The 144,179-nt window shown below is 42.4% G+C and overlaps 1 protein-coding gene and 1 long non-coding RNA gene across 2 annotated transcripts; one reads left to right on the top strand and one right to left on the bottom strand.

The window, feature by feature from the left end:
- Positions 1 to 66,984: 66,984 nt before the first annotated feature.
- On the bottom strand, positions 66,985 to 71,229 carry CBLN1 (cerebellin 1 precursor). The gene is made up of 3 exons (XM_084645096.1): positions 70,596 to 71,229; positions 69,927 to 70,046; positions 66,985 to 68,452 (listed from the first exon to the last, which is right to left on the bottom strand). The coding sequence occupies exons 1-3, from the start codon at positions 70,851 to 70,853 to the stop codon at positions 68,255 to 68,257; spliced, it is 576 nt and encodes a 191-aa protein (XP_084501222.1). The 5' UTR covers positions 70,854 to 71,229; the 3' UTR covers positions 66,985 to 68,254.
- Positions 71,230 to 71,388: 159 nt separating this feature from the next.
- LOC311529208 lies at positions 71,389 to 139,569 on the top strand. The gene is made up of 4 exons (XR_014713791.1): positions 71,389 to 71,451; positions 90,524 to 90,616; positions 99,080 to 99,240; positions 138,330 to 139,569. It is a non-coding gene; the product is annotated as an uncharacterized lncRNA (long non-coding RNA).
- The last annotated feature ends 4,610 nt before the right edge of the window (positions 139,570 to 144,179 follow it).

Genomic DNA, 144,179 nt, shown 5'->3' with positions numbered 1-144,179 from the left:
AGGAGCAGAGGCCTGAGCCAGTCAGAATTCCACCTGGACTAGTACATTGTCCTCCTTGCAAAGGGTGCAACAAACTACTCTTGCTGAGCCCAGCCTGCTGTGCTATGACTCTGCTGTTACTGACTCCTCTGTACTCCCCTTTAGGTAATTAGGACTAAATTTTTGAAGTACTTGGCACGCAGAAACTCCCATTGTTCTCAGTCTCCAAGGTCTCAGTGCCTTGATCTAAGCACTGGACTGTCTGCCTTCCTTTCTTTAAAATAACCCTTTTGTATTCATCCTCCAGTGAGACAATCTAAATTATCATCTAGTGCTGCTTAGAAAACATGGTAGGGAGGGAAATGAAAGTGCTAGGCTAAATGATTTCCACATCCCTAGAGCCTGTTGTCATCCATATTCTGCCTAATTCCCAGTCTGGTATGCCCATAGTAAAGAAACAATGGAGTGACTTGTATATATTGCTAGGAAGTGTGGGTCTTCTCTGCTTCCCCCAACTGGTCCGTGTAGGACACTAGTGAGTGCAGCTGGTGGAAATAATTTCAACCAGCATTTTTCGTAGAAAAATACAGTTTCAGTTAAATCAAAATATTTCACCTTAACAGTTCACTTTTGATAAAATTTTGATTTTTCAAAGACAAACTTCAAATTAAACAATTTCATTTCAAATGGAAATTTGTGTTTCATTTTTCAAAAACAAAAAACTCTGTTTTCTATTCTTATTTTCTCCCCTTTCTCTCCTTTTATAAATCCCCCCTCCCATGGAAAAAGAGGGGCAGGTAAAACAAGGAGAGGCGAGGGAGGGAAAATATGAAAATTGAAATCTTTTTTTGGAAACCAAACAAAATATAAATTCTTCTTTGGAATTAAATGTAAATTTAATTTAGTTTCATTTTGATTTTTTTTCCATGGCAAAGGAGGAATTTTCCATGAAAATTTTGAAAAAAATCATTTTAGATTGGGTTTTTTTAAGCAACAACTGGCAGCTAGAGGATCTAATCCTTTGGCTCAAGAGATGGAGATTTGTACTTTCTGCATTGAAGGTCTAGGGGGTCAAACCCCATTGAATGCCAAGCTGAAGTGGTGAAACGCTGAATATAGAAACTTCTCTTGTGTAATACAAAGTTATTGAAACTAACCCCAATGCACCTTGTGGGAAATACTGTCTCTAGCATGATTAGAAGAACTTTAAACTGTTGAAGTCTCTGGGTCTGACCAGTGTATATTTTAGATGACCAGTCAGAGTTATTGGGAATACATCTTTGTCACGCAGTGAACTCCATCTTGTTTTGGGAATGGCATTTTTTTCCAGAGGTCTCTACATTGTATTGGAATCTTCATGTTGGAGTGTGTCCCTCATGTTGTACTGTAGCCTCCACTGGGGGTTAGAGCTTCCATTTTGTAGTTGGGGGGTGGGAGGCGTGACAGAGAGTCTTATGGCTGTGTCTCAGAAGCTGGCACTGAGCAATCTAGGGCCACCAATTCTGATTCTGTGACATTTTACCAGCCCATCCTGTGCTAATCCTGTGTTCTTGGCTTTCTTGACAGTGTGTCTGGAGGAATTAATCAAGAAACCAGAATTCCCATGACCAGGTGGATTCCAGAGGAACATATCTAAACAACTGAGATCAGGATGGATCAGGTACTGGTTTCAGGGGGTTGATGGCCAGACTGCAGGGTCCCACTGCCCAAGAAAGGTGTCAGACATGGGATCTGCACCTGGGAGTGCACTTGAGACCACCCCCATCCCAGAGCCAGGACCAGTGATCAGCCTCTGTCCAGAGCCAGGGGCTTAAAAGCACATGAAATCTAGTGGTTGGGCCCACTCACAACAGACTGGTGTCCATCCAGAGAGAGGGGGAGAGGGCCAGGTTGTGACACAGTAAATAAAGCCTTGTATGGTGACAGTTTTCAGAGTGGTAGCTGTGTTAGTCTGTATCAGCAGAAAGAACAAGGAGTACTTGTGGCACCTTAGAGACTAAAAAATTTATTTGAGCATAAGCTTTCGTGGGCTAAAGCCCACTTCATCAGATGCATGCAGTGGAAAATACAGTAGGTAGATAGATAGATAGATAGATAGATAGATAGATAGATAGATAGATAGATAGATAGATAGATAGATAGACACAGAGAACATGAAAAAATGGGGGTTGCCAATGGTATGGTATGGCAACTCCCATTTTTTCATGTTCTCTCTATCTATCTATCTATCTATCTATTGTATTTTCCACTGCATGCATCTGATGAAGTGGGCTTTAGCCCATGAAAGCTTATGCTCAAATAAATTTGTTAGTCTCTGAGGTGCCACAAGTACTCCTTATTCTTTCAGTAAATAAAGCATTCATTTTCACTTTGAAAGATTGGAGGAATTTTCAAGAAAGAAAAATTCAGACACTTGAAATACAAGATTTTTTTTTCACAAACAAACTGCAAAGTAATTGTACAAGGAAAAGGCTGACACAAAAGACTAGGTGGATGTGGCCAGCCATGTTAGGTCCTTTATCCTTTTTCTACTTTTTTTCTCCTCTTCTATGACGAGGCTATGTGGTGGGAGATGTGATCTTTCAGAATTAGCAGAATCTGGAAGAGTACAAAAACCAAGCTAGAATCAGTCCATTTCCCATATTCTTTTCCCTCTTCCATTAGCCATCACAACGTAAGGCACAGCACAGCAATAGTATGATATGTTCATTAACAAAGCTATATCACAGGGTGTTCATGTCAGGCACAACCTAAGACCTTGAGCTCAGGGACAGCAGAGTCACCACAGAATGAGTACTGCTGCTGTCTCTAGCCACTCCAATGGAGATGGTATGGGGCAGAGCTGTGGCTCATCTGTTCCTATATCAGCCAGGTTGTGGGGTCCAAACTCTTCCTGCACCCACCCACCTCCCTGGGCTCCATGACTTGCTGCTCTTGCTCCACCATAAATCTCTACACCACCCCAATGTAGAGCTATGAGGATAGGCCAGTGTCGAGCCCTGTAGGGCAGCTCATCTAAGTTTAATTGACAGGCATACAGAAACATTCTGTGGTTAAATAGTGTGTTCACCTGTGCAGGGTCTCATTTTCAAAGGTGTTTCAACCAGTGTTATAACTTTGTGCCTATATTTTTTGCATGTAGAATATGTTGCTGGTACAAACTGTAGAATGTGGCCATGCAAATGGGAGTTGCACACCCAATCAGCTTAACGGGGGGGTGTCTACTTGATTTACGCACCAGAGCTTGTGCATGCAAATTCTACTGGGGGGGGGTCATAAACAGAGATGCCCTGTCTGAAAAATTGGCTCTTTATTTATCACTCAGTTATCCACTTAAGTGAACTTCACTGCTGACTTCATGACTCCATTTCACCAAAAACAGTCAAGTAATCTATCATTTCACAGTGCACAAATTGCTAATATCCAGAGAAAGATTGAATAGGGCAAATACCCATTGCTAAAACACTTATTTCTTCCTACTATCAGAAAACTAGCATTTTCTCATCCCCTTTTAAAAATCCTATTGATTGTGCATTTGGACACCTTAAATGAAGCAGAGTAGCATTGTTTAAAAATGTTGAAAACCAAAAAATCAGTGGGAATGTTTTACTTATCTAAGTGCTGTTCATTTGACCTTATGCTGTTCCCTCACTTGCTCGCTCAGAACTCCACATCTAAAGTCAAAGAAGGTTTTATCTCCATTTTCAACATTCACTAAAGATTTTTACTCCTCGGGATATGCTAGTTCAGTCAATGAGGCTAAATCTTTGAGTGCCAAAATCATATTCCAACACAGCTTGTCTGAAATGAGTTTGAGCTTCGTTTAGATCTTATAGGCAGCAGCTCCCGTTTCTATTGCCAAATAGATAGCTATGGCTCAAGAATTGGCACAATGGTGAAATCTGGATGCTAAAATTTTCCTCCAGATTTAAATGCGGTGGGCCTGATTCTCCCCTCTCACTGGTTTTACACCAGTGTAACCCTCTTGACTTCAGTGGAGCTACTCTAGATTAACTTTGGTGTAAATGAGTGCAGAATCTAACCCACTGAAGTGGAGTGTGATTATTGGCAAAAGAGCAGAGAAAGCTTACACTGTAATTCTCTGGATAGTACTTGGCCCTGAACAATTTAGGAAATTTCATTTTCCATGATTGGAGCCCTTATAGCAATCCCATACCAATAGTGATCACTTAACAATTCTGGCCCAAATTTTGCTCTGTTGTGCCAGCATAACTAAGAGCAGAATTTGGCCTGTTGACTTCAGTGAAATTGTTCCAGGATTAAACAGGTGTAAGGGCCAAACTACCCCTCAATTACAATTTTCTCAGGGACTCAGTGATAACACAGTTGTCACCATGATTTTATTTTGTAAGCCCTTAACTATGTGCCAGAAGTATCCTAAAATCTTGGCTATACCCAAGAGGTTACCGTAGTTAAAACATGACCAGGCCCATCTACAAACCAAAATTGGAAGTACTTTCTAACTGGGTTACAGATAACAGTGCTGTAACTGGGGCCTTAGACACAGATGTAATATACAGGTGCTAACTGAGAGCAAAATTTGGCCTCAAACCTCCAAATCTTTAAAAGACAGATGTGCACATTATAAACACACCTGACTTATTAAATGGCTGACTTTCCTGGAAATGAATTTCAGAATTAATTCACAAGCCACTGTAAACAATTTATCTTCTTTGCACAATCCTAGTGTCCTCCTTCCAAAAAATCTAAATGACTTCATTAGTCCGAAGACCAACCTAATGTTTCCACACTAGAAGAACGTGCACAACATTATGCATGTTATTGTGCTAATCACTGGGCAAAATCCTGGCCTTAGCTTAAGAAAATCACATGGGTGAGAGCAGAGCAGAACCAGCTGTGTGTTATACACTATAGCAGTGATACTGAGACTGAGGCGCAGGAGCCACAAGTGGCTCTGTAATGTGTCTCCTGCAGCTTTTTCATATTAGAACACTGTATGATTTAATTATTAACCAGTCTAAGTTATTAACCAATCAGGATGATTTTACAGTGTTATTAACCAATTGCAGACTACTTAGTCATTTTGCTGTGAGTATATATATATTCAAAAATGAAACAATGAATTCACACTATGTAGCTCTTTTAGGTAATGCTGATTGATAATATGGCTCCTGAACCACTGAGTTCTGAGTATTACTGCAGTATAACTAGGGCCCTACCAACTTCACAGTCCATTTGTCAATTTTACAGTCATAGGGTTTAAAAAATCATAAATTTCATGATTTCAGATATTTAAATCTCAAATTTCACAGTGTTGCAACTGTAGGGGTCCTGACCCAAAATGGGGTTGTGGGGGTGTCACAAGATTATTGTAGGGAGGTCGCAGTATTGCCACCCTTACTTCTGTGCTGCTGCTGACAATAGTGCTGCCTTCAGAGCTGGGTGGCGGGAGAGCAGTGGCTGCTGGCTGGGAGCCCAGTTCTTAAGGCAGAGCAGCCGCCAGCAGCAGTGCAGAAGTAAGGATGGCCTGGTATGGTATTGCCATCCTTACTTCTGTGCTGCTGCCTTCAGAGCTGGGCCCTTGGCCAGCAGCCACCAGGCCTGCTCAGCTCTCTGGACTGCTCAGCTCTGAAGGCAGCACCGAATTAAGGGTGGCATTACCATGACCCCCCCCCCCCACACACACACACACAATAACCGTGTGAACCTCCTGCAGCTCTCTTTTGGATCAGGACCCTCAGTTTGAGAAAAGCTGGTCTCCCCTGTGAAATCTGTTTCGTATAGAGTAAAAGCACACAAAAGACCAGATTTCACAGTCCATAACACGTTTTTCACAGTCACAAATTTGGTAGGGCCCTAACTATAACCATCCTGCAATAGCATCCTGCTTGGTGGGCACTAGGGTAATGAATGACTGGGTGCACTTTTCTTCTCCTTTGTGCATGATCAGCGTGTGCCCAGAACTACTAAATGTTACTGATTGTAGCAAATGCACTAGTCATTTGTGAGACTGGGAATGCTCCCAGCTCTCAGACCATGTCCCCAGGGATACGGTGCACAGACTAGCCTGATGTCCTTCCCTAGCGCTCTCGTGAGCACTAAGAGGAGATGCACCTCTGCTGCTTATGTAAGGGGAAGAGGTTCCTTGCACCCTCTTTCTGCTTGCTGGAGGAGCAGAGGGCAGAACCTAACTCTCAATGAATGTCTTCTGCTTCTTCTTTAGTCTTAGCTAAATGAGCAAATCAGCTAGCTCTTTTAAAACTCTTGGATGCAACCCATCTGGACATGTTTTAAAAATGTCTTACTTTAGCAGCTGCTGTTTAACATCCTCCAGATACTAGTGGAATAGATTTGCTATGACTATATCATCTGTTTTTTTCCCAAATACAGAACAGATATTTATTGAATATTTCTGAGTTTTCTGCATTATTATTGACAATTCTCCCATTTCCATCTAGCAACGGACCAATACCATTGTTAGGATGCCTTTTGTTTCCAATATATTTTAAAAATTTCTTCTTACTGTCCTTAACTCTGCTGGCTGGGGATTTCTCCTTATGTTCCTTTTGTTCCCTTCCCTTATTAATTTTCTACAATTCCTAGCTTCTGATTTATATTCATTACTATCAACTTCCCCTTTCTTCCATTTGAAATATATATATTTTAATAGCTACTTTCACTTCCCCTCTAAACCAGGTTGGTATTTTAAGTGGGATGGCCTTCTTCCTTTACTATGGCTTTTTGGGTATCTAGTAAATTGTTCTTAAACAATTCCCAATTATAATTCACATTGTTCTAACTAAATTCTTCCTCCCAGCTGGTTTGATTCATAATTGTTTTCAGCTTGGTGAAACTGGCTCTTTTAAAGCACCATGTATACATTTTTGATTTGGACTTCATGCTTGAACACATTTATAATGTGGAACCAGAATAATCACTTTTACCTAAGCTACCATTCATTTTCAGTTCTGTGATCAGCCCCTCTTTACCTGTCAAGATGAGAGCTAATACAGAATTCCTTTTGTTGGATGCAACAATTTTTGAATTAGGAAATTGTCATCTATAATATTTAGAGATTCCAAGGTATTTTAGTACTGGCAGCATGAGACCTCCAACATATGTCACTATAATTGAAATATCCAATGATCACACAGCCTTTTTTCCCTATACATGATAGAGAGATGCTTAAGGAACCTACTGTTCCCTATTGTGATTTGGTGGTCTGTAGCAGACACCAACTAGTGCCCCATCTTGAAATATATCTGTTAGGACATTGATCCATAAGCATTCAAGATCATTTTCTTCCTCCTTGTCAGTGACTCAGAAAGAGGTAATGCCATTTTTAACAGAGTGCCACTCCCCTTCCTCTTTTGCCCGCTCCATCTTTCCTAAATAGGTTATAACCATTAATTTTAATATTTCAGTCATGCAAATCATCCCACAGGGTTTCAGTAATACCAACTAGATTGCATCTATGCTCATAAATGAGCAATTTCAATTCCTCTTGTCTGTTACACAGGATCCTAGCACTGGTGTATAGGCAATAAAAGAATTATTTTTCGTACCTTGATTAACTTTGTTTTCAACATCTCGATTTTGTTGCTAAATGATTGCTCATGTCTTCCCTCTTTTTAATCTCCCCCTTCGTTATTAGTTTATTGCCCTCCTGACTACTCTAGCCAGCCTGGCCCTGAGGAGATTCGTTCCCCTTCTACCGAGAGGGTGGCCATCCCCTCTACTCATGGAAGATGAGCCAGTGTTCCACAAAACCAAAACCCTCCACCACTTTCCTAGCCAGTAGTGCACTTCCAGAATCTTCTGCCTTCTGTCTTCCTTCACTCCCAGGACATAAAGGATGTCCAAGAAGATCACTTGGAGTCTTCTTCTTCAGCATACTTCTGAGTTCCCTAAAGTCACCTACTACCTGTGAGATATCTCCCAATGTAGTGTCATTAGTGCTGATATGAACAATCACCTATAGGTCCTTGCCCCTTAGCTTCAGAAGCCTATCCAGTCTCAGAGTGATGTCCTGTGTTTTAGCTCTGGGAAGACAGTGCACCAATTTATTGCCTGTCACATGCACAATGTTCTTTTGATTCTCCTGAGTACTGAATTTCCAACAAGAGTGGTCTATCTTCCTTGGATAGTTTGAGATCTCTTCGTGGGCAAGGTTGATTTTCTTACAAGTTGGGCTGAGCTGCCATCCACAGATGTGTTCCATACATGTCTCCATTCCTTCCAACAAGCTGAATCTTGAGAGGTGTCTTCCACAGCTTACTCACTGAAGACCTGGTATTGATTGGAAACTTCTAGTTGTGTGGAATACATCTTGGTCCTCTTCTCTCTGATGGCCACAGCCTGCCCATCCTCCTCTGTCGTCAGCCATGTAGAATGATACCGTGACCTCTTGTGTCTGGTGGTTACAAACTGCCAGGCCTCTTCTCTGACTCCTCTCTCAACTCCTTGGTGGCAAGTTCCTTTCTTGCTTGAACCTGTGGTACTGATGTCTCCCAAACCTGGCTATCTAGGAACTACTCAGCTTCTCTGATTCTCTGTAGCATCTATCTTGCCCTTCCAATCCAAGAATCTTTTCTTCCAACACAGTCACCAACTTGCACTTCATACACAGAAAGTCCCATCAGGCAGGAAATAAAATGTGGCACATCTGTTGCAGTTCATCACCACTGTTTCATCACTGGCCACCATGAAATCCCATGTAGAGCTGAACCTTGGAGGAAAGCCTTTCAGAGGTTTCTCAGGAGTACCCAAGATTGTGAGGCATTTTGCTAGCACCTGCCGTTAGCATGAGGAACCTTTGTCTGTGCCTGCCATGTATCAGCTCCCCAACTCCACTGGCCACAGGCAACTCAAGCACTCCCATCTAGGCCTTGCAGGCCCCGCTGCCACTCTACAGGTAAGCAATAGGCATACTCCAGACCTCAAGCCCTCTGAGTGTCTCTCTGGAGTGTCCAACTCCTGGAATGTCCACTGGACACTCAAAATATTCACCAATCTGCTGCTTTCAAAGAAGCAGTGCACCCCTGCATACCAGTTTCACCTTAGATCACCACTCAATTCACAGTACTTACATTTGATTATAGTGAAATCTAGCAAAAGTTTATTTAACAAAGCATACAGATTCAAACAGTTGCAAGTAGACAAATTGGAAACAAATGATTACATATAAAATAAAATCATAACACACATTCTAGTGTCTAGACCTAATTAACAAGATGCTCTCATGTCTAATGAAGTATTGCTCATCCAAAATCTCTGCAGCACCTTACAGGCAAGCTGCCAGTGACCCTTCTTTCATGACACATGCTCGTGGTCAGTTTGCCTCCTAGGTGAAGGATTCAGTGTGTCTCTTTGCCCTCCAGACCAAACCTTTGTTTTTATTCATAAACAGGACACACCCCAGCTGTTTGTTTCTTCTGTAGATTCCCTCATCTCTCAATTTGCACCTGGCTCAGTATGCAGATAGGCATACAGTGTGAGGGTTACAATACACAGTACATAAATGGCCAGACAGGGAGATAAATGTCAGTTACCTCCTGCCTGAAAGGAACATCTTTGAGGTACATCACCTCCTGGTGAACCGCCATAACTCCAAGACCTTCAGAATATTACTTTCAGTATAGATACATAACTCCTTAAATATTATCTTTACTACATTTTGCAATGATTATGACAACCAGCAGGCTACTAGCTCTCAGTAGAAACCTCACATGCCACCCTTTAGTGAATTATTATGCAAATATCTGACCCAGGGGATCCCTATAAAACCTTATGCACCCCCTGGGCCCTTTGGGCCCAAGTGGTCCCTGGGTCACAGCCTCTCACACTCCCTCCAAAACTCTCCTATTAGCTGCCTCTGTTCACAGCTCTGGAGTTTGCCTAGCAAGTGACTTTTTAATACCAAGTTTCCCCGCTTAGCTTAGCTCTGCCCCTCACCACCAGGGACTGATTAACCAATCAGAGTATGTCTACACAGCATTTTGAAGTGAGTAGGAGCAAACCTCCCAGCCCAGGTCAACAGATTCATGCCAGTGGAGCTTGCATTAGTGCTCTAAAGACAGCTCCACAGACAACACTGTGAAGTTGCAGCTCAGGCTCTGAAGCCCGCCCACTCCTGCCCTCCCTAGGCGTCAGGGCCTGTGCTCCAGCCCAAACCACAACTTCAAAGCACCGTCTATACAGCTATTTTTAGAGTGCTAGCGTGAGCCCCACTCGTCCACGTGTGTTGCCCCAGGCTCAAAGACTCACTCCTGCTTGTTCCAAAATGCAGCATAGAGCCTCCGAGACTTCAAACAGCAGGGCTCATCAAAGCTCCAAGGGTGGTAGCCAGGCACCTACAAACCTACCTGTCTCAGATTCAGACTCTAAGTAGAATTGTTACTTCCGGGATCTCCAGTCAAATATCAGAGGGAAATCCACAGTTTCAATAGTGAGAAGTTTTGGCCTAGTACTCTCTGCACTTGCAGTGCTGAGCTTTCTGTCTTTATGTAAAATTGTTGTTGGTGTTTATAGAATTTCCACACTTTATTTGATCAAACTCTCAGCAGTCTCTCTAGAATACAAAAGAAAAGGGAAATAAACAGGCTATGCTTTTTCTTCTAACCATGAGTTGGTCTTCCTTTAAGGACCTTAGAAGACATTTTTTCTGTATTGTTTCCTTACATATGTGGGTAGCTTTACTACTCCATCCCCCTCAGGACCACTTAACAACATCAGCAAAGCAATTAAGTACAGTTTTCAGGAAAATGCCAGAGGCATTACACTGTCTGGATGGGAGTCTCAGCCCAATTATTTTCATCTAGTTGCGAACTATGGAAAGTGGACTTTACTTCATTATAACTTCAGTTCCCACTGATTAAAAGTCTAGTGTGTTACAGACAGTAAGGAAAAATGAAACAATTAAACTTTCCAGCAATAAAATTGCTGCATATTCTTCAGCATACGGGTTTACTTCTCTCCAGAGAAGTGATTAAAATGAATTGATTGAACTATAATTTGATTGACTGAAGAGCTTCCATCCATTGCACTAAAGCTTAAATTCCATCTTATTGCTCTATTTAACTCGGAATATAAAAAATTTCCAGCAGCCTGGCAAACCCTTATGTAGTCAACTAACTGAAATTTCTTACAACTCTCAGACTATGGAGGGGTCCATTCTCCCTTTGCTATGTTCATGTGACTCACAATGGAATTAAATACATACTCAGGGAGAAGATGTCTAAGAAATTACATGAATCTGACTAATGTCCTTAAAGAAATATTATGGAAGGACTTCTAAATTATTGAGTGTTTTGTGCCCCATTACCCAATCATTTGGAGACTTTATACGCATGATTGTAGAGACGGCTATTCAAAGAGACTTGAGAGGTTTTAAATTGTAAGATCATTTAACTGTTGCAAACCTATCTAAGCAGCAACACCATTTACTATTAAGAGCATTCTCATACTGGCAAAAGTGCAAGGATCATGCCCTCATCATGCAAGGGTCTAACTACACATGGCTTTAACTTGTGCAGCTATGTGTTGGAGGTTGCCAAATGTATATACTGTACTTGATACTTTAAAAGTCTCCCCTTTTTCTAAGCTCTGTCTACCCTATATTGGGTGTGCAAGTGTTGTCTTGTCAAGTGGATTGAGCACCAGCTGGGACTCAGGAGACCTGGGTTTTATTCCTAGCTCTGCCACTGCTAGGCTGGGTGACCTTGCACCAGTCACTTCACCTTTCTGTGTGTCACTCCCCCCCCCTTTAAAATGGGGATAATGACATTGAAGTGCTTTGATTTCTATGGATGTAAAGTGCTATATAAGAACTAGGTAATCTTATTAAAGAATGAAAGTCAGTTGTGAGCCCGAATGTTGCAGACTGAGATGCCAGTGTGGAAGCACTAGCAAACAGACACAATGTGGCCTTTGTTTCTGTCCTATGGCTAACATGATATTTTGGTGCATAAAATGCCTAGGTTAGATTTTCCCCTCTGAACATTTAAATTGAATCACCACGCATACAATTTCTGTTGTATATTACAGATGGCGCACTCTGACTTCCCCATCCCCACTTCCCATCTGGAACTAAAATACAGAATTTGACAAGGAAAATTGTGCTGCCATAAAGTTGCATCACCATCAAATTCTAGAGCAAAGTCTCAGCAAAAACAAGTGAAGTTGGTAATTTAATCTATCCGTTTACTCAGTCTCATGTGAAGACAAGGGATGTGTAGCATCTTGTTTAAATATTTAATCCTCCTCCTTTAATAGCCAGATCCAAATCCTAATGAAGTCCATAGGAGTCTGAACATCGATGAGAACAGGATTGGAGCTAGCCATTTAGAACATATAAAGGAGACAGTATGGTTCATTGGATGGAAGTGGGGCTGGGTATCAGGACTCTTGAGCTCTTATGTGAGTTTTGTCATTGAGTTGCATTGTGATCTGGGCCACCACTGTAAAACCAGTAGAGAATCAGGCCACACCTCTAACTTAAAGCACCATAGTATTTGGCCCAGGTGTGGTTCCAATGCCAGGATTTTACAGGGATTTTGTTCACTGTTGATAGTTAAGGTTGCGAATTTGTCACAGAGGTCACAGAAGTCACAGATTCTGTGACCTCTGTGACTTCTGCTGAGGCCAGTGTGCCCGGCTCAGGGGCAGCTCAGGCAGCCCCTGCTCTAGGCTCACCGGCCACTGCTGGGGCAGTCTTGGGCCACTGCCCCTCCCCCGCAGCAGCAGAGTTTGGGTGTGGGAGGGGGCAGGATGTTGGGATATAGGACAGGGTGAGGCAGGCTCTGGGCGGCGCTTACGTGGGGGGGCTCCCCGGAAGCGACAACATCCCCTTCTCTCGGCTGCTAGGCAGAGGCGTGGCCAGGCAGCTCTGCATGCTGTCTCCGCCCAGAGTGCTGGCTTCGCAGCTCCCATTGGCTGGGAACCTCGGCCCATGGAAGCTGCAGGGGCAGTGCCTGAAGATGCCTAGATGTGACTGGTAGTTTCTTTTGTTTTCTGTTTCACTTTCATGACCCTCAACAAAAAAAGAAAGCACAGAATGAAGATGTGTAACAATAGAAATGTTTTAAAAGGTAGACAAGGGCAAATGATCAGCAGCAATCAGTTTGGTAGAGTGCCTCTGTGGGATGCTTGAACCAGAATTCTAGTCTTGCTCATTGCAGACAAACCAAATAAAAGTCTAAGAATGTAAGTGCTTTATCACTTGAAGCAGAAAGCCTGAATTTCCTTACAATGAACAACAAAGATTTACAGAACTGAAATTTTCTATAATAAAGATGCTCAGCTTTTCAGAAGGTGGGAGATAAGTCAGGTCTTACCATACAAGTATAAATATTAAGTCCTGAAATTGTACCTGACTTCTCAAGGACAAAGAGTATTAGAGAGGCAGAATTTCAGTCTAAATGTGTGGATGAGATGATGGTGTAGGGAGGAGGGGCTTAGTATATAGTATCACTGGTATAGTGATCCAGGAGTTCACATTTGTTACTGGCTTGGTGAAATCTAATTATAGAACACATCATCCGTTTCGAGTATCTGCCCTGTTTTCTGACAGACTGCCCTGAGGTAGGCACTCACAGTCGTAAGCCACACCAGACAGCGTGATATTAAATGAGGATAGTGGTATAATAGGCATTGTGGAAACTTGGTGGAATGAGGATAATCAATGGGACACAGTAATACCAGGGCACAAAATATATGGGAATGACAGAGTAGGTTGCACTGGTGGGGATTTCACACTAAATGTTAAAAAAAAACAAACCCAGAGTCAAATAAGCTGAAAATCTTAAATGAATCACATTGCAGCATAGAATCTCTATGGATAGAAATTCCATGCTTGAACAATAAGAGGATAGCAGTATAGGAATATATTACCAACCACCTGACCAGGATGGTGACGGTGATTGTGAAATGCTTAGGGAGGTTAGAGGCTTCAAAATCAGAAAATACAATAATAATGGGTGATTTCAACTACCTTCATATGGGCTGGGTACATGTCACCTCATGGTGTGATGCAGAGATAACATTTCTCGACACCGTCAAATGGCTGCTTCTTGGAGCAGCTAGCTATGGAACTGACCAGGGGAGAGACAGGTCTTGGTTTAGTCCTAGGTGGAGCACAGGGTCTGGTCCAAAAGGTAACTTTATCTGAACCACTCAGTAATAATGACCACAATGTAATTAAATTTAACATCCTTGCAGAGGGAAAAATACCCAAAATAAATAAATAAATAAATGACACCCCCCCCCACAGTAACATTTAACTTTAAAAAGCTAACTATACCAGAATAAGAATGCTAATTAGATGGAAATTAAAAAGAGCAGTCACAAGGATAAAATGCCTGCAAGCAACATGAAGACTACTTAAAAACACTAAAATAGAGACTCATACTAAATGTATACACCAAATCAAAAAAGACAGCAGGAGGACCAAAGAATGCCACCATGACTAAACAGCAGGGTAGCGGAGGCCAATAGAGGTAAAATATCGTCCTTTAAAATTCGGAAGTCAATGAGGAAAATAGAAAGCAGCACAAACTCTGGCAAATAAAATGCACAAGTATAATATGAGAGGCCAAAAAAAATAATAATTTGAGAAGCTATTTGCAAAGATGTGAAAATTAGTAAAAATGTTTAAGTACATCAGAAGCAGAAAGCCCCCAGACAATGAGGCCACTAGATAACCAAGGTGTTAAAGCAGCACTCAAGAACAACCAAGGCTATTGCAGGGAAACTAAATGGATTCTTTGCATTGCTCTTCACTGCAGAGGATGTGGGGGAGATACCCAAAAAGAATAGCTCTCACAGGGGTGACAACTCTGAAGTACTGTCTCAAATTGAGGTGTCACTAGAAGAGGTTTTAGAACAGATTGATAAATTAAACAGTAATAAGTCACCAGGATCAGATAGTATTCACCCAAGAGTTCTGAAGTAATGCAAATACAAAATTGCAGAACTACTGCCTGTGATATGTAACCTAGCACTGAAATCAGCCTCTGTACTAAACTATTGGAAGATAGCTAATATAATAAGATAGCCAATTTTTAAAAAAGGCTCCAGAGGCTATCCTGGCAATTATAGGCTGGTGAGCCTAATTTCAGTAATGGAAAAATTGATAGAAACTATATTAAAGAACAGAATTATCAGACACATAAACACAATTTATTGGGGACAAGCCAACATGGCTTTTTTAAAGGGAAATATTGCCTTCTCCAATCTACTAGAATTCTTTGATGGAGTCAACGAGCATGCGGACAAGGGTGATCCAGTTGATATAGTGTACTTGGACTTTCAGGAAGCCTTTGACAAGGTCCCATACGAAAGGCTCTTGAGAAAACTAAATAGCCATGAGGTAAGAGAGACCTTCCTGTCATGGATCTGTAACTGGTTGAAAGATAGGAAACAAAGGGTAGGGAAAATAGTGAATTTTCATAATGAAGAGAAGTGAACAACAAAGGGAATCCCCCAAACACATGTACTGTGCTGTTCAGCATATTCATTAACGACCTGGAAAAGGGAGTGAAGAGTGAAGTGGTAAAGTTTGCAGACAATACAACATTATTCCAGCTAGTTAAGTCCAAAACACACTGTAAGGAGTTACTGAGGGATCTCATAAAATTGGGTGACTGGACAACAAAATGGCAGATGAAATTTAATGTTGACAAGTGCAAAATGTTCCACGTTGGAAAAAAAAACCCAACTACACATATACAATGATGAGGGCTAAATTAGCTGTTACCACCCAAGAGAGAGCATGGAGTCCCGGTGAATAGTTCTCTGAAAACTTTCACTCAGTGTTCCACAGAAGTCAAAAAGGCTAACAGTATGTTAGGAACTATTACAAAAGGCATAAAAAATAAGACAGAAAATTTCATAATGCCCTTATATAAATCCATGGTGCACCCACACCATACTATATCCAGTTCTGGTCACCCCTTCTCAAGAAGAATTTAGTAGCACTGGAAAAGGTTCACAGATGATCATGAGTATAGAACAGCTTCCATACAAGGAGAGACTAACAAGATTAGGGCTGCTCAGTGTAGAAACCTGATTACTAAGGGGAATATGATAAAGGTCTATAAAATCATGAATGGTGTGGAAAAAGATTTACCCTTTCATACAATACTAAAACCAGGGGTCACTTGGTTCATGATTTCACAATGAAATAAATAAGCAGCAAAATACAAACAAAAGAAAATACTTTTTCCACACAGCTAACCTTTAGAACTCATCACCATGGAAGTTGAATGGCCAAAAGTATAACTTGGTTTGGAAAAGAAGGAGTGGACAAGTTCATGGAAGATGGGTCCATCAATGGTTATTACCTAAGATGATCAGGGACACAACCACATACTTGAGGTGACCCTAAACATCTGACTATCAGAAGCTCGGCGTGGAAGACGAGGTGGATCACTCCATAATTACCCTGTTCTGTACACTTCCCCAGAGGCTTTGATACAGACCACTGTTGGAAACAGGATACCAGGCAAGATGAACCATAATCTTTCTGAACATGGCAGCTCTTACGTTCTTACATACATTTATTGCCTATTTGGAGAGCTATGCATTTTTTGTGTGTCTTCTGCCACACTGCATAACACAAATGTGGCATGGAACTGTATGATGTGATATATTCCCATGGGTCTTGCTTTTTATAGACATGCACCATGTGTACAGAAGGCAACAAATAGCTTAAATAAAAATTTAAGATCTAATCCTATAGTTTTTACACTGACAAACTCCTACTAAGTTAACAGGAGTTGTATCTGCATAAGGACTGCAGGATAGAGTGCTTCATTGAAAATTGACATTTGAATAATTTTTTACCAACAAAAGGAGAAAGATTCTTGCTTAGGGACAGAATAGCATACTTTGGCATGTGAAACCCAGGGTCAAAACCAGCCTCAGGTTTCCTCATCTTCCAAACCTTGTGGAGCAAAGCTGTATCACAGAGTGGGTGAGTTAGGCCCACATGCTGAAAGGTATTTAGCATCCAACTCCCACAGAAGTTAGAAGCCTTAATACCTTTGGGGATCTGGACCTCAGGGTATAATTTTCAAAAGCACCTAAGGGTGGGATTCACAAGGGGGAATTAGGTTCCTGACTGTCACCTTAGGCACTTAAATTCAAAATTTAGGCACCACTTTCACTCACTAACACTGTCGCCACCTAAGGTTCCACTGTTGAAGTCCCTGAGACATGAAGATGACTAGGTGTGTGCACAGCCCTAAGTCCTGACTCAGCCTAGCAACTCAGCACCTAACTCATACCTATGCCCCAAGAGCAATCACAACCTAGGCATTCCCCCACCTGTCTTGCCTTTGGGGGGCCAATCATGGAGGCATGCTCTGAGCACACAAAAAATGTCAACTGGAGGAGGTGGTGGCAGTGGCCCAGTATAATCTTTAGCCAGGTGGTTAGAGCACTCACCTGGGATATGGGAGACTCATGTTCCAGCCTCCCTAGCTCCAGTGAATATTTAAATTATAAGCAATGGAACAGCTTCAACAAGAAAGACAGACCTTCATCAAAACTACCTCACAGCCCAGTGTTCTGGCACTCTCCTGCGATGGGGGAAACCGATGTTCAAATCCTTTCTCCACTTCAGGCAGAGAGTGGAATGGACATTGGGTCTCTGTTGGTGACAATGCCACATACTTGGTCCTGGACACTCAGGTTTATTAATTTCAAACTTTTATTTGAACCAAAAGTGTACCTTGTGATGAGATATACAGAGAAAGATAGTGATCAATTACCTTCTCCAGAGGCTAGGTGGGTCACAATGGATTTTTCCTATGGTACTCTGACTACCTCTTACAATCTACCGCTTTTTATACACATCCAAATTACATATTAATTAGTTCTCTTCCAGTCACTAAGAATTACGACTATTATGTGTCTTATGCAACTCAGACAATAGGCATGTTTAAGCTTCTATTGGCATAACTGTTGCTGTCTACACTATTCTGCTCTACCCTTTACTCCACACAGGGACTTTTGGGGACTTCCCTGTTTATATGGGGAATTGTCATTGTCTTCTGGCAGCACATTTTGTATATCTGTTGTCCTTCAATTTAAGCACATCCTGTGGTCAAAACCTCACCCCACATAGCAACTTATGAACACATCACTTAGGAAGGTTTATATATAAACAATATCCAAGCCAAAAAAAGGCTAGGCCAAAAGACAGCCATGTCAGCATAAGACTCATCTCAGCCTGTCTAAACTTATGCATCAGACATGATCTTTATAGCAATTCCCAATATCTTCCACTTTGGGCCAGATTTAGAAAGGTATTTGAAATCCCACTGGACACCCAAAAGCACCTAGGCAGGTTAGGCTCCTAACATTGAAGTCAATGGGACTTAGGTGCCCAATCTGTTTAAGTGCTTTTAAAAATCCCAAGAATCCTCTATCTTTAGGTGTTTAAATACCATCAAAAATCTTTCCCTTAGGTCTCTAAATCCCATGGCTTTCAAAGAGAATTAAGCTCTTAAGGGTTGGATCCAAAAAGGGGACTTAGACTCAGCATTGCACTGCCTAACTTTTAGATGCCCTACCAGGTGGTATGGGTCATGGAGGAGCCCATGCTCATCTCCCACCTTACTCCTGCAACTGTCTATGTTTTGCAAGTCAGCTGGCATGCTTTTAGCATTGTCAGGTATCCCAGGTGATTTTCAAAAGTAACAGCACCTGTGTTTGCATTCTCATGGACTATGACTGGCAATCAAATGTCTTTTGCATCTTTCCCTGTCTACGTAAAGAAAAAAATAATCTAAATTGTTGCCTTTTCTTCAGCTCTTTCATCTGCAAAACTATAATTACACAAATATTCAGAAATGTATAGCAAGCAGTTTTATGGTTGCATAATAAAGCATTTTTCATTGCAAACTTTGTAATTCACATTAATTTTGGAAGAATTATGGGATTATGGTTTTTTCATTAGATTAAATATATAATAGTTTCACTATGTAGTAAAACAACATCTAAAAGGCAGACAAGACTGCATTTACTCCACACTGACAATAAACCCCATATAAACAGACACTTGACAGCTCTCTTCCTAGCAACCAAGGTCTTTTGTCAACAAAACATCTAATTTGTTTTCTGTATCCAGATTTCTTGCATGTGACCCTTCAGCAGTTCAATAATTATCAGGAATTTGCATCAGGAAAATCAGTGAAAGTTCCACCCAGTGAATAACCAGTCTCATTCATTGTGTGTAATATTTTTATTATTTTCAAAAATATATCGTATGAAGAACAAATTGGAGTGACTTTTGGGTTTACTATAATCAAAAATATATTTCTATATCAACCATCAGGAAGGATTTTAGGCCAAAATACTCACCATGTGTGCCTAAAATTCAGTACCTAAATCTATATTGGGTATCCATATTATTATTTGTGTTGCACTTTGTGTTGTGTTGTGTAGCATTTCAGAGCCCCAAGGCCTGATTTTCAGAGGTGCTCCCACAAAAGACAATCTTTAGATGCCTAGTTTTAGACACTGGGCTTGAAAATTTTGTTGTTACTTCACATGTTTATTACCCAGCTATATGATTTGACCTTTTTAAATATTGGCAACATGCTAAGAAGTGCTGAGCAATTGCAACTCCCCGTTGAAGTCAGGTACTGAGCACCCCTCAAGCTTTAGCTGTGTCTTTTCTGGGCCAAGGTGGTTGCAATGATTATGCTCATGAAGCAGCTATTTTGTATCCCTTATGATCTCTGTAGGAGACTGGCGATCCAGAAAAAGCCATAAGAAAAGAGAAATGTAACAATAAGGAATAATGAGTGAGCAATGGTAGTAAAGCAAGAAAAAGAAAGGGAAGGTTGAAAGTGTTTGCTAATGGACCCTTTCTTGACATAGCTCCCTCTTCCCTCTCTCAAGGAGATATTAGACCCAACCCCACTTTCCATCCCCCCACTCATATAACTGTTGTGTCCTCTCCAGAGGGAGGGCCCCAGGAGTCTTCCCGCCTCCCTGCAGGAATGTAACCATGGTTGCCTGGAAACCACCTCAGCCTTGTATGGAGAATGGGAGTAGCTAGTAGGGGTAAACGGGTGTGGTGACATCTCCTGGATATTCACTACTAGAAAGCTAGCTTCCCTCCTGCCCCTGAAAAAGCCCTAAGCTGCTTCTTTGGAGGAGCAGATGGCCTGCCTTCCCCCTATTCTTCAATAGTAGGATCCAGAACCATTCTGCTGCAGTCCATAGTGGCCCACTCCTTTCAGCTCATTAAAATGCCCCAAAGGTCAGTATGGTATTCTGACAATAATCCCACTTCCCAGATGAGGTATCTGAGACTAGCACAGAGCACACAGCAGTGAGAGCACAGAGGGAAGGGTATATGAGCTGCAGCATGATTTAAATGTTAAAGGCTGAAAACAGTAGACTTCAAGTGAAGCATTTCTGACTCTTATGGCTAAGTGCTAATGTGCATTAACATATGGGAATCCCAGCAGGTTATGCATCTGTATTTACCAGTGTTCAAAGATCACACATCTTATTTTAGTATTTTTTCCATTTATTTCAACCTTAATGTTTTATTTATGAATTAAAGATTATTAACGATTTGAAACTTCATTATAAATTATCCTGGGGGATGTCACTAACCGTGACCCATTAAGTTATTATTCCCAAATATCTAATTTAGATTTCATAAAACATCTATTGAACATTGATAAAATAATGAATTTATTAAAAAATTATTCACAGCAGTAGCATTAAGCTAAATCTGGAACTGAGTCTACAATCTGTAGTTCTGTTGTCAAACATCCATGCAAATGTTTGATGTAATCACTTAGTATCTAACATACTGGAACAGACCATCAAACAAACTTCAGTAAAAGATCTATTTAAGATTTTGTTTTTGACAAACTCTTGTATCAAATGAGATGCAGCCTATGTGTGGGGACCTTGGATCTACCTATTTGTCTGTCTGTCATAGGATTTTATACTGCTACCCATCACTGTAATAATCTAAGACCTTCCACATAAAAATCAATAGGAATAGTGAAGTCCTTAGTGAACTCCTTAAGAGTGTCTCTGGAATTTCTCCCTTTCCAGGTCAAACTATTTTATGGGGTGTTCATTTGTTTTGCTTTGGATCAGGCCTTCAATGACCAGACCATTATCTAAATGATAATGTATCATGTTTCTAGAGAATGGCATTATATTTTCAGTGTTAACTTCCTATCCATGTTTCATTGTTCTCCAACAATCTGTTTGCGCAGACATCTCCACTGAGCTGCCACAGAGGATTCTAAGTGCCCAATCTTTTAAAGTGCCCATTCAGATTTGTGCAAACACAACAAAAGTATTGCAAACCCTGAAGCCAGCTCAAGTCAAGGTTTGTGTAAGCCCACAGAGATATTCCTGTGCAAACCTCAAACCTCATTTCAGCATAATAAATTTAATAGATATTAAGGTGAGAAGAGACTATTAGGTCATAGGCTGACCTCCTCTATAACACAGGCCAGAGAATTGGTCACTGGTCATAATAATGACCTTGGGGCAGTCATTAAGCTCTCTCAGCTCTTCACGCCCTTTATTTCCCAACACTTAAACCAGATTTTAATCTAGAACAAAATTCTGACTCTTACCTCTAGTATTCTGTATACTTGGTCAAGTTCTGCTCTCTTTATTCAATCCTTACTCAATCAATACTCGTATTGATTTTTATGGGAGTTTTGATTGACTAAGAAAGTATTAAGAACTTCAAGATCCAGGCCCCTTTTATGAAAGACCTTTTGAACATCCACATGAATTACTGGCATCAAGTCACCTTTAGCTACTGCAAAAACAACTCAGGTCGTACAACTGGGAACAAAGATCAATCTCTTACCCGCTCTTCCATGTGTCACATTCTCATTACAGCTACTACATTAATTTTCCCAGAGAAGTCTACATGGCTACAAAAGCACAGTTTTCTCAGTGGAAGTCTCATACAGTCCTAAGGCCCCAATTCAGCAAAGCACCTAAAAGATGCTTAACTTTAGGCACATGGTTAAGTCCCATTGACTTCTTCCTAGCTTTGGCATGCATTATTCAAAAGAGAAAGCAGCTGGCTTCAGAGCACTCCCACCTGATTCTAGGGGGTGGAATGGCTGCTGAGCCTCCCTCAAAGATTGCTGCTGCCAAAGGTGAAGAAGGATTCACACTTAAAAATAAAAGAGGGGGTGGTTAGGTGTGTGGAAAGGAAGGCTTCTTTAAGCTTTTGATAACCATGCAGGTTTCTGTTAATTTAGCCAAACAAACCTCTACATCTTGTGAAGTTCACCCATCCCTATTAAATTCCTGACCAGTGATGCCTGTGACACAAATGGTAACTCAACAAGGAGGGTCACAAACAAGGATTGTGTAATAAAGGAAACTGAATTGGAAGCCATCCACTTAAGCACTGTACCACCAATATCGTTAATGCATTACAGTAACAAGCAGAGACATAATATTTTATTTTATATGTATAGCATTTATAGCCACCCTTCAGGGAAAAATGTAACTATAAAGACTCCTACAGCCATCCAGGAAGGATAATGAGAGAGGATAAGTATACAGCTAGCCCAAAGAGAAAACAACAAGGCAGAATCAGGACTTAGGCTGAGCTGAGCTAAGGATGGTTCATAAAACATTTTATTTAAAGTTAACATAGGTAAATCATTTAATAATGATTGATAGAATTGCTTTCCAAGTGAATTATTATAAGATAATATTCAGTAGACATGTACAAGTGAGTTAGATCTATCTAACAGTTGATTTGCTATAATAACCTATTCAAAGCATGTCTAAACTGAAGGCATACAATTATTTATTCATATCTCTCGAATGTGTTATAACAATATATTGGAGGGGAATGACTGTTAATTATTTATCGTTATTAAGAAAGCACCGTGTTTATGAGTATTACTGTCACAGCCATGCTCTTGAGTTTGTTGTTCATTCCCTGCTTTTGTCTGTGCTCAGCACTGTGGCTCATCGCTGTTTCCCCAGACACCTCAGAATTTGCTCTTGTAAATACAGATCTCTACTTTATGAGATTGTTAAAGTGAGTGCTGTACACACAAGCCTATCCCCCAGCTTTTGGACACAATTAATGTTGATACAGAATACAAAGAATGTATCTATCACACACACACACCCCATATATGTCTGTTTGTATGCATATAAATAAAATATTTGGAGGTGCTACCATGTGATAAATTGAATAGCCATATGATAAATATGATAGTGTTCTGTGACAGAAAGGTTCTAGTGGATTCCACAATCTGTGCCACATTACCCAGGGAGTGAGTTATGCCAGTCATCCCAAACACACATTGTTAAACCTTTGTACCACACCCCATGTACTTTGTATGTGCCATGCAGGTTACAGATTGTGTATTTTATGAATGTTTTAGATTTTTTAAAAGAAATTCTGGGACTATTTCTTGTAAAGCCAGGTACATTAGTCATCATTAGTCCAATTCTGCAGAATTCTGCTGGAGAATGTAAAACAGCTCTAAAACCGCTTTTCTATACCAAAACAGATCTGCTCTTTGCCTGTGCAATTTAACAAGAAGCCACCATTTTTAGAGGTTTCTCAAGTATGTGATTATTTTACACATCTCTACTGCCAAGATCTGTCAGTTTCAATATCCTAAATAAGGATTACCAGGAATATCCCTAAGCAAGCAGGCAACAATTATTTTTAAACATTATGGAAACTTCCTCTTTCAACGTCGCACTTGCCTAGGTCATGCCAAAGATTTAATGGGCCAGATCCTCAGCAGTTATACAGCAGCATAGCTTTGCTGATTTCAGTGGAACTGTTCTGATTCCTGAAGATCCAGCCCCATGTGTCTTCTGAGTTCAGAAAAGCCTTCTGGAAAACAACACTTAGATTGTTTATCACCATTCTTGTTGTAGTCCAAATAGGGTGTGTAAACTGTCTAAAAGTACAGTTGATGAAGCTTTGTGAATCCCAGGAAGCCACATCTTAATTGAGGGACTATGGAAAAAATTCTTATTTACCAAAAAAATATTCACCACCCAATTCAGTTTCTAATGAATTGGTGAATCACAAACCTAAGGGAACATGCTTTATTGATTCATTAACAAGTCGTTGAAGCTTGCCTGAATCCATTCCAATGAGACTGAACACAGTAATCCTACTGCATTGAACTGCAGGAAACGGCAGTGTCTCCACATCTGTTCTGATGGATACCCAATGAGACTAAACATGCCCAATAAGAGTAAACACAGTATGCTGCCAGTTTAATGGTAAGTGTGCATAAGAGACAAAGACTCACATTTTCTCTTTATTAGCCCTTATATTGTGCCATCAGCTTCTTTGTAATTTATTTACCCAAGACGGCTTGACTCAGATGCAGCATCTGTTTGTCATTGAAGTCTGGCTCTTCCCAGTTTTACAGATGGATTAAGTAAGCCACAAGGGGTCAGGCTGCTTGCCCAAGGTCACTATTGTTCAGACCAGATTAGATCCTTGCATCTTGGTATCTGTAGCCAGGTATCCAGTGTTTGTTTTGACTACCAGACCTTACATAGCATGAGACTTAATACGTATGTGTGTGTATTGTACAGTATGATTTATAAACATGTTTTTTAGTTATCTCCAGTATTTCTCATACAACTGTTAGCACAAAAGAGACATCTTCATTGAGGACAGGCAAACTCGGTTTACTTAATATTGGATATTCTCAAGCATTGTGGTTTCAAAATTCAGACTCAAACATTATCTGGTACACATCCTACATGGCAGAGTACATTGTACTTATATATAGTGATAAATGTATTTACCATAAAACTTGATACAACAATAGCAATGTAAATATATTGCCATTTTATAGCCAGATTTACTCCTGGATTCTGTCAAATTCCACCAGCAGACACCCAGATGAAGCCCTTCATCACTTCCTCGTTGGCAGAAATCCCATCCAAAAGGGAACCCTGGAGTCCCCAAAAAGGCATCCACTGGAATAGTTTTAAAAGAACCCAGTTTAAAATAGTACAGCTGTCAATATGTCTGCCTCTCCCATAGATTCACTATGCTAATAGGTGCACCCTGATCTAGTCACCAAATATAACAATATTCTTTATTTTGTACTTCACCTGTTTCCCAGGTATCCTGATCTCAGTGCCTCAAATGGGAGGTCCATGCAGAATACTGCAGAATCTGGCACAGGATTTTGAGATATCTGTTAATTAGACAAATAAAGCAATGAGCAGTTTAGTGGCATCCAAAGAGCTTGGGAGAAGAATGTTATGCTCTTTAATTATTTCCTTATTTCTAAAATCAACCAACTTCTGGTGCTAACAATTTTCCTTTAGAATTTTTTCTCAGCAGGGTAGCTCTCTGTGCTAAATTATCACTTTGTGCCATACTGTATGTTCAAAGCAGCCGATATTCAATATACTAAAGTGATACTGAATCTTGCAATCAGAAAGAAAGACAAAAGTTTCAAAAAGATTTTAGAATTTAGATTTATATAAATAGCCGCACTGAATGCTTTGAAGTTTGCAGTGGAAATCTCTAAACATTTTCTGTCTGTGTAGAGTGTATAAACAGACACAAAAACAGGCTTTGTAAGGGAACAATCAGTTTTCCAGCTTAACACTTTCCACTGTTGATATCTGAGAAATACTTTAGCCATAGGAAGTGTTATCAGTCAGGGTAAAATTCACCTTTTCCTGAAGGCCTACGTCTCACTTCTGTGCTATTACTAGAGCTGCTGAAAACAGTCTCAATTGTAACCCTTGCAAATTGCTTTTGGCTGGTTGTTTTAACAGGAGCTAATGCCTGGTACACCACTGCACCATTTTAACTATCCTTGGGGCAATCAGCTCTTCCACAGCTAACAATCAGTACCCAAGAAACCCTGAACTTTATTCGTTGTTTAATTAGAGTTGGAGTTGGACATCAAGAGCTGTTCTATTGAAAGATGAAGCCAAGGTTACCAAAATTTTCATAAAGATTTAGATTTTTAAAATGTTGAGAAAAAGGATTGGAAAGAGGAAATTAATTGAAGAAATGCAGTCCCTATCTGCTGTTTCTTGTCACTTCACTCACAATGAGTGAAATGTTTTCATAGGTTCCTCTGTTCTCTTTAGTATCTGTGTAATTTGTTTCATTTCCAACTCTTCTGATGCACACTCTGACACAAGCTCCAGGGAGCTTCCAGTCTTTAAAAGGTCAGAGAGGGGGGGAGAAGGGGACCCACGAGACAAGTTTCAAATTCTCTTGCTCCAGAGGTGCAGAGCAGACAAATCAATTGCTGCTGGAGGAAAGCAGAGGAGAACTGGAAGCAATGGGCACAACAGGGCACTCCCTGGAAGATCCTGGAAGGGAGATTACCTATGCTGAATGCCTCTTGGGGACCCCTAAATAATTGTAGTCCGGATTGCAATGTCGTGTTCCTGAAGTCAAAGCAATGGGATGGTTTGATGGTGGCTGTGCTGGAGGGGATCTTACAGGTACTTGAATTTTTTGCAAATATTTCTTGGGCTGAGTAGCCCAAGCCCACAGCCATGACCATACCAAAAAGCATCCAAAGACCTAACCATTCTGGTTGCCCCTTCCTGATATATTTTTCTATCTTTCCGTAGAGACAGCTGGTTGAGAAAAGCTCCTCCTCCTAAGCCCACCTCTCTTCGATGCTACTATGCCAGTGCCCACTCCCTGACATGATGTCCTAGCCATCGTACAAACTCCTGTAGGATGGCTGGCATAGTGACGACTGCTAAACAAACCCCAGCTAACCTCAACCTCAGGATTTCACTAACCTCCCAGCTCCCTGCGCTGTTACTACTCCCTCACCTATTCTACATCTGCATCTCCAAAAAACCACCCCGTGCTTTGATCTTGGGCCTAGTTGTTAATGATAGCAGTGACTTGCTGGAGGTAGTTGAAATATCAGTAAGTAGAACAACCGTCACATCTCTACTAAAAGAGCCTAGAAATAGATAAATACATCCAAAACTGTCAAAGGTAATACCTTCCGACATCTTACAAAGTCCTTTCTGGGGGCATAAAAAACCCTTTGCTACTCATACTTAATATGCTTCTTTTTTACCTTATTTACAATTGTCTATTTAATCAAGTCCATCTGTAATATAAATGTGATCATCATTATGCTAATCTCTGCACTAGACATGCAAATAGATAAACATCTGCATGCCTAATGTAAGTTTTTGTCTATAATGTTGTGTTCCTATTTACTATTTGTATTTTATGACTTATAGATTTCTAAACCTTTAAATTTATATCAGTCCTGTGACATATCTGCAAGCAGAGACAGTTTTATGAGCACTAAAAAAGCTGCAACGCACAACCACTAAATACTAATGACATAAATGGTATCTACTAATGGTCTCTATTTTTATTACAATACAAAACTTCAATATATTGCAATTACCACTGCACTCAGACTGAACCAATACATACTGTACAATGCCAATTTGTATCCCTATTGTATTATTTGCTGTATATGGTTCAGCTCTTGATTGCAAATGTTGACTGAGTGCTCAAGTCAGCAGTTGTGGCTACAATTCTATTTACAGACAGTCTCACTGTTAACTAATACCTTAAGTTGTCACATATGCCAATGCATAGACATTTCCCAAATCCCACAGTATTAATAGCATGTAAGTGTAGCATGTCTTAATGCACCTGTCAAAAACCCAGTCATTCTTCAAAAGTAAAACATGTCAAAAATAAAAATAAAAAGGAAATTAGTTCTTTTAGTTAAAAACTATTAAATGGGCATTTTTGTTATAAAATATTGCAATGAGCCAGGGTTTGACAGCATGAGTCTGCAACAAGGTTGACAATATGAGGCTGCTTTTTCTCTTGAAAATGAATTGTTTTTAATATCAAATGCCAGAGTCCTCATTCAAATGCATAACAAGGGCGGTACCATTTATTTTACTTTAATTATCAAAAAATTGAAATTGTTCTCTTAGGACTTTGAGACACGATGGGATTTCCAGTGCTGCCAGCATGATCAGAAGCAGGAGGTACCTGGGAACTGTCTCTCACATATGAATCACATATGGCTACAATAGGCTTTAAATCAGTCTCCTAGAGATAAACGGCGGTCCAGTCTGTGAATTTGACCAGTCAGAAAATGGCAGGGAAAGATGACTTTTCAGCTCATTTGTGACTCTCCCAGGACTGTAGAATCCTACATGGAACAAACCAAGGAATACTATTTTACTGATATTAGCCTAGGGAGAACTTCAAAGAAAGACTGGAGGAAAAGTTCTCTGCTACCCTGCAGCTTGTGTAGTCATTTCCCCACAGTGCACACTGATGGTCATAAATGGCAGGTAGATGGTTACCATTCTGATTTGATCATATTTAACATTCCCTTTGCATCAGTGCAAATGACTACAAGACAACAGACACTGTGACCCACAAAAATCTTTCCCACTCTAAGGTTCTCTCTAGTAATTACAAGACCAAACTGTCAGATGACATCAGCGTAATTATTCCAGATTTATACTGGTGTAAAAATTGCACTGTCTGGCTCCAGATCTGTGCATAATGCCTATTGCCAACCTAAAACCATTCAAGAAACATGTTTCATTTCTCACAAAAAACTTTGGTGAAAACAAAAAAGTTTTCATTTTTATCAGAAGATCTGTAGAGTTTTTTGGATTTCTATTCAAACCCTCCCCCAAATTGAGAAAAACCTAAAATTTTCTTTGTCAAAAACGCAGTTTTCTCAAAAAAATTTCAACCAGCTCCATGCCAACTATGTACTTACCTCAGTTCTATGATAGAGGTGTCTGGGCAGATGGGCCTGCTGGGGAGAGAAGGTTCATATGGAACTTGCCTCTGAGAAGATTTGAATGAAATGACTTGATGGGGCCCCATATTGGTCTGAAGTCACCTTGGTGTTGAATTGGGATTAGGACTCGGGGCTGCTGCACTGAAACTGCTAGATCATTCATCTTTTCATTAACTTTGTAGTCCTAGGTAGCAAGACTGTACGGAACTGCCAAGTGTCACTTCACAAGCACCATAGCCTAAGAGTTTACTATTTGTAAGAATGTGCCCACAATGAAATTTTACCATTTCTGCCAGTAAATACAGCTTTTTCTTTCTTTTTTGCAAACATGCCAATATTTCACAACAAACAAAGCTGAATTTTCCTGACTTTAAACCACTACAAAAGGTTTCCATTTTTATGGCAAAATTTGCATGTGTGTTAAAAAAGATTTTCCACTGAATGCATCCAATGAAGTGAGCTGTAGCTCACGAAAACTTATGTTCAAATAAATTGGTTAGTCTCTAAGGTGCCACAAGTCCTCCTGTTCTTTTTGCAAATACAGACTAACACGGCTGCTACTCTGAAACCTGTCAAAAAGGTATGTTTACCTATGGGAAATGCCATTTCACTTTCATGAAAACCAGCTAAGGATTTGAGGCAAGCGCAAAAAATGTATCACATTATTGCAAAATTATAGGAGAAAAAATTGTTCAACCTTCAGTTTGAGAGTTATCTTTCTTTCTTTCCACATCCTGGACATGGCCCTGTATGGATGCCTTTGGGAATGTCCCTTTCGGTATATCTAGATGTTTGCTAATTGGATATCTCTTGCTCTGTGTTTCTTTTTCTTTAATGTCCCATATACTCTTTGCCTTTAAAATCACTTTTCTGTCAGCTGTGTCAGCATACTCTAATTCTGTTCCCTTTTTAGCATGGAACTCTACTTTGTCTGAAAATGCAGCTTTCAGTTGAACATGTTTTTATTTGGGCTTATGTACCTTTAATTTCATGTCTGTATGGAACTGAACACATTTAAACTGATCATTTAAAACATGCAGAATCCTAAATAATAATAAAAAAGAGTGATTTTCTGAGTTGAAAACATCATTTATAATAAAATATTTTGTTATTTTTCCATGTTTTTATAATAATGTTTAGAATATTGCTTTTAATTATAATAATGGCCTTCCAACCCATTCCATTTGGTATAAAACCTATCTGGCCTATTTCTATTACACTCCCCTTTAATGGCACTAACCTCTTTGCAGTTCTTTCCAATAAAATATTCAAATCAATGTTCACTCAGTACAGTTATAGGAAAACCAGATCTTCCAAGAGAACACAGCCAAGGGTTTAAAATTGTGGAATCATCCAAGAAAAGTGGCTTGACACTACTTTTCCCCAGTTACATCCACCTAGCTAAATGATCAGTTTTCACCAACGAAGTTGCTTAGTGCCACCTATGTACATTAAAGCTTCCCAACAGGGGCTGTGGTGTTCCACACTTCTGAAAACCAGCCTCTGGGTTTCCCACATGCGATGCCCAAAAATTGATGCATCTGAAGCTAGTGGAAAATTTTGGCCTTCTTCGAGTTCCCACAGTGAGTCATTGGCAGAATGAGGAATAGTAGCAAGGTCTTGTGTCCTAGCCACTGCCCCATAGAAAAGATACTATCTGAGTACTCTAGCCAGATGTTTTTGTCTTAAAAATATGAAACAAGTTTATTTGGAATGGACTGGCTTTTACAAATATGTAAAGTAATTCCTCTTTACGCTGCCAGAGGTAAATCCTCTCCGCTGCTACAGCCTGAGTGAATGGCTTTTATGCAAGAGGCTTCTACAGCAGTCTGAGGAGAGGATCTTCCCTACAGGTTACCGAGCAGCAACAAAGTTCCTTCACAGCTGCCACTGCACCTTCCAGGCTACAGTGACCTCTGTGGCTGCTGTACTCCTATGTGCAGGGAGGTATGATCAGTGGAACCAGATACTCCTGGGTATAGGAAAGGAAAATGCCTTTTAAAATGTTTATTCTGCTCATAACAATATGGGAAAAGATCTCTAATGTGTGGCAATATGTTACAAACCTCTTGTTTTGTGATCCTGCAGATGTATAGCCCCAATCTTAAAAAGAAACTGCAATCTGAATGTGTATTTTATTCCAGAGTTGTGTCTGTTCGTGAAATACTGATAAATGCTACAGTGGCTATTCTTTTACTTCCCTTTCTGCTTTTATGTCATTGTCAATACCTATCCTTCCCCTGGTGCTGTCAGCTGATGCCTGTCTCATAATTCTTTGAGTAACGGCATTAGACAAAAAATAAATTAAGTTCAAATAAAAGTGACAGGGTAGACTGTAGCATGATGAGATTATGATCTGAGTTGTGTTGTGGGGCAGGCACATATTTGCAGACTGGTGTCACTAATTGACCAATAGTTAATTTACATATTTTTAATTATTCTAACATGTTATTTAAGAACAGAGAAGGATACTGGAGTGATTTTTTTCCCCTTATAGTAACACTAATGAAAATTGGTAGTAAGGAATGTAAGTATAAAGCTATTTGGGGTCAGATTTGTAGAACTGTGCACACCATAAAGTGCTAAAGAATATGTAGCAATCATGAAGCATACTAGCATGTAGGTGCTATCCATAGAAATAAGAATGGGTAATTTTAAAAAAATACATGATATTGATGCTGGTGGTTGTAAAGATATTACTATAGCACCATTCAGAGGCCTATCTGAAATAAGTGGGTGATCCCATTTAGCTCCTTTTGACAAATTATTTGTATTATTTATATTACAGCAGCAATTAGACACCATTGTTCCTATCACAAAAACTATCACCATTACTAGCAGCAATTGCCCCCCCCCCTTGTTTGTAGGTCATCTCTGCAAAGAGGCCAAGGACTGAATTGGCATGAAGCATGCATTAAATTCTGTCCCTCTCATAGGTCCTCCCTCCAATCAGCATTGAAGGAAGGCAGGTCAGTAACAGAGAAGCTCACAGTGCTGTTGCCTATGTTGAACTTGCTTCTGGAGAGACTTCAGTCTCCAGGTCACGCAATCCAGCAGCAGAAATCATTGAAGCAATTAAGCTGGGAATATAGCATGGATAAGAGAGATGATGATAATTGCTGTGGTCATAAATAACAGAACGGATTTAAATAAACTTAATAAAGCTTTACATAAGCATCCAGATACTTGGAGGTGTGTCTAGTCTGAACAGTCCAATCCAGTTTTGCTACATGGTTCTATGCTACAGTCCCCAACTTGCAATGCTGAAGCTTATGAGTTCCAGTCCCACTAGGGTAATAAACATTTTATTTATTTCTCTGTACCCATGTACCATTGTGATGGGTGCTGTACAAGAATATATTAGATGGATCGATATAACAGATGAACAGTTGGAAGTTCTCTCATCACTCCTTATGAAATCACTAGAAAGCTGAACTCTCGGGACAAAGGTGGTGAAGACAGAATCTAGGAGAATAAGAAGCTAAAGTCAATTAATCTTATAAGAGAAAATAGAACATTATAACAATAGAATGGCTGGAGGGTAGTTGTATTCAGAGGAGAAGGAGGAAGGGTGTGGTGGAGTCAGTTGTCAAAGACGGCATGATAGCTGTGGCTCAGACAGTCAGAATAGAAGACAGCAGTCAGAAGTAATGCAAATACTGGGGCTGATCCTTGCTCATCAAAATCTCCTGCTGACTTCATTGAGAGTTTTGAGCATGTGAGGAATGTAGGCCTGGGCCCAATACTATAATGTTGTGGGAATGGTTTTATGGAAGCATTAATAAAAGACCCCAAAAAATTATGACCGGTGATGGTGGCTAATCATTTGTGTATAAGAACTGAGAAGGATGCAATACTTATGGTGAACTAAATAGCAAGTGGTGAGATATAAAAGTAGATGTAGAAATGATGACTAAGGCCTGGTCTACACTATGAGTTTATGTCAGATTTAGCAGCGTTAAATCGAATTAACCCTGCACCTGTCCACACAACGAAGCCATTTTTTTTGACATAAAGGGCTTTTAAAACTGATTTCTGTACTCCTCCCCAACGAGTGGCTTAGCGCTGAAATTGACATCATCGTTTCAAATTAGGGTTAGTGTGGATGCAATGCGAAGGTATTGGCCTCAAGGAGCTATCCCACAGTGCACCACTGTGACCGCTCTGGACAGCACTCTGAACTCGGATGCACTGCCAGGTGTACAGGAAAAGCCCCAGGAACTTTTGAATCTCATTTCCTCTTTGGCCAGGCAAGCTCATCAGCACAGGTGACCATGCAGTCCCAGAATCAAAAAAGAGCTCCAGCATGGACCGAATGGGAGGTACTGGATCTGATCGCTGTATGGGGAGAGGAATCCATGCTATCAGAACTACGTTCCAAAAGACAAAATGCCAAAACATTTCAAAATATCTCAGAGGCCATGAGGGACAGAGGCTACATCAGGGACGCAACACACATGCCACGTGAAACTTAAGGAGCTCAGACGAGTGTACCAGAAAACCAAAGTATCAAACGGACACTCCAGGACAGAGCCCCAGACATGCCGCTTCTACGCTGAGCTGCATGCAATTTTAAGGGGGGGCCACCACCACTACCCCACCCCTGTCTGTGGACTCCGATGATGGGATACCCTCCGCCTTGGCTGAGGATTTTGTGGATGGGGAAGATGAGGAGGAGGAGGAAGAGCTTGAGGAGAGCACACAGCACACTATTCTCCCCGACAGCCAGAATCTTTTTATTACCCTGACTGAAATACCCTCCCAACCGAACGAAGACGAAGAACGGAGCTCTGGTGAGTGTACCTTTTTAAATATAATACACATTATAAAAGCAAACATTTTTTAATGATTAAGTATCCCTGAGGACTTGGGATGCATTCAGTGGCCAGTACAGCTAGTGGAAAAGTCTATTAATGTATCTGGGGATGGAGCATAAATCCTCCAGGGACATCTCCATGAAGCTCTCCTGGAGGTACTCTAAAAACCTTTCCAGAAGGTTTCTGGGGAGAGCAGCCTTATTCTCCATGGTAGGACACTTTACCACGCCATGCTAGTAGCAAGTAATCTGGTATCATTGCATGACAAAGCCTGGCAGCGTATGGTCCTGGTGTTTGCTGGCACTCAAGCAACATCCGTTCTTTATCTCTCTGTGTTATCCTCAGGAGAGTGATATCGTTCATGGTAACCTGGTTGAAATAGGGGAATTTAATTAAGGGGACATTCAGAGGTGGCTGTTCCTACTGGGCTGTTTGCCTGTGGCTAAAAAGAAATCCTCCCCGCAGTTAGCCATGTGGAGGGGGGGCATTGGCACTGAGCTGTTCGCATTTGGCTAGTAGGGATCTTCCCTGATACCAGCCACGCGGTGCGGGGAGGGGAAAAGCGATCATCCCAGAGAACTGGATAGGGGCGGGGGTTAGTTTGGTTTCTGCTGCTGGACTTTAACAGGAAAACCGCAGCACTAAATGGCCAACTCAACGTGCTTTACTTGGTATGGGAGAGGAGGGCACTGCTGTTATGAAGGTTGCAGAAGCCGAAAGACTATGGCTTACCATGGCCACCTGCAAGCCGAATTCTGTTACCCAACCCTGTGTGTGTGATCTCTAACACCAAAGCCGCAGGCACTCAATATAAGATGCAAAATGCGACCTTGTACCAAAATCACATGTGCTATGTAATGTGAATAGTGCTGTTCACTGTGAAAGAGTATAGCCATTGTTCTGTAAAATGTATCTTTTAAAATACTTCACTCCCCTTTTTTCCCTCCAGCAGCTGCAAATGTTTCAAGCCTCCCTCCTCCATCCCAAAGGCTATCTCAGATAAGGCGGCGAAAAAAACGCACGTGAGATGAAATGTTCTCTGAGCTCATGCAGTCGTCCGGCACTGACAGAGCTCAGCAGAATGTGTGGAGGGACACAATAGCAGAGTACAGGAAAGTGGCCGATGTATATGAGGAGAGGTGGTGGCAGGAAGATCAGAGGAGGCATGAGGCAATGCTGGGGCTACTGTGGGATCAAACGGACATGCTCCAGCATCTGGTGGAGGTTCATGAACGGCAGCAGGATCACAGACTGCCACCGCAGCTCCTGTTTAACCACCCTCCCTCCTCCCCAAGTTCCATAGCCTCCTCACCCAGACACCCAAGAATGCAGGGGGGAGGCTCCGGGCAACCAACCACTCCACCACAGTAGACAGCCCAAGCAACAGAAGGCTGTCATTCAAGAAGTTTTAAAGTGGCCTTTTCCTTCCCTCTACCCTCTTCCCACACCCCACCCGGGCTACCTTGTGAGTTATCTCCCTATTTTCATAATCAATTAATAAAGAATACATGTTTTTTAAATGATAGTGACTTTATTTCCTTTGCAAGCAAGCTGTGATCGAAGGGGGGAGGGAGGGTGGCTTACAGGGAATTTAGAGGCAACCAAAGGGGCAGGTTTTCATCAAGGAGAAACAAACAGAAGTGTCACACAGTACACTGGCCAGTCATAAAACTGGTTTTTAAAGCTTCTCTGATGCGCAGCGCTTCCTGCTGTGCTCTTCTAACCACCCTGGTGTCTGGCTGCGTGTATTCAGCGGCCAGGTGATTTGCATCAACCTCCTACCCCACTATAAACGTCTCCCCCTTACTCTCCCAGAGATTGTGGAGCACACAGCAAGCAGCAATAACAATGGGAATATTGGTTTCGCTGAGGTCTGAGCGAGTCAGTAAACTGCACCAGCGCACCTTTAAACATCCAAATGCACACTCTACCACCATTCTGCACTTGCTCAGCCTGTAGTTGAACAGCTCCTTACTACTGTCCAGGGTGCCTGTGTACGGCTTCATGAGCCAGGGCATTAAGGGGTAGGCTGGGTCCCCAAGGATAACTACAGGCATTTCAACATCCCCAACAGTTATTTTCTGGTCTGGGAAGTAAATCCCTTCCTGCAGCACCATTGAAAAGTACCCCTTTTATGGTTTATGTACTGGCTGCCCCGGCGGTCCAATCCCAAGATAGGGATATGCGTTCCCTCTATAGCCCCACCACAGTTAGGGAATCCCATTGCAGCAAAGCCATCTAGTATGACCTGCAAATTTCCCAGACTCACTACCTTTGATAGCAGCAGCTCAATGATTGTGTTGGCTACTTGCATCACAGCAACCCCCACAGTAGATTTGCCCACTCCAAATTGATTACAGACTGACCGGTAGCTGTCTGGCATTGCAAGCTTCCACAGGACTATTGCCACTCGCTTGTGAGCTCTGAGGGCTGCTCTCATCTTGGTATTCTTGCACTTCAGGGCAGAGGAAAGCAAGTCACAAAGTTCCATGAAAGTGCCCTTACACATGCGAAAGTTTTGGAGCCACTGGGAATCATCCAAAACCTGTAACACTATGTGCTCCCACCACTGTGTGCTTGTTTCCCAGGCCGAGAATTGGTGTTCCACAGCATGAGCCTGCCCCAGTAACACCATGATCTCCAAATTGCTGGGGACCGCGGTTTTAGAGAAATCTGTGTTCATGTCCTCATCACCGCGCTTCCGTCACCTCCTCGCCTGATTTTTCAGGTGCTGGTTCTGCATAAACTGCACGATAATGCGCGAGGTGTTTACAATGGTCATAACTGCTGCAGTGAGCTGAACGGGCTCCATGCTTGCAGTGCTATAGCATTTGCTCGGGCAGTCCAGGGAAAAGGGTGTGAAATGAGTGTGTCAAGGTTCCTCCCCCACTCTGAACTCTAGGGTACAGATGTGGGGACCTGCATGAAAAACCTCCTAAGCTTATCTTTACCAGCTTAGGTCAAAACTTCCCCAAGGTACAAAATATTCCACCCGTTGTCCTTGGATTGGCCGCTACCACCACCAAACTAATACTGGTTACTGGGGAAGAGCTGTTTGGACGCATCTTTCCCCCCAAAATACTTCCCAAAACCTTGCACCCCACTTCCTGGACAAGGTTTGGTAAAAAGCCTCACCAATTTGCCTAGGTGACTACAGACCCAGACCCTTGGATCTTAAGAATAATGAACAATCCTCCCAACACTTGCACCCCCCCTTTCCTGGGAAATGTTGGATAAAAAGCCTCACCAATTTGCATAGGTGACCACAGACCCAAACCCTTAGATCTGAGAATAACGAGAAAGCATTCAGTTTTCTTACAAGAAGACTTTTAATAAAAAAAGAAGTAAATAGAAATAAAGAAATCCCCCCTGTAAAATCAGGATGGTAGATATCTTACAGGGTAATTAGATTCAAAAACATAGAGAACCCCTCTAGGCAAAACCTTAAGTTACAAAAAAGATACACAGTCAGAAATAGTTATTCTATTCAGCACAATTCTTTTCTCAGCCGTTTAAAGAAATCATAATCTAACACATACCTAGCTAGATTACTTACTAAAAGTTCTAAGACTCCATTCCTGGTCTATCCCCGGCAGAAACCAGCATATAGACAGACACACAGACCCTTTGTTTCTCTCCCTCCTCCCAGCTTTTGAAAGTATCTTGTCTCCTCATTGGTCATTTTGGTCAGGTGCCAGCGAGGTTACCTTTAGCTTCTTAACCCTTTACAGGTGAGAGGAGCTTTCCCCTGGCCAGGAGGGATTTCAAAGGGGTTTACCCTTCCCTTTATATTTATGACAGAGTGTCTGCTGTTGCTTTCATGGAGGGAGGGAGGGTTGACTGATGACATTTACCCATAACCACCCGCAACAAATTTTTGGCCACATCAGGCACTGGGAGCTCAGCCCAGAATTTCAGTGGGCAGCGGGGACTGCGGGATAGCTATCCACAGTGCACCGCTTGGAATGTTGACACTTGCTATGGTATTGTGGATGCACACCACCGAATTAATATGCTTAGTGTGGACGCATGGACTCGACTTTATACAATCTGTTCCCAAAAATCAACTTCTGTAAAATTGGAGTACTTTCATAGTGTAGACATGGCCTAAGATGGCAGCTGTAGTGATGGAAGGAGGGGAGCAGTGTAGATAGCGGAGGAGAATTGGAGTGTATCAGGAGATCTTCACAAAGATGATTTGTAAATATGTCTTGACATTTCTAGTCATTCAGGGTCCCTATTCAACTACCATTCTATGTATGTTTACCCAAAGTCTTAGAGGTTGTCAGTTTTTGTAAATACAAGTGTGAATTTGTTTTCCACCATTCTGGAGCATTTTCTTTCACCTTTATTCAAAAACACTTCCCCCAAAGGGCTCTGCTTATGAATAATAAAGGATGTGTTTATCTATGAAATATAGCCCTACTCTGATCCACTATAATTGATAATCTAGTCCATTTTTACATCATTCACCTTAAAGGTGGTGTATGCTTTAAAGAGCACAACTATTCCAAAAAAGGGTCAGACTAATATTAAATTGAGGTGTTTGGGTCTTTTTTGCCAAGCCCTCAGATAGCTGTTAAAATGATAACATTTTGGCTGAAGCATCCTTAAAAGGGTCTCAGCATTTTAAATGCTGTAATTGGCCAAAGGACTGTTTCTCTTGCAATCTCACAAAGCTCAGAGGACATTACTTGTGCACACAGAAGCATATCCAAATCTTTTGACTTGTTCCCAGAGTTTTGGCTCCAACGCTGCTATGAAATAGGAGTTGATTTAGAAGAGCATTCTGGGTATTGGCATGCAAATGAACATATTGAGCCTCCAACTTTGCTTCAGAATTTTTAGACCCATTAGTTCTAAAACATTAGCTTTTAAACTGTACCAAGCTTTCCTCAGGCCATGTGTGGTTTTGAAGCATGTACTCATCCTTAGGGTTGTTAGACATCTGGGGCTATGCTAATTTACACCAATTAAGGATCTGGCCCATTTACGTGGAATTACTTTGTGTTGAAACATAGCTAATATCCATACAGCTGATCTACTAAATCAGACTGGCCCTTATACACTCTGCATCCTTGTAAACTGATACTAAGTCCAGTTTAAATGTTTGATAGGTTTTAGGACATAGCTCAACTGCTTCCCTAATTCTTCAGCTTTGTAGGCTTGATTTATAATAAGAAGCTGATTATCTCACGGTATACTCTTGTTAAAACCACAACGCATGTATTGGAAGCAAAAAACTGCTTTAATAATAGAGCCTACCCTAATCGGGAGCTCAACTGTAAAAGGGTGAGTGAAAGGTTATAAAATGTCACATTAACATGCAACCAAAAATGTTCATGGAAAATGGTGTAAAACGGAAACAAAGACGAATTAGTCCAAACAAAAAAAAACATGACAAATTATTTAAATCATGCTTGGTAAACAAAAAAGCATGGAACCAAAAATCCATAAATTGAAATGAGGCCTACTGGGAGACAAAATAATGAGAAGATAGGCTGTTCCACCCATCATTCCCCTTAGAGGTTCTAAAAATAAAAATAAAATAATACCCCACTACACCTTGGGGGAAAAATATGAATATGGACAAAGGCTACTACTAGACTTGATGACAGAGATGGGGAAGGAATGAGCTTCACCATCTTGGCTGCCATCCTCACCAGCTCCTGAAACCCCAGCCCTTCTTTATCCTAATCTTGTAGGATATATGGACCAGACCAGGCCAGAGAGAGGGACTAAGATGACACCATCACCTCTACTAGCTCCAGCTGAATCCCAACCACCACCCAGGATGTTCAACTTTCTCTCCTTCCCCTGCCCCATGTGTTCTTTTGCTTCTCTACCTTATTTCTTCTCTTTTCTATTACTCTTTCCTTTGGTCTAATAAAGTCTGGCTCAGCAAACCAGGACTGTATATTTTGCAACACTGCTGTAAGCCTGTGACAAAAAAGAGGGACCTAAAAGCAATGCCCTAATCAGTCTGCTGCTGGCACAAGTTTGCCAGGTCTCACAGTGGCTGATGAGACTGTGTGCTGGGTCTGTGTTTTTCCAGCTTGGCAAGTCAACACCAGAGACAGAAGCTGCATTTTCTACTTTGGCGGTTCTTTTCTCTTGTGTGTTTGTCTTGTTTTGTCTTCTAGGAAACAGGACCAGATTAATAGCAGTGACAGCTCCATCCCATCTCAACTAACTTTTTCTCTTTCCCCCCAAAAAGGACAATTATAGTCTTTAATACCATTTAAAAGACTCAACAAAGAAGAGGCTTTTTCCTCTAAAAATGCTCAATTTTTAAAAAAAGGAACAAGGGATATTTCTAAACTGAAAGTGTTATTTGATACTTTATTTCAAATGCTTTAATTGATTTTCCTTCTTTTCTGAATCTTTAATAAAAGGATTTTTATGAGCTCTGTATAAGCTCAAAAACTTGTCTTTTTCACCAACAGAAGTTGGTCCAATAAAAGATATTACCTAAAGCTTAGAGTCACAAAGTGGGTGGGTAAGAATTGTGTGGTGTGTGTAGGCCTGTTGTTTTAACCCTTATCTTTGATTGCTATATTCCTAATGACAAGTAAATGATCATCTGTTTTTGAAGAAGCTGTCCTGGGTCAAGCAAGTTTGTACGGTCACAAACTTAGCGAGAGGATTCTATAGCCAGACCCTCAACCAAGATAGGCTGGTTGAGACAAATACAGCTGGTAAAAGGGGGTATTGTAGCCTGGTGATCCAGTCTAAAGTGGGGTGTTTGGGGAGAATTGCAGGGAAAGGCCTGGAAGGGGTGCCCACAGAAGTTCTGGAAGAGCAATCTCAGGCGTGGCTCACCCTTGAACAGTAACAAGCCTATGCAGGCCCCAGGGTGGGAGAGGGATGGTGCTTTGGTGCTAGAGTCTCTGGGCTTGTCTAAGTGTACAATACGCAGTGTCTCCCCTAGTGAAGATGCGATATATACAGGCAAAATAAATTGTTTTGTTGTTATAGTTAAACCACCTCCCCAAACTATACCAGCAAAAGGACTGTATGCAAAGCTAGCCCAACAATATCCTATGTTACTTTGTGGTGTGATTCCCCCCTGCCCCACACACACACACACTCCTAACCAACATAGATAGACTAGCAAAACTTTGTAGTGTAGGCCTGGCAGTAGGCAGGTAGAAGTTGCAGTGCCTCACTAATTCTGCTCCTGGGCCTTTTGTTTGGGTATAGATTTCCATATGTACATTTTGGAACAGGACAGAGTCCAAGGGTGAAATCCCAGCTCCATTGAAGTCAAAGGGAGTTCTGCCATTGAGTTCAATGGGGCCAGGATTTTTACCTCAAGATTTCTTGGGGGTGGACCATGATGAGGATTTCTTGTGACAGATTTCTTATTTCTGCTTGGATGAGGAAGTGTTCTGACCAGGATTTTGGGGTGGGAGTACTTCTTATGCTATTTATATCTACTTTCAGGCCACTTGTAGAGTGCACAGTATGGCTCTTTAGGTGTGGGCATACAGTAGTGACCTGTGAGAAACCGAAGGTGGAATGTTTGGACAGAAGGTTTGGGGTTATTGCATCAGAGAGGTCAGTGGCATAGATAGTGATGTCTCTTGAAATGTTAGATATTTTGAACCTCCTCAGCACATCTCTATTAGCTTCTCTCCAAAGCCTTTGTAGACTGGAGGTTTACAGATTAGCAGGATGGTTACGTTAGTCCTGTCTGTCAAAGTGGCTTAGCAGGACTCCTCTTACTGATTTTTGTGCCAAATATATTCCATACACCTATAAGGGATATTTGTTATGGAGGAGAGAGATTTTGATTGCAAGTATGCAAATGCAATCTGGGCTCTGTCAAGATGGGTTCTTTCCTTCCCATGCACCATCAGCAGTTGCATCATCTCACACAAACAAAAGACTGGTCTAGACATGAGTGACCAAAGTACATTACATCACAAACCACACCACAGTGAGTAGCAGCTAATTTTAACTAGGCAAGAATCATTCATATTACGTGCTGGTAGTTGCTGACAGGATGAGGAAAATGAGAGAGTTATGAATGAAGTTGCATGCACACAGAATAGGCTCAGATTCCACAATAAAAAGTGTGGTACAAATGTCTAATTAGATTACATTGAGTTAAATTAAAATAGATTAGAAGGCATCTGCAAAATAAAGGAATGATAAACAGTAATTTCTTCAAAGAACTATGAGAATATACACTAAATCAGCAAGAGGGCAGCTCGATTAGAGATGGCACTGAACCACAGTGAAACTTTGTGATATTTTCTTTCTGATGAAGAGGTCTCTACTTGAGCCACAAGTCAAGCCTCCCTAACTATCAACACCAGAGGGCCTAGTTAACTTGTGTAACCATCTTTAGCTAAGCAGCTATGCCAGAGGTGGGCAAACTACGGCCTGTGGGCCACATCCGGTCCATGGGATCGTTCTCCCCGGCCCCACCCCCACTTTGCTCACCCCTGAGTTATACCATAAACAAAGTCTGAACGAACACACACACACATACACACACTCTCTCTCTCTCGCTCTCTCTCTCTCCTCATGGCACTGGGTACCGGTGCCCCAATAAGAGGGTTTGAGTTAAATTTAGAATTTTATTACTCTTGGAATGCTCAGATAAAGCTTTCGTCCTACTGGTGCAACTCTAGCATGAGAATATATTAAACATTGCTGTTCAGGAAGGAACACAATCTTTTCATTTTGCATCATGCAAGGCAGCTATTAAAGCTGAGCTTAATTTTATACATTTGTATTGTACATTTATTAAGGCTTTGTGGGTATTGCAAGTACAATTCCTATTAGTAAGTGCTAACATGCAAATACTGGGAATTGCTGAAAACACTAAATAGGCTATATACAAGTTTTAACGAGAGGCCTATATGTCCGTCCATTTATAATCTTTGTCACCTTTTCTTTACTAGCCTATTATTCATTTAATGAAGTTTCTCCTGATGCATATTTCCTCACTCTTTCTGTTAAATATTCTTCTGTAGAAACTGGAACACAAAGGAGAAAGCGTCACTGAGAAGGCTTTGTTAAAATTAAAGAGCTCAATTTTTGGAAACTTAAAGGATATTATTGATGCTGACCAGTGGCCCTCAATGGAAAAAATAAATATAACAAGACATTCTTGTGTCACATGTGGAAAACAAAGATGGTGATAACTTTTTCCAGAAAAAGAAGAAAGACTAAAGATCCTAAAGAAAGCATATTGTGGTGGCTGAGTTTCCTGGTCAGTTACTGAAAGAAGTTGGTGCTCTAGACAAAAGGAGTTCATTGGGAACACATAAAGGTTGGTGGTTCCCCTCTGCATTAGCTTATTCTTGGATAATAGGAAAGAATCACAGACCCATTGTGTCACCTGTTTATTTTTTAATTGGAAAGAAAGGCTCCTTATTTCAAATATATTGGTAAAGCTGAAGAGATGCTAGTCTCAACCTTTGAGCAAACTGATTCGTTACACAACATACCAGTGTCTGCACACACACAGAACATGACCTAAACAATCAGACCAGACAATGTCAGATCAAAAAGGAATTTATTCAACATTAACTGCAGTGGCCATTTTCAAAGTTAAAACAGTGATGAGAGTGCAGGCCATTGGTGGCGGCAGGCTATACCCCCCATTGTTCACCTTCATACATATCAGTGGTGTAATATCTGGGACAAGAGGAAAAAAGGAACATGTCTCCCCACATCATGTTACTATATCATTGATGCCTCCCCATTAGGTCTTCTGCAGTCTTACTACTAATCCCACACAAAAGGCTTCACCTGTGGAAGGCACTGTCTTGAGAATGTGATCAGTGCTCCATCCACTGGTGGTAGAAACATTTCCATTATGGTGGTGGAACCAGTCCAGCATTCCACACTGGTGACAATCACTGGTGCTTGACCTGGGTAGCAGCAGTGATTGACTGCTGGCAGAGAGTGCTCACATTATTTACGGTAGTTATGCTTTGTGTTAGTCATAGACTCACAGAAAAATAGGGCTAGAAAAGACCTTGAGAAGTCATCAAGTCCAACCCCCTGCACTGAGGAAGGGCCAAATAAACCTAGACCACCCTGGTAGGTGTTTATCCAACATGTTTTAAAAGAATGCTCCTGGGGGCATTCCGCATCACTGCGCATGCACAGAATTCATGTTCCCGGCAGATTTCTTTGCTTCGCCGCAGAAAAATGACGGGGAAGCCAAGGGAAGCCTAAAAGATTGGTCATGTACCCCTCCCTGGCAGCACAAGCAGGTGGGTTCGGGTGCCCAGAGCAGCCGGTAGAGATGTAAATCACCACTGGGACGGGGTGGGGCTGAGCAGTCATGCATTTGGGAGGGAGAGAGACACTCTGTCCCTCTTGCTTGCTAATGCAGCACACTTGGTGTGGTAAGGCAAGGCTTTGGAGTGTTTCTGAGGTAGGCATAGAGCAGAGCAGAGCAGAATGTAGCAGCCTGTCTGCTTAGTGAATTGTTCCCATTGTCTTTGTGAATTCCCCCAGGAGTATAAAACAGGTATAAAAGTTAAGGCCCTTTATATTGCCAGAGTGGTGTAAAGGACAGTATGGCCTTATAAATGCTTATGGTGCTTTAGTGATTAGAGCTGGTCTACATTACTGGACTGAAAGAAATCCTGATCAAAATGTGCTCCGTGAACTCTTTGGTACTTACCTTTCTGGAGATGGTCAGTATAAATTGTGAGCTTGATTCCCCAGCCCTCACTTGCTCTTCAGTTGCCTATGATGTAACACTGAGCATATGACTACATATATTTGTTGACTAATAACTAGAAATAAAGGGTCAAACCTGCTACATTACTATTAGACAAAGGGGGTTTGGGGATTTCCTCCAATGCTCCCCACTCCCATTCTCCATCCATTTTATTGTAGTTTAAATAAATTACCAAAATAATTGAAACTGGCATGATTATATTACATTATTTTGACAAACAAAATGTGCAGAATTTTAAAATATTGTGCGCAGAATTTTTATTTTTTTGGCACAGAATTCCCCTAGGAGTAAAAAGAACTTTCAATGAAGGATATTCCACAGCTTCCTGGGGAAGCTCCTTCCAGAGCTTAACTACCCTTATAGGTGGAAAGGTAGTCTTAATATCTAACTTAAATCTCCTTTGTTGCAGATTATGCCCATTACTTCTGATCCTACCGTCAGGAAGCATGGAGAAGAATAGATCACCGTCTTCTTTATAATAAACCTTAACATAGTTGAAGACTTATCAGGTCTTCCCTCACTCTTCTTTTCCCAAGACAAAACATACTCAGGTTTTTTAAAACCTTTGCTCATTAGGTCATGTTTTCTAAACCTATTATCATTTTTGTTGCTCCTTTGAACTCTCTCCAGTTTGTCCACATTTTTCCTCAAAGGTGGTGTCCAGAATTGCACACAGTACTCCAGCTGAGGCATCACCAGTACCAAGCGGAGTGAGACAATTACCTTCCACATCTTATATATGACACTTCTGTTAATACATTCCAGAATGGTATTAGCCTTTTTTTGCAGCTGCATCTCATTATTTATTCCTATTCAGTTTGTGATCCACTGTATCCTCCAGGTCCTATTCAGCATGACCACCATCTAGTCAGTTATTCCCTATTTGTAGCTGTGCACTTGATTTTTCCTTCCTAACTGAAGTACTTTGACTTTATACTTGTGTTTATTGAATTTCCATCTTGCTGAATTCAGACCAATTTGTCAAGGTCATTTTGAATTCTAAGCCTGTCCTCCAGAGTGCTCGCAACCCTTCCCAGCTTGATGTCATCTGCAGATTTTATAAGTGTATTGTCCACTCTTGTAATCCAACTCAATGATATTGAATAGTAGTGGACCCAGGACTGACCCCTGAGGGGCCCCACTAGATACACCCTCCCAGTTTGACAGGGAATCATTCATAACTACTCTGATTATTGTATTTCAACCAATTGTGCACCTACATTACAGTAATTTCACTTAGACCACATTTCCCTAGTTTGCTTTGAGAATGTCATGAAGGACTGTGTCAAAAGCCTTACTAGGAGAAGTAGTCCTGATGTTGATAGTAGAGGGACTCCATGCTGACAGCTGCATTTGGCATTTCCCAGTTAGAGTTCTGTGTTGGGTGGCAGGTGGGTCTTCCTTTATTTTTCTGTCATGCCCAAATCCTCACTCAGGCAAAATCCTACAGACTAGTGAGTTTTGTCTGAATAAAGACTGAGTACTTTATGATCTGGGCTTTAGTGCACTTAAAAGCAATGAAGGACAGTCTTTTTCGCCAATACGTTATTTGGCATAAGTATTGATTGGACTATATTTTTATGTTTTGTTGTTTTCTTTAAACATGGATTCTTATTACCCAACAGGAAGACACCTGTGATTATTTTCTCTTTCTGTTTACAAATTATTATTTTTTGGCTTGACCCTTTTTTTAAAACCAGTTTTCATTGTGCACCTTTTTCATTCACTTTGAGCTGCTTTTAATAGATTCTGTCATTTGTGAATGCTTTTGGCTTTTCTTTTGCATCTTTATGAAGTTGCTTTTTCCAGAGCAGACTGTGCTTTTGGGTTTTGGTCCTGGTTCTTTTCTTTTGTTCTGCAGTATTTTGAAGTATAAATTTACATCTGTTATACAGTCACCCAGCTTTTGATTTTATTGTGTTTTCCATGACTCCTGATGTTGCCTTTTCATTGTGCCTTGAAAGATAATTCATAAAGGTATCAAAAGTATGTTATACTGTACAAAAATGAAGTTCTCTGTGATTGGAATTCACTCACCCCCCCTCTCCACCAGATTTTGCTATGGATTGATACTCCCTAGGAATTTTTTTCAAAATTTCTTTTTATCATCTTGCTGGACTGATGTTTCTTTTCAACAAAGAGGACACCATGATACCAGGCAGAACAAGTGACATAACATGAAGAGGAAGAGAAAAAAATACCAAGTCATGCTAAAAAGGGAGAAGAAATGGAGCTGAAATATAATAGGGAGAGAGGCTTAACCTGCACTAAGTTGCAAGAGAGAAGGGGATGAAATGCAGCTGTAACTGAAAGGACATCGCGGACTGGGCTGTATGAGATAATTAAGTAGACCAAGAAAGACTGAATGAGAGAAATAAACAGAATTGAACTAGAAGTATTTAGAATAGGTGCCTGGTCATTTTTTAGCTTGGCCCATTATCCATACTACTCTATTTTCACCTCTTTATCTCCACCCAGTTCTAGCCTCCATATAAACTGAGCTGAATTGGAAATGGAAAGTGGTTATCCCTTTTCTTTTCCAGTTCTTTGGTTTAGTATAGCTGTTCTCCTTTTCTTCCCTGTCCATATATATCTCTTCCCTATTTCAAGACATGAGAAGGCTCAAGGGAAGCAAATGTCCTATCCTGCACACTCCCAAGTTGGCACACGATTCTAGAACATGAGGCACATTTTAGAGAAGCGCATGCATGAGGTACATAAAGATAGGCCAACATTTGAAATTTCAGGCACCTATGTTTGAAAGTGGTAGACATACTGTGCAATACTCAGATACACAGGGCCGGCTCGAGAATTTTTGCCGCCCCCAAGCAAAAAAATTTTTGGCCGCCCCCACTTTTTTTCGTGTCCCCCCGCCCCCAGCTCCGCGCCAACTCCACCCCTTCCCAAACGCTTCCCCAAATCCCCAGCCCTGCCTCCTTCCCCAGGAGTGCCGCATTACCCCTTCCCCCCGCATTGCTTCCTGCGGCTCCCCCCCCCCCCCGGCAACCCTCCACCCTAGCTCACCTCTGCTCCGCCTGTTCCTCTGAACATGCCGCCTCTCGGCTTCTCCTCCCTCCCTCTCAGGCTTGCCGCGCGAAATAGCTGTTTGGCAAGCGGCAAGCCCGGGAGGGAGGGCGGAGAAGCGGAGCAGTGGCAGCACGCTCAGGGGAGCAGGCGGAGGCGATCTGGGGTACATTTCTAGGGGCGGCATGGCCGGCGGCAGAAAGCCGCCCCTAGAAATGTGCGACCCCAAGCACCTGCTTATTTTGCTGGTGCCTAAAGCCAGCCCTGCGGATACAAGGAAAAACTGCTTGAGCCATGTTGCCAGGACTTCACCTAGCAGAAGCTGATTTTCAGGCCCCCCTCAAACAGTTGAGGGGCTCTGCTCAGAAGCTAATACCACCTCAGGGGACAGTATTATCTCCCACATATACAGTATTGCCTGTGGAGTTGTGGGAAGGATAATGAACCTGCACCTCCTGCTGGTCCTTCCCCATTTGTGCATCTCCGGGCCCATGGAGAGCTGTCTCCAAGGAACAGAGGTTACAGCATCACCGAGGCAGCTGATTAATGCCCTCTCCCACTGCTTTCCACACAGACAAGGTGTGATCTATGCACAGAAGGCACAATCTGGCCTGTTTTAATGCATGTTTTTACACCCACACACACTTTTGTGTGAATTTGATTCATATTAGTGTAAAAAATTAACACAACTTAAAGCTAGGTGTACTGCCATATTCTAAATACAGCCATCAATGACTGATGACTGTTTCAGATAATAACCCATATCCTGCCTGTCTCACTTACATGTGCAGTCTCGTTGGCTTCAATGGGACCATTTATGTGAGTAAGACAAGCAAGAGGTTTTCCTCAGTAGCTGACTCTTCAATCTTCTTAATACTGCTGGGAAAACCCAACATCTGCAGAGAGAACCGGCTGAGTCAGGGGAAGTGCACTCTGCATTCACAAGGAGGGGAGAGTAGAATATCAAACAGAGCCTACAAAAACGCAGTACACTGTGCAATCCCAGTTACTGGGATAAGCATTCTAGTGGCTCTTCAGTCTGAGACAACAGCATTTTGGGGGGGGGGAGGAGAGCAGGAAATCAGTGAAACAAAGCAGTTTGAACTGAAACAAACTGAAGGACAGCTGTTTTCTATAAGAATTCCCTTGCAAAAATCACTAAGACGCTGTTAATTAGAGATTCATCTGTAAAAGATGTGGCATTCAAGCGATAAAAAGAATCCATTTCTGAAGGACCACTCCATAATTATTTTAAAAAAGCATTTCTGGTAGATAACTGATAAATATGCTATCAATTGAAAGAAGGTTGACATCCCAAACTATGACAAATTCATGGCATGGTTGATATGTCAGTAATTGCCATCCTAACACTCAGGAGACCATAAAAAGGAGATGTGGTGAAATAGAAGAGGAATAAATAATTTCAGTGCAAGTACTCCTCCTCCTCCTCCTCCTCCATTTCTTCAGTGAATCATTGCCACAAGATTTGCCAACAAAACAATTTAATTTTTCAGTGTCGAAAGCAAGTTCTCCTGTTCTTCTGTCAAAAAATAAAAACTTCCATTGGCCAAAGACAGCTACTGGCTACAAACTATATATTTTATCTCCAGGAGCAGAAACAGAAGTATTTGGGCAGAAATAGCATAGATTTAGTAGAAAGTAAAAAGACTCCCCATTTGAGGTGCACTGCTTTCTAGGCAAAAATAGGATTGTCTAAATTCCCTGAAAGAAATATCTCCTAGCACACATTTAATACTGCTCAGTGGGAGGCATTTTATTTCCTTGTTTATTTAAAACTATGGGAGCTCCGGGAAGCTTTTCGGGCTGAATCATGAGCCAGGCTGCATATCCATGTAGGGGAGTAAATGACATAGCAGCTTCCTTCCTTCCTGCATGGGTTACCCACTGGGCACATGCTGATGGGCTCTCATCATGCCTCCCTGCTGTGGAGGTGAGAGGGAAGTGGGCTGGCAGCAGTAGGGAGTAGGTGGACCCAAAGCTCCACCCTTTAGCAGCCAGTATGGAGGATGAAATAAGTTGTGCCATCAAAAGGGCTGACCCAGTTTTCTTCCCAATGGAGCAAGGGGGAAGTGAGTACCAGATTACAACTCTCAGAGGATGTTTATAATTCAGACCAGGTCTTGGATTTTTGTTCCTCTGTCTTAATGAGTAACAGATATCATTCTGGTGACCACCACTAAAACAGTATTTAAGTTAGCCCCAAATCCAGCAAAGCGCTTTCTTTAAGCATGCAAGTAATTTCATTGATGTCAATGGAATAGTCACATTTTTCACATCAAGCACATCCTTAAATGCCTTGCTGAATTGGGGCCATGTAGCCTGACCCGCAATGGGAGGGCTGCACACCCATATCCTCCTTTGACGCCTATGGAATGAGCATGTGCTCAGTACCTCAGTCAAGGGTAACATTCCATTTCCACCAGAGAGCCCAATGCTGGATACAAACTGGGCTCACCTGGAATAGGAACAAAACAAAAAACAGGCTGAACTGGGAAAAGTACTGAATGGATTGAACTCTAAAGTAGTGTGAGCTAATTGGAAAAGGGCATGGGAGGAAACTGGGGAAGAGTAGGAAGGGAATGTTTAAATTAAAGTGGCAGATAATGGAGAGGAGAAAGTAAACCCCAAAGGGGACTTACTTGTGGACAGAAAAGATGGTCTAACCTAGACAGGGGAAAATAAGAACATGGGCTATCTTAGAAAGTGAAGAATAGTGAACTAGAGTAAACCAGAAAGTTATACTGTGTAGCTGTCTGAGAAATGTATAGGGCTCATCATGGCACCAAGAGCCAAAGCTGCAGAGAGGACGTATGTGGAGAGACACTTCAGCATCTGAGGGATTCTATCTGCAACGCACATAAGCAACTACACTGGTAGCACTTGTGGAAAGTACTGAGGAACTGGGCTTCTTTAGAGCTGCAGTATGCACTCCCCCCCCCCCCCCACACACACACCCATCTTAGTGTATGCTAGCTGCTGTGGAATCAAGACCATAGCCTGCTCCCTTTCAGGTGTTTAGTACCACTGGTAGCAGGATACTCCCTTTGTCTCTGTGCTCAGAGAGTGCAAAGCAGAGATCATGGCTCTCCCTGCACAGATGATGAAGAGAGCTCCTGACATCTACCCCTGACATACCGCATTCACATGGGGCTAGCCACAGCCTTGCCCATAATGCAACAGAAAAGAAAATAAAACTGCAAAGATAAAGGGTTGAATTAAAACAATCTATGAGTCAGTTGGGACCTCGATCAGGTGCAAGATGTACAAAAGCCTTTGTGCACTGGTATTCGTTAGACAGTGCTGTAGGTACAATGTGACAGAAACACAGTGTGGTGTGATATGCTGTCGTCATTAAGGTAGAATGTGAAGGATGCATTCAGAAAAATACAGTCATACAACTTCAAATTAAGGGAACACATGTGAAGCCAGCCTGAGCAGAGAATCTTCTTCCTCTTTTTGGAATATGCTGACATTAATTGCACTAATCAGACCAGCTCCTACCTGTTTTAATTTAGAAACACCACCCTTTGCAAGACAGAATTTCATTATGGAATAATAAACTAGTCCACTTCACCATCCACATCCCACCTTATCCCCAAGGTTATATTTGCAGCATCTTCGGCTTACTTGGAATCCATTAAATAAAGCAAGCATTAAACATTCTTAAATGGTAAAAAAAAATAAGTCATCATCATCAAATTATAATTCTGTGCTTGACCTTCAGTTCTATAGTACTCATTTATCCTTCCAGCTGCTAGGCTATAACCAATGGACTTTAGCCTACTGCATCACAACTGCTATCAGCATACAGAAGTTGTGTGTCAAAAGCCCATGTATTAGGTAGCTGTCCTCGAGCAGTGATTTCCAATCTGTGGTCCACAGACCCCTGCAGTCCACAGACTATGTGTAAGATTTCCAAAGGGGAAACACAATTTCCAAGGCCATTCAAAATTTTTATTGGACTGCAAAAGAAAAAAAGGTTGAAAACCACTGGCCCACGGAATCTGAGCATGTGCATCTTACTCACATTTTAAAAATACTTGGAGCCTGATTTTCTACTCTGTTCCACCAGTTTTATACTGGTGCCACTCTACTGAAATTAATATAGGTTTATTATAAGTGCACTTCTGCAAACTTCCCCATGCACTAACGCTCAAAGGAAACATTTTGAAACTCTTAACTTTAGTGGCAGTCAGGGTGCAGAGATCTGCCAACATTCTTTTCCTAAGCCTTTATTCTTCAGACTGCCAGCACTAACCTTTTAAAGAGGTACCTTTGTTATACTATGTACAGTTTTTATTCTATCTTTGATGTGAGCCATTTACATATTATATATTGCATACACACAAAAGTTACTGCACTTTTTTTATCTTAAGACAAGGCTATATATATTTGTCATTACTTTAGGAATTTTTTCCCTTCTCTTGCTTTATGGAATACACAGTACCAGATATCTCTTGCACATGTTGAAATATGGATAGATTTACCAAAGCATTGAAAAAATGGGCAATATTAGGGCTGTGGAACAGCTATCATATCACATCCTCCAGATACTTGTGTGCACCTCTGTGCATGTACACCATAAATGCAAAAATAAAAGCATACACGGTGCTAGCTATGGGAACACTTGTGGGTTTCTACTGGTCAGTAGACACCAGATGCTACATACAACTCTATATGCCCCAATATTGGGTGTGGCTTGTTTTTCATTTCCAGCAACAACATTGCCGCCTCTTCTGGGGCAACAGGAAAATTCTGAGCCCTGGTCTACACTAGGACTTTAGGTCGAATTTAGCAGCGTTAAATCAGTGTAAACCTGCACCCATCCACACGATGAAGCTCTTTTTTCGACTTAAAGGGCTCTTAAAATCAATTTCCTTACTCCACCCCTGACAAGTGGATTAGCGCTTAAATTGGCCTTGCCGGGTCGAATTTGGGGTACTGTGGACACAATTCGATGGTATTAGCCTCCGGGAGCTATCCCAGAGTGCTCTATTGTGACCGCTCTGGCCAGCGCTCTCAACTCAGATGCACTGGCCAGGTAGACAGGAAAAGAACCACGAACTTTTGAATCTCATTTCCGGAGACTGCGGGAACTGTGGGATAGCTACCCACAGTGCAACACTCCAGAAGTCGACGCTTGCCTCAGTAGTGTGGAAGCACTCCGCCGAGTTAATGCACTTACAGCATTTTCTGTGGGGACACACACACTCAAATATATAAAACCGATTTCCAAAAAAACGACCTCTATAAATTCGACCTAATTTCATTGTGTAGACATACCCTTAGTGTACTGATAAGAGCTTGAAATTCAGAAGAAGCAAGATGTCTTCCCATCTTTCTCTCAGAGACAGAAGTGTCACAGCATACAGTCACACTCGTCCTGCACAGGAAATCCCATCTACTAGTTCTCTAACCATTCCCAGTCCCAACATATATATAGCTCAGATAAATTCCCTGCCTGACCCCCTTTCTGTCTGTATTCACACACAGATACTCTATCTAGAGTAGCACAGTAGTTTGGACCAGACAGAGTAAACTGAACCTTGGGTAAATTGCAGCGGTGGGTTCCCCAACTGAAAGGCTCTTCTGGGGTACCCAGATATAGTCACACTGCCTGATGGGAGTAATGAAGGAGCAGAGTCATAGTACAAAGATGCATTGGTCATGATGGAGAACTCCCAGCGACACCTTTCCTCCTCCATTCAGACTCACATCTCTGACTGATCTCTCTGCCTGGAAGGTCCACCATCACATCAAGCTAAACATGAGGCAAAGTGAACTCCTTATCTTTTCTCCCTAGCCTTCCTCCCCCCCCACACACATTTTGATCACCACTGGCAATTCAACCATCCTCAGGTTTGCAAACACAGTGTTATTTTCAACTCCACACTCTTCAGTCCTGAACAATGCTTTTGCTACATCCTACTATTTCTTCATCTCCAAAATCTGTACTGCAGCACTTTCTATGCCAACCCAAAAAATATACACAGAGTTATTCATTGCATTTGGTGCCACAGAAATATCAATAGATAATTATATATTAGCTCCTGATAGATCCTGAAATTCTACAATACCTGAAAGGCAATTTTCAGCAGAGATAAACTGAAGAAATACAAATGAATATGCAGACATTGCCCAAGGAAGTAATTCTGGCAGGGAGGAAGAACACAAGAAAGACCAAATATCTTCTGAGTTGTTACCACCTACAGAACTTTTCTCAGCCCTCAGCATCTAGTATTTATACCGCTGGTTACAAAAGATAGTTGCTCCTCCAGTGTGCGCTTGTGAAGTAATATTATGAACGTCATATTTTTTTAAACATAAAGACCCACCATAATCTGCTGTTGCAGAAAAAGAGCAACTTGACTCCAGATTATCCGATTGCCCAAGACAAAATAAGTATGTTGTTGACCTAGTTTGTGGACTCAACAGTTTTCAAACTATATTGGAAATGCCTTTTCATATTACATATCCATATACTGCCTCACAGATATTCTTTGTCAATATATTACACGGCTGTATGAAGTGGTTACGGGGTTTTGTATGATCTAGAAAGCTCTGGTCATTCACATAACAGATATGTAGACCAATGGTCAAACTAGGAAAAAAAATAGACCAGAAGGTTAATATGAATTTGATCCTGCAAATCCTTATGCATCCGAGTAATTTCTGACCCATGCAAGAAGACCTACTGAAGTCAATGAAACTGTCTGTGTGTTTAAGGGCAGCAGGATGGGGCTATACATTTGCAACAAGGACATTTATAAACAGGAATATCCAGAGCTATTAGAATTAACAATATTCTGGAAGGGATATTAAACCTCATATGTCAGGTGTTAAGTCAATTTCTAATTATCAGAGATCAGGATGAGAGCTTATATCCATGGTTAGCCATGTCTGCCTATTGCTGGGTTCTTACACCTTCCCCTAAAGGTACTACTGTCAGGCAGAATACTGGACTACAGTGGATGGACCTCAGGTCTGTTCCAATATGGTAATTCGTTTGTTCCTTTTTGTATTATAGTAGCATCTGAAGACCCCCAACCAAGATCAAGACCCCATTGTACAGTTATAGAATAAGAGACACTCCTTGCCCTGAAGAGTTTCCAAGGTAACTATAAAGTGCTGTCTGTAAATTTCCTTCCCAGCTTTAAATGTCTGTGTGATGCTAGAATATCTTATAATATTCTTATCCAAATACATCAACTTCTAATGAGGGTTTGAAACAAAACAGCCCACTCCCAGAGGAAAATGATATAAACACTGACTTGCAGCATCTGTGACAGACCTCCCTCAGCCTTTCTGGAGAAGGGAAACATTTGATGATGGAGGGTTTATATATTTGAGGTTTTGAACTCAGCTAAATTTAACTAATTAAAAAGTATTCACCCCCTCTCTGGATGTTCTAAAGCAGTGGAAGGATGTGATCAAGATGCTAGGGGTGCTGCTGTACCCCCAGGCTTGAAGGGGTTTCCATTATATCCAGGGTTTACAGTTTGGTTCAATTGCTCTCAGCAACCACACTATACAAATTGTTCCAGCACCTCTGGATGTGATGACAGCAAAGCAGCCCAACAACTCATCTACAGAGACTCCAGCAGAAGGTACAATAAACCCATCTCACGCAGGACAAGAGACATGCAACAGATCTGCCCAGCTCTCTACTACCACGGCTACCAACCCCAGCCGCAACGAGTCGTGGGAGAACAATGGAGGAGTTTAAGCTTCAGTCAAGAGCTCATCAAAGAGAAAACTAGAGAGCTGGCATCTGTTTGTGTTTATTTGGGGGGTTGCCCACTCCATTCACTGGAAGGCCTGATAGTCTCATTGCAGGTGAGATGCACCTGAGGCAGGTGTCACTATTTGGGCATTTAAAGGATTGTAGCCTTTATTGGTTATGGTACAGGTTGGAGTCCTCTCTAAAAGCATTCAGTGTTGGGGGGGGGGGGGGGGAAGGCTGTACTTTTTCCTTCTGTGCCGAGTATCAGATGTTGCTTAGAGATAAAAACTATTTCCCTATAATTGGCCATCCCACATACCCATTTCAGGGCAAAGGAGCTTTGTTTCATTCCCCTTACAACAATGGCGCAGGTGAGCGACAATACATTACACCAGCTCTGCAGAGAGGCCTCATGGCCAAGACACCGTCCCCTTGGCACAAGCCAGCTTTCGCATGCTGCCCCCACGCTGCTTCGAGCCAGCAAAGGCCGGAGAACCCACAGGGCCCGGGGCTGGCAACTTTCCCGTGACCGTCCGCAGCGTTGAGCGTGCTGGCGTCGGGAGGGCTTCCAGCAGCCGGGGCCAGAACAGAGGAGGGCGCATGGACGGGCCGGGGACGGGACACCAGCCCAAGTCTGCAGGCGGGTTGGACGGGGGAGCGCGCTCACCCGCAGGCTGAAATCTGGGTCTCTTTCCTACCCCCGTCCCGGTTTAGCGGAACTTCGGGAAACTCGCGGGTCCCCCTGGAAACTTGGAGCTGGCGTCGTAACAGGCGCAGGACGCTGCGCCCCTAGCTGAGTGACTCCGGCGCCGGCGTGGCTTTGAAGTCCACTATTGTAGCAAGGGCCCGAGTGTTTTACACACGCCGAACAGGTGTACACACGGCCCACACCCCGCCAGCCCTCCCCTCGCAGCTGGGCTCCTGCCAAACGCCGGACAGGCAGTGGCCTTTGGGAGTGCATCTACTGTCCCCCCCAAAGCACGTGCCTTAGCCGAGCAACCGCCCCCCCCCCGCTAAAAGCTACCACCAGGTGCATCCCTAGCCCTAGTTCTCCCAGGAGAGGCCCCCAAAGCCTGTTGTCGCCTCGCGCCTTGCACCCCGCGCGGACGTGGGCCCCGGGGAAGTCTGCGGGACGTTGAGGGGTCGCTCGAACCCAGATTTTAGCCACGTTCCCCCGAAGCTGCACCCGGCCCATTGACACGCTAACAACCGCGCCCGTTAGCGGCAGCTCCTCCGTTTGCAAGCACGAGAAACGGCCTACGGGTCTGCACGCAGGCGGCCCGGTGACTGTGCCCTACAGCGGTCCAGCTCCAGCCTCCTCACAAATCTCTCCCTCCCTCCCCAGCTTCCGGCCCGAGGAGCCTGCAGACCCGCCCCAGCTGTTTACCTGTTGCAAATCCGGCGTCCTCATCCGTCTCTGCCCGCCGAGCCCTCCACCCGCGAACGCGGAGGCTGGTGCGGTGTCTGTCTCCCAACCAGGGTTCGCTGCGGGTTATCTTGGTGCCTCCCGCGGAGAGAGCCAGCGGGCGAGGCGCCGCCTTGCTGGCTGTGTAACGACAGGCGCTCCCGCCAGTCGCTCAGTGACCCAAAACACTGATGCTGGCTGAAACTCCCCTCCCAGGCCTCTGCACGCCTCGGTGCCCTTCCACACCCAGAGAGAGCTGGATGCTTCGGCGCGAGCGTTCACACGGCCCCGCCACCCCGTTGATCCCGGAGCAGGCAGCCCCGGTTGCGGGCGGCCGTCAGACTTCTACGGAGAGTGGAGTTGGGAGCGGGCTGGCAAAGTACATAGACAGTGCACCAAACTGAGCAAACTTATTGGGATCTAGGAAGTGCCTAGGGGGTTAGCAGAGAGGAAGTGATATGGTGCAATGCAGGATATATAGCTTAAGCATTCAGTGAGTTAAGTGCATTGTACTTTTCCCTTTAAACAAAGCCCAGAGCTATTCGTTTATATAGGCACATTTATTGTTCATACAACCGGGGTGGGTTGGTAACTCCCCTTCTTCTCCACTACCCTCCCCAAACGCCCCCCCCCCCAAAAATCCCAATTAACGGTGTGTTGATTTTTTTTTAATTCCCTTACATTTGTGTAATTACAATCACATTAGAAATCAATCAGCTCTGGTCATTACCATTAGCTATATGGCTCATAAACCGAACACGTCATGCTCATTTAGCTGAATGAAACAAATTCTTGTTGTGTAAACTGATGCTCAACTCTAATCAGCGCTAAATTCAATCAAAACATGACTTACAGCAATTGAAAATATATTAAAGGCTCTTAGAAAGTGCGAGCGGTTCCATTTGAGCGTCCTAAGTACCAAGTGCCAGTCCCGGGCAAACAGGATCTGTAATGAAGTAGGTGTGGGGGCTCGTATAAACAGAGAGGTGGAAGCTCTGTGGGGGACCGGGGGAGGGGAAATCTGCAGTTCCGCTTTGTAGGCTCGTCCCTACTCATTCATGAAAGTGTGGGGATTAGAAAAAATAGAACCATAGAGACCCGTGTGAACGTAGGGGACGACCGCTGTTAAACGTGATCAACATCGCCTAGTTCAGGAGGGACAGCCTCTCTTCCCGCTAGGATAATGCTATAAAATCTAGCACAGGGTTAAAAATAAAAAATCACATCAGCCTCCTCCCCCGCCCCCCGGATGGGACTATCCAGGCACCTATATTAAAATGCCAGGCGTGTCTAGGGCACCTTCCCTTGGTATTTCAGATCTAGAGATGGTCTCGTGAAAGAGGAGACGGAACAGGTCACATGATGTCATCAGCTAGGATGCTTTGATCTTCTACGGTGGAGTCTTGACCTTAAAATCTCCTCGGGCAGCCCTTAGTCCTGACAAAACTGGGGGTTTCCCTGGCTCGGGGCTGCGAGACAAGGCCTGCCGTCAGAAGCCCAAAACTCCAGTTGCTGGGGGCCAGATAGCCGCCTTGCATCGCTGCCCTGTTGGGAACGGCTCCCTGGGGGGTTCACAGGTTCGGTTCGCGCCTGACCCAGCAAGGTCATCTCAAGAGGCGCCGCCAGACACCGGACACCACCCCCAGCATGTGCTGAGGTTGGGCTGGCTTTGGGGAATTCCGAAGGAAGTCATTTTACACCAACGCGCTCCCTGTTTTGTTGGGGTTTGCTCCTTGCGCCTGAACTTCAGGGCCCCCCTTACCCGCCTCGAACCAGGCGCAGGCATGGGAGTGTAACGATCTGAAATCGGTTCGATTTTACACGCTGTAATTATGGATATTGCCCCTTCATACACATTTCTGACCCGCCTTCAGGTGAGCAGAGACCACGGAGCAGGAGGGCAGTGGATGTAGTTACTAGCAGTAGCGTTGGTATAAACGGCAGAGAGGCGACATCCAACCCCACCTACAACCAGAAGAGCCCCAGGGGGATCCCTGGAACCTCCGGCTCCGAGGGCTGGTCTCCCCCTCTATCAGAGACGGGGGCCCAAGGCTATACCCTTTGCATTCCTTCTCTGGTCCAGCCAAATGCTGTTTGCAGTCCGATGCAAAACGGACACAAAGGCCCCTCATGCTAACCAGCTGTTCAGTTCCAAAGACTTGCTAGGGGGCAAAGCTCTGTCCTGCGGCAGCTGGAGAGCCTCCCTACACACGAGCTGTTACAATAGGAGCCAGGAGAAAGCTGTCGGCTGAACTCGGGATGTATCTTATACACTGTGCCCAATTACTACCAGTGTAGCTAGTTACACAATTTCAACGCAAAAAAACCAGAGCGTGGTGCATTGATGTTAAAGGGAAAGGCAGACAAGTCTAATAAAATCCTAGGATGTTAAGCATACTCCAAGCTCTGCGGTCAATCACATAGTCTTGGGCCTGTGTAAGAAGCGCAGGTTTAAATCCCGAGGTGGGATTTTAGAGCTCTTGTTGTTGTTCTTAATGATCCTAAATTGTCAAAGCCCTGCAACTACAGAGCGCGGCAGGAGCAGTGACCTGCTTTAGGCTCGCAGACATCAGCTGAACCAAACCCATTCTTGCACTTTTTAGCAGGATCATTTTAGGGTTGGCAGCGGTGGGAATCAGCCACCCCCACTTCTGCACAGTGAACTAGCCAATGCCCTCCTTTCTGCACGTCGGACGGGAGCGCAGGATTTGAGCCCATTGTTGACCGTGGCTTGGTTTCTAATGTTGGGGGTTTCAATCTAGTTGCGTGCGTCTTCAGTAAATTAAATCCAGTCGCTAGCTGTCCAATAAAGAGCAGGTTTCAGAGTAGCAGCCCTCTTAGTCTGTATCCGCAAAAAGAAAAGGAGGACTTGTGGCACCTTAGAGAGGAACAAATTTATTTGACCATAAGCCTTCGTGAGCTACAGCCCACTGCATCGGATGCATTCAGCTGTAGCTCAGGAAAGTTTATGTTAGTCTGTAAGGTGCCACAAGTCCTCCTTTTCTTTTTTCACCTTACCTGATCACTCTGGTTACAGTGTGTCAGGTAACACCCATTGTTTCATGTTCTCTGTGTATATAAAATCTCCCCACTGCCTTTTCCACTGCATGCATCCGAGGAAGTGAGCTGTAGCTCAGGAAAGCTTGTGCTCAAATAAGTTTGTTAGTCTCTAAGGTGCCACAAGTCCTCCTGGTCTTTTTGCCAACAAAGAGTAGTAATTAGCCCAAATGGCAAGGCTGCGGCGAGATGGAACTGAGTAATTCAGAAGGGAGAAAGGTTCAGGAAAGTTGAGCTCCTCGTTCAAACGCTGACTCGGGCTTCTGTGTTAGCTCCTCCCAGGCTATTCTTGCGTTCCACGCTGTCTCCCGTAAAGGGACCCTTCGGTTTCCGTCAGGGAAGCTACCTACACGTTCTAGAAAATGAGTGGGTAAAGTGCACAGAACGTTTACACATCAGACCAGCTGAAGATGACGATTTATCTTGAGGTGAATGTAAACAGGGATCAGAGTTTGTAAGGTAACGCTCTTAGCAAAATCCAGTGCGGAAGGATTCTCCTTTGCCTGCTTTATTAACTGGGATCACGTGAAATCAAAAGATCTGAAGGGATGTTTAAATAAATTCATTTCAGTGCAACTCGCCGAGCCCTCTGCAGGAAAATGATTGATGTCTGCCAAAGAGTGAAAGGGTGTGGTCAGCGGTTTGTGGGACGCAAAGCACAAGGGAGAAATATTTTAGGACTCTATAGTTGATAGGAAAAAAAGATGCACCGAGACTAATAAATAAAAAATAAAAAGGCTTCCCTTAACTCTGTGTGATCTGCAGACGAATGCAACACTTAAAGACTTGTGCTTGGTATTTATACCATAATGTTTGCACATAGAGTCCACGTGAATATTTCCTGGGTGGGAGTAAAGATTGGTTGAATTCTTACAAGGGGATTTCCCGCCGACTTTAACAGAATGTTTCATTCGTGGGAGTTTAAGTAGCAAGGAGAAGGAGGTGTCTGGGGCGGGGGCTGTCTGTGCGGGGGGTACTTTGTGTACTGCAAAGTGAAGGCACCTTTCCTTCCGTATGTCCAGCCCAGATGCAGATTGCATTGAAGACATTCCATTGCTTACGTTACCTGCAACAAACACACAGGGAGTCACGTTTCTAAGTAAGCTAAATTCCCAGGAAACTGCTCTATTGATTTAACAGGGCATTTGGTGTTAAATCACAGTTCAGTTCAGAGTGGGTTCGTAACCCCTTCATAAAGAGAGCAAATGAGCTCAGAGGAGCTGTTCCTTAGGGCTGGAGCAGGATCGGGCCCTCGCTCTGCGGTGCGGTGCGGGGGTCGCCCTGGAGTTGTGATTCTCGTGCTGATCGCAGAACTACAGGCTCACAAACCAGGTGCACTGTGAGCTCCTCACATTCACGACACACCCCCGATCATTGCACGGGGCGCGGAATTCAGTATAGCGAACAATCAAATGAGCGCTCATAAAAAAGTTTCTTCTGGCTCTGGATATAGGACCACTTGCTTCTATTAAAATAATTCTGGTGTATAACTTATAAATAAAAGCTTAGCTGTAGGGATTTATTATTGTTATTATTCCTTTGCTGCTGACCCGGACTGAGACTGGTTCTCAGAGCATCTTCATACTTCTGCTGCAACCCCACTCCCCCACCCCAATCCGTTAGCTCAAATCCAAAATATTATTCCAGTGTTAAATAATTCGACAGTTATACCCAACATTGGGAGAGCCCCTGTACTGACTCTGGAAATTTTTCTCTTCCCATTGGGTTGTGTTTAAAACTTTTAGTACTTCAATATCATTCAATAAAGGACCGAAGAACTCCGTCCCCACCCCCCAAAAAAGGAAATTCTGATGCAAACATTAAGTGTTTCCTCATTGAAACAGCAATGGGAAACCCACAATACTAGTATGCGATGCTCACGAAAAAGTAAAGTATTCATGCCTGATTCTCCCAACTTTTTAATGCCTGGACCATAAATCTGAGAGATACAAACTCCTTATAATTTAATTTAATTTAATTGTTGTGGAGAAAAAGTTCCTCAACCCGCACAAGGGCTTTTCTGACATGACTGTGATCACAGACCCACACACCACATGCTGACTACTGCCGCTATAACCACAAGCTAATAGAAAGGAAAATCGTGGTGAAGGCTGGCACACACCCTTACCTAGTTGTGCCCAAAATGTGCAGGGGTCGTGGCATGTGCGCGGCTTGACACAAGAAGTGAGGGCGAGATTTCCTTTCCAAAGACATTGGTGTCTGTCAGTGCCCTGACCTTAATATTGCTTACACAGCGTTTCCTCCTGCTCCTTAAATATAATTGTGTTTAAACAAGAGCTTCTGTCCAACATACGCAGACAGTTCTCCTGGGAAGAGAGCTTTGCCTATTGGTTAGATGCGAGCACAGCGCAGGGAATTTATTTAGCTCTGCCCTGGCTCGGATGTGAGACTTTAGCCACGTCACCTAACCGCTCTGTGTCTCCTTCCCTTAGCTGTGACATGAACTTTGAATGTTCTGAATAAATACTCCTGCTTGGGCAGGGCGAGCCAATGAGCCAGTGATCACAGGAACCCAGCACGTCCTAGGAGCACAGCAAGGAGACCAGCCTTAGGCGCCATGCTCACCGTGTCGTTCCTTCACTCAGCTTTAGAGCCAGCCCTGTCCAGCGCAGAGCTGGGGTTCTCTCACTCTGGATGGTTGTGTATTATTTAGAGGCGAAGTACTGAACTACGACATAATGTTACAGAAAATAGATTGAGCTAATCGAGCCAATCAAGATTTGTACTCATTTTATATTTTCCCTGTCGCCCCTCCCCATATACTCGCTAAGCGCTGAACAGTGGGAACCGAAATACTTCTTTCCAGCCCCACCCCCCCCCCCCCCAGGTCTTGCCAGCCTCTCCGCCTCTTAATGAACTGGTCCATACTGACTAACCTCAAATCTCATCTTCAGAAATAAATTTTAAAAAAAGATGTTTCTCAAACCAGACAAATTAATTTGCCACTTACTTGATTCTTTGGTGGCATACAGCTAAAGCGATACCGTATAATGAATGAGGGACATGATGGTAATGCATATGATTAGTGGGATTTTGCATGCTAGTATCATTTATCATCTAATGGCTCTCAGAGGACTCGCAGCACTTTAAGATATATAGCGGCCAGACAGTACACGCTTCATCGCAAGCTGGCTGATCGACACGACAGCATTATGGCTTAATGGGACAACTGGTGTCAGTAAAATGAGCAGGATTTAGCAGGAGATACCATGGCCCAGATCCGCAGAGGCATTCAGGCTCCTAACGTCTATTGATGTCAATGGAAGCTAGGAGCCTAAATACCGTTATGGATCTGGACCGATCTGCCTTTTCTTTATCATTCAAAATGCAATTGCTATGGCATGAGCAGATGGAGAATTATAAGTACGTGTGAGGGTGTATGTATGGTGATAGTAGTTTGGAGAGTAGCTAGTATGTCCTGAGGACTCTGACCTAGAATCTGGTTTCTAGCCCTACTAACCAGTAGGTGGGATTCACAAAGATATTTATGGGCCTAACTCCCATTGACTTTGTGATGAAACGCAAAACACATAATAAGTCAATCCTCCTGCCAAGGCAGGAGTGTTCCCATAGTATATGGTCTAGTGTTTTAAAGGGCCATTTTCCACTTGACAGCTAGTCAATTAAAAGAGAGAGAGAGAATTTCAAGTAGTTTCAGGTACTATAGTTGATTTCACAGTCACATTTATTTAAAATGCTTTGCTCTCCCTTGCTACAGTGTGAGAGGCGAGGCCCGCCACACACAGCAGGGAAAAGTTGCCAGACTGTGTAGGGCAAAGTCTGAGCTGTCTATACAAAAAGTGTAGTCAAATGCACAAGGTAAACAATCAACATTAGGGACAAACAAATCTCTGTTCTCTTTCAGCTCTACTCTTCTTCGGGGGTTACTTTTACCCACAGGAACTAAAAATATGTCCAGGCAGAACTGTGATCTGTAGGTCTTAGGCTACGGTGCTGCCCATCCCTAGCCTTGGAGGAATATTCCACAGCCTAATGTCTGTGAAGAAGAACAGTTGGGTTTAGGCCGGGAGCCTGTCTCCATTGAAATGGATGTCAGAATCCCCAGTGACTTCAGCGGCCCAGGCTAGAGTTTTTTTAGGGCTGGATCCAACTCCTGTTGAACTCAATGTGATCATTGAAAGGATTTTTCTTTTACAGTCTAGGTTGTAAGGTAAAGCTTTTGGAAAGTATTATCATTGTATTACTCTGAAATGCAATCTCTTAGATTCAGAATATCGGATTTAAGAAACCTAGCATGAGAAATTGGTAAAAAGATCCAACGTTTTACAAAATCAAAATAGTAAAGATATGGATCCCATGCTGGCCTTCACATAGCACCTCAGCCTTGATCTTACTCCATACTTTGGGCAGATGCACTTTTCTGAGGATGCAGTGTCGCCGTTTTTCTTCTCAGTTCCATGTTCCTTGAGCTGATCCATTGAGTAAGTTTCAAAGAGTGCTTCTAAGCTCCTTGTTCTCGTCTCCACTACATCCATTAAAAGCTAATCAGAGAAAATAATATGCCTATACCCACCCCGCTCTTTAATAAGTTACATCCATATCACACCAGTACACGTCGTCGCAATCAAATACCATAAATTCCAGCCCCAGAAATGTAATGAGACTAAAATATGATGCAAAATGGAGCGAGCCAATATGCTGGAATGAGCTCAGATTTTTATATTTTAGTCTTTTCCAGAAACTCTGATATTCCAGCCAACTCACAAGCCCTACAAAAGGGCGTTCTGGGAAAATCTCACATCAACCTTTTGAAAATAGGGTCTGCTACTCGCCTTCCGTTATTGCCAAGCTAAAATACCTACAACGATCCATTCGAAAGGAAGGAAAGAAAAAAGCCCAGACTATGTTACAGATGCCTGATCCAGCAGCCAGGAACGTTTTCCCGTGATCATGCCAGGGAACTAGAGAGTCAATATTAGGAGTTTGTGGTCCCAGTGCCCATAAACATCAGCATGCCACCTTATAACGTGGGGCTGCCAATCAGCTCTGAGAGCTGCTGCTCTGTGGCCGCAGCTCGGGGCTCAGGTGGGTTGCGGAGTCCCACTACGGTGCGTGTGTGTTTGCTCGGCTCGTTGCACAACGGCCACTCGTTGGCTTAGAAAGGTTTCCAGAATCCAGACTAGCCCAGAGTCCTGCCTCCTCCCCTCCTCTCTTTGTGCTACCTTCCCTTCCACTGAGTCCATTCTCATCAGCCGCTGCAAGGGATTCCTTCCGCGGCACGGGCCCAGTAAGCATTCCTTGTAGCATAGCACCCCTGGATACATAAGACGTGCTGAGCTCGTGTGTTGCTTAACGGGGACTAATAAAAGTATCATCATTCCGAGCCCGCCTAATGAATGTCCGTGCAATCTCCAGGAGGGGGCTCACTGTGCAGGGGAGCTGTGGGGCTCATGGCACGGAAACTGACTGAGCAAGACTTTTCCGGGCAGCAACCAGGGAGTTTTTAATGGCAGAAGCTCGGTGATTTGCTGCATTCGGGGGAAATACCATTTCCCACTGTGCAATATGAACGCGACTCTCACGACCAGGGAAAACTGTCATGGGAAGACGGCGATTTATGTTCTTCGAGTAAAACAGCAGCTTCAGCCTTTGCCTGTGTGGAGTTTTATGGGAGAAGCACATATGAGCTACAGGACCGGCTCCTTTAGTCTTTACACAACCAAAACCCATACGGCGTCTGAGTGTCGGCTGCAGGATCAGGCCTGTAATTTAATCCGGAATGTCTGCGATTTTTGCCTTGTCTTCCCTGTTGATCATCTAGCCTAAAGTGGAGAGGTCGCTGCTGGAAGACTCCAATGAGGAACCCCCTCTCCTCTCACAAGGGGTGAAGGAGCCGCTACTGTTGGCCATGGAGTCAGGTGTTGACGTAAAACCTGGAGACTCGAGTCCATGATTTATCTGTAGCCCAAGTGAAGTAAAAGAAAGGCTGAGGGGGTGATCGGAGGCGTAGGAAAATCACAAGCAAGACGCATGGATGTAAAGGGGGAGGGGACGCTTCTAGGGTCCTCCTGTATCAAAAAAAAGGGTACTAACCACCAGCCTAAGGCGTGGAATGGAAAGGGGAGAGCAAGTGGGCAGGGAAACAGTTAAAAGCTTCTGGGGAAAGCAATAAAGTGTGTTTCATAAAGACAGGCGTGTGGAGCCCCCCACCACAGAGAGACAGAACGGTTTGGTGCAAATTATAACTCAAAGTGAAAACAACCCCACTGCCTTCCATCATGAACCCTTCCTCATAAATTTCAATTGTTCCCTTCTGTGGCTCCTTGCCAGGGGCTGCTGATGCCAGGAATCTGGATGGGTTTATAATGAAGTGCTTGTGGCAGCTTTCCCCTATACCACAGGATGAAAACCAGCCAGTTTCTTTGTCTCTCTCAGGCTAGGGATGTTCATCATTTCTATAACACGTGGTGAGGAGGGGGAGGGAGCGGAGAGGAAGGGCCGGGGTGTCCTCGATGGTCACTCGCTGGCTCAGAAGGAGTCTGTAAAGTGGATAATCTCAGCAGAACGTTGCAACATCCCGGACAACTGAACCGATTTCTGCACCTACTCCAGCCAAGTCTTACCCGTGCAATTTCTAGCGTCCAGTCGATCGTTCTAAACCCTTGTGTCTTGGGCCTTCCTTTCTGCCATACAGTACCTGGACAGAAGCGATAGCCTGTGCACAATTAATAAACATCGGCACTAGAACCCAGGCGTCCGGCGGGAGAAAGACCCTTTTAGTTCTTTGCACCCCCAGAGAAAATAAACCCTGGTGCTGTCAGGTAGTTGATGATTTGTTTTATTTGAAAATAAAAGCCCTACAGATATCTCACTCAAATTCCGAAAGCAAATTGACCGTCTGTCTAATCTATCTATCCACCCCTTCAGTTTTACTTGGCAGGATCTCGAGTATAAACGAACGTGCTCTCCTTACTAGGAGAAGGTACATTTGTCAGTTGTACTAAAGACCTCCATAAAAACTATCAAACTCAAAATAAGCGAGTGGCCTGGACTTTAGGAAGGTTTTACAGAGTCCCCACCCGCTCTATGAAACTATTACCAAGACAGAAACTATGAATAAATTGTTGCTTATTATGCTAGTATTAATTTTCCCCCCAGGAGCTAATTAAATTCCTTCCTGGAACCCAGGGCTGAACAACAACAACAAAAGCCTAAGATTTTAACTGTGTAGCAGCCAACCCCATATTAGCTTGTCCTGGAGAAAGATCTTTTTATATTCAGTGCGTAGCCTGAGTTAATATTATTATATCCAAGATCTGCACCCTCTCATCACAGAATCAAACTGACGTGGATAGTCCTCCAGTCAAAAAAGGTCCATTTGTTTATTACACTGGTTTATTTCACATTAGGTTTAGATACAATCAAAATCCTTTACGTACCTTTTTAATAAAAGTAGTATTCTCTTTGAGGACTGCAAAATTATAACATTTACATCTTTCAAAGACTGTAAACAAAATAATACTAGCAAATAAATAATACTAGCATCGAAGTATACATTGTTAGATTTTTAGACGGCTGTATAAAATGAGATTTGATTTATAGAATATAATACAGACAATGGTATAAACAATACAGATCTAAGATTCTGTGGGCGACTTCTCAGCGATAGCTGAGTTTGGTTTTCATTTTTCATCTTTGGGGTACTTAATCACTCGGGCGATCTGAACCACAGAGTTTAAATTGCGTTTGGTTGATGATGATCTGCTGAAATTAACTCTTTTAATACAATTTAAAATAGCGCATAACACATCGAGGATACAGCGCTAGAGGCGGGAAAAAAGGGGAAATTTTAACAAGCTTTAAAATTACATTTTGCTTCACTTATTGTCCAGATCATCACCATTACAAGTGTTTGAGCCTGCAGCTTCTTAAACTTTTTCTAAGTCTGAGAAGGGGCTAATAATTCCATTGAGAGAACTTATTTTCTGTTTAAGAATAATAAAAGCCCATTTAAACTTTATTGAATTAAAGCAAAAATTAATTTTCGATATTCACGCATATATTACAGAATAAAAGTAAAAGTTCAATATAATTCCTGGAGTTTAGTTGGGCCACATTTTACAAGAGCTAGACAAGCATCAAAACATTTAGCAGCCTTAAATTCCACAATCACTCAGAATTACATAGAAATATTGAAATACTCTGGTCAGCCTCCACTGTGAATAGTTCTTCATGTATAAATTTCTCTCTTTTTTTTTAAACTTTTGTCAGCCAGTATACAGCGAGATTTGCAATTTATCTTTCATCATGGCAACTATGTACTCAAAAATACTTTTTTAAATGTTAAACTCAGATAAAGAGTCAAGAATAACACGTTTTAAAAACAAAACTACCAAATATGAAGAACAGTGTAAATACTGAAGGTAAAATAGTGTGATATGGGAACCACTGGGGAAATTATGGCAAATTACACCAGTGATACACAAATTTTAACTAATTTGGGGTGGAAGGTGGGGAATATAAATGGAGATATGATCAATTACAGTGTCTCCTATCTGTTGGCTGCAACAACAAAAATAATTCTTCAAAGCAGATGTACACAAACCTAAGCAGGATTTAGCTTCTTTAATATTTGAATGTAAAAAGTTTGCTGTCCAAGGCTTTTCATACCCAGCTACAATTTGGGAATTTGTAAGAAATTCTCTGACTTGCTGCTTTCTCTCTGTTCAGATGATAAGTTATTTAAAGAGGGAACACTAGAAATCCAGAGAATGTTGAATACTTCCAGCCTCCCATCAAGTTTCCTCTCTCCAGTTTTAGATAAACTCTGTCTCCTTTCTCCATTTGAATCAGGACTCCATTGCTGGCTGCTTCTCGGGTCACATCTTGGTCCCCTGCAAAGGCGGAAATCACTGGCCACCCATTTAGCATCAAACTCACCTAAAGAGCAAGATAAAACAAAGCCCTCTGTAAATTAACATCAGACAGGGATAACAGCCAGGGCTTTATAACTGCTCCCAGGCTCACCTAGCAGGCAAAACAGTCGCTCTATTATTTTTGTCACATGAAACTCTGGATATTTTTTGAAAAGAAATATAAATCTAATATCAGCTAGGGTACACATTCTAAAGAAAGGGGATCTTTTACTGCTGCTTTGGATTGACAGCCTACATCAAAACACACCATCCATATGAAATAGGACATTGATTCTGATTTGAACAATTTCAATAGGATGCTTTTGCTTGAAGGGTATGAAGAGGTCTGTCCCTACTTAGTGAAAGATGGCTTTATGTGAAACCTCAAAAGGGGAGGAAGAGAAGTGCCACTGCAGCTACAGCCAATGCCTCTGGAGTATATTCAGAAGGTAGTTTTCCTTTGTTAGGCAGCAAAAACAATGTACCACCACAGAGTCAATAAGCACGGTACACCTCACATGAATAATGTACTACATGCCGAATCTGCTCCTGCATAAAAAATTACATGGTGTGAATACATATACACACACAATAATTTGCTCTGTACATATATAAACTGTAATTTGCCATTTAGATTATATTCAGCAGGTATTGTATAACAGTATAAATGTATAAACCATATACAATACACACACATTCAGCAACAGATCTGCTGTATCAAGATTAGATGCTTTAGTCCCCAGCCTTCTACATCATCGGTTAAACCTTGTACAATTACCAAATGTTAAAAAATCCCTGTTCCATACACCTTGTCAAACCGGAGAGAGAGAGACTGATTTTAACCTAATAATTATATCATTTTTCCACGTCTTTTTTTTTAAGAGTTTAATAATTTGGGTCAAAGATAAATTGCATTTACTCGCACAATGTTTAGGTTTTCTTGGAGATTAGTCGTTCGCGGGTAGGCCTTGCGTTACACGGCCAGCAGGAATAGGAAACGCAGGAATTGCTTGGACTAGTAAACGCTCATTTTGGGTGTTTCATTTGTCTCCGGTATATGCTCAGCCATCCTAGGACAAACAATGCGCCAGAGGGGGTCACGGCAAGGCCCGAGACGGGTTAGAGCAGATTTCACAATACTCTCCTATTTGAAAATATTGCTAGGGAAAGTTCACACTTTCTGTTTAAAACGCCTCCTCCCAACCTCATGATATAAAGCATCAATATATTACCACACAACAGGAGAGCTCCTAAATAGCCACCCCTGATTAAAGAAACGCTGTCTAGCCCCTTGATTTCCCCCTTCCCTCTGAATTTTCTTGGGTTACTGACATGAAACGCTCCACACCTGACGCTGCCAAGTCCCACAAGATAAATTCACCAGCTCTAGCTCAACCACGCCGAAAGAAGTTTGGGGCCCTTTCTGGAGCCGGGGACCAGTGCTCCTAACCCAAACCGAACCGCCCAGCGAGCAAAGGCAGAAAGGAGCGGAGTCTGACCTGGATGGTTTGCCTGTTGTACACCTTCACCACGTGAAAATTAAAACTGTAAATCCCTTTCCTGGGCGATATAAAAGTGCTTCTTTCCGAGTCGAAGTTGCTTCCGATATTCACTAGCACCTGCAATGGAAACGGGGACATCAGCATCACAGGGGGGGAGCGGAGGGACCCGCAGGGGCGTGTGCTAGGGCACCGGGCTGGGCTTCCCCGGCTCAGCATCCGGAGCTGTCCTGCCCACCCCCCGCAGCTGTGCACCGGCTCCCCCGGGACAGGGCTCGCAAGCTCCCTGCCCGCGCCTCGCTGGGTCGCAGCCCCCGCCGCTGCTGCCTGCCCCCCCCCTTTGTGCTGCGCTGGAAAGTTTCCGCGCCGGGGTGTTAACGGGCTTTTCCGCGGAGCGGCTCCCCTCGTGGGGAACAGCTGGATGCGGCCACTCGCCCGCCCGCCGGTTAACTCGGCCGCCGGGCTCTGGCGCAGGGCTGCGGGACGCGGCCAGGGCAGGACCGTGCCTTTCTCCTCAAGCCACCACTCCGCCATCTATCCCCTCCCGCAACCCAGCCAACGACTGCCCCACAGACCCCCCCCCCTCCACCCCGCTCCGGCCACCGCCTCTCCCCGCTGCCCGCCTCTCCGACCCCCGGGCAGCCTCCGCCCGGGCGCTCCCCGCGCTACCTGGTCGAAGTAAATGAGCATGGTCCGGTTGCTCATCTCCGAGGGCTCGTGGTTGGTGCTGCGGATGGCGGAGAACGCCACCTTGGCGCTGCCCGAGCGCACCGAGATGCCCAGCGCCGTGCCCGTGGGGTCCGAGGTGGGGTTGGAGTCGCACACCACCAGGCACTTGCCCTCCAGCACGATGGGCTCCGTCTCGTTCTGCCCGCACGCCAGCCGGGCCAGCCACGCCACGCCGAGGAAGAGCTCCAGCCGCAGCATCGCGCCGCGCGCTACCCCGCAAAAAGACACGGAGGCTCGGCTGCAAGCCCAGGCGCCGCTCGCGGCTGCCGCGCCCCCCTTCTACAGCGCCAGCGGCAAATCCAGCGTCCCGGGTGGTTTGCGAACCCGGCTCCCTCCCGCTCGCCGCCCCCCTGCGCTCGGGCCAGCCCTGCCCCGGGCGGCTCCCCTCGCCCTCTACGCCAGAGCCGGGGGGGAAGCCCCGCGGCGCGTGGGAAGCGGCCCCTGAGCAGGCACCCGAGCAGCCCGAGACATAGCGCGGCGCTCCCCGCCAGCCCCGCCGCTCGCAAGGACGGATGTGGCCAATCGCCCCGCCGCGGCCGGGGAACACAAAGGCGCCGCGCGCCGCTCCCCGCGCCGCCCCGCCGGCCCCGGCGTCAGCGCGCCCCGGCCCCGCCCCCTGGCCAACCCGCGGCGGGCGCTCGCCCGGCCCGCCAATGGGCGGCCAGTCCGTCTCTTGCCACCTGACGCCCGGGCTTTTGTTATTAGGTGCGAGAGGCAGGTGCGGACCCGCAGCCGGGACTCGCCCAAGTCTGGAAGGGGAGCGCGGACCCGCCGCCGCCGCCGGCCCCCGGGACAGGTAGGGGCGGGAGGAGCCCGAGCGGCCGGCGCAGGGGCAGGACTTTGGGCCGCTGTGAGCTGAAGGCAGCGGGCGGCGAGGCCCGGGCCAGCGCCCGGGGAGCGGCAGGTGCGGGCGGGCTCCGGGCCAGGGAGCGGCTCCGCAGTCAGGCTCGCTCCCTGCGGTGCCCCGCTGGCCGCGTCCAGATGCGCCCCCCCGCCCCGGCCCCTTGCGCCTCGTGGCACGTGCGCCCCCGCCTGCGGGGGAGCCTGCGGCGGCGGCTCGGCTGGAGGCTGCTTGCAAAGGAGAGGGGGTGGCTCGGCTGCGGCCCGTGAGCCCAGAGCGCTGGGGGGTAGAGCAAGGGGTTGGGTGGGCAGGGGGAGGCTGTGTGCGCAGGTCGGTGGAAGTCAGGTGTAGCCTGGTGGTGCGCTCACTTGCAGCGGTGTAAATCCGGACGAAGCCACTGAAATGGGTGACGCTATTCCGGATTGTGCAGGGGCAGTGTGCACGGAGGAGGAGGCGCAGCTCAGCTGCAGGTTGTGTGGCCCATGTTCATCCTTAGTGGCATTCCCGGGTTCTGAGCGGGTTGCACCGGGGAGGAACGGGGCTGTGCGCGCCAAGGGGGAGGGCGCGGTGCGTGTGCCTGGGGCGAAGGCACGGTGCAGTCCAGGTCGAGCCTGGCGGTGCAGGCATGTACAGGCGTCCCTCTCTTTCATTTCCTGGAAAGCTGGCGGGGAGTGTTTCTGGGGTCCCTTGTGGGGTTGGTTGGTTTGGCTCTTTGCTCTCTTCAGCTCCTCCTTTGCCGCCGCACGTTCTGCCCCAGAGGGCAGCAGCTAGAAGCTCGGAGGCACTGGAAAAGTTGCAGCTACTTCCCCAGTAGCAGCGTCCTCCTAGCTGAGATTCCATCTGTATCCCCGGGCAGATGGCCCCTCGGCTGAGTGGCTTCTGCACTGGTGCTGTGTGGGGTTCAAGACTAGGTGCTTCAGTGACACACAAGTAGGTCCACCGACTTCTTTGTTACTACGGGTAAGTAAGGAAAGCAGGCGTTGGCCCAGGACATTGCGCTGGGAGCGGTAGGTGTAGTAGGGGAAGCTCAGACACCTCCCATAGGCTATAAGAGGTGGTTATAGTTGTGTTTAAAGTAAAATCTTTCCAAACCCAGCTCTAAGGAGCTGACCTTTTAATGCTATTTTAAAGGTTAGCTGTTCAGGTGTCAAAAGTTTTAGTAGGGCCCAGGTTCCTTCACACTCTCCGAAAGGCAGTGCAAGGATCAGCACTGCCCCATGAAATCAGCTAAATGGATTTAAAAAAAACAGAACAGAAATAGCATCAACTTCAGTTTCCTGAACTGTGGTTGAAATTTGGCCTTTTTAAAAGATCCTCTCTGTAGCAATCAGAGCAAAGGGCTGGGATCCCAGGAGACCCAGTTCCTAGCTCCTTTGATTTCTTAGTGTCAGCCCTGTAAAAAGTATGGGGGAGGAACAGGATTTTACTAACAACAGATGCAGTATCTCCGTTGAGCCTTACTGAACAAGAAACTTTAAAAGCATATTAAGGCTTTCAGGGTTTTCAATCTATTGTACTGCTCAGGAAATGGATCTTAAGGAGGCTTGCAGTGGCATCTATGTTGTTGCCTTTGGATGCTTCAATTCCCTACCCCTTGGGGTAGCACTAATGTGGAGCATATATTTAGTACTATTCAGTAAGATCAAATGTTTGTCTCTCTAGCTGGGCATGTTACCACTATCCATTTTGGATGGGGTAGCGTAACACTGCAATCTGAAGCTGCAAAAGAAAAGCATTTACTGATGAAGTGCTGGAAGTGAATAATCAGACCAAGAGATTTCGTTACCTGTCTGACCGTGCTATCAGATTGGTTTTCAAAACTGATTCGATATTCCCAGGTAATTCCTTGAGTGGAATTTCATAGCAAGACTCACCTGTGCTCTTGTAATATTTGATGCCATTGTCCAAAAAAAAAAAATAATAAAGCCCCCATGCAGGTCATTATGAGTTTCTGTAACTACTGATTTTAAATCACTTCATTTTTGAAGCCATAATTGTGAAGTCTTATGTTATATATAAAGATCAGATCCTGTAAAAACACACACACAATTTTACTCACATGACTAGCTCTGTTGATGCTAATGTCAGTACTTATATATGAATAACTGCTTACAGTATTGAAGCCTAAGGTTGGAATAGGGCTTGGTTTAAGGGCAAAGGGACATAGATGGCAACCTATGGCATCATACTGCAGGGGGCACCAAAGTACCCCAAACTCTTTTACAGAAAGTGGGAAGAGGAACAGCATGGCATCCTCCAAAGTGTTGGCTCAGGGGTATAAAACGGAAAGAGAAAACACACAGAAAGGAGGCGGGGGAATAATAAAATGGAGTGGAGACAAAAAACAAAACAACCTCCCCTCCCCCCCCAAACATACCACCTTGAAGACAGAAAATAGAATAAAAGAGCTAGAACAATGTTAAGTTTTACATGCCAGCCTATGCTTTTGGGGAAGCCTTCAAGTAAGAGATTTATAGGTTTATTTCTTTAATTTAAATATATTGCCAGTGTTGTTGACCCTCTTGACTGGGATTGGAAGTTGGGAAGCCAACTTTTTTCTCTAAGGTGCCAGCATGCTTGAAGCTGTGACTCACCTATTGGCATCAACAGAAACCGAGGCAAGCGCCATGCATTTCATAGGACACTCATGCCTTGTCCCACCTTCCTAGACTGCTGGTGAAATGTCGTGGTGAAATTAAGACTTGATGGATAACCTTAAGTTCCCAACTTTGTAACAAGAAAAGGAGTACTTGTGGCACCTTAGACTAACCAATTTATTTGAGCATGAGCTTTCGTGAGCTACAGCTCACTTCATTGGATGCATACCGTGGAAACTGCAGCAGACTTTATATACACACAGAGAATATGAAACAATACCTCCTCCCACCCCACTGTCCTGCTGGTAATAGCTTATCTAAAGTGATCATCAAGTTGGGCCATTTCCAGCACAAATCCAGGTTTTCTCACCCTCCACCCCCCCACACAAATTCACTCTCCTGCTGGTGATAGCCCATCCAAAGTATAACTCTCTACACAATGTGCATGATAATCAAGTTGGGCCATTTCCTGCACAAATCCAGGTTCTCACCCCCCCACCCCCATACACACACAAACTCACTCTCCTGCTGGTAATAGCTCATCCAAACTGACCACTCTCCAAGTTTAAACCCACGTTAAACCAGAACATCTGGGGGGGGGGGTAGGAAAAAACAAGGGGAAATAGGCTACCTTGCATAATGACTTAGCCACTCCCAGTCTCTATTTAAGCCTAAATTAATAGTATCCAATTTGCAAATGAATTCCAATTCAGCAGTTTCTTGCTGGAGTCTGGATTTGAAGTTTTTTTTGTTTTAAGATAGCGACCTTCATGTCTGTGATTGCGTGACCAGAGCGATTGAAGTGTTCTCCGACTGGGTTATGAATGTTATAATTCTTGACATCTGATTTGTGTCCATTTATTGTTTTACGTAGAGACTGTCCAGTTTGACCAATGTAAATGGCTGAGGGGCATTGCTGGCACATGATGGCATATATCACATTGGTGGATGTGCAGGTGAACGAGCCTCTGATAGTGTGGCTGATGTTATTAGGCCCTGTGATGGTGTCCCCTGAATAGATACGTGGGCACAGTTGGCAACGGGCTTTGTTGCAAGGATAAGTTCCTGGGTTAGTGGTTCTGTTGTGTGGTATGTGGTTGTTGGTGAGTATTTGCTTCAGGTTGCGGCGCTGTCTGTAGGCAAGGACTGGCCTGTCTCCCAAGATTTGTGAGAGTGTTGGGTCATCCTTTAGAATAGGTTGTAGATCCTTAATAATGCGTTGGAGGGGTTTTAGTTGGGGGCTGAAGGTGACGGCTAGTGGCGTTCTGTTATTTTCTTTTAATGTAACACCTATCTATAGATCTCCCTCTTAATTTAGCACTTAGTGGGGGACTGGATGCCTCATTTGTAGCTCACCAATTTGAGTGCAGCCCAGATCAGAAGGGATTACAAGTTGTTTCCATCTAAAGGATGTCTGGTGGCTCTTATGAGATGAGCTGGTGGATCTCCATTCCTGGTCCCACATCACAAATTCACCATCAAGCTTTGCACTAATTAGCAGACTCAGCAGAGGGCCAAGAACTGCACAGGGCATGGAAAGTAAATGACCCCGTTACTCTTAGCTGAAATCCTTCCCTCCAAGTCGAGGTGAGGCAAGTGTGCGTGGGAAATTTGCCTTGGTGCTGCATCATTCACAGGTCTTTTGGTCTGATACCTTTCACAAGCACTATAGCAACACACTTTCTTAAGATGAAGCTTTGCTTATATGCAAATCAAATATGCAAATTAGTTCATGGCATAATTTGCATAACATGTTACATGGAGTTGCCCAAAACTTGGTAGCTATATTGAAAATCTGTGTGTGGACATAGGATTCCGGCTCTTACTGAATATGAAAGAGGTCAGCTCAGCAGGAAGACAGTAAGCAATGAGATGTAAATACATGTATTAATTAGTGTTCCCAGTTTGTGAATCTTACTCAACACTTGCAAATGCAGAAGTTTACAGAGGTTCAGGAAATAGATTAATTCATCTGTCTGCAAAACACCAATGGCCATTGCCCTCTTATGTCATTTGCAGATCTAACGGCACCAAAAGCTGTATCTGCGGGGGATGGTGTCAAGGTAGTGGCAAACCATTACTGACCTGAAGCTGAGGTATCCTTCAGAGAAATCACGTCTTTTAAAAATCATGCTTTTGAGAACAAAGTAAAAGCGTGGTGTGTTGTATGGTATCTGCTCAGGAGCAGGTTTTGGAGGAAGAGCTGCTGGTTGCAAGTTTATAGAACATCTACAATTCCTCCCCCCCCTTCCCCCGCAATTTTAAAACACTTTGAAAATCATTTGGAAAAATATATTTTGAAACTGACTGATCCTCTTTGAGTTTCTGAAGAACCACTTCAAGAGCGATTACTGTACCACTCACGCTCTGAGTGACTTGTTTACTTTATTCAATAAGAATACAAAAGGCCCCAAAATACCATGTTTGACTCTTTAGTGGTGAGTTTAATGCTCATTGAAGGTACTAGACTGATATCTCTAGAAACAAAAATTTGGTCTAGCTGCAAAGCAGGTTAATCATGAATAGCAGCAATGCAAGCTTCCCTTCATCACAGAGCCTAAATCCTGACCTAGAAAGATCAACTTCAGTGGCTGAGAAGGTAGTTCACTCTCCATAGATATTCAACTTAAGCTTCACCACAGACATGGCCTACAAGAGGCCAAATTTGGGGGGGGTTGTTTTTTGTTCCCCCTCCCCAACAAGTACAAATGTCCACCATGAATCCTTATTTTTGCCTTCAAACTTGAGTAATTTATCAACAGTTTAGCTATGAATGAAGCTGTCTTTTCAAAGAACATACACTTCCCAATTTGGTCTGTCTTGAGTAAGAACTGCAAAATTTTGTCCATAACTGGATAACTTGTATGAAATTCAGTTTGTTTGCTGCTGTGTTACAAAGGATATATAACCAAAAGCAATTCTTCTGTAAGGTTTGAGAAATCTCAGTCTGATTTGGGATCTGTAACTGTCCATATAAATAGTTTTTCACCCAGAGCATCTGTTGGGGTTTTTGTACAAAATTTTAGAAATATAAGAATTAAATTTAGAGCAAAATGCTCTTGCTGATCCACATTGCGAGCTGTCTATAAGCTTCCCTCATTTTTTGTTATCAGAGACATTTGCATGAAGCTATGATAATTTTGAAGTCATGCTCACTTCCACAGTGAGCAATTATGAAATCTCAATGAACAGATTGACTTCGGCAGGAGAGTACACAGCAGGAGCAGATGAACTGTTCGGGTCCTATCAAGCAGAAATTATCTTCAGCATTCCACGCCCTGTAGAATATGTAAGGCCACAGATGCTCACTGTACAGCAAGTCAGCCTATCCAGGCTGGTGCATAGAGACTGGCACAGACGCCAAAAGGGATTTGCCTTAGGCCAGGCTGATAATTTGGCACAAAGGTGCAATAACTGGGCTTAGCATATGGCCAATAATATGCCTAGCTCATGCGTAGTGCATCCTTTCTTAGGTATGCACCTAAGGATCATGGACAAAGTTACCATCTATGTATGTTCAAAACCTGACTTTCAACATGTGATTTGGTCAAATCAAAACCAAATTTCCTCCAGAACACAGTCTTGCGCTGCTTCATGTTGAGGGATATTTCCACACTTGTTTTCAGACCTCAGCCAGTTTGGTTGAAAAACACTTCAAATTAAGTTAACGCTTAAAAAAAAAAGAGTACTTGTGGCACCTTAGACTAACCAATTTATTTGAGCATAAGCTTTTGTGAGCTACAGCTCACTTCATCGGATGCATGCCGTGGAAACTGTAGCAGACTTTATATATACACAGAGAATATGAAAAAATACCTCCTCCCACCCCACTGTCCAGCTGGTAATAGCTTATCTAAAGTGATCATCAGGTGGGCCATTTCCAGCACAAATCCAGGTTTTCTCACCCTCCACCCCCCCACACAGATTCACTCTCCTGCTGGTGATAGCCCATCCAAAGTGACAACTCTTTACACAATGTGCATGATAATAAAGTTGGGCCATTTCCTGCACAAATCCAGGTTCTCTCACCCTCACCCCCCTCCCAAAAACCACACACACAAACTCACTATCCTGCTGGTAATAGCTCATCCAAAGTGACCATTCTCCCTACAATGTGCGTAATTAAGGTGGGCCATTTCCAGCACAAATCCAGGTTTTCTCACATCCCCCCCACCCCCACCCCCATACACACACAAACTCACTCTCCTGCTGGTAAAACCCCTTCAAAACTGACCACTCTCCAAGTTTAAATCCAAGTTAAACCAGAACATCTGGGGGGGGGGGTAGGAAAAAACAAGAGGAAATAGGCTACCTTGCATAATGACTTAGCCACTCCCAGTCTCTATTTAAGCCTAAATTAATAGTATCCAATTTGCAAATGAATTCCAATTCAGCAGTTTCTTGCTGGAGTCTGGATTTGAAGTTTTTTTGTTTTAAGATAGCGACCTTCATGTCTGTGATTGCGTGACCAGAGCGATTGAAGTGTTCTCCGACTGGGTTATGAATGTTATAATTCTTGACATCTGATTTGTGTCCATTTATTGTTTTACGTAGAGACTGTCCAGTTTGACCAATGTACATGGCAGAGGGGCATTGCTGGCACATGATGGCATATATCACATTGGTGGATGTGCAGGTATACGAGCCTCTGATAGTGTGGCTGATGTTATTAGGCCCTGTGATGGTGTCCCCTGAATAGATATGTGGGCACAATTGGCAACGGGCTTTGTTGCAAGGATAAGTTCCTGGGTTAGTGGTTCTGTTGTGTGGTTGTTGGTGAGTATTTGCTTCAGGTTGCGGCGCTGTCTGTAGGCAAGGACTGGCCTGTCTCCCAAGATTTGTGAGAGTGTTGGGTCATCCTTTAGGATAGGTTGTAGATCCTTAATAATGCGTTGGAGGGGTTTTAGTTGGGGGCTGAAGGTGACGGCTAGTGGCGTTCTGTTATTTTCTTTGTTAGGCCTGTCCTGTAGTAGGTAACTTCTGGGAACTCTTCTGGCTCTATCAATCTGTTTCTTTACTTCTGCAGGTGGGTATTGTAGTTAAAAAAAAATCATTCTTTTCATGTTCAGAAATGTCTGAACAACTTTTTGGTAAGACTTTGGAAGAAGAGTTCACCTTTATGCAAAATTCCAGCATGGAAAATTTCATTTTTAGAGGTGAAAGTTGCAGAAAGTTATGAGCAATTGGAAACAGGAGATTAGAAGTAAAAGTTTTGATGCAGTCATGACGAAAGTGGTGGCCACTATTATAAAACTACAGCGATATTTCAGTATAAAACTATCCAAGTGTAAGTGACATTGGGCTCAACTTTGGCTGTTTTTTTGTTTGTAAAAGTAATGCAATCCAAAAAGAATTGGAAGTAATGGCTGCTGCTACTTTTTATTGGCTGTGTAAAATATACCATGTTTCACTTCTAATCCCTTACTTATCACATTTCAGGGTGGATGTTAAACACTTTCATTTACTTCAATGGGAACAAAGTAGGTCATCTCTGAATGCTTTGAAAACTCTTTCCTTAACAAATAAGCCACCAAGCATAGCTAGTTATGTGGACTGATTTTGCCACCTGTGACAATTGTCTAGCTCTTAAGATATTTTCCAATATTGGGATGAAAGCTCACTTATCAGCTGGTCTGTCTCATGACGGGGTCTCTGCTGCTGGGTTTACTGATGACTTGAGACTTAATGCATGACTTAGCTGCAATGTTAGCATGTCACCCTTTAAGTACAACAAACAAGCAACTTCATAAGTCAATGATGACATTGAACCCGGTTGTTTAAACACGTTCCCATTGTCATAGTGCCTCTGTCAAAAGAGAAGTGCATTGTTACAAAAACTAACTCAAACAGAAAATTAGTAATAAATCAAACTTGTAATGAAATGATTTAATGATATAAAGAAACCAAGTTGCCAACAAATTGTGAGCTAAGAGCAGTGTGTTTTGCAATTCTTATGGCTACAGCTATCCAGGACAGGGTGTCACTCAAAAAATATTTTAAAAAAATACTGCACAAATTACATTGAAATGTCTAGTGATAGAGAGGAGAGAAGGTGTTAGCTATTATTGGTTGGGTTTTTCTCTACTCACAATATTTAAGTGTTGTGTTTACATGCTAAATTAATGGCTTTATTTGAACAGATTTACTATCACATAAGTTTTTGTTTGTTTTCCCCATGTAGCTTAGACAGAGTGGGTTCTCTCCCCCTATTTTTGGCTGTGTTTCAAGGTACATCTCACACAAAGTGGATGCAATAATAATATAGTAACTTAGTGTGTTTTGTCTTGAAGGATCCCAAATTGGTTTACAAATGATGGGTTAAACCTTATAGTCACCCTCCGTGCTGAGAAGCCTGTCACACTGTGCCAAAGGTGGTGAGTGACATTTCCCTGTGCATCTTCCCTCCCCCAGGGGCTGCTGTTCTTGCTGAGGAGTGTTGCCACTTTACTATTCTTCTGCCTCACTCAGTGCAGAGAGGTGGGAGCAGGACTGAGTAAGGCTAGGTGGGAAGGAGACATGTCGGGTATTATGCATTTTGCACTGAGGCACTCAAATACTACTTTGGTGTGGGGGCCATGTAAGTACCTAGATGGATGCACTCACAAGAGCATGGTACAGAAACAACTAAACCAACAAAAAAGTAAGTGTGATAGTAACTGTGAATATTCAGATGCAGAGCTGGCTCCTCTGACCCTAGTTATACTTCAATCTCCAGTCTCTGATACCATCTGGTCTTTTTTCCAGTCCCATATTGCCACTGCCCAGCTGGACCCAGCAGCCTCACATACATCTGCAGTAGCTGGTCCACAACCCACCTCAACCTTGCAAATCTCCTCCTAACCCTTCCTTTCCCTTTCTCCGGCTCACCCCTCCCCCAATCTCCCCTCATCTCCCCTCAGCAGTGACAGTCCAAGATCCCAATTTCCATGTGTTGATGATTCCCTCATTGAGCCTGGTGACTGTTAACACAATACTACTCCCAAGGTGATGTGCCACTTCACCACCACTGTTAGCAACACTGAGGGTGATTAAGGTACATACACAGCACCACAGAAATGCAGCCACCTGAGGGTGTAAAGCAGTAGGTAGACGTACAACCTGAACACAGAACACTCCATCTGTGAAAGGAGGGAGATTCTAGTCTTATGGGAGCTTTTCTCTTTTCCATGTGGAGCTGTGAGTGCCGGCACGTGGGAAACTGTCTGGAACTCAGTTTATCTACCTGAGTCAGCCTTTCTGGGATTTGAAACTATAGCTCCAAGGAATCTGAATGTTTCACACCCAGGGAGTGAATTTTGTGGTGGGGGGGAAGCAGTGGGGGGAAATGATGGAACTGTATGCATGTACCACTCAATACCTGCTCACCTGGTGGCTTCCCCCACAATGGGGAAATCATGAGGGGCTGGGTTGGATCTTCTCATTTTATGGGTGCTTTATGCTAGCACAGCTACACACAGAACAGACTTGACAATCTGATCTTAATGGAATTATTCCTGCATTACATGGACGTGAGAGGAGAATCAGGTGCTAATCAAGGATAAAATAAAAAAAAAGCCATTGTAATTCAGTCTTCAGCTGATATTGATCCCTACAATTTCTGTAAATTCAACTTTTATTTTTTTAACTGTAGAGCAACTCGGCAGCAATTAAAATATTACCAGTAAATGTTCACTACAGAGCCATTCCAATAAACATCCTATTGGTTATTCAGCAGTTTAAAAGCATCCCCAAACTTTTAAGAAGAATTGAAATGAAACTGTAATTAAAGTGCAATTCTTCTAGGCACCTCTTTTTTCGTAGTCCTTTAGGTTCCTGTTTAGGACGGATCTCGCTATATTTATTCCTCTCTATATTGGAGTGTGAAAATTATTGGTAATCTTGTATATTTTTGAAAAAAAAAAACACCATGTTCCATCAAACACTGACTACAGCAGCTTTTTATTAAAGGAAACATTCTACAAATTCCCCAGCAGCGAGCTCATTAACATAAATGATGGAAATCTCACCTCACATTCCAAGTCAGCATATTTTTCTAACATGCCAAGCAGATTTTCTCTCTCTCTCTAACAACGATGGAGGAATTCATTCCATAGAGTAGTCAAAATGCTCCCCTCTGCTCCTGCCAATATAGTAGAACCTCAGAGTTACGAACTGACCAGTCAACCACACACCTCATTCAGAACCAGACGTACACAATCAGGTAGCATCAGAGACAAAAAAAGGCAAATCCAGTATCGTACTGTGTTAAACATCTATTACTTAAAAAAGGGGAAAGTTTTTTTTAAAAAATATTTGACAAGGTAAGGAAACTTTCTGCACTGGTTTCATTTAAGTTAAGATGGTTAAAAGCAACATTTTTCTTCTTCCTAGTAAAGTTTCAAAGCTGTATTAAGTTAATGTTCAGTTGTAAGCTTTTGAAAGAACAACCATAAGGTTTTGTTCAGAGTTACGAACAACTTCCATTCCTGAGGTGTTCGTAACTCTGAGGTTCTACTGTAGAGAGGAGCACAGGGCAGCAGACCTCGGGCTGGGAAGAGAAGGCTCTGACTCTGTGGCATGCTTCTCTTACCTGCTAACTTTGTGGAAGTCTTCCACGAACATCAGCATCTGTGAAGGGAGTGGACATGTGGAGTGTGATGCAGAGCGTGTTTGAAGGGGCAGCTGTAATTGATCTGGACATTGTCAGGGCGGGGGGGAGGTAGCTTTAAATAAAAGGATAGGCAACTACCGACCACTCCCCCCCACCCCCATGATATGGCAGCATTATCTATTGTATATATTTGAACTGGGTTATTTAATCCATTCAGATAAAGTGTTAATATTGCTCAGTACGCGACTATGCCTCACTATGCTGGGGCCATGCAAACTGTCAAGTCACATTACAGTCCCAGTGCTGACTAGTGAACAAAAGCCTCAGGAAATGTCACCCTCCCCAGCAGCAGCAGAGAGAACATTAAGGGCCTGATCCTGTTCCTACTGAAGACAATGGCAAAACTCCCATTGCGTTTATTGGTAGAGGAACAAGCCCTAAGGGTACGTGTACACTTTGAACTGGGTATGAATCCCAGCTCAAGGAGGCATGTTTGAGCTAGCTCTGATTGAGTTAGTGCACTAAAAATAGAGTGTAGCTACTGCTGCAGGCTGTCCCAAGTACATGCCTGGCATCACTGATTCCCACATGCTGCTGTACCTACCCTCTGTGTTTAGCATGCTCGCTTGATGAAAACTAGCATGTCTCCCCTTGATCTGGGAATTGCACCCCCAAGTCCAAATGTAGACATACCCTGAGGTAGTGGGAGCCTAGTGTACTAGTTCTAAAAGCCTGATGAGTTAAACTGCTAGGGAACGACTAGGCTAAGCCATTATATTTGTAAGCCATTTTGAGATAAATTGTGCACTAAGATATTGCATAAAATAAACTTCTATTTGAATCTGTTCTATTCTATTTACTTGTGCTCCATTCTTATATATTGTGATATCCTGCTCTTGTCACTGTATATTAACATAACACTAATTAATAAGGACAAAAACTTAGATTGGAAGAACCGAGACCATGTGGCATTCACTTTGTGTTTAGCTTTATCAGCATCGCACTAGCTGTTACCAGCATGACACAACTTGGATTATTTTCCTTTTAGCATCATAGGGGATGGTATTTCTCACATTTGAAACAAAGACGACTCCTACAAATTATGTTTGGACTTGATTTGTACATGACAAACTTCTAAAGGTTAAGCACATTTAGTATTTTACAAAATGATCTACAGCCCTAAAATAGAGCCTGGTCCGTCAGTCCTTACTCAGGCAAAATACCTCGATTCCAGAGGGGAAAGAAGGGGCCGCTCACATTGACACTCCTCCAGCACTCCTGTTGGCATTATGCAGAGTGCTTCCTCACTACGCCTGTAAGAGATGCCACCAGGGTGAGGTGACTCTGCACTGACCCCTAATGCTGGCAATGGCTTAAAGCTGCAAACCAGCTCATTGTAGTGATAGTGTAGCCCAGCTTGATTGTCATGCACATTGTGTAAAGAGTTGTCACTTTGGATGGGCTATCACCAGCAGGAGAGTGAATTTGTGTGGGGGGGTGGAGGGTGAGAAAACCTGGATTTGTGCTGGAAATCACTTTAGATAAGCTATTACCAGCAGGACAGTGGGGTGGGAATAGGTATTGTTTCATATTCTCTGTGTATATATAAAGCCTGCTGCAGTTTCCACGATATGCATCTGAGGAAGTGAGCTGTAGCTCACGAAAGCTCATGCTCTAATAAATTGGTTAGTCTCTAAGGTGCCACAAGTCCTCCTTTTCTTTTTGTAGTGATAGTGTAATAGTAAAGATTCTTGCTACAGACTAAAGATCCTTTCTAATGGAATTGTATGAGTACTCCCCATTATTAGAAACTGCTAATGAATGTGAACATTTAGACTCTGTACATCCGAGAAACAAACTCTCTTTGTGCCCTACTTGAACATTAAAACACAAAGATAGTGTTTTGAGGGAAATCTTCCGTTTGTTGTTTATCCTCACTTTCAAGTGCAACATGCCTCGGTAGAAACATTAAATGCAAGTAAAATATCCTAATCTTCTTTATGCCAGAAAGAGACCATAATATTTTAACCTCATGAGAGAAAAAGTTTAAATATCATCATTTTATATTAAAACATGAAACTTAATTGCTTTATTATGTGATTATTGCATCCAACTCAGGGTGAAGCAACACATTTTTTTCCTCCACACACAATTCAAATCTTACAATGAGCTAGATGGGCATAGGCAAAACTCCCACTCAGATATTTTGAGTTTTGGTGGCAAATTGTATCAGCGCCAAAGTTCATCAAAGTCAATGGCATTTTTTTTTCTATCAACTTCAGCAGGCTTTGAATCTAACTTGTAGTCTGCCGAATTGGGCCCTTTGTCAAACTACCGCAGGCTTATCTCCAGATTATTTTGAAAAAGAACTGGTGTTGCCTCCTTTGGAACCTGAATTTATAGCTTTGTGTTTCTTAAGGCTCACTGTGTATAGGAAAACACCTATATGTAGTAATAAGAACACTAACCCTCATTTTGGAGCATGGGGGAAAGAATATTTAACAACATTATAAACCTCCCAGATATTACAGTTAATACCCCAACATTGAAAAGAAAAATAGGGGGACAAATCTATGCTACAGGGTAGCTGAGAGAAGATGACAGTCTGCAACTGTCCCAAGGACTAGGGCTAATTGTTTTAAAAATTGTGGCTGCATGTGAACTTAAGATACTGTATTTTCTTAGGTTTCAGAGTAACAGCCGTGTTAGTCTGTATTCGCAAAAAGAAAAGGAGTACTTGTGGCACCTTAGAGACTAACCAATTTATTTGAGCATGAGTGAGCTGTAGCTCACGAAAGCTCATGCTCAAATAAATTGGTTAGTCTCTAAGGTGCCACAAGTACTCCTTTTCTTTTTGTATTTTCTTATGATTGTATGGCCTGGTTTTCACATGAAGGTGTCTTTGCACTATTCAGTGTCAAAGGGTCTTGAAGTGGGTATAAGTTATACTGATACCAGAGAAGTGTAAAGGGGCCTTTGTGTATATAGGAATCGAACCCTACATGTGCTGTACCTATGGTTTTGCCAATCCCGTGCTCTAAAGGAGGGTTGGGGGTGGGAAATGGCAGGTTGGGGCCTTCACAAAATATCACAGTTGTTTAGCTGTTCCTATAAATATATTCAACATTGGATTGTGCAGTTATTGCCTCCAGCAATTTGCGGCAGAATGCTGTTTCAAATACTTACTCAAGGAATGTAATACTTTTATAACACTGTTCATCTGAGGATCTCTAAGATAGAAAACTGGGTATTGTCATTCCTGTTTTACAGATGGGGGCTGAGACTGAGTAGGTCAATGACTTGTCCAGTGAGTCAGTTGCAACACTAGAAACAGATCATACATTTCCTGACTCCCTCTCCATTATAACCACAAGAGAATACTGTTTTCTGTCATTAGTTTCCTCTAACTCCATAATCCACAAATTCATAATAAGGAATTAGAATTATGTTTGGTTCTGCTTCTACCCATAGGTCAAAGGGCTCACTTTCTACATATTGTCATTTATACGAAACTTTACTAAATATAGCGCCTGACCCAAAACAACAACAAAATCTGTAAATGATATATTGATATCTGTATAGCTTAAATTATCTATACCAGGGGGTTCTCAAACTTCATCACACCACGACCCCTTCTAACAATAAAAATTACTACACAACACCAGGAGGGGGACCAAAGCTTGAGCCTGCCCAAGCTTCACCACCCCTGGTGGGGGGACACAGGCCAAAGCCTGAGCTCCATCATCCCAGGCAGAGGGACCAAAGCTGAAGCCCAAGGGATTCAGCCCCAGAAGAGGCCTGTAACCTGAGCCCCACCACCCAGGGCTGAAGCCAATGGAATTCGGATTCAGGCTTGGGTGGTGGGGCTTGGACTTCAGCTTCACCCCCAGGCCTCAGCAAGTCTAACGCTAGCCCTGGCAACCCCATTAAAATAGGGTTGCGACCCATTTGGGGTCCTGACCCACAGTTTGAGAACTGCTGATCTATACACTGTGCATTATACTTCTCAGACTTGGGTTTTGTTGATATGATATCTCATGATCTAATTGTACCAGTGTTCAGTGTGTCTGGAAGTAACAGGGATGCTACATAATATGGCAGTAGCCCAAGAAATTACATAAAATAGATGCTGGTTCTGTGGGGTGGGATGGGTTAAGCCTTTGCACTGCTAACAGGTTCTTTTAAAAATTATAACGGTGGATTATGCATCACTTGTGAGGAGATTTGGGCTGGATATTTATAGCAAAGATCATTTGAGGATCAAAAAGAGTGGGTTAGGGAAATATTGCCCTGTTGTGAGGCACTCGGCAATCTCACCTATGTTTTAAATAAAGCACTCTTTGCTAGCAGCATTTAGCCAGGTTTAGGGAATACAAACATTTATGTAAATTCTGGGATTTTAAAAAAAGTTTTGTACTTACTTTTGAATGAGTGAGTGTTCCTTTGTTATTCAAGTCATCAGGGATTTCTTTGTTGTTCAGATTGCAGGGAATATTTGCCAGTAGAGAATTGTAACAGTGTTCCGTGACACTACAGAATCCTACTTCTGTTCCCATAATACGATATTGTTTCTTGCTACTAGATGGCCTCTGCAAACGTGAAATGCCAGACTATGAAAATGATCTAGTAGTTCACAAGTGCACTTTTCTTCCATGGAAATCTACATTGGTGCCAAACCCATCCCCATTACAGAATGCATCATCCGTACGTACTAGCTTTTATTTACAAATTGAGAACAAAGTGTTGCAGTCGTCCGTTGTACAAGGAAATGGACACTGCCAGTCTGTTTGGGGCTCAATATGTATCTTTATTAAAGGATGGAAATCTTAAGATGCAAGCCAATTGGTGGTCTTGAATACTGAATATGTGTTTCACACGTTCAAAGGTATGACTTAATCATTGTGCTGAATTTGTAGACTTCCAGGTTAGGCAGCAATGTGGTCTTGTGTCTCTCTAATTCTTCCATTGACATGTTAGATTAACTTGGGCAAGTCACTGAGATACTCTGTGCCTTTGTTTTCCAACTTCAAAGTGGGGATACATTTTGCTTACTCACCTATATGAATCATTTGGAGTTCTGTGGATGAATTTCTAAGTTCTATTCACTGTTGTTGTTACTTTACTTTAATAAAATTATTCCAAGCAAGCATCGCTTTGGAGCGAGTCAAGTAAGTCTTGATTAAAATAGTAAAGCCGATCATGAACAAACTACCACATTTGATGTTCATTAATATGTTGAAACGTTACTTATGGGAGACTTCTTTTAGATCAGGTAACCTGCTAAAGATATGTTCTAAACAAATCCAAGAGTCCTCAGAGGCTCCTCTCACATTAGGCTTGCACGTTGCATAAACAGTGGCATGAGTCGTGGCCCCAAATCACAAAGGGAAATTCTTTATATATAAAGCATTTAAATGTCTTAATAAACACACACTCACATAACGCATACCACTGTGTTCACATTTAGCTCTTCCCTACCCCAATTTTCTCCCCCACACTTTACTGGTTTGAATTATACGTGACTTCTCGAAAATGAAAATTATCCACATATTACTGTAATTGAATCAAAGTGCTCTGTTTCCGGGGGGAAAAAAGTATTCTTTATTTTCTGGCAGGCTCACTGCTAATGAGCTGCTCGCTCCACCTCACTGCTAACAAGCTGCTCAGAGCCTTAGCCAAAGCCCAAGCTCTAACATGCGATTTTTGTTAGGCAGGGGAACACCTCTCTCTCTCTCTCTTTCTCTCTCGGTATGCCCACTCCTGTAGCTTGATCTCGGCCTCTCTGAGCATGCCTAAAACCTGATTACCTGTCAAACTCTGCAGCAAGTAGGCTAGAGGGAAGCCGCCAGTAGGAGCAGCACAGCACCCACACATTAGACAGGGGCACAGGGAAACATAGGATGAACTTGAGAGAGAGATTGCATGTTTTATTTGCTAGGGTATGAACTAGCTAAGCGACTGACCTGGCTTAAGTGCCTAACTGCAGGGGAGGGCCTGCAGCTGAGGATCACAAGCAGAGGTAGGCACCTGTCCCGGTCCCATCAGCCAGGTGCACTACTTTAATCACCTAAGCTCCTCTACTATCTCCACCTCTCTTCTTGGCATTCACTCTTGACTCGCTGAGGCAGTTTCTCCACTCAGCTAGCCAGCTTCTGAAAATCCCTTTCTTAGGTGCTTAGCTATCCCCGTGCACTCTACAGCATGGAGCCGCCTAACTCAGGGCTGAAAATTCTACTAGGTGGTGGGCTGACCAGCTTTTCTCAACAAAGCAACACCTAAATCCCTTTAAAAATCTGGCCCTATCATGCAGGTTCAGTCCCTAAATGAGAGGGCATTTTGCCTGAATAGGGAGAACAAAATCTGGCTCATTCTGATTTGTACCTAACCAAAGAAACGCAAATTGCTCTTAAATAACTATGTAATTTGCACTCTGAAGTTTCTTACTATGTTTGTTCTGAATTTGTTGTTTCCAGCATGCTTTAGTGTGCAGTAGAAAAATGTAGAGATAATAATAATTCTGCTGCTTTTACATGATATCCCTCAGAGCAACTTGCGTGTTTCACTTAATTAGCGATAATCGCATGTAAATCAAAGTGTAAATTAGGTCTCTTACTGGATCATAATCTACAGCTTTAACACCTTGTAAATGATACACTTATTTATGTTATGCTTCAATATCTACTTCTGGATCCTTCTAATTACTCTTTGGAGCTGTTAATTTGGCACAACATGCAAAAAAAGGATCAAATCTATACTCCACAATGTGATGGAAATACCATGTGTCAAGTTCTTATAAATTGAGAAGATGAACTAAAGCTACAGTTTTGTTGTTGTTAGAGCAGATGCTTTTGAAATGTTTGACTGTTTTTCCAAGGAGGCACTAAATCTTTTAAATTTTGTCTTTTGTTTAAAGTTTTTTTTAATAGCTTTAAAAATGTAGGTTATGTAAGTGTATAAACTAATGATAATGTCATGTGACACTTAGTAGCAAGGGAAATGTTATTGACACCACCATAATGGACCTCATTTTCATCTATATTATTTTGGGAAGTTGTATGAGCTGTGTTATGCAGGTGATCAGACTAAATGATTACCTTATTCCCTTTTGTCCTTAATCTATTAATCAAGTAGAGCTCCATAAACTAGTGCTGATGTCAGGTTTGTTTTAAGGTTTATCTGAGCGAGTGCATTGAAAGTTGAAATTATCTGTATAGGTTATATCAACTGGATACAATTATTTATGATCTGAGTTGTAACTATTAAGGCCCCAATCTTGCAATAAAATCCATATAGACAGATTCTTGCGCCTGTGAGGAGCCCCATGGACTTCAGTGGGACTCCACAGGGATGCAAGTGTCTGCCCATGTGGATTGGATTGCAGGATCAGGACCTGGAGTATGGGAATTTCATCATTGACATTAATGGCAGCTGAATTAGGCCCTAAGAAATTAGACCAAGGTAATAAAACTGTTTTTTGTGTGGCATTTCTGATTTTGGAGCTATTTTGTTGCAAACATTTGGCCCATTCCTCACCCTCCAGTCTACTAGCAGAGGGCTGTAAAAGCAGGAAAACTAGAACAGAGTGCATGGCAGGGCAGAACAGCCACTCATGCAGTTTCCTCTGCTCCCTATCCCCCTCTCTGCACACTTAAAATCCATAGAGCACTTCTCCAGCAACTCCAGGTAAATGGGGATCTGCAGATTTGGATGCTGTTGTAGAAACCACTCTGACTCTTCTCCCGCCACCCCACCCCCCCCCGACCTGTTGGATTTTTCACTAGAAAACGTTTTTAAACTTCTCCCCATAAGCACCCATGTCTTCCATTCTTTCTCTTGACAGGTATCGTACAGCCATGGAGGATTCTACCATCAATCTGGTTCCTAAAGGAGTCAGGCTTCTGTGGGAAAAGAGAGGACCTTGCAACAAGCATGGGTGATTCCTGAGTTCATGCATTTGGCCCTTGTTTTCTATGGAGTTTGCAGGCTTAGCTTCTACTGCACATGGTAGACTATTCCACATCATCTCTCTGCTCTAGTGGGAGTAAACTCCATGAGCAGAACCTCAGAGTTTCCAGCTGTATTATTCACCTCATGTGGACTGTCCCACCCATCTGTGCCTATTCCCATAATACCTCCCTTAAAAATAAGCTAAGTCTTTCTACTCCAATTGAAAAACACTTATATTCTCTCCGCCATTTCTTTGTGAGCTGTGCTGTAGCAACTTTCCTTTTCCCTAGTGCTGATTTTAGGACATATTGATACCCAACATATTCAGTTTTGTCTTTGGGAGGTTGCCCATCTTTCCAGGGAAGTCCTGAATTTGTGAGTGGGAGATAAAGATGGTGATTGCAGCGGCTTCAAGTGATGTTCTGTGTTAACACAACTTCACATTGCACACTGCTGGTGGCAGACATCTATGATGCTGCAATTCATTTTGAATGCAAGGATTTAGTATGGATTTCATATTACATTTTAATTATATAAAGGAAAGTTATTCCTCTCTGACACTTTGTGATATAAAATATAACCATATGAAACTAAAGCATTCAGTTTAATGTGTTCTCAAGGCATGAAACAAAATTCATCGATTCCTTTCATGAATTACTGAAAGGCTTTATTTTGAAATCATACTTGTATTCTTTGTGTGGGTATCATCCTACCCTGTCATCTCATATCTGCTGCTACATATTCCCCCGATTTGATTCCCTTGTGAATGCACACAATCCCGTGTAGTTCAAATAACTGGCCCTTCTTGGACTCAGTTTTATTAAAAACACACAAGTATAAGCACTTGCCCTCGTTGGGCAGGCGTGGGGGTTCACATCTGCCCTTTGGAGCGGAGTCCTTTCTCTCTCCCTTTGAAGGGTCTCACAGCCCCCTCTGGGCTCTACAATCAGCTTTCTGCTTGGCTCAAATAGTCTCTTATCCCTTGATGCAGGCTTCTCTGAAGGCCTTCTCCTAGGGTTTTCAGTGGAGCCACCTACAGGCTCCATAGCCAGGCAGAGGGCTGATGGATTACAATGGAAAGACCCACACTAAGACTTCACCAATTACCAGACTAGCCACCTGACCTACATAGAGAGCTCTTCCTCCTCCCAGTTCATTCCCTGACTCTGGCTCTCTTCTGTGCCTCAAAGGCAGGAAGCCTAAGTTATAACTGGTTTCCCTATAGGTCACATGATTCTCCCAGACACATGGCCTGAGACTACAACTCCCAGTTTTAGAGGGCCCACAACACACAGTGGGCTGAGCCCACATGCCCAAAGACAATTTCTCTGTTACAATGGGCTTTATATTGCAAAGGACAGCACATATCGGGCAGTTATCATCCCTGGTTCACATAATATGGTTTTTGGCCTATATTAACTTGTTTTGATTTCTGGCTATATACATTATCTCTTGACATCAGTTATGTTTGTTTCTGATGAGTCACTCCACCAGCTCACAGTTGCAAAGCCGGACAAAGCAGGACAAACGTACTGTGCAGCTATATCAGGGAGTTTCTCCACTGTTATATGTACATTTTATTACCAAATCCTGCAGCAACATTTACAATTTTAATGTTGCCTACCCTTGATCTTTTGTTGTGATATCTGGTGTTTTTCTTAAAGCTCCACTCTCTTGGAGTCAGGTGACTATGAAGTCTCACCTTTCATTTTAAAAACTAGTAAGTTTCTAGCCCTCGTAGTTAGAGGAAAATCTTGAAGAGTCACTCTAATATGGTTCAAAAATCCAAAGACAAATAAAAAGAACCTACCCCCAAAATTTTAAATAAACCTCATGATTTTAATCCTATTCATGATTTTTTAGGGGCCTGACTCATGAGGTTTGAATGCTTGGGTTTGCAATATTAGCACTTCAGGAGCGAGAAAGTCTAAACGTTTACCAAAAAACCAGCAATTTCCAACACTCACCAACTAAACTGTAAGGCAGGGGGTGGACAGTTTGCTATTAGACAGCTATGTTCAAAAAGATAAATGATCAGCGATTTCTCAGAAAACAAACATTCTGCCATCTGTTAGAGACAAGCATTCCCTCGCCAGTGTCCATATATTGTGCTGCCTGTATTCCATCACCCCCTGGTAATATTTCCATGGCAGGTGGGCAGAAAGGCCAATGCCTGAAGCGTTACAATGTGATAGCAAATGAAGAGAATAGCCTCGGGATAGGTACAACCTATGGTTTGGCTTCCCCTGCTGAAGCGAAACCTTTTTATACAAATAGCAAACGATGACAGTAAAAAAGAATAATCAATCTTTCCATTGCTCTAGCTTGTTCAATGTTCGTGAGTTCAATCAATAAATCTGCAAAGTCTCTCATTGTAATGTCCATTTTGCTAAGCCTGTCCAATAGGGAAGTCTACTTAGATTTTCAGCAGCCCAGAATGTAGAAGCAATAGGCTGAAAATATTCAGCCTTGTTTTTGCATATGAAATGTTTGTATTTCTCCCTGTGAGTTTTAACGGGGTAAATGACTTTTTCAATATGTCAGGTTTTTAGTGCCTGGGATGGTAATGCGTATGCTGCGTAATCACTGGCACCTGTGGTAGAATCTTTCGAGGTCACCAGTGAATTGACTGAAGAGCTTTGTAAAGCTTTTAGTGAAGTCATGCAGATATAGAACCACTTAAATGTCTACAAATTGTCCACAAGTTTGTAGGTGGGGATGGCCCAGCAGAATGTATTGTATTTCTATAAGCATTGCTTTCACAAGCTGCCTCTACAAACGTTATGCAAAAGTGAAAAGCCATCCTGTTTGCCCTTCCTGTTGCCAGCGTAACATACCTGGGTAAAGGGATTGTGGCTGGAAGAAAAGGGCATGGCCAGAATGCCCGTGCTAATCCGTTTTTTGGTGGCTTTTTTTCCAGTCTCTCTCATGCGTTTGCAGCTTGGAAGAATAGAACAAACAAAGGTGGGCTGCTTTAATTTAACAGCTCAGAGCAAAGTGCAGCACCAGGATCAGGAAGTGCAGTGATGAGCTGGAAGCCGTGTGTGTGTGTGCACCCGTGCGTGTGCACACACCCTGGTTTAGTTGTGTCCCAGGATCTAGTGTATGAGATACAGAAAAGGATGCCAAACCTGACTCACAATGAGCTGGGGTTTTTTTCTCCCCCCCCCACCCCCGAACTTTCTTCACATAGTCTTACAAGGTTAGGAGGAGGAGCTTCCCCAGATGTGTTTTCTGGACTGAATTATGGTTGTTTTTTCTTAACCTTTCAAAGGAGAGAACCTTTTTACTGAAAGACAGACAATCAGCCCCTGTCACAATGACATGTGGGTAGGGCCAGGAGTGCCCTGGGTCTAAAATAGGCTGGGCAACTGAACAGGCTTCTTCCTTGGAAATATTTGTATCTACAGAGTTAAATACTGAAAGTAGCTAAAAACAGAATATGCTCTAAGGGCCAAACACGGCTGCCCTTCCAAAGATTTAAAAAAAAAAAAAGCAGCATAAATTGAACACTTCTCCAGATCTCTGCATGTTACCAGATTGTGCTCTTTGATTTTCTCAGATGTGTGGAAGGGGTTAGCGCATCCCCTGATTCAGAAAGGCATTTAAAACACATCCTTAAGGCTTCAGTGGAATTTAGGCACATGCCTAAAACAGTGTTTTGCTGAACTGGGGCCCCTAGTCCTTTAAGAATTTATTGTTCCTAGAGAGTGCCTTGTCCTGAGGCTTCAGAACACAAAGCTGAGACATAGTACTTGTCATTAGCATGTTTAATTGTCAGTCAGGAATATAATCTAGACCTCTTGACATCAGTCCTATGTTTTAACCACAATACCTGATAATTGTCTGTTAGAATCTAGTCTCCAAAATCAAAAGGTGTGAGCAAAGGCAGGTCAGACAAGGCAGAAGAAATATATTTCAGGAACAATCCTCTCCCTCAAGGAGATGAATTAAATCACCAGGGACACCATTTAAAAATGGAATAGTTGCCAAGTCTCTGTCTAAGAAATAAGGACACTGCAAAGCCTGTTAAATTAATGGAATGACTCCTGTGGATCAAGTCCTACTGCAGAATTACAGATGTTACTATGTGGTAGTTCTGGGTAAATGTTAACATTTTATTGGTGATCAATTTAATACTGCAAATAGTTTCCTTATTTAGCTTCTGTAATCTTGTTCCTTTGTCCTGTCTTCCAAAGATCTGAATGCAGTCTAGTTTTCTAACCACCTTGTCATGTAATCTTCCCATCTGGAAGTTCTCTCTTATGAAATATTGCTATGATGAAGCTAGTGGAATGGATTCCACCTCCTCCTTTGAGAGCCTATCATCAGCTGGACTTCCACAAATAGATTCAGATTATATTTTTTATTTTTTTTTTTTACACCAGTGCGTGCCCAAAAGCTCAAGACACTGTATATAATAAAAAAACCACACCAGTCCTTGCCTTAAAGAGATTAGTCTGGATGACATAAATTATACTAATTTCTGAACCTGTTTATTTCAAATTTTGCTTTATAGATTAGAATATCGCTTCCATGCATTAGAAACATCCTCGCTATCCCCTAGTCGGGCCTGATGCTATGGCCATTGAAATCTATGGCAAGCCACATACCGACTTTAATGGTGCAGAATTAGACTCAGGAGGTGCTGTTTGAAGTCACTTTGTTCTACCTGGACAGAATCATTTAAATATTTTTCCTTGTATACTGTTTTTAAGAGGCAGACACTTATTTAGCACATAACAGTAGTCAAAGGCATTAGGAGAAACCCCCACAAACCCCTGATGGTTGCAGAGCTAAGAACCTCACCCCCCCCCGATGAAATCAATAGATTATTAAAGCTACTTCAAGGCTTCCACTGCTATCATATCAAAGTTTTATTATCAAATATGAAAAAATCATTACCGCAATATCAAAACATTCATAACAACAATATTAAAAACCACACACACTCTTCCTGAGGCATATTATCTAAGAATCCACAAGGAAAAAAAATAATTGCTGCAAGAATGGCAGTTAGCCAGTTCAATCACTCATGATCCCTGGTTTCGATAAATGTATAACAGTCAACATATTTCAGTGCCACAGTTTCAGATAGGAGAGCTTCAAAAGAACTGTAAAAAGAAGTGCTTGAGCAAACTAAAGTAAAATCAAACCCAAAAATATATAAAAAGAGATTGAGAAATTCTCAAAAGAGCTATTACCAGCTGATCTGCATGTGGCTTCAGGCCTTCTGAAACCTAGTATAATCAGCTATATTCAGAGCCTGCCTTAGAAGAGAACTTGTAAGCCAAAACATGGTACCAAATCATATAATGTGAAGCCTATTCCTGCCTTCTGCTGCAGGGGTTCAATTCCCATTGACTTCAACTTTCACTATATTTAACTTCCCACAAAAGCAAGAGCCCCCAGTTAACAGTGCTCATCCACTCTGCCATCCATGGGAGTAATGCATAAGGAAATCAAAATACAGTGAATTGTGTTTGCATTTGAGACCAAACTATACATCTTCCATACATCTGTGTGTGTTATACCTTGGAATGTAGCCATTTTTAAAACCTTGTGATAGTGGTTACGGTTGACAGTGGCCCAGTATTTTGGGGATCATTCCTCTTCTACTCCAGTAACCTGAAAACAATGTTCAAAAGAATCATTTCCAGTCCTGTCTCTGAGACTGACTTGCTCTGTTTTTCATGTTAATTAAATAAAGCAAATGCTTTTAGACTTGAACCAGACTGCTAAGGTTTGGCCATAGGCTTGTTACCTGACTCATTTTGTTGGGTTTCAGTAGTACATTTAAGGATTTTCATAAGAACCACTGAAATGGTCTTGGTTAGTATGCATGGTGAATCATAGAAATAAATCAGGTTTCAGAGTAGCAGCCGTGTTAGTCTGTATCTGCAAAAAGAAAAGGAGTAGTTGTGGCACCTTAGAGACTAACAAATTTGAGCATAAGCTTTTGTGAGCTACAGCTCACTTCATCAGATGCATCCGATGAAGTGAACTGTAGCTCACGAAAGCTTCTGCTCAAATAAATTTTAGTCTCTAAGGTGCCACAAGTCCTCCTGTTCTTTTTGAGAAATAAGTCAGTAACAGACTAGTCTCACTCTTCACTGTGTCAGGATTACTAAATACCATCCTACCTTATTTTTGAATATGCTTATTAATTTATCCCCCCTCTTGAAAGGCTGAAGAAGCAGACAGCCCTTATGGAATTCCAAGATGACCCAGATTCGGGTGCTCTCAGACCCCGGCAACTAAGGCAAGAGTTTCAAATTCAAGGGTCTGACGTTGAAAACACTTGTCTCAAGCCCCATGTGATTAAACCAGAGTGCTGTCAAATTGAGCCCCTCAGGTGAACACACTCTCCATGGTACCACAGGAGGAGAGCAGTGATCTCTCATGTGGCCAGCTCCCAAATCAGTGAGGACCTTGTAAAGATGAAAACCAACAACTTAAATTTGCAATCAGAAATGAACTGGCAGCCAGTGTAGATCTCAGAGCACAGGTGTAAAATCCTCTCTGTAGGTCCTTCTTCTGCTATATACAGACAGTCTGAAGTCACCCTCTGGCCCTTCAGGTGATTATATACTTCCAGACAATAACTAGCAAAAAAGTTATTACAAGTGACTCTGTGGCAATCTCATAGCAGCCTGTGGGCATGGTGCAGGGTCAGCCTACTGCTAGGTGTTTATTTTGGTTGACATTTTCCTTTGTCAAGATTCTGTTCCCTGTTATTCAGTATGTACTGCCCTGCACATCTCCTACCTATTTAACACAGTCTTTCGATAAAAGCGGGTATTTTCCCACATCAGTAAATGTTCTGGTGCGAAGCGGTGTACTGGCCTCAGAGAGAACCATCCTTGCCATCGAGCTCGCTACTTCACTGAGTGCGAAAGGCGGCAGCTTTTTGTCTAGCAACAAAATAATAATTTTTCATGTGAGCACCGAAGTCTTGAAGTGCACAGAATCTTTTTGAATACACCTGTAAGTGGCCCTGAAGAGAAACGAACAACAGAACCAAGGAATTAGGTTTTTATTTTCTCCCTGGTTAGTTATTTCAAGAAAAAGAGGTCTAGTTTTACATAAAAAGGTATAGATTTTCCCTGACACGTTCATTCTGAAGACTACACTTGACCTTCAACTATGTCCTTTATTAGGAGGATTATACCTAAACACTCCTTCATTTTATTGCTAATAAAGGCAGATGCAATGTGTTTTCTATCTGATCCCTAGCATTGGGATTATCCCAAGAGTGGCATTTATGTTCTTGTAGCTCTTTGGTATAAATAAATATCAAAGTAGGAAGACCAATCTGTACTCCACTAGGAATAATAAACTAAAATGTGGCATCCATTTTGCTTGGGGTGTTTAAATGTGTTTTTATGATTGTAGAGGTGTACGGCTTTTCCATACAGCTGTCATGAATTCCAGGCCATTTAAAAAAAATTAATTCCAAGCATTTAAAAAGGGAGTCTGCCTTTCAAAATGATGATGTGTATTAAAAATAGTTTTCATTCTGGTATGACACGATTCTCCAAAGATAAATCTCACTTTCTCAAAAACTGAACAAATCTCTCTCCCTTGCTGCAAAAAACCAACCACCAAGCACAACAGAACAAAACAAAACACCTGCCCTCAAAACCTCTACAACTAATTAAACTATTCTCTTACAGGCTGGGCAGGAATAAAAGGGCATGAGAGATTATTTTGTTTAATATGTGGGAGATGCTCAGATAATATGGTGAAGGGGGGCCAGAGAAGTACCTGGATGAATGGCTGGACAGACAGGTAATATGCCTTAACATACCATAATAGAATTGAATTATTCTGATCATAAGTATATAGTAAAGATGAGAGGTAAAGGGGGGGAAAATAGTGTTTGTCTTTTTTGCTTCGTTGTGGTGTACGAAGGAGACCTGAACATGTTTGTGTGAGTGCATTCATTTCTGCTTATTTCTTACATTAAGAGTCAGGCCTTGTTTACCCTATTTTACCCTGAAAAACTCGACCAAAACAGAACTAATAGGATTTGACCTCACAAGTACTGCACCAAGAAAAGTGAAAATATGAGCAGTTGAGAAATGAAAATAGTTTGTCAGACAGTTTTTAAATGCTTGGCTTTTTTTTTTTTTTGGTTAACCCTTATTAAATTTAAATGTCTAAAACTGGTAGGAGAAAAAAAAATTGTTAAATCACTTCACTCTCTCAATTAGAAACAGAGAAAAAGCCAATTCCAGCTCTCTTTACCTTCAAGAAAACATGCAGCAAAATCAGGAAAACCCAGATTTATATTCCTAAAGCTTAAAAAAAAAACCACCACAGAAATATGAGGGATTAAATAATGGGGCTTCATTGTCAGTTAACTTTCTAAATTGAGGCTAGTAATACTGATGCTTATTGTCCATAACATTTGAATGGAAAGAAAATGAACTCTTGTATTTATCAGGCAGTTGTGTTGCAGTGGGTGACCTGGGGTGAGCCGACTGAGTTGATGAAAATTGGCACTGAAGTGAATACAGCTATGAAAATTTACCCCATCTGAGGATTGCTGGAAGAAATGGCTGGGGGCTATCCATGCTCTACCACTGATTCACTGCATGATCTGAAGTAAGTAACTTCTGTCTCAATGTACCCAAATAAAAATCCCTACATATTTACAGTACCAGTTCCTCAGTATTCCTAGTATTTACAAAGGCTCCTTCCTGCAAAGAGCTGTGGATTCCAAATGAGCGGAGACACCTTTGCAGCCACACCATCTCACTGAAAAGGTCTGTCAACTCATTTGGATTTCCTGGATCAAGCAGGACCTAAGGCTTGTCTGTATATGGGACATTACAGACAAATTTTCAGAGCTGCTGAGGGGTGAGTTCATTAGTGGGTGCTCAGCATGTTCTGAAAATCAGACTGATGGTGTCTCCAATTAGCACACAAAAATTAACAAACCGCAGATCTGTGGCCACTTTTGACAATGTTGGCCTTCCTATTTTCTGTTGCAAAGCACATGTGAAAAGGAAGATGGTCAGCTGTACTGCTATAGCTGTTAGATCTAGATTGCTCTATGACATGAGTGTTTTCATGAGAATTTGCCAGATCTCTCTCTAATTAACAAGTGAAAATCTAGCTAGCATTACAATGTATGTTACATTTAATCAATTTGTTATTTGTATTCGTTATGTATAGTCTCCATTTTTAAGTCATGAAAAATTGAAAGGCAAAAATTATAAGAAGGAAGAGCATCATGGATAACAAATGATATAAGAAGAGCATAAGCTCTATTAATTGGTCAACTGTGCTTGTCAGTATGTTTAAAGTGATTAAGGCAGACGATTAGATAAAACAATTCTGTGTCTTTGAAGTAAAGCAGAATAATATCTGGGCAATCACTGGCTTGGTATCCTGGCTAGGACTAACAAACGCATCTACACATGAACTGTGTTAATATATGCTTTAAAAAACTTTTTAGCTACAGCTATTACTTAAAGTCAATGTAACTTTGAGTGAAATGTGTTATTTGCAGTGCCTGGTAGCCTCACCAAACTATAAATAAGTATGTCAGCATCTCTATTATAGCCCCCAATTGCCAGGGGCCCCTAACTCAGCTCTTCTACATTTGAATAGCCTCAAAGGCGGCAAACAAATCTGTAGAAAGAACGAGGCGTACTTGTGGCACCTTAGAGACTAACACATTTGAGCATAAGCTTTCGTGGGCCAAAGCCCACTTCATCAGATGCATGCAGTGGAACTCCCTCCCTCACACACACACAATGAAAAAATGGGGGTTGCCATACCAACTCTTAACGAGACCAATCGCTTAAGGTGGGCTATTATCAGCAGGAGAAAAAAACAAATTTTTGTAGTGATAATCAGAGTTGGTATGGCAACCCCCATTTTTTCATGTTCTGTGTGGATAGAAGATAGATGGATAGATCTTCCTACTGTATTTTCCACTGCATGAATCTGATGAAGTGGGCTTTAGCCCACGAAAGCTTATGCTCAAATAAATTTGTTAGTCTAAGGTGCCACAAGTACTCCTCATTCTTTCTGCTGATACAGACTAACACGGTTACCACTCGGAAACAAATTAGTGGCTCAGATGTCTATTTCTGTATAGAAAAAAGGGAGAACAAATTATTTAAACTGTTTTTAAACAAGGGAATATCAGAATAACAAAGTTTTAGCAATTTCATCGGCGTGTTCTTCTGAAACATAGCTAAATGTAAGTATTAATTAAAAGTAATAAAATTTGTAAGAGACTGCAAAAGAAGAAGGAAGAAAGGAGGAAAATCTGGTGCCTTTTAGTATCTTGGGAAAAAAAAACAGTTTTGGAGCAGCCACACTCTCTTCATAACAAAAATATGTACTGAACATGTCTACCAGCTATTTTTACAAGTGTTTAAATTAATATCAGAACCTAATATTTTGCATATTTATATATATTTGCCTGGATTTCCGAGTTGCAATGTGTCAACCATTTCAAGCTGCACAAAATTAAGCCTGTGCAGATATGCATTCTCTCCACACCAATAGCTATCGATTAGTTAATCAAAGTCAGTATAACTTCATTTAGTTTCTTGGTGGCCATGTGGCGAGGGGTTGGCCAAATTCTAAGTTAAATGGTATAATTTTAAAATGTAATGGGCGTATTTTAAGAGGCAATGAACACCCACAGCTCTCATGGACTTTTCATGGTGTTTTGGCTGGTCAGCATTTTGAAAACTCAAGTCCTAAAATGTTAGGAGTAAGGGATTGTTGCTCAGACTAGCCAGTGCATGACTTTTGGTCAGTCACTTAGGGTGTGAATGGCCTAAATTTTCAAGAGTCACTAGTAATTTAGATGCCTCCATTTTTGATGCCCAACTTGAGTTACCCAAAGAACCTGATTTTCATGAGCTGGGTTCTCTGCACTTTCATGAAATCATCTGTAAGGTGTCTCAGGTTGGACACCCTAAATCTGAGGCACCCAAAATTGTTGCTTTTGAAAATGTAGGCCACTGAATTCAATGGGCTTTAGATCAGATCCTTAGCCTCTTTGTGCTTTAGTTTACCCAAATAGTGGAATGATTATAATAATATGTAGACACTTCAGAGGTCTATTGTGAAATTTAGTGTTTGAAAAGGTGCTTTGGGATCCTCAGATTAAACATGATATATAAATGCAATTATTTTCCCACTTTTTATAAGCAAGATCACAAAATTAAACTGTAATGTACAGACAATTGTACAACAGGCAGGAAACCATATCATACAAAAATCCATTGCCATCTAGGATTTCATGGTTGTGCCCCTTCTGCAAAGTAGCACTCCACAGCAGCAGTGGGGTTAGAACCCAGGTAAGTCATTGGAAGACTGAAAATATTCTCATAAAGGGAAAGTATCCACGCCTACTGCAGAAATTCTCAAAGCAGGAGCCATTCATATCACCAGACCATGGCCACATAGAATGCTGCTGACTAAGGGGTTGCTAGAATGGGTCACGGAGCAGCCTGCAAAACCACAGGGAAGCTTGGTTGAAGCATAGGATGTGCTTGAATAGGTGTCTGCTCAGCAGATTGCTGTGAGCCTGCAATGGGCTGTCCTTCAGCTGATTTGGTGCTACGAGCCTCCACACTGAGGAGCAGAGGCAGGAAGCAAAGCTAGAAGAATGGGAAACATTGAGGACTCCTCTCCTCCATGGAGCAACAGGTTCACCATGATAGTCCTGAGGGAGGGGCACCAGAGCTGGAAGACTTACACATGCACAGAGGCCTGAGGGCAAATGACAACCCACTTCCTGTCCACATATTGGGTGGTATAATGGCCTCTTCCTTCTAAAAAATGGGGATTAAAAAACAGATCCATTGGCTGTGGGCTCTGATACTGGCCAGACCTCTGGAAAATGGGACAAGAGGAAGGATAGAGAAGCTCCCCAAGACACAAAAATGGAGAAAACACCACAGAAAGACAGCCAGTCCCCTTTCTTTTGCTGATCAAGCTCAATATAACTTTGGAGACGACATTGTTCACAGCAGCCCCTGTTTAAGGGTACAGGGTAAATCCATTGACCATATCCCCTCTTAGGAAATATCAGAAAAATAACAGCCCTCACTGTGGTGCACAAATCAGTGTTGACATTTTGGAAGAGGTCAGTATTTCTAAAAACTGTTTGAATTTTTTTAATGTATAAAATTCTTAATAAATATTACTTTAGCTACATTATAACCCCTCTAGTTATCCTTTCGGAAAAGCAGTGGTTGAGTGTTCTCACTCACCAGTGTCACATATGGAATCTTAGCCTCTGTCTCTGCTGGAGATGGTGGTTGTAGGGTTGAAACTGAGCAAAGATATTGTTCCTAGAGAAGGGCAACAAAGGTGTGATAAGATTATGATGCTCAACAGATGGCTCGGGCACTGGTGCTATAAGGAGAGCTTTGGGATGTATGGCCACTGGGAAGCATTCATGGACAGAGGACTGTTCTCTTGGGATGGACTTCACCTGAGTAAGGAGGGAAATAGACTTCTAGGATGGAGGATGGCACAACAGATCAAGAAAAGGAGTACTTGTGGCACCTTAGAGACTAACCAATTTATTTGAGCATAAGCTTTCGTGAGCTACAGCTCACTTCATCGGATGAAGTGAGCTGTAGCTCACGAAAGCTTATGCTCAAATAAATTGGTTAGTTTCTAAGGTGCCACAAGTACTCCTTTTCTTTTTGCAAATACAGACTAACACGGCTGTTACTCTGAAACAACAAATCAAGAGAGCTTTAAACTAGGAATCTGAGGGAGATGGTTGGGAGTTGTTCAGGTAATCTCCATGCCGGATTTTAACATTGAGAGGGAAGAAAACAAAAGAAAGAAAAGATACAGCCATGGGTAGGAGAATGGACATAAGGAGGAAGGGTAGTGTACATACCAGTCTAATAGGTGATACTGGCAGTAGGATGTCTGTGCCTAATTGGGTAAAGAATGTGAGCGAGGCCAAACAGCAAAAATTAAGATGTTTGTACACCAATGTGAGGAGCCTAGATAACAAAATGGAGGAACTAGAGTTACTGGTGCAGGAAGTGAAACCAGATATTACAGGGATAACTGAAACATGGTAGAATAGTAGTCATGACTGGACTACAGGTATTGAAGGGTATGTGCTGCTTAGGAAAGACAGAAATAAAGGCAAAGGTGGTAGAGTAGCATTGTCTATCAATGATGAGGTAGAGAGTGTAAAGAAATAAGTGATGGAATAGATAAGTGTCTGTCTGCAAAAATCACATTGGGGAAGAAAGCTACTAGAGCCTCTCCTGGAATAGTGCTTAGGGTGTTCTATGGACTGCCGGGACCCGATCTGGATATGGATAGAGACCTCTTTAATGTTTTTAATGAGGTAAATACAACTGGGAATTGTGTGATCATAGGAGACTTTAACTTCCCAGATATAGACTGGAGGACAAGTGCAAGTAATAATAATAGGGCTCAGATTTTCCTGGATGCGATAGCTGATGGATTCCTTCACCAAGTAGTTGCTGAACCGACAAGAGGTGATGTAATTTTAGATTTGGTTTTGGTGAGTGGTGAGGACCTCATAGAAGAAATGTTGTAGGGGACAACCTTGGTTCAAGTGATCATGAGCTAATTCAGTTCAAACTAAACAGAAGGATAAACAAAAATAGATCTGTGACTAGGATTTTTGATTTCAAAAGGGCTAACTTTAAAAAATGAAGGAAATTAGTTAGAAAAGTGGATTGGACTGAAGAACTTGTGGATCTAAAGGCAGAGGAGGCCTGAAATTACTTCCAGTCAAAGTTGCAGAAACTATCAGAAGCCTGCATCCCAAGAAAGGGGGAAAAAAATCAGAGGCAGGAGTTGTAGACCAAGCTGGATGAGCAAACATCTCAGAGAGGTGGTGATTAAGGAAAAGCAGAAAGCCTACAAGGAGTGGAAGATGGGAGGGATTAGCAAGGAAAGCTACCTTATTGAGATCAGAACATGTAGGGATAAAGTGAGAAATGCCAAAAGCCATGTAAAGTTGGACCTTGCAAAGGGAATTAAAAACCAATAGTAAAAGGTTCTAGAGACATATAAATAAGAAGAAAACAAAGAAAAAAAGAAGAGGGACCGCTAAACACTGAGGATGGAGTGGAGGTTAAAGATAATCTAGACATGGCCCAATATCTAAACAAATACTTTGCCTCAGTCGTTAATGAGGGGAGGTAGATATTACCACATCCAAGGTAGAAGCCAAACTTGAATAGTTTAATGGGACTAAATTGGGGGGCCCAGATAATCTTCATCCAAGAATATTAAAGGAACTGGCACATGAAATTGCAAGCCCATTAGCAAAATTTTTTAATGAATCTGTAAACTCAGGGGTTGTACCATATGACTGGAGAATTGCTAACATAGTTCCTATTTTTAAGAAAGGAAAAAAATGTGACCCAGGTAACTACAGGCCTGTTAGTTTGACATCTGTAGTATGCAAGGTCTTGGAAAAAAATTTGAAGGAGAAAGTAGTTAAGGACATTGAGGTCAATGGTAACTGGGACAAAATACAACATGGCTTTACAAAAGGTAGGTAGTCTCAAACCAATCCGATCTCCTTCTTTGAGAGGGTAATAGATTTTTTAGACAAAAGGAAATGCAGTGGATCTAATTTACCTCTATTTCAGTAAGGCATTTGATACGGTTCCACATGTGGAATCATTAGCTAAATTGAAAAAGACGGGGATCAATATGAAAATTGAAAGGCGGATAAGGAACTGGTTAAAGTGGAGACTTCAACGAGTCACACTGAAAAGGTGAACTGTCAGGCTGGAAGGAGGTTACTAGTGGAGTTCCTCAAGGATCAGTTTTGGGACCCATCTTTTTATTACTTACCTTGGCACAAAAAGCAGGAATGTGCTAATAAAGTTTGCAGATGACACAAAGCTGGGAGGTATTGCCAATACAGAGAAGGACCGGGATATCATATAGAAAGATCTGGATGACCTTGTAAACTGGAGTAAGAGGATGAAATTTAATAGTGAAAAGTGCAAGGTCATGCATTTAGGGATTAACAACAAGAATTTCTTATAAACTGGGGACACATCACTTGCGAGTAACAGAGGAGGAGAAGGATGCCAGAGTATTGGTTGATCACAGGATGACTATGAGCCGCCAATGTGATATGGCCGTGAAAAAAGCTAATGCAGTCTTGGGATGTATCAGGAGAGGTATTTCCAGTAGAGCTAAGGAGGTGTTAGTACCATTATACAAGGCACTGGTGAGACCTCATCTGGAATATTGTGTGCCGTTCTGGTCTCCCATGTTTAAGAAAGATGAATTCAAACTGGAACAGGTACAGAGAAGGGCTACTAGAATGATCCAAGGAATGGAAAACCTGTCTTATGAAAGGAGACTTAAAGAGCTTGGCCTGTTTAGCCTAACCAAAAGAAGGCTGAGAGGAGATATGATTGCTCTCTATAAATATATCAGAGGAATAAATACAATGGAGGAAGAAGAATTATTTAAGCTCAGTACTAGTGTGGACACAAGAACAAATGGATATAAACTGGCCATCAGGAAGTTTAGACTTGAAATTAGACGAAGGTTTCTAAACATCACAGGAGTGAAGTTCTGGAACAGCTTTCCAAGGGAAGCAGTGGGGGCAAAAGACATATCTGGCTTCAGGACTAAACTTGATAAGTTTATGGAGGGGTGGTATGATGGGATAGCCTAATTCTAGCAATTAATTGATCTTCAACTATTAGCGGTAGATATGCCCAATGGCCTTTGATGGGATGTTAGATGGGGTCGGATCTGAATTACTACAGAGAATTCTTTCCAGGGTGTCTGGCTGGTGAGTCTCACCCATGCTCAGGGTTTAGTTGATCACCATGTTTGGGGTCAGGAAGGAATTTTCCTCTACGGCAGATTGGCAGAGGCCCTGGGGGTTTTTCGCCTTCCTCTGCAGCATGGGGCACTGGTCACTTGCTGGAGGATTCTCTGCACCTTGAAGTTTTTAAACCACGATTTGAGGACTTCAATAGCTCAGACATAGGTTAGGGGTTTGTTACAGGAGTGGGTGGGTGAGATTGTGGCCTGCGGTGTGCAGGAGGTCAGACTGGACTATCTTAATGGTCCCTTCTGACCTAAAAGTCTATGATTCTGTAACTATAGAAAAATCCATGGCTGAGAATCACTAACTTGAAAGAGAGAACCATGGTGATAAGGAAAAACAGACAAAGGTCTGGAAGGAGGGGCTGACCTATCTGATATGACATCTGGGAAATATGGTTTGGCCATAAAGACAGCTGAGCATTAGTAATTATAGTGAGTTTCCTCTGCCTCGGCCCCTTAAGATTAGGAAGAGATTTGCTGATGTCCAGGCCTCAAAGGAAGCTGTTCCTTTTGTGAAGGTCTCTTATAAAGAGTCAGAATGAGGCAGAAATGTGTTTGGGAGATACTCAAAAAGAAGAATGAAAAAGCTACAAAAGGCATAATGGATTTACAATCCCTACGTTGCCTGGATATTAAATGTAACTATCAAAATCAAGTGCAAATTACACCAGCTGTTTAAAGTCTCCCTCCTCCTGAAGGAAAGAAAAATTGCTAAAATAGTATATTAAAAAATGCAGTGAATAAAAGCAGTAGTAGCAGCAGAGTGATTGTCTGGCAAACACAATCCAGTAAAGCCCATGCACTTTTTCAAGTAGGGTTTGATATATGAATTTGACAGCAAAAGCTATTCAACAAGGCATCATGAAGTTTTCATTACCTACACTTTGGACATTTATCACATAAGTACCCTGCCATCTATATATAGAGATCTTATTTTCTGTCAACAATGGGGAAAGGATGTGAAGATTCTTGACTTGTTGAACTCGTTCTGCAAAATACTTGTTTATGTTTCAGTTTGCCGGAGAGTATTTTTTAAAAGAGAAGTAGCAGAAACATTCTTTGGGACAAGAATTTGACTTATTTTTCAGTCTCCTCTAATACAAAGGCTTGGGATTTTGTGTGAGGCCAGAGACCATGAGCTTTTTGAAGAGGAGATTGCCCATGCATTTTGGTATTAGGGTATCTTCTCTCAGGGCCCACTAAGATGGAGAGAACAAATATGAGCATGCCCATGGGAATGACATTGTTTTATTTGTGCAAACAAGACAAACATATTATTCATGATCATAAACCTAATAAAGGAGGGGGATGATGGCACAGAGCAACATTTTTCTCTCCTGCAAGAACAGGAGAGAAGAATTTTGGCAATAGTTGGGTATTAAAGCACATGTAATCAATCAATTCTCCTAGGCAGTCACAGCGTTATGAAACATTAGTCTTCCTGGGTCAAACAAATGTATATTACAAAACAAGGACCCCAGTCCTGCAACTTGTACATACTGCTGCCCTTATGTGGAACCCCACTGAAGTCAAGGCACAGCATTAACAAGTTGTGTGTAAGAAGTTGCAGGATTGGTGACTAAGAGTATAACTGAGCATATTTTATATGAGGATCTATAATAAAAAAAATTATCTATAATTAAATACTGTGTGATGAGTTATCTTTAACTTTAGGACTGTGCATGTGTACTACTAAATAGGCAGCCACATTGTAGGACTTGTGCTCATTTGGAAGAATATTAATATACAGGATATTCCTAGGACTTGCACATACTCAGCTTCTATTGTCTCATGGTTGATTGGGAGTAATTATGTGGTCTCTCAGGAAGTATCAGTGGTCAGCCATAAAGTTCAATTATTTTGACATGGGAGATCAATAACAGGAGTCTGAATCAATTAAGACCCAGGATTCAAAAGTTGCTTGGCTAAAAATGACCATTTGATTAATCAGTCCTAGACTTCAACTATAATACGACCTCAAAGATCAATAACTGGTGCAATTCTTCACATCAAAGCACTATTTAATCAATTGGTTGTGCCACTAACCTAAGCTATGTTACTCTCTTCGTGTCTAGAGCACACATAATGCAATATGCCACAGTATGAAAGCGCTCAAATTGGTAGATTAAGATCCACTACCTACTGTATGGCATACTTTACTTTCTAGCAGTGTCAGAAGAATATTGTTAAATCTGTCATTATTAATTTCTGTAATAGAGTGCAGATACCACCACACATTGACTTCTGTTTTAGTTCAACAGAAGACAGAGTCCCTCAAAGTAAATATTAATCAAGATCAATAAATCTTGTCACTGATCTCAACAGAAGCCAATATCTGAGATCTGACACTCCACCCCAGCCCTGGCCTTCCCTATTACCTTTGCCGCCGCCACCGCCGCCCCCCCACTCCCCCCCCCCACACACACACGGGGATTTTTCCTTTCTCCTTTCCCATATTAGATGTAGTCATCTACCTCTGACACCAGACAGGCTGATTTTTCTTCCTACCCATCCCATCTGGACATAGTGACTCTTTACTCTGTCCCCGGGACCCTGCTAGGATGGTCTTCCTCACTCGCCTCTGACTAGCCAGCATCATAGCACTTTTTATAACTCACTCTTCGGTGTAGGGGTGGTGATGCACCCCCTGCTTCTGCCCCTCTGCCTGACAGGCTCACACAGACCACACTCCCCTCTCTCCCCGTGAAGGCAACATGTTCTGTATGATTGTCATGTGACTGAATCACTGACATGATTATTATCCAGTTATGCCAACTGGTTATCCACTCCTTGCTATCATGAAACAAACATTGATGTTACCAGGGGGTCTTAGTAATGGGAAGGTATCCAACATGCATGGGACCTTTCCTCTTTCTGGCTCCTCTTGATTTTCTTTGCTGTAGCAAGCAGCTAATGGGCAGCAAGTAGCCATGAGGTTCTCCTGATATTTTTCTCTTTGGGTACAATATGATCTGATTTAGGTGATATTTGACATAGTTGTGGATGGGGGTGGCTTCTGGCACACCTCTCATTCTTCATTTCACCGTGGTGGTGTAAAAGCAAACCCACAGCCAGGAACAATCAGCACACCTTTACTGCTCCTCTGCTTTCTAGTTTGATTGACTACCTCTGCTGCATCTGGCCAAATGCTGGACCTCCTTTGAATGGGCCCAGATCTCAAGGAGGTATTGTTCATTATCCACTAGGGACTTCTGACATTGCATTGCTGTTATTGTATCCCAAGACTGTGGGGAAAAGTTCTCTGATACGAGATTTGCTGTAATAGCAAGAAAGTAGAAGAATATTTAAAAAGCCAGATGTTCAGGGCCACATGTAATTGTTGCACCAAATTTGGGAGTGCAATTAGTGACCTACTGCATAGAAGGCTAACTATGTCTAACAATTTGACTAAACAAGCCATATGACTGTGCTAATCATATATATTACTTGTTTTCAGATAGTTAAAATAGGTAAAAAAAATGAATCTAGAAAGGACTTAATTGAGGAAAGAGCTTCAAATGTTTTCCTTAAGGATAAAAACGTATGTCAATATTTTCCACTTTTTTCAATCAAAATTAAAAACTGATTTGTTTTCAATCAACATCGTGAAATTTGAAAAAATTTGAACAGCTCTGCTCAGCACAAAAAATGAGAAGCATGATAGTCCTATGGTATCTGAAGAGCTTTTTCACAGGGCATCCTTTAAATCAGTAAAGTCTTTTGGAGGGTTGACTGTCAACCATTAGAGAGCTCTTTAAACACAATCCTATAGAGGGCAAGACCTTCAAGAAAACTTTGAATGAGAAATGTGTGAAAAGCATCAATTATGAGGAGGAAAAGAAAAGAAAACAAACATTTGCAATGGGACATCCTCCTCGGGGAAGCTATTTTAGAGTATAGTATCTAATAACCACTGTTCTGTGCCGTCAGCAAATAGATGTACAAATGGATATACAGATCCTGCATTTAATTGTTCAGGTGCACCACGCTGCAGGGATGTGCCTGATTTGAGTGTCTCAGTGCTGGCTTTAAGACACCTTTGTTTGAAAATGGGGTGCCCTGATGTCATTTTCAGACTGCCTCCATAAGGCCGTGCTTGTGCCTGCAAATCGCATTACAGCAGCAGCTATTCATCCTTCTCAGGAATTGCAGGAAGTACCTCTTTTAAGAAGGCCTTTTGGGGAATGTATTTGGGGGAAAGAAGAAGGCTCATTACAGGTAACATAAGCTAGAGGGCCAACTCGCTGGCTGATGTAGCAAGTAAAGTCCCCAACAGTGGTGGAATTTCAGTCCCTTTCTTCAAGGATTCTTCAAAACCAAAACAATTTGACATAAATCGAACAGATAAAACAAGTCATACTGCCTGGCTACTTTGCAGGTCTTTTTCCTGAGTCAGACTCCTGCATGTTCCCAACGGGGGTGTCTCCCCCACCTGAGTTCCTTGCTGGTCTTTTATCTGAAGACCAAGTGACCTGCAGGCTACCTTGCCCTTTTACATCATGATGCTGGTTTAGCATTGGCGGTAGCTGTGCCGATTCTAAGTTATTTGCTACAGTTGTCTGTATTTCAAAATGTTTTGGTTTGGCAGCTAGTCTGTAAGCATCTGCGCTGGGATTAATTTCTCTCAAGTTCAGGTGTAGGGAACCTTGTGTATGTTGTCAGTGCCTTTATGATGTAATGGTTATGAGTATCAAAAAAATAAATTCATCACTTAGGAGATAGCTAATTAGTCATAGGTGGAGTTAAGCCCAACTCCCTGAAAGGGCCATCCCACCTTGTGATAGGTAGGCCATGATGTAGGTCACACCAACCCCTCTGCCCCCCCCCAAAAAAAACCACCCCCCCACCAGCTCTGGCCATAGGTATCTGACCATCTTGTGTGTGGATAGAAAAGAATTTATCACTCCAATTCATTTTTGTGATAATAAAAGGACTTCAAATCCTCTCAGAAGGAAATTGTAACAATATAAAGAAATTCAACAATTTATATGTATAAGATATTCAGCTGCAAATGGTCTAAAGAAAAGAGCGATTTCAAAGGGAAGATTCTTCCCCAGTGCCATAAACATTCTTGAAGAAAGTCAGCTGCTGAGTGATGTGCAGTTATTTAATGAGTTAGTCTCTCTAAGCTATTTGAACTCTCAGAAGGGCTCCCACCCTGTTAGCTATGTGATATCTTTGAAATGAGCCTTTCAAATGATTATAAGAATATATTAAAAAACAGCTAATTTAAACTGAACTTTACCAGAATTCCCATCTGGATTAGGTTGTGAGTAATGAGAGGAGGGGCAGGGGGTTTGTTATTGTTGAGCTCTTCTGTAATTACTGCAGTCAAGTCTGAGATAGCCACTGGGCTACATAAAGTATTCCTGGTATCAGTGGCGCTACATGAAGGACGATTTGGATCTCTATTTCACAAGCTTGGTCTTACTGTTCTTTCCACACAGCAATTCAAAGATAGTTATTGGCTGCAGTGATTTACATCTGATCTAGCTGAACATTAGCTCACTTCCATATTTCCTTAACAGATAATGAAGGGCCAATAAACTGTGGCAAAAGTTTTCGCTGAATATCTAGTCACAGTCTAAAGCAAATTTCCATTTGATCATGTTCTCAACCTTTCTGACAAACATTCAAATGTACTAGTCTTGTGAAAAGCAAATATTGAGCCCAAATGCTTAAATGTTAATTGAAAGCAAATTTTAAATGATAATGCAGATTGTGAATTGCAACAATTACAATCTAGGCACCCTACTTTGTTGGTTAGTTTTGTGAGTCATTCACTCAAGGAACAAAAAAATACCAGCATGTGGCATCTCCATTTCTGTCTCCTTTCCTGTTCACCCCACCACGCCCTCCTCTGCACAAGTGGTGCCATCCATAATGCTCATTAACAGCCATCTCCTGCTTCCACCTACATTCTTCAATGCATTCCCCAGCTCATGATATGCCCTCCCCAAACAAGTTCACCTGGCCACTTCTCTTTATTAAAATTCCTCCTGGACATTAACTCCTGCCATATCTCCCACAAGTGAAAGAAAATTAAACTAATTTTAACATACCCATGCCTGGCTGAATAATCACATGATTCAATCATTGTCATCTTTGCCTTTCCTCTCATCTTTCCACCTTGTTGGCTTATGACTCTCACTTGTGGCCAGGGTGTGATCTTGCAAGGACACAATCACCTTGAACAGCATGGCTCCACAACACCTGCCTACTCCGTGCTGTTACTTAAAAGCCACAACCTGGCTTATGTATTTTCTTATGCATAAACGTACAACAATGGCCATATTTACAAGAGCACACTAGACAAGTCCACATAGAAAAAACTTCACCTGGTATGAATGAACACTGAACAACACTGTAGGAGAGAAACACCTGACATTTTCACTGTTGTCCCATCAGAACAGCCTTTATGCTATGGTGATGGACCTGGTATAAAACAGATTATAGAAATTATATAAACTCCTCATTGTAGATAATGCTTTTAATGGATAGTATTCCAGGGACAAAAGTGCTCTAAATTTATCACCGCTTCTAAAATACATTGCCTCTCATCCACCTTTGGACCTTTTCTAACCTGCTTTGTCTTAATATTCAATTAAGATCAAACCTGACAATCTCACTCAGATTCTGCTGGTAAATCCGCTACTGAGTTATTTTTTAGAAAATATACAGTATATTACTAGCACATTAGAAAGTAACTACAACTAATCAGCAATTGGATCCCAAAATGTACTCTGTTTATCATCATCATCAGTTTTAGTCATGTTTGTTCAGCCACTCTTTGAGCTGGTCAGTGGACAAGAGATCATATCTGTGAACATTTTCACAAAAATGTCATCCACACTGAAATTTTGATTGGAAAAAAAGATGATTTTCATCTATATTAGGAAACATTCAGAAATTTTCACCAGCTCTACCTAGCCTCTAGTTCCCCAAATTCATTCACAACCAATCTTCCAGTTATTAGTCAAAATTAGCAGTAAGGTTCTTCTGTTGTCTGTTAACTAGACACTGGTTGCATAAAAGTAGCCCATTAGTAGCTTCTGAGGACAAACCTGGCTGGACTGAAATACTTTGGGACAGGATCTGCCTCTTTGCGCCACAATCGTACAGCACCTCGCACAATGGGGTCCTGGTCCGTGACTGCAGCTTTTACCTGCTATTGCAATACAAAGTTATTATTTTTCCCTTCCCCTTTTTCTAACCTTGTATTAGGAGGCAATCTGCATTTCCAGAAACAGCCCGACCTATCACAGGTGTCAGCAAAGCAGTGAGAAGCAGTATTTGAACAGTAAATTGACACCTTTTGGATTTACAGTTTCCATGCACTCTGAGTCTAAGGAAGTCACTTACATTGTTTTCTGACAAACCATTTGCTGGGGTGACTCATCTTCATTGCACTTTTATCTCCAAGCCACAAGGCTAAAAATGACTATTCCATACTGCAACTTCCTTGGAAAGGCTCCAATACTGCCCCTTAGACAGCTCTTTATTTTCACTATTTAAACTATACACATGACAAATAATACAGAGTAATTGTTTTAAATTCCAATGCTTTGCCATGATAGTACAGTGGATAAATTATATTTTCCTCTAATAAAATTGGCTGTTTTCTGAACTCAGATCAGAATGGATGTTTTTGATCATATTACGCTAAATGCTATTTTAAAATGTCTGATTTATTAAAATTTATTGTAAACTGACTTCAGAGGAGGGTTATTGTTTTATAATTTGAAATACATCTGAGGGTCACCTTGTCCTAAAACCAGTGACCAAGATTTAGCAATGGTATCTCACAGTGGTGGTGTAATTTACTCGGTGGGTGAAAGCAGAGGGGAAGGGGTGTTACAACTGGTTATCACCCAAAAACACAAAAAAACACCACACACCCCAAACCAATCCAACAGAATAGGGATGTTATTTAAACTGGAACAAATGCAACTGGATTCCACGTATCTACAACAATATATGAAGACTATATATAATAAGATTTGAACACATACATACACAATGACTATAAGTTACCACTAAGTGTATTTCACTAAATATTATCCCCTAAATAAAAAAAATCTGTATCTCTGTATGTATTATCTTACAGGTTATGATTATTAATTTTTAGTTCAAGGTTCCCCTTTTCCCAGCTCTCTGACTGGGATCTGTCTAGCATGCAAGTCAGTCTTTGAGCCTCAAGCACCCCTCATAACTTCCTGTAGAGATGGGCTTGTTTGCGGGTGTGCACATTAGATCAGACCCATGGGATCTTTAGTTCTTGTGTTCTGGGTTCTCAGGAGAACAACATGTATCAATGACAGGAGAGGATTGAATCCAATGCTCATGAACATAGAGGTACCTGCCTGCCTCTCTCCCTCAACTGTTGTCCTCTTCTCCTCCAGCTGTCATTTCCCCTTCATCTGAGAGGAGGGGCCACCTCCTCTCCATCACACAAGGACAGTGCAGTCACCTCGAACAGACCCTAAATCATATATCCCCATACAGGGGTGAGTTTCTTTACCATATTTACATTTACAAGAGGACCAGATCCTCAGATGGTGTAAATTGACACGGTGCCATTGACTTCAGTGAAGCAATACCAATTTACAGCACCTAAAGATCTGGGCCAATAATTTTTAAATATGTATTCTGAATTCAAATTTTATAGACATATTAATTTCCATAGAACTCCTCACATCAACAAAGGATTTGACCCCATATTATTAAATAAAAGTTACTAATATGAGAACTTGGAAAGTAACTTCCAGCAATAATTATGGTGTCTGGCCCCTATACTTTCTCTTCCATTGTCATAAAAATCGCAAGAAATCTGGAGACCTAACATCTGATTATTCTACCAAAGCGGTCAGAAAATGACCACCATTTTTAATTGCTAACATTTACTGGATAGTTTAAACAGCAGTGAAATGGAAGGTTCTTAAATTTTATACTGCTTTAAACAATAACTGTTTGTAATGTGTTTGAGAGGTTGGGAAAGATTATTAAAGTTCACTTCCATACTGCAGCTGCAGGAGTCTGAATAGGAGAGTGAAGAAACTCACATTGAAAAGGTCAGGAATGACATTCATCTACTCCAGCTGTCAAATCAAGGGAATGTTAACAAAACTAGTCCCTAGTAAAGTAGCTAATTTTCTGCATGTATTTTGGTCTGATCCTATGTGTGTGTCCTAGATTAATGACTAAACCAGAGGAAGGACCACAGCTCTACAGTACACCATTTTCTGAGCCTGCCCTTTGTGAGCTGATGAATTCAAGTTCCGTAAACTAGCTAGCTTAATTGACAATGTAGCTAAAATATTCCACAGGAGGCTAAACATATGATTGGGTATTCAACAATCCTGAAAATTAGGGGCTTAAAAATTGCCCTCTATTTAAAATTCATGAGAGAGAGAGAGCGCGAGAGCACACGCGAGCATGAGTGCACGCGCATTTTTAAGTGATGGCATCAAAGCATCACTTTTTGTAACACCACAATAGAAAAATCTTTACCTTAGACAAATTCTTTGGAGATGGCCTGGTTCCAATACCACAGAGTCAAGGATCCACACTTCAAACTTCAACAGCCAATCCAACATTCAAGCAAGATAATACAGATGTAACAACTCTAAATACGGCTCATCTGTCAATGAGGACTGAATCTGGGATTTTCATCACCAAAAGCACAGGCCTCCAGCACTTGAGCTGAAAGAATAGCCTCCTATCTTCTAGGTACCCTAGCCAGTGTGCTAGAGAGAGGACCATCTTCTGGAGAAATACAGCAGACGCAGGAACCACTTTTGACCCACAGCACATTTATTTTCGTGGGAAGACTAATGCTCAGTCTTTTTAGACGATCTGATTGTAACTGTTGTTGGCCCTTTTATAATTCCATTGGTGTAGGTTTTAAAGGTGTTCTATATTTTAAAGGTGTTCTAGAAGGGCTGAACATATAATGCAAATTATCATAGGTATCAAGGAATCAATGCTCAAAAGAGACATTTTGTTCATTTATTGCCCCATATCATACATCATATTCTGATTTGTTTTTTGTTATGTGAAAAGATGCATCAGTAACAAACTGAGATTATCTATGACAACATATTAAACCAGGATGTAGCTTTCTGGAGAATGTAGGCATCGTATAATATAGGTTTCAGAGTAGCAGCCGTGTTAGCCTGTATTCGCAAAAAGAAAAGGAGTACTTGTGGCACCTTAGAGACTAACCAATTTATTTGAGCATAAGCTTTCGTGAGCTACAGCTCACTGCATTGGATGCAAGTACTCCCTTTCTTTTTGCGTATAATATAGATTACTTTATTCTTTGACTTTTTAGTAGATAAATATTACAAAGCCAGAAACAATACTGAAAATTCATGAATTAAACACATGTACAATTGCAAGTCTTTAAAAAGCTGGAAGTGACTTTAAGAACAGACATACCAAAGATTAGGAAAACTTCTAAAGAGGTGGTTTATCACAAATCAATGACTCAGACAAATTATACTCCTCCCAGAAACAAATACAAAGAAGGCTTTTCAGAATTACTCCACTCTAGAAGTAAATCACAAAGCAAAACTACCAGGAAAAAAAAAAAAGCATAAATGGACACATATGTACACACGTGCCCACTCACCCACAGCCAAGAATGAAGGAAATTAGAGAAAGGAAAATATATATGCCCACCAATACCTGGGTCCAACTGAGGAATGTAAGAGCCATATTTTTACCCACCTGCTATGCCCAGATGTTGGAAGATACACAGTTAATGAAGAAATGTATGTCCTTGCTTTTGTCAGTATGTTTTTAACATTGCATGATTTTTCTTTCCGCAAACTCACAAATATCTTGTGCTGTGAATGGGTTGGTTGTTTCGGAGTTGATTAATTTCAACAGAATTCTATGAGAAATCAGCTCTATATTAATAACAAGCGGATCCAATTACAATGTAAATCTATAGAAAACAGATATATTAGCAACCAAGAAGTCTTCTTGTCATATACTTTTCTGGGAAAACCAATATCAGCCTCAAACTCTTAAAGTCCATCTGGATCTGAGCCAATTGATAGAATCAGAAATAATGCCAAAGCTACCTATACAATTGCCTGTGGAGATATCACTGTACAGAATCCAAAGAAAGTCAATAGATCTCAGCTCCTTTGTAGCCATGTGAAAGGAGACTCCACTCAGAGATAACAAGGGCTAAGCAAGGTCAAGGAGAGCAGCAATGTCTAAACACTGGTGTGGGGATGGGGTCAAGAAGAATTACAGAGAGGGGAGCCAAAAACTCATTCAAGTTTTAGTCTCATACCTTTGTTGGAGAAAAGGTTTGTTCAAAAGAGCTTCCAACAATTTAACATCATGCTTTCTTGAAAAGACATTTTCCTCTATCCTCACCAGGAAGCCTGAGAATACAATATAGGTCTTCCAGATGTCATTCAAATCTCCTACCACACTCCATCATCCAAAAGGAGAGCCGCAAAGATCCCTCTGGAATAGTGCTTCATTCTGCAAACCAAGCCAAAGGTTGAGACACAAATTGTTCCTTGTGCTGTAAGCATCACTTCTGCAGCACACCCAGCTGCTGCCGCCGGCCCATGGAGTAAGAAAAAGCTAACTTTGTGTCCGAGCTCTGATCCTCTGCATAGTAACAACCTACTACTGGGAAAATGTATCATTAAAAGGAAGGTTTTACATTGATTTTATAAATATTTATGCAGTGCTTGAATATGCAGAGACTTCTATTTACCTGTACCCACAATTTTAAGATTTTAATTTTTTTAATTGTTTGAGATCTGTAGAGATTAATAGCTGCTTGTAGAATTTGGGAACGACCATGCTTGATTTTCAAATATTCTATTAGTCAAGGGGTTCTTAAATCTTCTGTAGCATAGGCCACATTCTAAGAGAGGTTGGCTTGTGAACACTTACCTGCACATCTATGATTGCATAAGCTACGGTATCTGTCCTTCCTATCTGTTGGTATGTCTACACCGCAATCAGAGCTGTGACTGCAGCTCACAGGCATAGCCATGCTAGCTTTGATGTAGCTAGCATAGCTGAAAATAGCAGAGAAGATGTGGTGGCAGAGACCCCATCATGAGCTAGGAAGGCAAAGACATATCCAGGAGGCTCGGTGGGCTTGAATAGCCCTCCCTGCTATGTCTTCACTGCTATTTTTACCTGCATGCTAAAGAGGATACTTTAAATACATGCTGTTTTTAGCTGCAGTCACACCTCCAACTGCAGTGCAGACATACTCTGACTGTGAAGACCGCTTCTTCTCCTATTTGCAGTCTACTGACATCCCTTGGCCAACGGCAGCAACTGCTTACATGGAAAAGTGATATTAGGAATTGCTATAGCTAACATATTAACCACCATTGCCATAATATCTGACCCTGTCACCTGTGAATTCAAATTATAGCTTGGATCACAGGTGATACTTGCAAAAACACTTCACATTTGAATTAGGTTTTAGGGTATAATAGTTACATCTGTAAAGCACTGTAAATGTGCTTCATCCATGCTAAATGCTATGTATTATTATTTTGGTGCTTTGGCAGTCTATATAAGAAGAGCCTATTGACGAGAACAGGAATCTTGCCAGGCAATACTGAAGTGACACTGGCAGAGATGTCAGGAAGTTTGAACAATGCAAACCTATATTATACTTGGTTCAAGACAGTGCTATTGTTGTCCTCCACTTAATAAGTCCTTATAAGCACTAAACTCACTTACAATTTTCTGTTAAAGTTCATTGCCCTTGTAAGGGACAAGGAAAGGCAAATCTGTGGTTAACAAAGTAATAGGAGAGCAAAGAAAAGAAGAAAAATGAGGTAATGTAAATAATAAGAGAAAAAGAATCAATAGTAACTGTTAGTTGCAAAATGATAAGAGCGATTGGTCATTTGCTCAGCATTGTGTGAGCGGAATCACTAGTGGGCAATTTGTCTTCTCACGACTGTGGTGGGCCAATCAAAAAAGCAGGCAGAGCATTGTATTCTTAAGAGGTACAACTGATCCTGAATATACAATTCCTAGTTGATTGGGCAGGTCTCACTAATCAGTTATTTTGTAAGTGGGAGGACACCAAATGCATCAGTTAGAACCTTATTTTTCCATTCAATTTTTTAGAACAAGGCGGCTCATTGATCAGTTTCTACATTACAATTCATTTCCACTGTTGTGCCACAGGAAATCTCAAGTACAATTATACTGCCAATTTGCCTCCCTCTTTTTATATATATTTTTAAAAGGGTTAAATTTTAACAGCAATGTTTCCTGACTGCATGCATTCAGTTCCCTACCATACAATTGATTATTTTACTTTAGAAAAACTGAATTTCTTTGTGCTTTAGGTCACTTATGTTGTGTAAATGCTTATGCTACATAAAAGGAGCCCTACTGTAGCACTGGTTAGTCTCTACGTTGCCACAAGTACTCCTTTTCTTTTTGCGGATACAGACTAACACAGCTGCTACTCTGAAACTGGTAGATAGGAAGTTCATTCTTTGTAGCACACTCCCATTTGTCACACCTGAATGAATGGAAATGAGTGGGATTATCAGGAGTCAGAGTTCCTGAGTGAGAACCTGAAGCCAAATCTCTAGAGGTTTTGAGCATCTTCACCTCCCACAGTTACTGAGGACATTCTCAGGATTTGGCTTTCAGTCAGGAAGGATTTAAAGCAGGGAACTCTATTTCAAAACACAACAAAAAAAATCTCTCCAATTGATAGAAAGGAGAGCTAGGTTGGCAGCAGACCAGTTAATTCAAAAGCACTAAATAAGACAGACTTCCATAATGTGCTGGAAAGACTGATACCATTTTAGCCCAAGAAAGTCTTTGTGCAAAGCCCTTGGTTTTACCTGGAAGCCTATTTAACTGACGATTACGGACAATGTGATTTTGTTGAGAAAGCTCTCCCTGTGTCAAGCTCTGCTGCAGGAAGGTGCTGAGCAACTTTGCTATTATGCAGTGCATCTTGTTAATTGGGATAATTGTTATCCCATCTTGTTATCCATGGGATAATTGGGACCCATGGATATCCTTCGGTGTCACCCACATAACCAGAGGTGTTATATTAATTTAGATGGAATAAAGGGGCCCAAAGAGTCAGAGATGTTAACATGATCCTGTCACTGTCCTACATTAAACAGCCTTAAACAAGATTTAGGATACAGAGATCTCAGCCTGCTTATTACTCTGGCAAACACCATTAAACACTATTAACCATTTTTCCTTCTTCTGTATCTTCAATAAAAAGGTTAAAACTTTACATTTCAAATGCTTTAAGTAAGGCTTTCATTTTAATGTCTTGTTCCTTTTCCCTTTAGTTGAAGACAGACTAGAAGGGGGAAAAACCCACCTTATCTGACAGTTTTTTAGATGGTGTTAAAGAGGGTGGTAATTGTTTTTTTGAGGAGAAGAAAGGAGGTTAGTTGAGATGGATCGGGGTGTTATCGGGGTGTTGTGGTTGTTACAGTCTCATCCTGTTGCATAGAAAAACAAAACAAGACAAACACACCCACAAGGAGAAAGAAAAGCAAAGAGTTTCTTTAGTGTTGGCTCTCATTTGCAACTCTGTTGGAAAAAACACAAGCACAACATACGGTCTTATCAGTAACTCCAAGGCCTTCCAAATTTGTACCAGTACTGGGCTGTTTAGGGCATTGCATTTAGCTGTCTTTCAGAGGCAGCAGGTTTGTATAATTTTTGGTGGTGCCCAGAATGGGTCTGAGTCCTGACCCCCCGAACGCGCGCGCCCCCCCCACACCTAAGGCTCTGGGAGGGGGTTTGAGTGCAGTCTCTGGGCTGGGGTAGGGGTTGGGGTGCAGGAAGGGAGTTTGTGTGCAGGATGCAGGCTCTGGGCTGGGGCAGCGGGGCACAAGAGGGTGAGGGATGGGGCGCTTACCATGGGTGGCTCCCGAAAGCCACCAACACACCCCTCTGGCAGCAGTTCCTTGGTGGGGGAGGGGGCAAGGGGTCTCCACGCGCCGCTGCCCACAGGCACTGCCCCCGCAGCTCCCGTTGGCCGCAGTTCCTGGCCAATGGGAGCTGTGGAGCTAGTGCTTGGGGCGGGGGCAGCGTATACACACACACAGAGAGCTGCAGGGACATGCTGGCCGCTTCCGGGAGTGATGCAGAGCATGAGCGGGCAGGAAGCTGCCTTGGCCCCACTGTGCTGCCAGTGGTGGCGGCAGCAGCCGGGCCCCCCGGGCCCTTTTAAATAATCCGGGGGCGGCGGACAGGGCCAGGGGAGAGACCCAGCCCTGAACATTGGTGGAGCTGGGCCCCCAGGCCCTGAATATTCTAGAGCCCAGGCACCACGGGCCTATATAACTCGCCGCCCCTGCTGCCTTTCTGGTCACAGGTTTATAGCACTGTTACAAAACATGCAGTCTGAGCCAGACTTATATTAGACAGAAGGAAAAAGGAAAGAATTAGGAAAGAAAAGAAATAGGTAGGGAAGGAAAAGACACACTCGGGAGTCAGAGGGGAGACAAAGTCTAACATCCCAGGTGGTATTCAGGATTTAGCTGAAGCTGGAGGTGTCATCTGGGTTCCTCTCTCTGCCCCAGTCTGGTCGTGACATCTCTCGGGATTAGGACGAACAAAGGTCGGGGTCCTAGGAGATGGTGGGTGTGGCAGCCATGATAATGAAGCTTGCTCCTTCTCTTCTCTTCCAGTTAGCCAGGGTTCCCCTTCACTTTGCCTCTGTCCATCCATATTTTCCATAGGAAGCCCCAGAAGAGAGTGATGGTTGGAATAGTCCATCCACTCATTTTGTTCAACAATTAGGCCTAATTTCTGACACACAAATTTTGGTTCATTAATTTCCAGTCCAAAAACACCTCTCTCATTGACCAGGCATGAGCCTGTGTTACATCAGTGGGCTTTTTTGTTTGGATTAATTCAGTCTGTTACCAGTTAGCATCTTTTCCTATCAAGAGTTACTGTTTTAGGTTATTGTGACGTTTTTATAAACTTTCACTCACTTTTCACAGTTTGAGCTCACAATTAAGGTAAATGTGTAGGCCCAGTTGCTACAACTAAGTTGGTGGCCCTTCACAGTTTGGCAGTAGATTATGTCAAAATACAGTTTTCCCATCAATTAGTGAACAAATGGAAATTGATGGAACCTTTCAATCCCTATCCAGATATGTTATTTTAGAAACTTAAAAGGCAAAGCTGGGCTGTCTAACTTTGCTTCAGCAAAAGCCAACAAAAAAATTCACAATTACTAGGCTGATGGTGTGCGGATATCACAGCCTATCATACTGGCCAATATTGTCTCATTGTTTCCTTGTATTCCCCCATTGGTCTATATCCGTCTGTTGTCTTATATTTAGATTGTAAGCTCCTTGAAGCAAGGACCATATTTTTGTTCTGTGTTTGTACAGTGCCTAACACAATGGGGACCTGGTCCACCACTGGGGTTCCTAGGTGCTATGATAATACAAATAATAAATAAATGCTTTACGTTGAGCACATGAACAATCCCATTAAAATTAATGGGAATTAAGCATGTGTTTGAAGTAAAGCATTTTAAACTAAGGTCTGGGGAAAAGCCAACACTTCTTTGAGTGGTTTCAGAGTAACAGCCGTGTTAGTCTGTATTCGCAAAAAGAAAAGGAGTACTTGTGGCACCTTAGAGACTAACCAATTTATTAGAGCATAAGCTTTCGTGAGCTACAGCATCTGAGGAAGTGAGCTGTAGCTCACGAAAGCTTATGCTCTAATAAATTGGTTAGTCTCTAAGGTGCCACAAGTACTCCTTTTCTTTTTACTTCTTTGAGTATTTCCCTGTATCATTTAAGTTCCTAAGTGAAAGCTGAGCTCTTCTGAAAACTTGACCTTAATTGTCAGACCTGAGCGTTTCTGGAAACGTGGCCTCAAGTGATTGTGCTTAGAAAGCATTGCTCGCTGGTACCTCTGTAGAAATGCAGTAGTACACGTACATGAAGCAGCGATAAGAAGGTATTTAACACTAGTCCTGAATCTGTGGATTAAAATAAATTCCAGAAGCCCTTAAAACATACACCATTAACTAGCGTCACTTTTGTTTTTGTTTTGCCTAATGAGCCTGACTGAGTAGAGGGTCATCTCAAAGTAGTATTTGTTATGACGATACACATTTTCCCTAACACAATAGTGTGTATCTGATAAAATAGCTGTATCTCTAGATGTGTGCTTCACTAATTGATGGTCATATTAGCATGAATGCGTGCAACCTTGACTGTTAGCAACTCATTCAATTTAATTTTGGTTTTCTTGTATAGCACAGGCATATTTTTGCTGCAAATTATACCCTTAATTGTAATGTAGCAATCATAGAAAATCTATCAGAGAAAGGTTCTATCACTAACTCTGTCCTTCCTATTTTTTTTAAGTTATAAAACATGAAGAAACAGAAGTAACTTTAGCACATACCTGCAAAGAAATGGGCTACACAAATAAGACACCACAGCAGCTTTCTATGAGTTAAGGCTGTGTTGGTCTTCAGCAATTAAATAATCAATGGGCTGTAATACTCAGCTTCAGGGAGGACTGGGAGCTCAGGAATTAAATTCAGTATTCATGAGTATCGACTGTCAAACGGATTCAGAAGTGGGAGTGCATGTACATGAGGCGGCCTTCAGGGGGCTCTTTAGAGTTCTGTGTGGCTGCTGGTACAAATACATCGTCCACCTCAAACGTGGTTTTAAAAGGTGGAATTTGGCATCATATTTCCTGCCAGCTACACTGCTGAGCATAGGTACTGCTGAAGCCCAGGAAATAAGAACCTTTAAAGACTAGATTCCCCAATGGGGTTTCGGGTACCTTCCTATGACACATATGGAAATGGAAAATATCAGAAACCGGATACTGGATGAGATGGTTCATTGCTTTTAATCAGACTGGCAGTTTTTATGAACCTACAATGCAATCTCTGGGGGTAGCAGATCAAGATGATGGGTTGGCTCCCTTTGGAAAAGTATCCCTGTTCAGAACAGCACTTGCACCTGCATGTAGACTCAAATTCAGGAAAGCATTCATGTCAGCATTCAAAAGTGTTGTGATAAAAGATAGGGCTCTTTATAAGAGGCTCTGAAGTCTTTAAGCAACTAACAAAGGTGGAAGCATTTGTAGAATATCAGGCTGGTTGAAACTGACGTATTAGCAAATGAGGCCTGAATGGTCAGGCATGATTGTTAAAATGAGGCTTTGTGTTAAAGCACAGATGCAACACAGTATAATGTGGAGGCTCCGTTGTGACTTGACCTAATCCACTCCTCCATGTAGGACTCTATCCTAGAGTTGTTCCCACACCAGTTGGGACCTAACGGGGGATAAAAACAATTAGGTATGGAGTGAAGTGTCTGAAGCTGTGATGGTGGAGAGAGATTCCGGGGAAAGTGTGGCAAATACTAGGCCTTCTGAGTCCCAGCCTCGGTTTGAGATACTACAGGTGCTTGGAGAATTTCATGACACAACCTGCTATTCCTGTGTGGACAGTGAATAATTGTCAGGTCAACTAGACCTGTGGATGGGCTTTTTTTTCCTTCCCTATTTAAATCAGAAAAGAAGCCTTGATATTTCTGTACTGGGTAAGCCTGATGTTAGGCAATATTGGAGAAACATCACCCTGGAGCACATGAAATACCAGACCAAAAAAAAAAATCCATAAACAAAATTCTGACTTATTGGAAACACTGGGCCAGATTTTGGTTTGTTACACATCCATGCAAATTCAGGTTTATCAAATATCAGAATGTGGCCTACTGATACTATGGTATAAAATCATATTTATTAAATCTCAGTAGGAGGGATGTGCTATGAAAACACAAATTTTTTCATGAAACATTTTCCAGGGTACTGTCTGCTACCTAGCTTGTCATGTTTACTTGTCAGGGAATTTCCATTACTCACTGTCATAGATTAAGAACACCAGTGTCTATTTCCATTGCCCATCCTGACATTGCTTTATTGTACAGACTAATACAGTCCTTTATTTTAACTTTAGAATGTATTGTACCCACAGAGAAAAGTATATTTCTACCATCTGAGAAACAGAAGGGACAGTTTAATCTAATAAATTAATCTAGACTTCTATAAAGAAGATTAAATTTTCACATAAAGGCAAACTCTGACAGCTAAGGCATAAATCTTTTATTTAAAATAGAAAATAAACCCATTCAAATACAATCAGAGAAGACGTAGATAAAAACAAGTAGTGATCAAATATATGGTGCATAAATTTGTTATCTCTGTAAGATAAATCAAAAACAGTGACCTTAAAAATGTTCCTTAGACATCAGCAAAATTGGGCAATTTGCATATATTTAAATATTGCTTTGTTAGTCTAAGATGGACAGGAGAAAACCTTAACACTAAAAGTAAACACAGACAGATGGAGAAAGTAAAAATGAAAGGTCACTTTAGCTATCAAGATGTCCAAAAAAATAAATATTTATCAAGTCTGTAGATGGCAGCAAATCCTACAAAAGATAAATTTTCCCTTTCACAGTTTTCAGTATTTCCCGTCTGAGTGAAATATGTTGCTGATAAAGTCCCCAATTCAGGAAAGTGCTTAAGCATCCACACTAGGTCAGACCAATGATCAGTCTAGCCCAATGATCTTGTCTTCTGACAGGGGCCAGTCCCATATATTTTAGAGGGAATGAACAGAATAGAGCAATTTTGAGTGACCCATCCCATCATCCAGTCCCAGCTTCTTGCACTTTGAGGTTTAGTGGTACTGTGGACATGGGGATGTGTCCTTGACCGTCTTGGCTCACAGCCATTAATGAACCTATACTCCATGAATTTATCGTATTCTTTTTTGAAGCCTGTTATACTTTTGGCCTTCACAACATCCACTTGCAAGGAGTTCTATAGGTTGACTGTGCCTTGTGTGAAAAAGTACTCCCTTTTGTTTGTTTTAAATCGGATGCCTAGTTCTTGTATTATGTGAAGGGGTAAATAACACTTCCCTATTCACATTCTCCACACTAGTCACAATTTTATAGACCTCGCTCATATTTCCCCTTAGTTGTCTCTTTTCTAAGATGAACAATCCCAGTCTCTTTACTCTCCCCTCACATGGAAGCTGTACCACACCCCTCATAATTTTTGTTGTTCTCTGCATCTTTTCCAATTCTAATATAGCTTTTTTGAGATGGAGTGACCAGAGTGGCATGCAGTATTCCAGATATGGGCATATCATGGATTTATGTAGTGGCAGCATATTTTCTGTTTTATTATCTATCCCTTTTCTAACGGTTCCTAACATTGTTAGCGCTTTTGTCTGGTGCTGCACACTGAACAGATGTTTTCAGAGAACTGTCCACAAATGACTCCAAGATCTCCTTGAGTGGTGATAGCTAATTTAGACCCCATCATATTGTATGCATAGTGGGGATTATTTTTTCCCATGTGCATTATTTTGCATTTAATCAACACTGAATTTCATCTTCTATTTTGTTGCCCAGTCACCCAGTTTAGTGAGATCCCTTTGAAACTCTTTCCAATTAACTTTGGACATAACTATCTTGTGTAAATTTGTATCATCTGCAAATTGTTACCTCACTGTTCACCCCCTTTTCCAGATCATTAATGAATATGTTGAACAGCACTAGTCCCACTGAAGATCCTTGGGGGGACCCTGCTGTTTCTCCTTCTTCATTGTGAAAACTGAAGATTTATTCCTACAGTTTAATTCCTGTATTTTAACCAGTTCCTGATCCATGAGAAGTTGATAAGTTCTTTTGAAAATCTTGCAACCTGGCTATACAAACACACATGTACATGAATTACACATGCTAATTTGTGTGCTACTTTTGATATCCAGAAGTAGCTTGTGACTTCTGGCAAAATAGCTGCCCGGGCCAGAAAGTTAAATTATGAGATGGCCAGTTGAAATTCTCCTTTATTTCTGGAATAAATATTCCAAGAACATGATGTGGAGAATGAGGAGTTCTATATAGTGTATTTTATAAATATATGTCTCCAGATTATCTGTGTGATCTTTTCCTGCTTTACGGTATAGCGTTAAATCAAAAGGGTTGTTAAAGGAACCCCAGGAAAGGCAGAACAATGGTACAGATAAGAGGCTTTGAGAAAACAACAAGGAAGCAATGTATTGGGGAATACCCCACACCTGGCTGCAGTCAGGCTATGAATAGTTTACTCTGACTAAGGCCAAGCCTAGGTTCAAGGAGGATGCTAAATCATTACAGGACCTGGGGGACCTACAGAAAAAGGAGGATGGGTTGGATGAACTAAGGGGTCTGCCCAGGGAAGGTCAGTGAGAGCTGACAGGCATGCAAGGAGACAGAGAGAGTGTGTGCGCGTGTTCACGCTGTGAGCAGGACTGTATGCTTCTCCCAGTCACAGATGGAGGTCACTGGGCTAGATGAAATGTACCAAAACTTGCAAGGAAAGATTAGGGGTTGTGAGGTTAGGCATGTAGGACTCGGTTTCTTTTAACTCTTTGCTCTATGTGCTTTGTGCCTTGGGGTGAAAGAATAAATAACGCTTTGTTTGGAAGAAGCAGTATGAGATCACTAATCTGCTTCTATCACAAGGTCCCAGAGGAAAAGGCTTACAGTTGCCAAACTCAGTTAGGCCTGTCAGGTTACCAAGGTTGATAAACAGGGTGCTACAGCTCATACATCCAGTCTAGGTGTGATTGGACCATGTAGTTCCAACCAAAGTGAGGTGCAGGAAGCCAGACCTATCAGATGAGGGAGGAGTGCACACGAGACAAAAGAGGTCTGAGGCATGGCTTACCCAGTAACTATGACACATGCTAACATGAATATTTACAGTCAAAGACAAAGTCATCCAAAAGAAGGTGTAAAAATTTTGATATTAAATAAGAGTATCAGAGGTGAACCCTAAGCAAAAGTTTAAAGCAAAAAGGTACCAACAGAGGAATGCCATAGGACTAAGTTTGGCTCTCAGTGACACTGGTGTAAATACATACTTAACTGTATTGGTATAGATAATGAGCTGCAATGGACTTATATAGAGTGTTACTGGAGAACACTAGAATCTAGCCTGTTTCTATCCAAAATAGGTATTGTCAAGTGTAAGAATTTGGACCCAAGTCATTCACCATGTAATTCCATTGAAACTGTGAAAAGAATTTGGCCCTGTGTGTTTGATGATCTAGAAAGACCTCATTATCTGCACCCCTTGGAATCTGTGCCCATTGTGTATATAGGTATCCAAAGAATCACAGAAAGTTGTTTTCTTCTAACACTGATAGGAACTTTATTAGAAATAAAGTGTTGCCCTTAAAGCTCATGCATCCCCCCCTCCTCCAAGATCTGCAGCAACATCATCATACAAATACCTCCTGCCCTGCCTGTTCAGTGAGGAAGGTAATGTGTTTGTGGACACTGAAATAAATGCCAGGTTCTCTAGGACATTGTGTAAAACTATTAGAATCACCTGCATGCTAGACAACTGAATGTAGGAAGAACAGAGGAACTTCTCCACTAAATGCTGTGTAAACCTCTTCTTTAATCCAAATGAATATTAAACTGGTAAAGGGGAGTTATAGTAATTAAAAGTATGCTTCGATCCTAAGCCTTCAAGTGAATCTCAGTAATACTTTTTAGTTAGAGAGTGCACTTGTGTTTGTATAAAATACATATTGTGATATTGGTAGATCTTAGTGTTTTGTCCTTTTTTCCCAAACTGCTTATTAATTTACAGTAACCAGAGAGCTTCTTCTCTTGCTGGTGTGGTCATTTTTTGCATTTAAGTGAGATGCCGTTGCTTTTGCCTCTCTCCCTTTGTTAATCAATATTATTTTCAATCTTTAAAGTAGTTAAACTCACATATTTCCATATTTGCTCAGTAATAACTGAAGGATTTGCACCAAACATTAATTAGTCAGCTGGCTTTCTAGGAAAGGACTATTTGTTTCTGGGCGCAGTGGGAAAAGACTCAGTTGTTCTTGTAGTACTATCGCCATCTACTGTCTAACTATGGCATAGCATCCACAAGAGGAAAAAATTTTTGTGCAAACAATATTTCCTTGTAGCTCTGTGCAGCAGGGCTCTCAATAACTTTACATTAGACTTTATCCAGGACCTCTGATGCCATTTTTCCCCTGAAATCTGAAGTCTGGTCAAAGAGTTTTATCTGGCAGTACTCCCACTGATTTCAAGTAGAAATAACATTTACATGGAGTTTTCCAGCATAAAAATTGTTCCAAGAGTTAGACTCCCTCTGCATTGCCAAAAGTATCAGTAACTGATTTGATTACCTATAAGTTTAGTCTTTAATGTCAACACACAGTTATAGACATCATAAAAACAGATTAGATAAAATTATGGTGAAGGATGGACTTACTGTTGGAGTACCCCGTCGAATGATAAAGCCAGTTGTCCACATCTAGCACCCCCACCGAGGTCGATCGAGGCCAGCTGTGGTCCACCTCTTCTCGTGACTCAGCCCTCAGGCAAGGTCAGGTTACCAGTTACACAACTAAACATTGCTAATTCTTTTGCAACGCAACCACGTCTACAAAGCTACAAACAGTTCCACACTTGCTAGGATAACAGAAAGTCTAACGAAAACAAATGCCCAATCCTGCTGCTCTCAATTCTGGACCCAGTGGTCCTACCCCGTTTTCTCAGGGTTTCCAGTAGTCCATATCCCCTTCTTGGCTTCACACCACCAGTCACTAGTAGTGAAACTCAGGCCCACCCTCTCCACTGGGCTCCGGTTCAGGGACTGTAGGACATGCAGTCAAGGTATACTCTACCTGACACCTTGATGCCACCCCCCAGATTTCACCCTACCAAGCCTGCTGGCAGACCTTTCCCACAGCATCTCCAAGTTCACCCTTCTTTCAGGGCCAGGGAACCCTCCTGCAATCCCATAACAAACTCAGGAGATGAACCCAGCCCCAGGGCTTCCTCTCTGACCGGTTGGGTCGGGGTGGGTGTCCCCTTCCACTGACTGACTACAAAATTTCTCTCAGCAGCCCCCTTCTTCCTCAGGCTGTCTGCCTTTATAGCAATCACCCAGCTCCTCTTACAGCTGGGCCACATCTTTAATTAGGGATGTCCCACTCCCCAAGTGCAGCCAGGTGGGCTAATTGGCCTCTCATATCCATATTAACCCTTTTAAAGCTGGGAAGGGGTATACACCCCATCACATGTGGGCTAAAATGACTTGAGAGTTGCCATTTTGAGAGACTCACCCATCTTCCCCTGTAATTCTGATCAGTGGAGGAACTGCAGCCTCTTCTGTGTAAAGGGTGGGGTGATACTAGCAGGGTGTTTCTACCCGAGCGCTGTGCTGTTGGAATGCGTCCCGCCCCTGGCTGCAAAACAGGTCAGATGTGTTGAGCTCCAAAGCCCACTGTCAAGTCCATCTAGCTGTGGAACTTTTGGAGGGAGCTGAGGTGCTGGGGACAATGGGGTTGGGATCTCTGGAGATGGGTGGGGGAGGGGGAATATATCTTTTGTCTGCAGGTTGATTAGTCTGACTTGGGTTGTTATGTGCTACTGGCACTGTTAATTTTTTGTATAGCTTGGAGCTTTAATAGCTGTGAAAGAGCCTGGAGTCGGTGATAGGTACTTTTATGTATATAAATCAAACTCCATAAACATGTCCATAGAATCGTGTCCTACACATGGACAACAAAAGCTTTGACTTGCTGATGTGGTATGTGTGTCAAACTAGCTATAATTATTTTAGGTGGTGATGTACTTTATCAAAGCTCTAAGATTGTCAACAAAGTGTAGAGTGTCAGCTGTTTGCAATGAACTGAAATATATTAACATATTAATATGGAAAATAATTATTCCTCTGTACCCATTAAACTGCTACATGTTCTGAATTCTGGAATTACCCCGGCTTTCTACAGCGGATTAACTTCTAGTGCTGGGATGTGTGTGTGTTGGGCTCAGTTCTGCAGAAGTTGCACAAGCAAAACACCAGTGGATGGCAATGTGAGCTTTGTCTGAGTGAAGCCTGTAAGACCTGGAGCACTGTTCGAGTGTGGAGATAAAATTTGTAATCTGGCTTTATCTGACCACAGGGTCGTGAGATCTGTTCGTTGAACCAAGTAGGATCAAGTTCAGCATTGAACTAAAGAGGGACCCTCAGTAAAACTGAAGACAGTGGCCCAATTCTCATTTGCACTATGGGCCCCATATACCAGTCTGGTAGAGGAAAGGGGCCTCACAGGTGTCTGAACTGCATGACACTTTAAGGCTCCTTGACACTGTCGGACCGTGTGAAGGGGCCATAATGTAAATAAGAATCAGGCCCCATGAAATTTGCAGGTGTTAGTCACCGCACAAGTTTGCCTTTAGATAAAGCTCTGATGTTCATTGCTGCCAGGGGGTTGGACTTCTAATCGTCTTTCAAAATATGCTACAAGCAGCTCCAACAAACACGTGAACATTGTACCCAGTTACACACCTAAACATTGCTGATTCTTTTGCAATGCAAACACTTCTGCAAAGCTACAAACAGTGCTGTGTAGACTGCGAGCCCACCACCCCAGCACACACATAAAAGTCTTCCATTTTTTACTCAGATGGTCTGTGCCCTAAAACAGCAGACTGGAAGTCTGATCTTTTTATTTATACAGCAGATGTAATGTTTCATAACCAATAAATAGTTCATGGCATATTTCATTCTGTGTAGAAGATGGGCCTGTTGATTTTCAGAAGTTTAGGTGTGCAAATGTGCACACACGTGCACAACTAAATTGCACATGCAGTTACTAGAACAGCACAACAATTATAGCAATTGTATGTATAAATAACCTGTTAGACTAGTCATCTGCACAGAGAATTTCAATGCATGGACACAGGCACCTTTGCATGCCTTCACTTCTGAAAATAATAATAATGTATATACTCAGTATCCACAGGTCTTCCCTTTATTTTGTTGGAGACCTAGACAAACGAATGCAGATACTCTTAATTTTTGTTCTCTGACACACTTGCCAACAGCCTCATTTGGGTCATGACCGTCCCAATTTTCTTCCCTCTGTTCTGGGAGTGGCCAGTGGTTTCATTGATTTTCTTCCTCCTGCCTGATTAGAGCCCCTACTGCCAACCACCTCTCACCAGGAGCAGAGGCAAAAAAAGGGAAGCAGCAGTAGCATCTGACAAAGGGGTGGGCAATAATTTTCACAGGGGGGCCACTCCACAAATTTTGGTAAGTTGTCACGGGCCGCACATTGCTACTATATTAATGGAGGGAGTGCAGGGTCTGGGAGGGAATTTGGGTGCAGGAGGGAGCTCCAGGCTGGTGCAGAGTGTTCGAGTGCAGGAGAGGGTGAGGGGGCTGGGAGTTAGGTGCAGGAGAGGGTGCCGGGCTGGGGCAGGGCATTGGGGTATAGGAGGGGGTGCAGAGTCTGGGAGGGAATTTGGGTGCAGGAGGGGGTTCTGACCTGGGGCAGGGGGTTGGGGTGCAGGAGGGGGTGCGAGGTGCAGGCTCTAGGTGGGAGGTGCTTACCACAGGCGGCTCCCGGCTGGCGGCGCAGTGGGGCATGCAGGCAGGCTGCCTGTCTGCCGTGGCCCCACACCACGCCAGGAAGCGGCTGGCTGCTGGCACCATGACACATCTCTGCATGCCCTTTGACTGAAAACCAGCCGATGGGAGCTGTGAGGACAGTGGTAGGGGCGGGGGCAGTGTGCGGAGATGCTTCCCCACCGCCAGAGGTGCGCAGAGACATGCCAGTAGCAGCCGGCTGCTTCTGGAAGCAGCATCAGGCCACGGCAGGCAGGCGGGACTTTGAGCGGCATAGAGATCACGAGGGGGCAGCCAAAGAGCTTAGTGGGCCAAACAGAAATGTTAGATGGGCTGGATCCAGCCTGTGGGCCGTATTTTGCCCAATCCTGATTTCTGACAGGAGATAGGACAAGTTAACAGCACCAGCCTTAGCAAGCTCCTTATCCACAGAAGTGACGGGAAGATAAGAGAGTAAACACCAAGGGGATTCACCACTGGAGATGGGGAAGAGAGAAGCCCCAGGGGGAAAGAGGGAAGAGGGAAAAGAGCCTAGGGGCAGTAAGAGAGGAACTCAGGGAAGACAGACAATAGGGGAGAAAGGAGATTGGGGGAATCTACAGGAGAGATGCCCCCCTTAGACATTCATGGAGCAGCTGGCTTGCCAACTTCCCTCCTGAATGGGCTAGAAACGAGAGTGAGCCTCATGGCCTCTCTTAATCACAGCAGATAAGAGAAACAGACCTGCAGTCTTCTGCCACACAACAACAACAACAGAAGGATCTTTTCAGGGAGGGGCACTTCCCTGAAGCAGCCCCAAATGCAGCACTATGGAGCTCCTGTTTCACTGGTGATTTTGCGTATTTGTTGCCTTGCTGGTGATGAGGCTTGATGGTGTTCTGTGCATTTCTAACAGCACATCGCCATGACGGAAAAGCAGCATGGATTGATGGGACATCCTGGGAGGGAGGGGATAGGGTCTCATGATTGCCCTCTTGCCCTAGCAGGAATGCTCATCTTTAAGAGCAAATGGCACAGCATATCAGCACTGAGGCTCTGCACATGAAGAGCTTCATATAAAAACAAAGCTAAATATCACCAGGCTGGTCACATCACCCTCTTGAAGAATTGCCAGTCATGACAGCATTCTACGGGTGCTGGCAACCATGTACCCATGCTTGCCTATCATTCTTTATCTAAAGGGAGAACTGCTGCCTTGACTGCCATATTCAATACAAAGAACATTTTAAGCTACAAGCCCACGTTGCCTGGGTACGTTTGCAGGGTTTGCTCAGTGCACAGCCAAGCTCAACCATCAGAGGACAGCAAAGAGATTCCCTCCCTTTTCTTGACCAAACAAGAAAACTGCTCAAGTGGTGTAATGATCTGTGAAGTTCTACTGTATTTGGCAACAAAGAAACTGGTCAGGTTTCAGGAGAACTGCCTCAAACTATTCTATTCAAGCTGACGCTGTCACTTCTGGATCTCTTAATGCTAGGGCACGCACATTATCTTGCGTGTGCCATTCCCAGGTAATGAAACAACTGGCACAATCTGAGTCTTCAGCAGCCAAGATGCGGGAAATGGATGCCAGGGCACAAACAACAGAATTACTAGCATAGAAGTCACAAAGCAACACTAGTTGGTCCACTAGACGTTGTGTTGCCCTGGAGCCAGGGACATCCAGAACCCAGAATTGAGGTCCTGTGTTATAACCTCATGGACATAAGGAAATTCAGAACTAAACAAGCAGGATTTTTCTCACACTGGCCACAGATATCTTGTTTTGGAAAGAGAAAAGTGAGATATTCAGGAAAACATGAGAGCAGTGTCATTGCCTAGCACAGCCAGGCTCCAGTGCACCTGGCTCTGTGAGACGGGGTAAGTCCTACAGTGAATTCGCCACAGCACAATTACATTCCTCGGTGCCCTCCCTTGTACCCGCTAGCAAACATGTGCAGCTGGAACACCACAGGAGCAGGAGTGACATGGGGCATTTTCAGAAATGGTCCAATTTTGCTTGCAAATATTCATGCAACTTGCTTGCCTGGGCCACCGCTGTCCCTCTTTCCACAGTCTCCACCACATTTTTTGGCTTCACTGCATATGCTAAGAGCTTTACTCTCCATTCATGCATGTTCTCCCTCATAAATATATAAATAGTATCAAGACCTAATGCAGTTTTATATTATGATTATCAGCAGAGAGAAACTATCCTTAATATAGTGGAGACCACCAACAAATGAGACAGCACAGCGACCTCAGAAGAAATAATACTATCCAGTGCACTATTAACTGTGTATTGTTAAATATTTGTGTCACAGCAGTGCCTAGTGCTAGGCACTGTACAAACACAACCCAATTTCAAAAAAGCACAATGGCTCCAGGGGAGCCAAAGGGTGAGGCCATGAGTTCCCCTCCAGTAGGACCTGGTGTTAATTTCTTCTATGTGGCAGAGCTTTGTGCCAGAGCTTCGCCCCAGCCCTTTGTGTTTCTCCCATTCCTTCTATGGAGCCTAGTGCAGGCACTGGGCCTACTTCGCATAGTCCAAAGCTGGAGTGGAATAGACAACTTGAGCCATCTCCCTCCCACACTTTCACACCAACAAGGGGCCAGGTGAAAGGAAGCACTAATGTTTCAGGCACTGATATGTTCACAAAGAACTGGCTCTTGACCATTCAGTTTTATTAGCGCCCCAGATCTCAAAGTGTTTTACAGCAGAAGGAAGTGTCATTATCCCCATTTTACAGAGGAGGACACTAAGGCACAGAAAGACAAAGTGACTTGCCACACACCAAGTCAGTGGCAGAGCCAGAAATTGAACCAGCTCTCCTAAGTCCCCAGTCGAATGCCCTATTCACTGGAATACACTGCCTTATTTTGCCTACCGTTTTGAATACATGTGCAGCCGTGGAGAAATCTATCTGTTGAAATGAAACCTCGCTACGGCGTCTGCTAAGTGAGATCACCAGCTCCACACAATCATTCTGGCAAATGCCTTAGGACTTGGAGCTGTTCAGCCTGGAACGGAAAACACATTTTTGTCGCCCCCATCCCCAGGTATAAGTCTTCCCTGTCTCTTTGTTGTGCCAGCAGAGGCGAATTCCAGAACTGGAAACTGAACCGATTTACAAATATGTTGATGGATTGAGACAGTTTCATAGAAGAAACTGATTAAATGTATGTAGATAAAATGTGTTGTCATGTAAACAGCTGCTGCACGAACACAGAAGCTATGTGGACTTAATTTTATTTGTGCACTTTAAAGATTGTGCGGGTGCCCTGCTAAAAAGGAAACAAAGTCGACATTACTCCTGAAAGTAATAAATTAAAGAAATACCAGAAACTATTAATCCTCAGAAAATGTGCAATCCTGTCTCTCCTCCCGGTTGTCAGGAAGATATATATGTAAAATTGAACTGGCACAGCTCTTGAACACGTTCACGTGTCTCACTCGATAGATCTGGTCAGCACCTTCCTTTGAGACTGTCTCAGTTTCTGACTTGAACAGGTCATTATACGTATGCCTCCATCCATCACTTCTGAAGTATTCTGTGAAGACACCGCCATTAGAAGCCAGTGCAGTGAAACCAACTGTCTTTTGTCTGAAAGCAAGCCGTGCGTTTTCACATCACAGGTCTTGGTTTCTTTATTCCAAACATATGGAGGTTTACCTCCTTGTAGAAACAGAGGTTTAGACTGTACCTGCTTTCTTCTTCACCACTTCTTGCTATTTCTGCTATGTAGAATTTGCCTCCTAAAATTACTGTTTTCACAAATTAACCTCCTTAGCTGGATGCTCCTGCTGCTGATCCCAGAGCAATGTCTCTGGGATGTTGTAAGTATAGAAAAAAGAATTCACAACTGATTTAATTTCTGTTTGCAGTCACCTCACTGCACTGACAATACGTGTAGTGCTTTGCTTCCCACATGTTTTAATTGCACCAGTAAAGTAGGCTGAGGTTAGAAGTACAGGATCCTCAGGTCTAATTGTGGGTCTATCACTGATTCACAGTACAAGTGGGCAAATCACTTCACTGCCTCAGTTTCCCCACCTTGAAAATGGGGATAATAATATTTACTTATATCCCCTGCAGAGGTGTTGTACAGCGCTTTGAAGATGTATTGTAAAATGCTATATAAATGCTGAATTTCATCATAGACAACTTGTAGCATAGACAACTTGTAGCTTAACATTCCCACTTCCCCTTGTTTGAGATATTCCGTGCCTTGATCTGACGATACCCCAACCAAGTTTTCAAAGCACTGCAGAGAAACAGTAACTTAAAATGGGGAAGTAACTCTTTCTTCATTCTCCCTAAACGTTTTTTGTTCTATTTGACCCTACAGCTACATTTACACTGGGGCTGTGATTTGCAGCTTGCAGAGATTTACCCATGCTAACTTTAATTGAGCTCGCTCATGAAATATAGCAGTGAGAAGGTGGCATGTGTGCTGTCTGAGCCCACCTCCCCACCCTCCCTTGTGTGTATTCACGTTGCTAGCTTGTGCTGAAGCCCGCACTGCTGTGTCCCCACTGCTGTTTTTAGCGAGCTAACTAGATTACAGCTAGCATGTCTCTGTGAGCTGCAAACTACACCCTCATTTGCAGGGTAGTCATAGCCTTATACTACGATACACACGGAAAAATATAGGGGGTCTTCACTTTAGCAGAAACTTCAAGTACAATGCTTTCAGCAACAACAAAGAAAAGCTGTTCTGCATAATCAAAGACATGCTGCATTTGAAATAGCCGCAGCATCGCCCAGTTCGTGAATCCCATGGAAAGATAAGTGCATTGTAAGTATTTACTGACTCCTTTCTGGGCACAGCCAGGGTGCAGAGGAGAATATTCAAAAACACTGCCATGCTGAACTGGACCCTGGTCTTCAGACAATCAACACTGTGGGACTTCTTTAGCCTTTCCAATGTGGAAAGCCACATACTGCACAGCATGTGGTAGCAAACAATTCAGGGGTGAAGGGATTAAGCTGGTCCAAGAGCAAATCTCATGATGATGTCCATTGAGCATGATGATGTTGTCTGAAGTGGTGCTGAGATTTTTATAGAGTGAGCTGCCAGGGAGAAAAACTGATGACAAAAAATAATCTATAAATGCCCTATTCAAATGGACAAGACGCATGTTATTGCTCGTCGCTCTCCATGCTTTTCTGTTGTCACATTGGACTTCGCAAGTGATGAAATAAAATATCTGCATTGTTTCATAATGACAGGGCACAGCTAGTTTAGGGCTGTTGATGAATAAGAGGGCCTTGAGCATGACTAGGACTGTCTGTTATTCACCACATCAGAAAACAAATGCCAAGTCATTTTATTTAGGGTCTTCTATTCATCAATTCCTTTCCCAACAGGAGCTGAAAGGTGGGTGTAGGAATAAATCAACGGGGAGCAACATTCCCGGGATCAGAAACTGCTCTTTCGGAGGTGGAGGCGGCGCTGGGGTCCAGAAAGACGGAGCCTTGAATTAAGGAAGCGTGGAGCCATAGCAACCCAGGATGGCCTCCGGGAGGGGTTCTGCGTCCTAGAGGTATAACCCTCCCGCCGGGGCACTCCTAGCCAGCTCTGCTGCCACTGATGGGGAAGGGCGGGTAGGAGCGAAGGTCAACACAACACTAGTGTACATATTGGGCCAAAACATCACAGGGGCAACTCCACCTCGTTCTATTGATTTCAATGGTGGTAACCAGAGATGTATTTAGCCAATATTTCCTTTTTCCTTGAAAGATTTGAAAGCACTGATTTGTCTACTCTGATCTCCACAGGAACTGATCACACACTAAACTTTAGCCAGAGATCTGTTTCTATTTTTGTTTTGAGACTGCAGTTTTGGAAGTGATTTAGTAACAAGAATTTGCATTCTTTAAGGGCAGGAGTTTTTCCTTTGATTTCCGTCGGCTTTTTGGATCAGGCTCTAAGGGACCACAGAAAGCTCAGTCTGCACAAGGAGACCCCAAAAAAATATGGCGCATTACAGCAAAGGAGAAGAAACAGAATAACTCATAATAATCTCTCTGGAAAACCTGTGAGGGCATTAGGGGTTACATGATTCAAGTTAGAATGTGTGTGTTTGACTCAGTAGCAATTAAAATTGTCAACCTATGTATTATGGGTCAGATTTTACCCTCTGGCCCTGCGTTCATTTGTGGAAAATCCCAGAAAGAGAAATTAATCTTTCATCATGTTGTAAGAGTTTCAAAATGAGTTGAACACACAAAGCTTTCAGACCAACAAAGAGAACTGTTTTTGCCACTCTATGTAAAAATACTAAGAGAATGCATTTACCATGACATTTCTCAATAATTAACTGTATTCTAATCTCATGCAGAAGCTCACCCTGGTGCTAATTAAGATGAATTGTTTCAGGGGTTTTGAGAAAAATATCACCTTCACTTGTAAAACCTGATGACAACATCTGATGTGTTAGACAGAGCCCTGATTACTTTAACGCACTGTAATGCTTGATAGATAGGTTATACGAAAAACTGTGAGCCTATGAAGTCAACACAGTGCAGATATGGAAGAAAACCAAAGGTAGGGTTCGTATAATTCACATCACAATAGAATGAATTAAAATATAAAGCTGTTTTCTTTGTTTTCAAAAACAAAAGTTAGTATTTCTTGCAATAACCTTGCTTTGACATTGTTACCAATCAATTATACCACAAATAATTCAGTCTTTAATTAGTCCATCTGTTAATTGTTTAAATTCACAACTTAGCTTTATAAATCTGAATAATAACATAAATGCTCCATGGTCTTCGTAGCTGGTTTCTTGTTTAAAAAAGCAAAGTGCCTAAGGGACATTCTTGGGCCGATCACCATATTCTTGAAGTTTGTAAATGGCTTTGACTAGCAGTTTGCAGTCTCCTTCATACTCCCATTGGAATGTTTTGTAGATCTCAACGGACTCTGGGTCTGCTACATGTGGCATGGGAGAGGATTTCAGCATCTCTGATTTCTTTTCACTCGTCTTGCTTGCAGGAAAATTTGAAAGCACTGTAACCACCATCTCCAATTCTTTGCTGCCAGACTGAGGGCTTTGTTGGTCAAAACTTATGCCTTAAACTCAACCAGAAGCTATTCAGGAGCAAATACAGATGACAGAACACCAGGGAAGTGCTTTGTCTGTGAAGCACAACTTAACGAATGAACAGCCTTTGAAATGCCATGGGGCAGCAAAGTGAGTGCCTCCGCTATTGCCAACTTTCACAATTTGAGCCCCCACTGAGGGATGCGGAAGGTTTCATTCACTCCATTTGTGCCAAGATTTAGCTTTCTCCTGACACTGTGTAAGAAGAGTGAGACATACATGGTCTAGTCTCTTACCAGCACTTATTTCCTGATCCTCCCTACATAAGGATCAGGGTTACAAATGGTGATACTCTTGTCACAGCAATGGTCAATCTCCATAGACTCCACTAGCTACTGGTTACACCCAATCACTATCAACTGCCCCCCTCTTCCATTTGTTATACGTATATTTTTATAGCTGCTTTCACTTCCCCTCTAAACCAGGCCACTATTTTACTCAGTACGACCTTCTTCCTCAATTGTAGGATTGTGGCTTCTTTTGGGCTTCTAGTCAAGTGTTCTTAAGCAATTCCCAATTGTCATTCACATTTTTCTGATTAAATTCTTGCTCCCAGCTGATTTGGCTCCTAATTGTTTTCAGCTTTGTACAATTGGCGCTTTTTAAAGCACCAAGTATATACATGACTGGTCTAGCCTTTCTTCTTTATTCAGTTGTGCATCTGTAACTCCCCTTCACGCCTTCAAACACTGCACTCAGAGCTCACCACTTACAGCCACGTTTCTTAACAGCAGAGATGTTATTGCTGTACACACAAAATGTAGGTACATCAAACACGCATTTGTATCTCTGCATTTGTTAGCTGTGCAGATGCACAGAAAGGGTTGGGGCCTTGGTCCTGTCTGGGCTTTGTCACTTTGTATATAATTTCATGGGAGAATCCCCAAAATAAAGATCCATATAATATAAAATAACATTTTGTGACAAGTGATGCAATTAGAGTGGTGGCATTTTGTATATGACCAGGAAGAGTAACAGGAACGGTCTACTTTTATTTAATTAAAGCTCAATGATTTCACATCTAGAGCCTCCTCAATCCAGGATCTCCAGCCTTCAGCCTCGGGTCTTTATCAGGCCCTGAAGCTGGCTTGGGATTTCAGGCCCAGCTACTCTACAACATATGGCTGCAGTCCCCAAGCCATACATCTAGAATTCATTTCCTTCCAGCCCTCATTAATGCCAATTCGATAATGCCCTCTCCAAATGTACACATGCTCGCAGGCTAGGGAGTGTATTTCCTTAGTGCTGCTTGGATGTCACAGCAAAGTGCTTGCTGAGATGTGAAGGCAAAACCAAACAATACAATTACAAAATGTATCAATCATTCTCTAGTTTGCAAAATGCAGATCAGACACAAGGCCAAGTGAATTACAACCACTTCAGGTAGTAAAACTGATGGTTGCTAGAGCAGCAGTGAGTCAACCATCTCTAGCAACTAGACTCATGTGGCCAAGCTTGCAAACTCACGGAGTGCTGTCCTGGAGCCATACATTTTGGGGGCCACATAGAGGGTTTATCTTAGTTGTATGTGTGTATATATACACATTAACACTAGGGGTTGTATGATTTTCCATTGTCCTAAACATTGCACAGTCATTTACACCAGCGTAAAGTGGGTATAAAATGCTATCAGGTCAGAAGGGTAGGCTTATATACCCACTTTGCACTGCTGGGAAGGACTACAAGAGGTGCAGGACAATAGTAAATCAGGCTCATAGTATCTATATCTGTCTGTCTGCTGGGCAAAGGGTACAAACAAATTATTTGTCAAATATATTTGAAAAATATCATGAAGCTCCTGAAATAAATTAGTTGATGATGATTTGAACATCTCTACTTTTTATTAGAGAAAGCTTCGATGAAACTCTGCTACAGTTCCACAGGAGCCTGAGTACCTGTGCCTTAATTTTCTCATCATCCGATGAAACAGGGAAATGATCTCACCAAAGACCTCTTTTCTTGTACTGTTTTTCATGGTCTGCTTCTGTGTGCAACCTTCTTGACTCCCCTCATTCATTCTGCATAGAAATAAAGAACCCAAAGGACTGTTTTAAATGAATGGGCAAAATACATAATGCCTGGTCCAACATGTCAACAATATTTCATCATCAGAGCACAAAAATTCACCTAAGTGCCTTCAACAACAAGCACCAAAACCTGCCATGCCATTAACAATCTTGGACAGTGCAGCAAAGCAGAAACTGTATGGGCAGGCGCGCCCTGTGCAAAGAGAGTCCTGATGGTCCAGGGCGGACTTCCACAGGGCAAGCTAGGGATGAGCACTGTGGAACATCATCTGCTGCTTCTCTGAACAGAAGCAACATGTACAGCCACCATCTGCTGGCTAGCACTCAGTGAGGACATCAGCTTGCATGGCTAGGCATAATGCCCTAGAGATATGGTGTGTTGACCAGGTCTCTCTCCCAGCAGCCTCTCAATTATTATGAGATTATTTGGCCTGGCCTCCAAAAACTCTCACACTGCTGTTGACACAGGGTTTTGTGGCTGCCCGCACCCTTTATTTCCCCATGCATCAGCTGAAAGGTAAGATAGAGCCCTCTATAACTTAACTGGATCTATGTACAAGGCACATCATAATGAATGTCCCATGGATTCATAACATTGCTGGGAGGAATACGGCATGGTGAGCGTGCTGCTTAACTGGACACACTAATGTACAATAAGTGGGCAAAATGTGTTGTGTTCATCCCAAATTTCAAGGAAGAACTTTAAAAGCTGATTGTTAGCAACATATTTTTACTGCACTAAAACATCAGTTTGATTTCTTTGGATATTCCATGCTGGGCGAAGTGATGCCTACCATATTTACTATCATGGTAGCTTGCAATTCTGTAAAGCAAGTAACACAAGAAATAGTAACTCAGTCCCAGAAAGTCAGCCCCGACCCAATCCATGTGTACAACCTCCCCGATCACATCTCACCTTGCCTGCTTAGGAAAATATTTGGGGCCATCTGCCTGAAAAGTGGTGCAGAAATGCAAATTATCATTAGTATTCTTCATAAGAAATGATTCACAGTTCACTGACTCTGAGAGCACTCAATGGTATCAAATAGAGCCTGGGAAAGCGCTCTCCCTTCATTTTATGTCCTGATGTGCACTGACTGGAAACTGCCCGTATGATCTAAGGGTAAATCTCAGCAGCATCCAGGAACTGTGTTAGGCAACAAGCAGTTGGAAATGAAACCTCTGCGTATCAGCATATGAACTGCAATGGAAAGTAGAGGAGGCATTAAACAAATACACAGTGAGATGACACAAACCCTTCATTGCCTTGGCCCATTTTTGATTGTGTGAACCTCACCAGAACTGAGCAACCCAGTCGAAAATAACCTTCACCCAAAATAATAACAACCCCACACCTCTCTGACTACCCGCATCAGTCCACCCAGCACCTCAACAAATGGCCCGGGAAACAGATGAGCTTTGCAGTGGGGCCCTCTAAATAACAAAGCCAAGCTCTGCCCAAACAATAAAGGAGTATGCTTCAGAGCCAACGACCATGCACAGGCAACGGCCTGCCACCAGCCCTGTCCCTGTTAACACAGGGGCAGTTTGCTCTAGTACCTCTGCATGGCAGTGGTACTAAATGGAGAGACCCTCTCTCTCTGGCAGGTAGGTCCTAAACGTGGTAGAGCTTTGTAGGTCAAAACTTATGCCTGAATCTCAACCAGAAGCTATTCAGAAGCAAATACAGATGACAGAGCATCAGGGAAGGTGCTTTCTGTGTGAAGCACAACTTAACAAGCGAACAGCCTCTGCAATGCCATGGGGCAGCAAAGTGGAGGGCCCCCACTGTGGCCTATTTTCCCAATCTGAGCCCAAGTTTCATGATATGGTACTTTTTGAATGCTCCAGAGGCATGTAATTAGGGGAGAATCTAAGCTTCCATTTTTAAAGTAAGTTTCTAGCCCTCTTGGTTGAGGAGGAAAACTTGAAAAACGTGGCCCTTGAAAGCTACAACACCAAAAGAGAAAATACCCCCAAAAGTTACTTGTAAGTTAATCTCATGATTTTGGGGGCCTAACTCATTATTTTTGAACATTTAAACTTTGCAATACTAAACCCAGATCTGCTGAATATGCTGGACT

This window comes from Lepidochelys olivacea (assembly GCF_965140295.1).
Source record: "Lepidochelys olivacea isolate rLepOli2 genome assembly, chromosome: 12".
In the NCBI taxonomy this organism is placed as follows: Eukaryota; Metazoa; Chordata; order Testudines; family Cheloniidae; genus Lepidochelys; species Lepidochelys olivacea.
Note: the sequence above shows the minus strand (reverse complement) of the source record. Positions and strands in the feature narration are given on the sequence as shown.

Bases quoted from the DNA above. Each gene is read 5' to 3' on its own strand.
- CBLN1 (XM_084645096.1), bottom strand. From the start codon at position 70,853: ATGCTGCGGCTGGAGCTCTTCCTCGGCGTGGCGTGGCTGGCCCGGCTG. The intron at 70,047-70,595 runs GTAGCGCGGGGA...TTTCCATTGCAG, and splicing joins TGCTCATTTACTTCGACCAG to GTGCTAGTGAATATCGGAAG. The intron at 68,453-69,926 runs GTCAGACTCCGC...CTTGCTCTTTAG, and splicing joins ACAACAGGCAAACCATCCAG to GTGAGTTTGATGCTAAATGG.